At 41.8% G+C, this 144,179-nt stretch overlaps 3 protein-coding genes across 3 annotated transcripts; 1 reads left to right on the top strand and 2 right to left on the bottom strand.

Moving 5' to 3' along the window:
- Positions 1 to 34,269: 34,269 nt before the first annotated feature.
- LOC306740241 (heat shock protein beta-1) lies at positions 34,270 to 37,031 on the top strand. The gene is made up of 4 exons (XM_079222340.1): positions 34,270 to 34,730; positions 35,103 to 35,166; positions 35,295 to 35,415; positions 36,437 to 37,031. The coding sequence occupies exons 1-4, from the start codon at positions 34,364 to 34,366 to the stop codon at positions 36,899 to 36,901; spliced, it is 1,017 nt and encodes a 338-aa protein (XP_079078466.1). The 5' UTR covers positions 34,270 to 34,363; the 3' UTR covers positions 36,902 to 37,031.
- Positions 37,032 to 37,829: 798 nt separating this feature from the next.
- hspb8 (heat shock protein b8) lies at positions 37,830 to 49,493 on the bottom strand. Its single transcript, XM_079221944.1, has 3 exons — positions 49,051 to 49,493; positions 44,419 to 44,482; positions 37,830 to 39,013 (listed from the first exon to the last, which is right to left on the bottom strand). The coding sequence occupies exons 1-3, from the start codon at positions 49,472 to 49,474 to the stop codon at positions 38,833 to 38,835; spliced, it is 669 nt and encodes a 222-aa protein (XP_079078070.1). The 5' UTR covers positions 49,475 to 49,493; the 3' UTR covers positions 37,830 to 38,832.
- Positions 49,494 to 53,094: 3,601 nt separating this feature from the next.
- srrm4 (serine/arginine repetitive matrix 4) lies at positions 53,095 to 110,730 on the bottom strand (the record flags this gene model as incomplete). The annotated part of the gene is made up of 13 exons (XM_079221860.1): positions 53,095 to 53,368; positions 54,339 to 54,494; positions 54,610 to 54,711; positions 55,774 to 55,971; positions 56,162 to 56,484; positions 59,650 to 59,815; positions 60,650 to 60,733; positions 62,258 to 62,308; positions 62,567 to 62,593; positions 62,697 to 62,777; positions 62,929 to 63,015; positions 70,487 to 70,621; positions 110,525 to 110,730. 13 exons carry the CDS (start codon positions 110,728 to 110,730, stop codon positions 53,095 to 53,097), a joined length of 1,890 nt encoding a protein of 629 aa, XP_079077986.1.
- Positions 110,731 to 144,179: the final 33,449 nt, after the last annotated feature.

The raw sequence follows: 144,179 nt of genomic DNA, 5'->3' as shown, positions 1-144,179 counted from the left end.
TAGTTCCACAGGTGAGTGCAAACACACATCTGACCTCAACCCCAATAAACTTCTCAAACCCCGCCCCCGACATTCCACGCTAGATAATGCCTTCAACAGGTTGCTTACCACATATTGTTGCCACGCTTGTTTTTAATGCGCCGTTCTGCGCCTTCGTCTTTGCAGGTCACGTGACGAGGAAGGCCATGCGACTCCGGGAAACCCAATTTATTATTATTAATAATTTAGTTAAACAGTCAAGTTTTCTGTTTACATTCATGTCTGTACAAAACATCATCGCGTCATCAATTCATCCTGAAATTGTTCTAATTAACAAATTAATTATTGAGTTATGGCCTTGAACGTGTTTTGTGACCTTGACTTTTAACCTCCAAAATCTAATCAGTTCATTCTTGAGTCCAGGAGGACGAAATGTTGAAATACTCAAATAAGGAATTATCTTATTAAAAGTGATCATTTATTGTGTATATTTCCAGAACAGAAATCTTAACGTTGGATAAAGCTATGTTCTAAATTATTGTTTCATTTCGTTAACACATCAAAGTCAAATGTTTTTACAGAGGGACTTTTGGATTTCTCTTTCCTAAAATCATAAAATACTGTCAACAGCCATAACAAATCAATTTTTGTCATGTTTTTAGGCGTAAAATGTTGCATGAATCAGGCTATGAATAATATATGAACCAACCCTTCTGTAAAAAGCTTCAGAAGAGAGGAATGAAAGTGGAACGTTTGCTGAAGTCAGAGCTTCTGAGGAGGAGACTTCTGATCTCATTTAGAGAAAACGGCCTTGAAACATTTTGAAGACACTACAGGTGATTAAGGTAAAAAAAAATAGGTATCACGATGAAACATCCCCAGTTTTGAATTAAAAGTTTTCTGAAAAGTTATATTCAAAATGCATTTGAGGTATTCTCTAACGTTAACCTTTGGTGAATTTAGGCGAAACCTACAGATGCAAATAGACAAAGTAGTGAAATAAACACCTCAATGTGAAAAATAACCTGACCAGCGTATGAAAAACAACCGTTCTGCCCGTACTACACAAACTGATATCACAACTCAAACGTGGTTGTTACAACGTTTACCCTCAAAGTGAAAGTAGAGCAGAGCCTCAGGGGGTGAGCGGGTTAAAGTCTACCACGTAATAAAACACGAGAAGGACTTGATTCTTATGACAAAACACCTTCATTCCAGTTGGTTTCCAGTTCCTCTAAATATCACTTCTGATTGCCAACTAATGCGGAAGTGATGCATCTGAGACATTCACTACGGGAGGTCATCTTCATGCTGATACGCGAGTGACAGTTTGGGAGATCGAGTCTGTTGGGGTTGGATGTTTGTCAGACCTGGCTTTGAGCTCCAGGACATCGCCTCAAACCGCTCATCGAAGGCAGCGGAGGCATCTTCCAGCCCCTGCAGTGGCTCACTGTTGGTTTAGATGGCCGGATGCTAATGGAAGCTAACGGAGGCTAACGATGGCTAATAGCGGCTATTGGCGGGACAGCTCGAAAACACAAAGACAAACAATATTCAGTGTTGTGTGTGTTGAATAACCGTCTCTGGTTTCATAAGGTTTTGTAAAATGTATATCCTTTTTTTGCTGTTGTTTATGTGTTATATAAGTGTGAGCTAATGTGCGTACTTTCAGCTTCAATTTCGCAATTTAATGAATTTGAACAGTGCATGAATTATATTTACATCCATCCCCCGGTTTTGGTGGACCAAATCTTATGGGAACAATCAAATAAAATTATATTGAATATTTCGTGACAAATTATGTGCATTTACTGACTTTTCTAATTCAACCAATAGAAACCCAACCTATGTTTAGGCTCTTTCCTCGAAAATTGCATACCCAAACTAAAAAGGGTGTATCTCTGCAACCACTAGGGCTATTTGAATAATTTTGGTTACAATAAAAGCTACACATGTGAGATGTTGTTCAGATGTGTAAATATCAGTCTATATGTTACTGGTTAAGAGTAAATGAAGATGACACACAGCAAAAATGAAAAGGTTTCAGGTCCGCCTAGAAAAAAATCACTTTCAGGATGATTATTTCTTTAAATGATGCAGCTGTAAGGTCCAACTCTAACACAAGTCATAACACAATATGTGAACATTCTCTCTGCAAAGGTTGACTTTGATAAAGTGAAGCAGAACAAAGTTAGAGAGGGTTTAGTACAGAGAACATTTGCATTGTGACATCTGAATGTTCTCATGTACCAAACCATACATGTCACTTGTATATTACCTATGGTGTTCAATACATCCAAATACAGCAGCTTTGGGCTTTTTTTTCATAAAACAAGCTATGATTTACAGTTTTATATAACAATCGCTCAGTCTTCCCTCTATAGAGGGGGATTGGTTTAAAGACCGACAGTTCTGAACAAAGACAGACACTTACTGCTCTGACAGGCCTGTACTTCAGATTTGAGGACTTTCTGCAGTGTTTTCAGTTAAAGGAGGTCATGTGACTGATAAACGCAACAATAAAACCAGGTCACACCCTGGAGGTTAGATGGAAGGTAATTGAGGATTTCTTTTTTGGATCCTTTGCTGACGCGTATAAATCACAGGTGCAGTTGCACCGTTTAGGCCAAAAGCTCTTTGTGGTTTTGGCCCTGGTTTGGTTGTCCGTCCTCTCGGGTGAAGTCTGCGTTTTGGACTCGGATGCTGTCGAACTGGAACAGAGTACGGTTCAACAAGCACGACTTGTTCAGAAGAGACGGTTAAAAGAGGGATGGGTCATTGTTGGCAAAATACCTGAAAGTGAGACTAGACGTAACACTTGTGATCTGATACTGCCGCTCACTGCCCGCTGACTCCTCACTCATAGGGGCTGCAAGTAATAATACAGCTGAGTACATCGCCGACCCTCAGCCAGCCGCTACAATGGGGACAAACAGTTTGCTCACTTTTAGTGTTTTTGGAATGTGTGTTGGCCCAGCAGCTAATAAAACTACCAGCACACACACTGCTGAGTACACCAGATTGTATGACGTCCTACACGACTTGTTTGAATAAAGTGTGTTTTATGAGGCCTTGCTGCCCTTTAGTGTTGGGTGGTATTCATTCAATCACAGAATACAGCATACAGCAGTGGTCCCTGCAGGCGCAGCTGGTGGAGATCTGCACTCCACTGAGTGTGTTTACTGCACATTTGAAAATGTGTATAGAATTGAATGTCCCACATGTACGGCTTTAAAGTGTTAACATTTTGCACACGGACCATTCAAGGCACAAACAGGCCTCGCTGGTACAAACCCATAATTACTGAAGAGGCCGGCTGAGAAAATAGTCATCTGGAACATGTAATCAGCCACTGAATGCTGGTAATCATGTGCAGCCAAAGGTAAACATCAGGTAGAAAGCACCAATGACATATCCTTGATAAGGTTTTTACAAGGTGCCCTTTTGTCCCCTCACACACAAACAACACAATTCACTGACGCTTTACAGCGGATTCCTGACCCGGCTAAATCACTGCCTTCAGAACTCAGGAATGAAGACGAAGGGGACGAAAAATAGAAAACTCAAATTGAAGGGCTCGCCGCCACAGAGCGAGCGAGGAGAAGACAGGTCGAGCTGCCTCCGCTGCCTTCCTTCGCCTGCTCTTCTTCTCTCTACACATTCCAGGGTCACGGGAATGTCGGTGCTGGTCACGAGGGCCGGGACTTATGTCCTCTAAAGGAAAAGCTGCTTTTCATCTGGGGGAAATAAAGCCCTGGCCATCGTAACGGGAGTCCGGCCCGGCCAGCGGTCAGGGGGAGAATTTTAGGATTTATGGCAGTATATACTGGTCGCTGTTATCTTTTACAGCGTGTTTATCTTTACGGCTGCTGAAATAGAATTCATGACATGGACGTTCTGCTAAACAGTCGATCCTTGCCAGCTGGTTTGTGAGCTTTGGCTTTCTCATGGACCCCTGAAAGCATCCGGAGAAAAAAACAAAATCAGCCCTCGTCGCTCTCATCCCCGCATTTTATTACACATCTGTAGCTCTCTCTTCTTCTAATTTTCATGATTCATTCATCATCATAATACATTTTCAATGTTTAACTATATGAGTAATTCTTAACCTCTCAGGTCACCGGGTATACATAACTTCTGCACCCAAAGTTCAATCCATAAACAGGTACAGCACACACACACACACACACACACACACACACACACACACACACACACACACACACACACACACACACACACACACACTGATGATTGAGATGGGTACAGATTCTGATTTCTTTGGAAAGACACCTTAAAGCATATTTTATATATATTTTTGTATTGATTGAGTATTAAGTCCTTTGTAACTGAACAATGTATGCAACTTCCTGTGTGCTCCGTATGAATGGCTATTGTTATTGTTTTCCTTTTTCACTTTTAGGTGTACAAAGATGACAAAGAAGCTTTCATGCATTTGCTTATTGAATACTTTCAACACTTCAGGCCTGCAAAAATCCTTGAAATACAAGAAATCTCTTTGGTTGAACCAGAGTGTCTGCAGGTTGCTAGATGTTACATGTGTTCCTTTAACTCGGCCAAATTGTGCAACAAACTGTTTCCATCTTCAGACTAAATATCTGTGTGTGCTGTGTTTTCATATCCAGCCTCACAGCGCTCCCTGGTGTTCGTCTGCTGCTACTACAACTTGAAATTGACAAGTTTATCCCGTGTGTAATTCCACTGAAGGATCAACTGCTAGTTTCTCGATGTCACACACGGTGATGACACAATAAATCTTCCCGAAGCTTCCCGAGAGCATAACGCATTCATTAAACTGTTAAATACCAGCCTAAATGATTCAACTTTCTCTATGAGCTGTGACCAAATTAATCACAGTGTGGCAAATCGGGCAGCTTATTAAAATGTATAGCATGATTCCTCACGAGGAATAGCTGTAAAAACCTGCAGCCAAAACTGTAATAGCCAATAACTTTTGCAAATTGGCTGGCTTTACATTGAATAAATAGAGTTCTTATTTTAATTATCCCAAATGAATGCGGTGGATTAACTATCTGTGCTGCTGCTGCGGAAAAAAAGAGAGAAAAGAAACTACTGAGGGAGGCATTGAATTGCAAAATAAACCTAATTACTCAAAGTTTGACGATTCCTTCGTTTCATCAAAGAGTTTGGAAGACTACTTATTTTCTTCTTCTTCCGAAAGTATAAAACTCCTCTTTCAAATTCATTTAGCAGGCAAAACAATGCAGTGTGGGCAGAGCTGAGCATCTCCAGTGGCCAATTTCTGGATTTGAGACATAACTCTGGGGATTAGCCTGAACAGCAGTTAATTGCTTTAAACCAATGGTGCTGAATTACTCCTTTGATTTTTGGACTCCTTTTATGATTAGAGCAAGAGCGGAGGGAGGAAGGGAGGAGTGGAATAAATATGTGAGTAATGGAGACGAGAAAAAAGAAGAAACAACAACCTGACAGTGACCCAGGCAGCGGCGGCTAGCCGAGCCGTCTTTCGTCAGGAGGTAATGATATGAAACCTGTAATCTACAGAAGGGGTCAGGGGATCAGATGACTAATTAATAACTCTGGTTTGAAGCCCCCGAAGCAGTGCACTCTGGGAGTCAGCGCAGGCCGGTTACAGGAAGGCTCTGATCACACAGCCGAGCAGTGTGTTGAACAGACCCAGCTCCTATTTTGGTTTCCATTTCAGACTCAGCAGGTGGTGGGCGAGAGTGAGAGTGTGTGTGTGTGTGTGTGTGTGTGTGCGTGTGTGTGTGTGTGTGTGTGTGTGTGTGTGTGTGGACAGGGAATTCGACTGCCAGCATGGCTTTTTCTCTCCCTTTCTTTCTGTTATCTCTTTCTCTAGCTGCAGGAGTAAAGTGACTTTTAAGGCTTTGTAATCAGAAGTTTGTGTCAAAACTGCTGTTTCTATGACAACGGGGCAGGGAGTTTTCTGCGAGTGTGTGAACAGATTTTGAGTTTTCTCTCTTCACAGCGAGGAGGTTTCTGTGAAGAGAGGATTGTTGTGGATGTTTTTTAGTTTTGCTCTTCTCGGTGCAGTTTTGGGTGGGGCGATGACCTGAAGATATCAAGAGTCAAGAATTTTAGGATTTTTATTTTTATTTTAGTGTCCAAAGACTACAAATTGCTTTCAAAAATTAAAGATTTTGTCATCTTTAGGAATACATCATGTCAACTCATGGATTTCCACAAACAGAGGCACAAACACAGCGTCATGGGGTATTTTATATCAAACGTATAGCAATTGAGACCATACACGTATGTTTACAATGTTTTCTGAGGTAATAAATAAATTGAGAAGGAGGATCGCTTTTCTTATAGACTTCTCTACAATCAGGCGTCTCTTTGCAGCCAGAGGAGTCGCCCCCCTCTCCTTGGCCTCATCATGTCGCACCTTAAATTAATGGTCCTCTAAATAAGAGCAAGGATCAGAATAAGACTGAGGCTGCTCTAAGATTAGGGTTAGGCGTTGTTTTTTTGGAGGTGAAGGGGAAACTGTGGGTTACTCTGAGGATGGAGGGAATGAATAAAGTCCTTAGGACCAACACACATTGGTATCGTTGTGCATTTGTGTGTCTTTTATTCAGCATGTGTTGGTGAGAAATGTGCTGCGTTTTCCGACAACAAGTGAGATAATTGAATGTGATTGAATGTGATTGCGTGCAGACTCCACCCCATTATACCAAATACAAGAGGCCACTGCTGGATAGGGGAAGCAAGAATAACCTGCTGGTCCGCTGACAGTCACGAGTGCCCAAGGCAGAGGGGCCCTTGCAGTGTACAGAGGGTATATATTCCCGAGTAAGTATGGATTTTTTTGGACAATTCTTTGGACAAAGTGCGTAGGATCCCGTCGATATAGATTTTTAAAATCTCCGTACTAGATTCTGTTTTCTTTGTCGTCTTGAGCATCTCAGACGGTACGTATCTTCATGGCAATAGGAGTGGGGTGTCCCTCTAAGACCGGACGGGTCAGTTTCCCCCCGACCACCAAAAGGACCTCACCTCGGCTCAGTAGTACATTTATATTGTGAGCAATCGGTAATGCAATCAAATGAAGTGAATAATTGAGCTCTTACTATGCCGCTTCTAATGCTCCTGCAATAAAAATGCATTTAAAGACAGTAGTCCTGAGAGTTCATCATATGAAAGTAGTGAAGTTTTTTTTACACGATTAGATTAACATTGATTCTGATTAGGACAAAATATGATTGGATCACCAACTTAGTACAATCAACAGAGGAAAGATGCAGCCGAACGCGCTGATATGCATGTTCTTTTTGTGGAGTCAAAAATGTTAAAACTGAGGAGCTGTTGCTTCTCATCTCTGTATTTAGAGTGGCACACGCACGAACACACACACACACACACACACACACACACACACACACACACACACACACACACACACACACACACACACTGTTATGCTGTTATGTATTTTTTATTTGTCTAGTTTAAGGTAATGTGTAACATGTTACATGTTACATTTCTGCCTTTTAAAACTTCCATCCTCTTAATATTTGTGTCATTGGTTGATCATTAACTTATACTGAAGCTCATATGAAGGGAACATTCAATCATGTTTCCTGTTTTGTTGCAGTTCAGGGTTAACCTATGACTCAGATGTGCAAGCGGAAGTCATTTTTTCAATGTGACCTGACAGAAAATATTCGAAATGTGTTAAAATTACAAGTCACCACCACAGGAACATTTGAATGTCAGTTTCAGGCAAAAAGAAACCACTGAGAAAGGTTAAGAAATGACTTCCTGGTTGAGCTTAACTGAGTAACTCATGAAAACACGTCCGTCTGGATGACAAGTCCGTCAGCAAAACTAACCACGGACATCCATAACGAAGGCACAGAATAAACATAAGAGCTCAATATGATCAGAATGCTAACACATTGATTTACTGTCCAACAATGATGTCAACAGAGAGGAATAGAGCTGAAACAAGTGGTTTAATAACTACAGATAAAGCCCCTTTTTAGAAGATGGGATCAATATAATATCCTGGTTTTCTTGGATGACATCATCACATCCCAAATTACGGAACTTAATGTAACGCTGCAGGACAATTCAGTGAAATACGTTTTCCTAAAATTATGTACTTTATTTTAAGTCATATTTTTGAGAAAATTTATTTTTATTCGATTATGTATTTATAATTACATTTGAAATCTGACAATCAATATTGTTGAGGTATTATTCAATTGAACTTCATTTGATTTGGCAGTCAGCTTTTGACTACATACAGACGTTAAAACAACTGTTTCACACAATACATGAATGTATTCAGAGTCCTGGGTTTCCTCAAAATGAAGAGAGGGTTTAAGTGAAGGACGAGGCATATCAGGGAGCATACATTATTATCGTATAATGCAGTAAGTACACACATTCATAGAGACTTCACACTGTGTAAAGACAACATGACAACAAGACACATCAGTACCACGAACCCTGAAATCCCATTAATCACATGACTGTCCTGTTTTCTGTTTTCCAGCCTGGGGAGTCTGGAACGATCTGAAGTGTTTTGAGAAGAAGCCCTATGTGTGTCAAGTGAAACTCTAGTAGATCAGAGTGAAACTCTAGTAGATCAGAGTGAAACTCTAGTAGATCAGAGTGAAACTTTAGTAGTTCGGAGTGAAACTCTAGTAAGAGTGAAACTAGTAGTTCAGAGTGAAGATGAAGAGCTGTCTTCTTCAACTGTAACCACTGAAGCTTTCACATTTACTGCAATAAATATTCAGCATCATAAAGACAAATTGATGGTTCCTGTGTCTTCTCTGTTTGTATTCAGCTGTATGACAGTTGATCCATCTGTCTTCATGTCATGGCATCAGTAGAAAACACAGCTTCATTATATCACTCATCAAGACAGACTGAAGGCTGAGAAACCAGAGGAAACCAAACACAGAGGAATCAGGACAACATGAAGCAGGAATAATCATGAAAAACATACAGAGGATATAATTTGTAATGAGATTGTGTGATGTATACAGGAGCCCCGTGTCTGTGCATTTTTTTAGATTGCTTCATGTAAATACACACATTTTGGTAGTTTCAGGTTATTTTAAATATTCAGTCTTCATATTGAAACCAATGAGATAATCTGACTTGAAATGATGGTTTGAGAAATTTCATACTGTACAGTATGAGTTAAGAGGTCCTCTTCCTCTGACAGAATACAAACCTGCTCTTTCATATCAAAGTCTGGTCTCCTCCACTCGTGGAAGTGTCTCATGCCTCGGAGCATTCTGTGGCGCCAATTTGAGTCATGCTTTTTAATGTCTTTGACCAGCGCTGCGTCACGAATGTTGTCCGCGTGTCGAGCAACAGCTGTGCGAGCAGCGGCGCTTCGAGTGACAGGAAGTCCAGACGTTTGATTTAAAACGCAGACGGCGCATTTCTAATTTCTTTCTCCGGTGTCTCCATTTTTGTTTTCTTCCTCCTACCAATCACGCTGATCTGGGACCTCTGCTGACCTCACCAGAAAACAACACAGCACCATCTAGTGGACTGCAAAAGCAATTGATTTTTGTTTGACTTTATATGGATGTTTTATTTCTTATAATAAAGCTTATAGGACTAATGTGTTTTAGCGTTGCAGACAGCATAACAGGAGCAGCTATTAACCTTGTGGTAGAGCACCTATATAATGTGTTTACACTAATATAATCCATGTTTAATGTGTGTAACTGATGTAATGTACTACGGTGTCATTCCTTTTTTACATGCTTTATCCTTGTATTAATGTGTACTACTGAGAGGTCGCTGTAAGGTATCCTTGATTGTCTTGAGCTTTGAGCAGGTGTTGCCAACTAGTCCTGAGTGTCAGTAAAAATTGATATTAAACAATTCCAGGCAGAGCTAAAAAATAAGGTCAGGAAAGGGGCAGGTAGATCCCCTTTAGCACAGGGCCACAGGTAGATCCCCTTTAGCACAGGGGCACAGGTAGATCCCCTTTAGCACAGGGGCACAGGTAGATCCCTTTTAGCCCGGGGCCACAGGCAGATCCCTTTTAGCCCGGGGCCACAGTCGATCCCCTATAGCCCGGGGCCACAGGCAGATCCCCTTTAGCCCAGGGCCACAGGTAGATCGTATATATTGATTTTTAAAATCTCCGTACTTTTTGGCAAAAACAGGATTGGAAGGATTCTGTTTTCTGTGTCTTTGGAGTCTGGAGGATCTCAGACGGACTTCTATTCCTGGCAGGAGGAGTTGGGTGTCCCGCTAAGAGCCGGACGGGTCAGTTCCCCCCAAGACCACCAAAAGGACTCTTCCACCCAGCCTTGGCTCAGTAGGAAATTTATAGGTAACACTTTATAATAACTACACACTATTTAGCATTAGTAAAGCATGAGTAAACACTTAATTCATCATTTATGAAGCTTTGTACCAACATGAATACTCATTAGTAACTCATTAGTATGCAATTCATAAACACAGTTCTAAATGTTTTATTCTTAATTAATATGCTTCACTATTATGCGTTTCATGATTGTGTTTTCATACTTTATAAATGATGTATTCACCATTTGTAAATGAACATATATTACAAACCAATTATTAAGGACTTATAGATGATGCACTAATGGTTAACATGTGCTTCATAAACATGTTTTAATTCTGCATTTCATGATTAATTCAGGTATTACTAGTCGTTAGTTAAGTATTCGTAAAGTATTTTGTGTGATGAGGTGAGGACTATTTATGCTTTACAAAGCATTAATAAATGGCATTGAAAGGCCGGCAGTGCCTCAAAGTAACAAAAGTCTCAGTTATCTTCTCAGCAGAAAAGAGAAATAGACACAACACAAAGTGATAAAGAACATTAATATGATGGTGATTGAGGGCGATGCCTGTCAGTGGCACGAGTGGTGAGTATTTTCATAGTTTGCTGGCACATCTTATCTAGCTATCACCTGGATTGGTCTGCTTACAACTGAGGTGGTGCGTGCCGGTGTCTGTCTCAGGACCTCTGGTTAGTGACTGCCAGTATGCTAGCTCGCTAGCCAGCTAGCGAGCTAGCATACTGGCAGACTAGATGCTCATAACCCATAGGTCAGTTCTGCTGCCAACCTAAACTTCAAAAGAAATCCACTGTTGAATAATATCATGATGTTTTTTTTGTGTGCCTTTTAAAAAAGTAATTTTGTCACTTTTAAACTTTTAAACTTGTTTCTTTTTGGCCGTATGATTTATGTGTCAAAACTTGTGACATTGCATTCTTGGAGTTTTAGTATTTAGTGATCAGGTGTTTCTGGTGTGATAACTTTATCTCCCCTACGGTTTGCTGATTCGGTGATGTCATTTAGAAACCAACTATAGACATACCTGTTTACACTGGCGTTTGGTTTGCTCTATGGCCTGCTTTTTATATATGTATTTGTTTTACTGTGTTTTTTATTGCACCATCTTTTAATGTGGATTTTATTATGCTTTCTTAACTGGTTTCTCGACTCCTGTACAGCACAAGATTAGATTAGAAATCACGTACGTAGCCTCGAGGCATGTGTTACCTTTGTCTGTGATAAGTGCAATATAAATAAACTTTATTTACTTACTTATCTGTTGCATTTTATGGTTAGTGGTTCCTTACATTTGCCAGGTTTTCTTTTTGAAATGGACACGGGTTTGTTGCTTTGATTCAAAGGGAGACATAAATAAGAACACTATCTTCTATCTTATTATTGTCTTTTACGTTTTTTGTCTCGTTCTCTCATCGAAAACATTGCACTGTTGACCCTGTGTTGACCTTCAGAAGACAAATAAAACGAATGCTGCACGTGTCACTGGTGGCTACCTTTCTTTGACATCTATCTCCTGTCAACGCAGAATCTATAATGGCCCCTTTTCTTTCCCGCGTGTTACTGTCGCCGAGCCTCAGCACAGGATGGGGCCTCTTGGTATTAGTTCTGAGGGACGGACCAAAAACCTGGCGGTAACTACTGACGCTTCACATCTTTGAATGTTTGTGCGCCGTTTTCTCCACGCTGGAAATATCTCTGTGTGATGTCTCGCCATCTGCGTTTGGCCAGTCATTCATGAGAAAAAGTCAAAGCGGACCAACAAACAACGGGAAAAGCCCAGTGAGGGTGAAACTTTTCTATCGTCATTTCTTTTCTTTTTTTAAGTGAGAAGCTGTTCTCCTTTAAGCCTGAAGAAAACTCTTCAATTTATATCAGCTCCTTGTGGAGACATCTGATCACACACACACACACACACACACACACACACACCACACACACACACACACACACACACACACACACACACACACACACACACACACACACACACATACATCTCCCAACTGAGGACGACACATGAGCAAAGAAAGGAGCCAAACACATCTCCCCTCTTCCTTCCTTCCTTCCTTCCTTACCTCCCTAGCTCCCTCCCTCCCTCTCCTTCTCTCTCGCTCCCTATGCCCTTCCCTTTCTGTCACAGAAGACCAGGGCCTTAAGTGTGTGAGACGCTTCCATCAGCTTAATTATCAGCGTGGAAGGGAGCACAACACCTCAGCAACAGCTCTCCAAATGTCCTCTGCTGCCACACACTGCCTTCCCCTGAGGAGGTGGTGTGTGTGTGTGTGTGTGTGTGTGTGTGTGTGTGTGTGTGTGTGTGTGTGTGTGTGTGTGTGTGTGTGTGTGTGTGTGTGAGAAGATGCTTTCTTTTTCGCTCATGGAATTAGCCGGTGAGAGGTTTAGAGTCAAGCTCGAGCTTATTGCACCTGACTTTCCCTTTTTTTTCTTCTGTGTGTGTGTGTGTGTGTGTGTGTGTGTGTGTGTGTGTGTGTGTGTGTGTGTGTGTGTGTGTGTGTGTGTGTGTGTGTGTGTGTGCAGACTGTAAAGGCGAGTGTCACAGTCCAAGATTTCTCTCTTTCTGTACAGAGTGGCAGGTAGAGGACTTTGAAAGATAAGTTCTGAGCAAAATCCAACCTTCTGCTGAGATCAGAGTTTGTCCAGGGGCAGATGGAGAAAGTGAATCTCCTTCATGGCCCAAACAAAGTAGGTGGACACACGAACATTACACCCGTTTGTGTAGACGATTGGCCTGATTTTATGAGCTTTCCCTTTTTTAAATATGAAGTGCCATTTTTAAATGTTCTTGTAATCAACATTAATAACATTAAGTTGGATTGTGACACCACATCAAAATGTAAACCTTCTGTCATTTGATTCAACATTCAATTAAAACATTTGTCTGAACAAGAAGGCTGCCATCCTTATGAGAACAGTTGAATTCATTAAATCTTCCACCAAACCTCGTCCTGCAGCATGGAGTTTGCAACGAGTGCCAGCCAATCAGAGGGTGAGTAAAGGGGGAAGAAACTCAATCAAAACTCCCGTACATAACTGCTAACGGCTGTGAAAGAGGTAAGTTGGCATTGAGTGAAAGGGCACTTCAACATTTCTCCCCAAAACAATCGTTTACACACACAAATAAAAAAATAAATAATAAAAAAGTACTTAAGAGTGAGGGATACCTTGGATGAAACAAACGGCTCCCATCTCTTCTCAATGGCTCTTTCTCTTTTCAGCGTCATAGTCGTGGTCGGGCCTTGGCCCGGGTCTCTGCGAATGAAAAATAATCGCTGCAGTTGTGAAACCTTCATCAATACGGTGACCTTCTGTGACTCAAAACCCCCCTTTGAGGCAGAGACAGCTCGAGAGTCTCTCTGGCTATTATCAAAATCATAATTTAACTTATCCTTAAAAAAAACTGTGCGGTGCTTCAGATTGATGCCCAGCATCAGCGCTGCCCACCGGTGGAAAGCCCAGCCGCGTCGCAACCTTGCGATAATGTTTCATTTCATTCTCTCCTTGTCTTCCTGTACAGTAATGCCTCAGCTGTATCATTTGGTCCATAAAGCTTAAGACTTTCTGGGAAATTGGATTTGAAGCTGAGCGAAGGCCCTGGAGGCTGTAACACAACGATGTTCGAGCACCAAGAATCTCTTTGTAGCTCTTTTCCTTCCTTCTTTCCTTTTTCTATCAATTATTCAAGGCTTACTTACAGTGGGGTGCAGTAACACGTCTGAACTCCACTCAACCAGGAGCCATTGTGACTCTGTAGAGTCGCCTCTACACTTTATACATGTATCTCTTCTCCCGGTCTCCTCTGACATCTGGAGAGGGAGCGTAAAGATCATCATAAATCTATATCAAGGCAAGAAAGAAAAAAAAAGACCCTGAAAAGAACTGCCTTCGAGGAATTTAAGCAGACTTGCAGATGCAAAGTAACATCAATCCTGTGGGTTTAAACATGCGCAGCTGCTGCTTCTGCACTTTCTCCCTCCGTTTCCTCACTCTTGACACCCTGTGGTGGGTCAATACCACGAGAGCTCAAACCTGGAGAGAGGGTGGGGGCGAAGGTGGAGGAATGCAATCTCCTCAGTAAGCCCAGACCTCCTCCGGAGCAATGGACTTTTATATTTCATCCAGCCCTGTCAGCTCGGCGCCTGCAGCGCCACGGTGCCGATGCAGCGTCTCTTCAGGTGGCTCGCTTCGAAAAACTGTGCCGGGTTTGACAGAAGTTACTCATCGGTCAGCGCGCAGAGGTCGGCGCCCGTAACGAGCCCGGTCGCTGATGGATGTGTGACGCGTGCCCCTCCCCCAGGCAGTGGAGTCACTCTTAAATAGCAAATGACAGGTCATGTATTATGTATGGAGCTTTTTCGTAGTAGGAAGACGGTCCCTGACATTATCCCAACGCTCACAGGGAACGCCCCAATACCCTGTGGACGATGGACACTCCCATTCATAAGCATAAACATTACACAGTTTTAACAAATATTCAAAGCATATCATCCCCCATGAAACCATTCAGATTACTCAGAAATGACATGATGTCTGTGACCTCTTTCCACCAGAGTCAATGCAAAAAAAAGAGTTACATTTTATTTGGGCAGTGAGAGCAAAACTACGAGTAGTGAACAGGAGGGCGAGTTGATGATGTGTATTGCCTCGCAGGCAGCTTGACAAAAGCAACTTCTTACTCATGCGTTGGCTGTAGCTGACCCCTGGTGAGCTGCGTGTGGGTGGGAATGACCTTTGACCTTTGAGAACTTACTTGGGGTCCCAGCAGGCGGCGAGCAGGGCCCGACTCTCCCGTTGCGATCCAGAGTCCAGGCGTCCAGCAGCCGGCTGAGAGCAGTAGAGGACTTTCCTGCAACCTACTACTCTGCCAAATCTACTCTGAGGTTTTATTATAATAAAAACTAATTTTATTCTAAATAAAATGCGCTATCATTTTAACAGGAGGGAAACATTACACCGACCATGACTGAAACGCTGAATACGCAATTGTGTAAATCTTTTTTTTCACTGGAGAATGTAAAACCAATCAATGGCTGCAAATAACAATGAAATACGAGGTGCAGATGAACACCAGATCGATACTAAAGGGGTTATGTCGCCCTCTGGTGGTGGTTTTGCACTCACAGTTCATGCAGTTAAAAGTAAATGACAGTTACATTGATTTCAAATAAAAAAAATATGATTTTTTTGTTTAATGCCAAGTGCCCTCTCTCTCTCTCTCTCTCTCTTGCTGTTTCTACACCGACTGTCAAATAAAATCAAAATGCCAAAGAAAAAATACTTTTGAGAGACCGACAGGCCCGGCTCTAGACAACAGGGAGCCTGAGGCAAGATTGTCTTAGAGAGAGAGAGAGAGAGAGAGAGAGAGAGAGGGAGAGAGAGAGAGATTGATTGTATCAAAGGTCAAAACTGTGTGACTTCTAGAGGTCAAAGGTCAACATGCAGAACCATTAAGAATCATTAAGCAACATATAGCCAATAAGAGCACAGGCAAGTATGTGTGTCCTCTCTTTAGAGACGGTGGGACACATGAGGCTTGGATAGAAATAAGAAACAGACAAGGAGGCAGTTTGCTTGTAAGGAACAGATATTTTTATTCGTGTGAATCAGAGAAACTACAAGCGAAACTAAGGAAGTAGTTTCAAAACCAGGACTTTCCAGAATGATGATTTGTCCTCTCGCTGTTCCACTTAAACTGAAAGTAGACGGACTGATTGCTTTTGTCTACAGCTCCACATATACGGTAATGTGATATTTTCTGACTCAAAGCGATATATATATATATATATATATATATATATATATATATATATATATATATATATATATATATATTCTTTGTAGTACTGGGTGTCTGCAGTGCCACAATCTCTTGAGCTTATTATATATATTTATTATAAGAGCACCTTAGGGGAAAGAAAAAGCTTTCGGGAAGAGTGTTTGATAGGATATTAATTTGATCACTACTGTCCACCACAGTAAAACATTTAATAATTTTCTACACCGTATCTCTATATTTTGACTTCCGCACAATTTTATGTTCATGTCTTAGCTTCTCATTTGTACTCTTTACTCGTGTGATTTTGTTTCTCTACATATTGTATGAGAGCTGTTGGACGGAGCTTGTGAAGATCTTTACCAATGTACATTCCTTTCTTGTTTTTTCTTTGTCGGATGAAACTACCTGATTAAATGATGTTACACAGGCCTTTTAAAGTGCTCTGCATCACTGCCACGAGGTTATGTCGTTGTTGTTATATTTAGATTTGAGTTTTCCCCCAAACAAAAAGGTGAACACCACCACATGAAGTGAGGGTGGATTGCCCCCTCTAAAGGCAAAAAAGGGCCATTTAATTCCAGTCACGTCCTCTGTCGTAGGTAAAAAATAAGTGGATGCAAACATTGACGCAACAGGCCCGGCTCTTCAATACGAGAGCCGCTGTCGTGGCGACGAATGCAAAAACACGGCGTCTCTCTCAAGGCGTGGTTCCAGTGTCACCTGCAGCCGAGCGGCGCCGTCCGTCACCCCGACACTTTTCCCGCTTCGAGGCTTTCCGCATCCATTCCCACGATCTCTCCAAACAACATCAAACACAATATGAAATTCTGCTCGCTCTGAGCTCTTTTCATTATCGACCGCGGCCTTTTGTCTTCCGGGCAGATTGTCTGCTAGATTAGGATCCGTCACATGTCAGGTAAAAGCCTTCGGAACGGGGCTGTTGTTTTTCCAGAGGTCTCGCCAGAAAACGAAGGCTGGAGGTGGAGGTGATGTGTCATGAGCACGGGCTGCAGATGTGTTCCAGTGGAACGCTGCACAGATGGATGTAAAAACACAGGGGATCGCTGTAAGGTTAGCCCTTCAGGAAACCGCTGGTATAAATATCTCTTTGTTTGAAAGATAAAAATGAAATGCCCTTCAAACACATTACACAATGAGCCTCAGGCAGCCACGCAGACGGCCAGAAATCTGCCCGTCTGCGTGCTCTCTGCACGTGTCGAGGACCGTTCGTCCGAGCTACACCTGGCGGGTGTATCGTCGGACTGAAGTTGGGACGGAGCATCTCCGGGAACAAGCAGGAAAAAGTTGCTGTTTACAGATTTTTGTTTCAGTTGCATACAGTTTTGCTTTCGTTGGCCTTCAACGTTTTCTCAAATGATGTGGGCAGGGCTTATATTAGAATAGAAAAAAAACATTTCAAGGGGACGTGTGCAGATGGGCTGCACGGTGGTGTCGTGGCTAGCACTGTCGCCTCATAGCAAGGGGGGCCGGGGTTCGGTCTGGGCAGGCCTTCTGTGTGGAGGATGCACATTCTCCCCGTGGCAGTGGGGGTTCCCTCCGGGTTCTCCGGCTTCCTCCCACAGTCCAAAGAAATGCCGCTTATGTTAATGAGACTCTAAATTGCCCTGTAGGTGTGAATGTGAGCGTGAATGGTTGTCTGTCTCTATATGTGCCCTGCGATAGACTGCCGACTTGTTTAGGGTGAACCCTGCCTTCGCCCAATGAGTGCTGGGATCGGCACCAGCGACCCTGAACAGTATAAGCGGTTCGGATAATGGAGGCGTGCAGATGTGATGCCTGAGTGACCCCGACACATTTGGCCAAATGATGGCGCTGTAGCAGTACCAGTAACTATAACGATCACTACAGCTAGAGAGGAAGTAGTTTCGGTGAGTTTCGAGTCTGCGTCCTTTGAGAACAGTCCGTCTGCTCTATTTCACGCTAAGCGAAGGACGCGCAATGTCGAAAGCAATTTGGACACACAGCACTTTCAATATTAATAATCTTCGGACGCAGCGGGGCTTCAAGCCCACAATTTAATAATACAATCATTATGATCGCTCTAAAACCTTAACAATCTAAATTTGACTACATGATACTCGTTTTCTTAAAAAAAAGAGAAGAGCAAAACTAAGAAGATGTTGGTGAAACCGACACAGCGGTGGATACTAACAAAAGAGGAAGGTGCAAACAAATATTATAGGACATTTGCTCGTATGTGGCTTCCTGTATGAGGCCCAATGTGCGACAGATCGTGTATTTCACGTTCGTTCAGAACCCTGAACTTGTGGATTTGTATGCAGCATTAGCATCAAATCCTCCATGAAAGATCAAAGCGTGAGCACAAAACACTAAATGTTGCTTTTGTGAACCAGAGCTCTGAGCGCGTTTAATGTCAGCCAACACCTGAGTTTTCTACAAGGCAGATTTGTCTGAGAGAAACTTTCTCTGACGTGTTTTCTTCCACAGAGGTTAGCTCCGGTTCACGGGGCATCAAAGGACTCTGCCGTATGAAAGAAATACAAAATGAAAGCATCACGAATATCTGTCAGTGTTAGATGTTTTGCTTTAAATATTCAGCAATGTGCCTGTTTGTTTTTCTGTGTTTGATGTTTGCTGAGGTGTAGTAACACATCTGTTTGACATGAATTTAAGCGGATGAACACTGGCAGACACAAGATGATGGAAAAAGTGCAGGTATTCCTTACAATCTAATTATTTTCCAGTGTATCACCTTTTTCTTTAGTGCTATACAAGGTGTGGAACATATATCACAACCTATGCCCTCCAGTTAGATCATCAAATATATCAGATGCTACTCTTCATTATTGAAATAGGAGAGAAAATGCATTATAATCATATTTATTATGCATGTAATATGCCTATCACACTTTATAACAATACAAATAACATACTACAAAGCTTTTTTATTGACTTATATGGTCATGTTGTACTACTTAATACTTTGCTGGTCACTCACTAACATTTTTTAGTGAAGATCATAGTGTATTAGAATTCCCGTAGTTTTAATACAGCATAATGTTTTTTATTAGCATAAAATCAGTTATAATGCGTTGTAACGTGATTTTACATTACTCTAATGCAGTGATTTTCAACCACTGTGGCATGTCAGGTGTGCCGTGGGAAAATGTCCAATTTAACTTAATCGGTCCAAAAAAAAATCATTTCGTTGCCGCAAATAATTTGCCATTGTTGAGCGTCTGAGCCTGCAATATAGTAGCTGGCCTAGTAATTAAATACTCCTCAATGCCAGTAGGTAGCGCAATAATTAGCTACCATATATGCTGTATTATGCTACAATGTGACATTTTTTAACCTTTTAAAGGTTGTTGGTGTGCCGCAGGATTTCTTTATTGTAGAAAATGTGCCGCGGCTCAAAAAAGGTTGAAAAACACTGCTCTAAGGGATTGTTTGCTTTAAGTAAAGTGAATACAATGAGTCACTTATAACATTAAAAAGCAATATGAACAAATATTTTAATGTCTTTTGAAGCAACTATGACATATTTTGATACATGACCTTCAAAGTTATTATAAGATGCTTTACAATAGGTTATGATTATTGTTATCAAGCATTCTGGATAGCCTGAACAGATTATAACGCATGATACATATGTTTAATATGCATTAGAAACATTGAGGTCTGTCATTTTGCAGAGGAAGTAAGGCGTGCTTCTCCGATCTTCCAGCTCCGTCCAGCTCCACACTGCGGATGCTGAGGCGCAGCCCGGCGTTGCACAGGCACCACATTTATCTGAGGGTTATTTACCGAGAGCGACCGGCTGAAGGACAAAGCACTGCGAGTAAAGAATGCGTCGCTGCGGCTGTCGGGCTCAAGACAGCTTCGAACCTCGAGGACAGCTGTTGTTAATGATTTAAAATATGGATATTTTGTGCTCATTTTTATCATCTCAAACGAGATATTACAACGATTCATTCCGTTGTCTGCAAAACTAAATATTTAGGACTCTGCAAATCTCCCGTGAAATTCACACACAGGCCACAATATACTTTGATTAAATGTCACACGAAATGCTGCAATGCTTCGAAATAAAAAGATAAACATGGACCAGATACATGCATTAGTACAATTTGTGTTTTTGACCTTAATATACAACATTCTCATAGATATTTCTTAATATTCATAAATTAGAGTTGACCCAGCAGACACATTTGGAGGCCTCCTTAAACATCCGTCCATCCTGTTGCTGGATGAGATCTGGGTCCAGAGGACATCATGTGATATGCGCCTACAGTGATATATATGTGTAACTGTATGTTCCGCCTGTATTTAAACTCCTTTACAGCCGAAGCGTGTAACATTAATCGCAGTGTAAACTGCCAATACAGTCATTTCGTATGTAATTCAGTCTCCTTTTAGCTTTGTTTTCCACCAATTCTTGAGGGGAATATCTGCTAGCTGCTAAATGCTAACTTATCAGAGCCTTTTTGCTAAACAGGCAGCGGTAAAAAACAAAGCTCTCAGAGCTGTAGAGTGATCCTTTTCTGTGATTGTCGCAAGGACCAACACTTTTTAGTTATCTGGTACATTGTTAATATAAATGTTGAGTAGAGCAGCTTTAAATACTCCCAAAAAAAAAGATAAACTGACAAACGGTGCCAGAAGGAATCTCCTACGAGAGGAAGTGAAACTGAGCTGATGTGAGTTGTAGCGTCACCCGTCGGAGTCAGAGGAGAAACTGGGAGGTCGCAGCTCTGTCCTCAGCCGCTCGACCCGCTGCCTCTCCTCCTCCTCTTCCTCCTCTTCCTCCTCCTCCTCCTCCTCCTCCTCCTCCTCCTCCTCCTCCTCCTCTTCCTCCTCCTCCTCCTCTTCCTGCAGGCGGTGGAAGTAGCTCCGGCCCCGCTTGATTGCGGATGCCAAAGCGGTTGCAATAGCAGAGTGACGCATGCAGGAGTCGTGAATAGGGCGCGTCGCCTTTGTGCTTTAATGATGATATATGTGTTCACTCTCCGACGATCCAAAACGACAGAGAGGAAAAATAAATAAATAATTGAAACCACAAAAGCCAAGCGGGCACATTAATCTCCCGTCTTTGTTGGACGTACAAAAAACAAAAGCCGATGAGTTACAGTAAGTGCTGGTGCGACTTCTCAATAATCCCTCTCTCACTCTCCCGCACACACACACACACACATCCACAAACAAACACACACACTGTAAATCATCCACATCAGAGCACACTGAAACAGCAGGCAGGCACAAATGACACCTAACTCGAGCATTATGGGAGAAACGTGTTACGTCTGGCCAGATAATTACTTAATTATGGTTTAGCTCCCAACCGTAACCTTTCCACAAACACTGTTTGCTTGTTTTTCTCATGCTGAACGTGTAATTACCTTGGCATTAATGCAGCCTTGGAAAAATTAAAAGACGGCGATTTTGAAGCAACTGTCGAGGTGACTTTGCCGGTAGACCGGGCCGAGGTAACACCTTTCTTAATTCTTAATTTCTTCTTTTTTTCTTCTTCTTCCTTTACAAGAGCAGCTCGCCTTGTAAAGAGAGAAGCAGGTCACATGTGCATGCTGCTGTGAAGCTGGAATGGAGAGTCAAAGTCGGTGTTGGTGGAATCCACTGGGATTCAAAAAGGGTACGACGGTGTTGTCGGTGCTTTCAAAACTAAATAAACACCGTGGTTCAGTCAATGTGACTGTGAGTCTGAGCAGTTAAGTCAGACCATAAAGGCAATATAGAGCATAATGTACACTAGGATTGGGCAATAATTCAATTTTATTGTTGATGTACTTTCAGTGAATGGAGAAGATATAAACACTATGTTTTCTTTTACAATATTCTGCTGTTTAAATGATTTCAAGCCAACTGTAATTAGAAAACTAGTAATATGAGTTGTTAGTTATCGTGTGAGCTTGTGAAACTTTCGCCGCGTCAGATTTGGTGCCAGGTGAGCATCTTTTGGAGCATCCAGTTCTCCTGATAAAACCACCACGTATGACGCAGGCTCCGACATAATCTAAATTTTGCACGCGTTCTATGGAGCAGGGAAATGCTTTCGTTGGGTCTGTTCGGGACCATTTAGCTCTCCCAGCTGCTCAGGGCGACTGGCGGTGAATATAACAGATCCACTTTCCTGACCATAACAAGCTACACGCGAATGAGAATGAGAGTGAGGGTCAGAGCCACAGTGACCTTACAATATCCTCGTGACCTTTCCTTTGCAGCCGAACTGGATTTTTTATTTTGCAAGCAAAAGGCACAAAAGGCCCGCATATGTTCCAACCCCTTTGCAGCTGCAGTTCTTATCTGTTATCTAGCGAGCAGCTGGCTGGTAATATTTTGCCCACAAGTAGAGCCAAGCTGGGGGCGGGGCGGCGGGCACACTTGTGTTCCAGCATGCTAATTTGGCTCCGTACAGTGATACGCAGAGTGCACCAGTTTAGCTCGGAGGCCTGTCTGTTCTATTTGTATATACCACCACGCCCCTGATATTACTTATTCATCTTCAGATGTGACATCTAAAGTCCAAAATGCAGCAGTCTTAATTAAAGTGTGGTTCTATCGGCATCGCTAATGACTCGTAGCTTCGAATGTGCAACAAAGAATTGTTCCCTGGAGTAGCTGCCGGCTGCCAAGAGTGTGGGAGGCGTCTCGGTGACCTTGCCTCAGACGTTAGCTCTTTGTGCTAAAGTAGCTCCTTCGCTTTAGTTCGGCTTTTAATTGATTAACATCTTCCAACTGGCAGGCCTGTGGGCGTCTCACAGCAAACGTTTGTGACGGCACCGGTTGCGTCTGAATGCAACATAAAAGGTGAACAACCACATGGTGAGAGGAAAAGAAAAGCAGACGAAAGAAGGCCGACGAGTCGATGACGGGCGGCAAGTAGATAAAGAAAAGTAAAATAAAAAGGCCTTGAGAAGAAGCGACGTATTCATCAATATGTAAACACACAATGAAACTTTTGTGGTGTTTGAAAGCCAAGACGCTCTGAAGTGAAACCCCATCATGCCTTTATTCTCATCCCCCACCGTCTGTCCTTCCAGTCAATAACACGTTCTTCTTCTTCTTCATCTTCTTCTTCGCGAGAGGGAATTATGAGCACGAATCAGAGCCCGGCTCAGGAAGCTCATTAAAGATGACAATGCCCAGGAAGGGAGGCTTGATCGGTGGCTGGAAATTGATTGCGATGTAAAAAATGCAGACATTGGTGCATTGGGAGAGGGCGGTGGAGGAGGAGGAGGAGCGGGGACAGGTTTTATAACAGATCAGATCACGGGAGCCCATGGGTGGCAGCTTGTTGCCAGGCAACAAAAGAGATAAGGTTTGTTTTTTTTAGGTAGGTGAGACATCTTTACAGAGATTAGACTAAGATGTTGTGGCTTTACTCTGAATCTGCTGATCGGCTCTAGTCTGGTTAAAGCCTTGAAGCGTGGCGAATTTCGTTTTGGTATGATTGCACAAGTGACTGCAACATGATGTTAAAAAAAACAACAACAACAACAACTAATTTCATGATTAAATCCCGATTATAAATCTATCAGACGGGATGCCTGCTCGGGAAGTTGTATCCGTCAGCCGCGACGTGACGAGGAACGGGACTCGCATGTCGTGTCGACGGGGCGGCGCGGAGAAGGTTGGTGTCGACGTCGCCTGAGATAAAAACGGCAGAGCACGACAACACAAGCTGGCGCAGTCATAAATGACAGAGTGCCGCGGGCAGGGCGCTCAAACCGATGATTGGGCTTTGTCGTGTCTGCTGAGACAAAACAGGAAGAAGAAGAAGGAAAAAAACAGGCCGCACACCAGATATATCTTCATGGAGCATCTCCGTTTACCTCCACGTTGTGACAGACATGAATGGCGGATAAGGAGTGGTAGCTGCACCAAGGTGCACAAAAACAAACAAAATCCCAGTCATGTGGACATGAAATAAATAACACGAGGTACAGAAACACATCAAATTCAAGTGAATATCTCTAAATGCGCGTCCTAATTTCCACCTCATCTTTAAATGGATATATTTATTACAGTCTGTGTTTTGGGGGATTACACAAATTAAGTGACAAATCCCTGTCCTATAGAGGAGGATTAGGGCCATCAAATGCATTATTTGACAGTGTGTGTAATACCATCATCCACATTTTTTTGCTTTTATCTGAGATTCCTGATCGTTTTTTTTTCTTTTGAATTCTAACTTTAATCAAAGAGCTCCAGTGATTCCCGCCTCCTCACCCCCCACTGCTCTTCCATACTCCTCTTGAGGTTAATTGGATTAATGAAGATCTGACTAGTGAAGCTCCTTTTGTCCCTCGTCACGATACATTATTGTATATATCTGATGTCCCAAAGTGTTATTACACTTGTGTATACCACTTCTCAGAAACAAGGGAAAGGCCAAAGATGTGTTCAAATCAGGCACTTTTCAAATCTTAGTTTGAATTCGGTTTCTCATCATAGCTACAACGGTTTCTGAGAGTTAAATATACCTTGTGAACTGATGGTTGAACTGTCAAACTCCACATATTTGAGTGGTCCTGATATGTAACTTCAACATACAGCAAACAATACATATCATCCGTTAAACAATGATTTGATGTCAAACAAAACTGATATGAGACCCAACAGCACACCTTCGATTATTTCAACAAAGCAAAATTATGCATCTTAAAGAATCATTTGGGTTCTTTGAGTCAGTCTACCCGTGACCCCCAGCAGGCCGTATTACTGGGCCTGCTGGGGGTCACGGGAGAACCAGAACCAGGATTGTGCAGACTGTCAGACCCCTGCTGCAGTCAAATTAGATGCTTTTTTAAAGGGACTCTGGCACTCGGAAACACTACCGCTTTTGTCCACAGGGACCGCCAGAATCAGCACAAAAGTAACTGTGACCATATACGTTGTAATGTGACTTACATAGTAATGTTACCAACTAAGTATAACAAGAAAAGAGGAAAGTTGACCGAGGTTCTGCCGGGTTCCAAGCTTACTCAACTGTTATTGGAACAGAGAGGGAAAGAGGGCGGGGCTTAGGAAGAGTACATTTTTGTAGTTTAGCATAAAAACTATAAAAACTTGGAGGGGAAACAGCTGCCATTTCTCTCTCTAAGTAAAAAAATACCAGAACTAATTTACATCTTGTATCTCCTTTACCACGAAGTGACACAATATGTTTGATTACTGTGATAAGAGGAGATAATGGTCAATCAGATGGCTCAGATTACTATGAAGACAACCATTATGAAACATGGAAATTGCTGGAGAAACAGCCCGCTAAATGTGTCTATTGTTTCCACCAAACTGTCCGAACTGAAAAACAAAACCAGGCCGATTAAGTTTAAGACGTTTTTACTCCAGAGAAGCATATAGAGACTTTAAACAAGTGAGCCGACGAGAGAATGGGCCTGCCATTTGGCCTAAAGAGGCATCACAGCCCTTAACCATTACTACTGTATTCACTTGCAGGGATAAACAGCCACATTTCATCTGCCGGTGAGCATCTCCTGTAAAAATGGCAACCTTTCCCTGTAACACCTGGATGAATAATTCAACACTCTGGGCTCTAAATGTCAGCTGGTTGCAGGTACCCTTGGCTGCCCCCAGAGGATGTTGACTCTGCACCCTGTGGTGGGGTTAGGGGGTTGTGCACACACACACACACACACACACACACACACACACACACACACGCACATACACACCGGACAGCTTTTCCAGTGCCAGGACTCCACTGCCTGCCGGACACAGAAGCACTGAAAGCTGAGCAGACTGTTGCAGATTCCCCCGCTTTTTTTTCCTCTTCTTCTCTCCCGTAAATAGCTGCCTCTATTGCAGTCCTCATCTGTTTTAGTGGGAGGGGAAAGCAGCTAGACACCACATGTTTACATCAACAGACGGGTTTCATTTGTTCCATATTTGCTAAACATCCCACAGATGTAACCCTCACCTGGTGTGGCCCAGATGCTTCCTGGGGGAAACGATATTGGCCCCTTTACCAGCCTGCGTGCGACAAATTGGCAATCTCTGAAAAGGAAAGTGCATAAAAACAAAGACATAAAAAAACTAAACAAAAGGACAAGCAGCTATCATCTTTTTGTCTTGTGAGTAGCTCTGGAGCTCAGAGCACTGTTTCCCCCATGAAAGACTCTGCCGCGTCCCCATGTGACCTCTGCTGAGGCAAATTGGGCAGCAGGCCAAGAGTAAAGATTAAGCCTCTAATATGACGACGCGAATGGAAATGACAGATAATCGGGCAATTAATCTCGACATAATTAACTGGAATGAGTAAAAAAAAAAAAACTCCTTAAGCAAGATAAACTGATGTTTTCTGCTATGTAAATTAGATTACAGGGTGTGAGAGGAGTATAAATGTGGGCGTCATGATTAACAGTCACACCTTACTTCCTCCTGTGGAATCTGGAGGGTTGCTGTGCATGGATTGGTCCACTCTCTCTGCTGGGTCATCTGTAGTCGCCGATGAATCATCAGAGTTGTGGAAAAGGAGCATTAGCTTGGACGGAATATTCATGAGGAATTTCTATCTTCAGGTCTTTCATTTGACTTATTTAGGATGCTACAAAACCTATTAAATCCAACGGGTGACAACAGAGGACACTTGTTTCCAACATGGTCTCGAGCTGTCAAAAACATGTAGATGTTAAATAAAAGTACATCAGTATCAACCAGTAAAGTGTGGAAGTGTCTTAAACTTGCATTCTCTCTAATGGCCATCAGGGGGCAACTTATTTGGTTGTGAAAAGAAGTCTGATGATATAGAGCAGTGGTTCTCAACCTTTTTTCAGTGATGTACCCCATGTGAAATATTTAACCCAACCAGTGGAAAACCATTTTTTGGTTGAAAAATAACAAAATAAATACAATTATCTTCATGAACGTACATGTTATTACATGTATTACATTACTGAGTGTTTTTGAATGGATGCACATTTTTTATATATATTTTTTAAATCTCACGCAGCCGTACATTTGAGAACCACTGGCGTAGAGGATAGTGATTTAGCCGTCATGATAGATTCTGAGCACATCCTGTTTTCTTTGTGTGTGTGTGTGTGTGTGTGTGTGTGTGTGTGTGTGTGTGTGTGTGTGTGTGTGTGTGTGTGTGTGTGTGTTTAAAACACCTCTGCATGGATTATGTTGTGTGAGAGTTAATAAACAGATGGGGATGAAGTTCTTCATGGGGTCAGTTTGGATGTGATTACATGCCGTGAGGTCATCCTTGAAGTTTCATCGTCTGGCAGGATGTGCCTCACACTCCTTCCCCATCCATATCCCCTTACACTTCATTTTAATTAATTTAAATAAATAAATAAATGTGATTTAAGTCAGTTTGAAGTATTTTACAAAGGAAAAGTTAAAGTAGGGATACTCAATGTTCTTTGCACGTTACGTTATTAATATGTATCAGATAAAAATATTTTTGTAAACATCTTTTTGAAAACATTGTTATTATTAATATATTTTGAACCGCTCTTAGCCTGGGCTCTCCCCTCAGGATCACTGAGCCAATCAAACTCCTCCACCACGTTAAGGTGGAGAAGGATATTTGCAGGTTTTGACTTCCAGCCGGATTCAACCCCGGCTGACACGCCCAGAACGTGAAATGCCGCGGCCTTCATATTTCACTGCGAACCGTCTCTCTTCATCTTCCTCCTCACCCTCCTCCTCATCATCACCATCATCCCCTTGTCCCCTGCACGCCTCTGCTGATGGATGAGCTTGTTTGCTGAAAATCTCTTTCAAGTCAAACCGGGACACTGCAGTGGACACAGAGAATATAGAGACCCCGGTCTATGAATGCAGACACACACACACACGCACACACACACACACACACACACACACACACACACACACACACACACACACACACACACACACACACACACACACACACACACACACACACACACACACACACCAAACAACGCTGTTAGTATTGCATTTGCCCTAACGGCACCACAGAGCGCTGAATCAAAAGCATCGCAAATGCAATAACACAGAGCAGGAAACTGCGGAAGATGAGATTGCCTTGTTTTCCCTCCTTATGTGATTTACAGTGTATACGGGGCAATTCTTGTTCACTGTAGTCATAGAGACAATGGCTTGGCAACAGCCGGCACAGCTAAACCAATTCAGCGAGTGATTTTTCTCCTCCCGATCGCGTCGTTTCGTGTCAAATCAAGGTTCAAGCATCCCTCCGCATTATTCCGGACTCATTTCTGGCTGCAATAACTTGCAAAACGTCTTTTCCAAAAATACATTCCGATAGACAAGCCCCTCCGCTCTGATGTGTCTTTTTTGAGATGAACTCCCTCCATCGCCGGCCGGCCTCAGCGACGGAGCCAGCCCCCCCAACCCCCAGTCATCGAACAATCGTCAATGTCTTACTTCAAATGCATTTGTTAGTAGGGACAGGATGTGGAAGGATCAGACAGAGCATCTGTGTTGCTGATTATGAAAACTGACTCTGCAGAGCCCACCGGGGCTCAAAACTAACACTGAGATCCTCTCCAACTCAAACGCACTGAGGAACGGTTAAAAGTAAACTGGGTCATGGGTGTGTTTCCCATCCTTTTGACTGCAAGTCCGAAATGTGTTTTCATCTGGGCTGGAACATTTTGATTTGCGACACACTTGATGTGCTTGAGTCAATGTCTATTAAAAAAGTGTCCATTAAAAAGCGATTGGAATTGGATGGGACTGCTCTGTGATGCCCGAAGAAGTGGAGGTAAAGGTGTGTGTGTGTGTGTGTGAGAGAGAGAGGGGGTGATGAATGAGAGATAGAAACCCTGCCATGAAATGAAAGCGATCATCTACACGGAAAATATATGAAAATATCACTTCAGAGCCGCATTAGCAGTTCAAGGGCGGAAGAAATACGGGTGGAATGGGACCATGAAGACGTTCTGAGCTTTAGCAGCTACCAGATGGGATGAATCAGAAATTTGTAGCGAGAGAGAGTCTGTTTGGATTCTCTCAAATGAGCCATTTTTAATTTTGAGAGAGATAAATAAACTGCCAGCCATCTTTGAAGTAAATCCTGATTCACGGCATCAAAATGATTTGGTGTTGATGTGTTTACAGTCATCTGGAGGAGATAGTATAAAGTCTCTCGCTCTCTTTTATCTTCAAAAAGACTATAAACAAAACAAACTGCCCTGAAACAGTGAAATCGTGCAGTTTATTTTGGGCCTAATGACTGCAAAATACCTTCCCCACGTGCTGTTGTCCCACATTGTCGAGTGTCACTGGTTTAGGAGCCAGGGTGCCTCGCTCGGTGCCCGGGTCGCTTCCGGGCAGCCCTGGCCGGCTCAGCTGCAGCTGTCGGCGGTTGTGATTCTCCGGGGAAGTCCGGCCTCTCGGCCCGGGGGGCACAAAACGGTGCCGCACCCAGACGGACGGAGCTAGCGTGCACTTTAAATTCATCATGATACAAACCTGTACATTAATCAGAAGTGAACTAAAGTCGGACAGGAACAGTGAGATAATTGGTAAACGGAGTTCAAGTGTACAAACATTGTTGACAGACTTCAGCTGCACGCGACGGCACAACGAAGCTCCGCCCACAAGGAAGTGAAAGTTGTTACTATGTGGCCAAAAGTATATGGACACAACAACAGGCCCTTATTTGGTTAATTTATTATACATTAAAGTACGTGGTTGCAACTTGACAGCCAATTGTGATTTAAACCAAGTTACTATGAAGGATGATTCTAACAGGTGGATGAAAGTCTGGCTAGTTAGCGTGATATAATAAGAGAGGGGTAGTAGCGTCATGACAGACCAGCGGCAGTTATATAACTATACTACATGAAGGAGGTTTTATTTTAGGCATGTCGTTCACGATGGCTAGTAAAAAAGATGTTTCGACAGTATGATAATTAAAGATAGCAAAATCCCCTCATCACTTTCATTTCATTTCATTCAAAGAGTCATCAATGTGACCAACAATAAACTGCCGGCCTCGCGGGTGTCCTAAACTGATGGTTAGCCCTCTTGCTTTAGCAATCTATTGGGTTGTTTATTAACTTTTACGCAGTTTGGCTTAATCTCTAATTACACTTATTTTTCCCGGCATAATATTGTTTTTCCAGTAAAACCGAAGTCAAAATGACATCACACTACGTCATGGTAACTCCTGAGTCAGATAAAGAGCCGGGTGATATACATTTCAATGAGACTGGATGTGTTGCTGTCATTATTTGCAGCTGCAATCCAGAATGCAGCAGCTCGACTGGTCTTACTCTTAACCTCCCCAAATTCTTCACTTTAATTTTCTTAAATGTCTTATACGTAACTCTGATTGCTGCTGCCACAACCAAATTTCCCCTTGGGGAGGAATAAAGTATACATCCTATCCTATTCACCCACACTACTCCGCTCCCCTCACTGGTTACCGGTGGCCGCCCGCATCCGCTTTAAAACATTGGTACTTGAGTACCGTGCTGCGAACAAATCAGGTCCAATCTACATCCAGGACATGGTAACACCGTACACCCCGGCTCGTTCGCTCCGCTCGGCTTCTGCCAATCGGCTTGAAGCTCCGTCACTGCGAACTAAACACTCAAAGTCCCGACTGTTTGTGTCCTGGCTCCTCAATGGTGGATTGAGCTCCCCATTGACATCAGGACAGCAGGAAGTCTCTACATCTTTCGTCGCAAACTAAAAACACATCTTAAAAGTAAAGAAAGTAGTGCTTTAGTACAGTGGTTCTCAAACTTTTTCTGTCACGCCCCACTTTGGAGGAAGAAAAATGTTCGGGCCCCACCGCCCCAACAAAATTGGAACAAAATGGTCCAACTTTTTGTGACTCCTCCCTCCGTGCTTTTTCAAATAATAGAATAAAGAAAATCTAAATCCCTTTCAAGTAAACCATATTGCTCCATGAGACAAAAAATATTAATATGTGCAATCACTTTGTTAGAACATTGCAAATAAAGTTATATCTGTGCAAATAATAACTAATATTTGGCAAAAAATGACTTATTGTGGCTGCAAATAACCTGTTTTGCACTGAAGATATTTTCAAGATAATAACAATAACATTAAACCTGTGCAAAACAAAGTGAGTGCAGATGTGTGAGCATCAGGTTGTATCAGTATTAGTGGCTGCAGTGAGCTGCTTTCCTCTACACATCTTTTATAAACGGGGTTGTAGACTTGATGCGGCTCTCAATTCATGCTCAATGTTGAGCTTAGATCTGTTTTCTGTTTTGAGAAATGCAACAGCAGTATAATTTTTTTGAAACAGCATCACCCCCCGCACCCCGCCTGTAATACTTCCGCGCCCCACTAGAGGGTCGCGCCTCACAGTTTGAGAACCACTGCTTTAGTAGCACGTAAATGGCACTAACTTATAGCTTCCTTGTTTCTTGTTGTTCTGCAATAAGTGCTTTCAACTCATGGTTGAATGCACTTATTGTAAGTCGCTTTGGATAAAAGCTTCAGCTAAATGAACTGTAATGTAATAAAAATATGTACACTTTTTCAGTGCAGGAAAATTATAAAGGGGTCATTATTCACATTGATGATGGCTCTCGTCTATTAAGAGTCCCTGTATGCCTCCAAAATGAGACAGCAGAAAGGTGTTATTAATGTTAAGAATTACTTTGTTTTATCCATAATAGGAAACACACATAGTGACATTATGGCTCTGTTCTCTTCAAGCCCTGTCAGCCTCATTATTCACATCTGTGCTATTCTTAGAATAAAAAATGCCTCCTCATTATTGTCTCACTCTCATAACTGTTAAGCGTCTTACAACCTGCACACATACCTGACTATTGAGTGGCAATGCCTCTGCTTGGCTACATTAACTTGTTTTCCTCATTTCGATTTGTATCATTCTCCAGTCAGATTATACACATTATTAAACCATCAATCACATTGAAAAGATTGTTACTTTATTGATATTGGCTAAGGTGAGGTGCCAATGTTCTTTCGTTATTTATTAGTCAAAATCACAGCTCGGTGGTAGACTGCATGCATGCAATCAATTCAAATGAATAAATCAAGATAATGTTGCAGAATCAATATACATTTTCCCACAGCATCAATCTATCCCTTCATGCTCCATCGCTTCAGTACAATTTCAGAACATGCAGCTCTGAGATCAACCTGGAAAAGTAAAATGACACTCTAATCACTATGTGACCAATTATCCATTTTTACTACACAGACACAGAGAAGAGGTGTTGGACGACGGGACGTTGAACTGGATCGACTTTAACATTTGGAGAAGTGCTAATCATTGAAATCAGCTGCTGCTGTTTGGATGGAAACCTGCATGTTGACTGTTGCTTAAAAGCAAACACACGCAAACGTTTCTCCAGAAATAAATGAGCTCACAAAGCACATGAAAGCTGAGAGGAGAAACACTGGGATATCCAATTAAGGGTAAATATCAGTTTAAAAAGTACAATTGGTACAATTTTGGTATTTATCTATTCATTGTTAGTTTATTTACTTCTACACATGTTTATTTTTTCTGTTCTTTAGAAGCATTTAGTGAGCTTGTCTTGTATCAAGAGACCCTTACTGTAAACTGTGGTATGTGGTAAATGGTGGAATTGCACATTTTTGCTGCAGTAGACTATAACGTCTGGATAAATTGGGATGACATTTTATGTTTAAAATTGTTTTTCTTATAAAAAAATATGGCGACACTTACAAGAAAATTGGTAATCAAAAGCAAAGCAGCAAACAAAATGATTTGCCATGTAAAGCTATGGTTGAGTAACACCTGAGCAGAGAAGGACCAACACCGATCTTTTCACCCAACGACAACAACAGTGATATATTCGTCACGTAAATTGGGCACTTTAAGGGTGCTTTCGTCGTTATTTTGCCTTCCTGTGAAGACTGAAGGTTGATTTGCAAAGAACAAGCGTAATTTGACACGTGTTTGCATGCTTTCGTTGGAAAACGCATGAAAAAAAGGAAGAGTACCCTGTCGTGAGATATCAAACGAACCATTGTATGAGAATGCGTTGCACTGTTAGCTCTGTCAGCACTGCTGCTCATGTTTACACTGTTAGCAGCTAACGTGGCTAAGCGACGAGCCATTGGGAGGTAAAAGATATGCGCTCAGTTTCCTATTTAGCACCGTTTACGTGTGAGAAAGACTGACATATTTGTCAATATTCTACGATAATCGAAAAAGTTTCATCTCTCACACTCAGTTTTTCCAAATTGTATTTCCCACCTTTGCCGTCCAAACTTTTGAAGGGTATGAACATCTTGGTTAACCGTGGGCACATGTGCCTTTTAATGTGAACAGGATGGAAGTCTCTATTGATGGTTTGAACAGAGGAGCAAATCTTTGTAGGCGACTCCGGCAGCAGCAGCAGCAGCAGCAGCAGTGAAACCCAATTTAACCTCTCACAGTATATCCTACAGACAGAATGTGTGGGTAAGGCATCACACAAAGTGTCAGAAACATCTGTTCAATCTGTTTTGTGCTCCAGTGGACAGTATGCTAGGATCTCAGGGCACACGGCTCTAAAAATGAAACACTGACAAGTCTGTCACACTTGATAAAAGAGGGAACAATAATAACCTTGTTGAGACTGCCGAGCAAAAAGAAAAATGGAAGTGGAAGGGAGCTTTGTGCACTCATTACACACACATGCCACTGAAACATTTCAGATAACACAAAACAGATAATTTTGTGTCATCCTCAGCCTCTAGCGGAGGTATTTCATGCTCCAGACAAACCGCTGCCACTGTGTGTGTGTCCTTTGAGGGGCTGAAACGCAGTGGGAAGAGACACTCTCGCTGGCTCATGACAACACCGAGGAGCCGAGTCACCACTGACAGGATAGAGTTCACCGGGATGTGAGAAGAACGGTCTTCAGGCAACAAAATGCAACAGTTCAAACACAAACTAGCCTCAGCCAGTCGCTCGCTATTTGCCATCGCGCCCTCAAAAGTTAAAAATACAACTAATTAGTCTGCCGCCTTCTTCAGGCCAGCGAGAGGTAGCGGCCTCCCCTCCACACCCATCACCCCATGCATGCCCACACAGCCATCTCATGGGATCGGCATTAGTGCTTAATAAGTGCTAAAACAGACAGGAGCAGTATATATAAAGCCCCGCAGAGATTTCTCCGTCTCTCCGCCCTCAGCTTTCTTTTATCACCCCCCCACTTAAGGAGATTTTAATTGCTGAAATTCAACGAACGAGGGTCCAATTCCAGCTTTCTTTCCCAAGTCCATAGGTTTCTTTTTTTTTCTTGAAACCATGAGCGAATGTGAGCAAACAGAGTCGTCATGTGGGGCGTACGGCGGAGGTGTCCCCTGGTTCCCCCCGAGAAAATGGTGGCAGTCCAGCAGGCTTTTCAATCAGGATGTTGGCCTGCCGCCTTTCCTGGAGCCGGGGGACCCTCGGTGGATGGACGTGGACCGGCTCCAGAGGGGTTTGGCCGGCTGCTCCTGGCCGGGGTACATACCCGCTCCGCTGTTTGTGCCCTACATCTCTGGGCCCATGCATCATCCCGGCCAGCAGAGCAGCAAGGAGCTGTACAAGTGGAGGGTCAGCCTGGAAGTAGCTCACTTCTTTCCCTCAGAGATTTCTCTCAGCGTCCGAGACGGATTCCTGGAGGTCGGAGGTACACAGCTTTGGCGTGCAGTTTTATGATTAAACAGCATTACACGTTTACTTTCACATTGCGATTTACTTTTTACACACGGGATATAGTTACTGCTCAAGTATTCATAATCTTATCTATCTAATATTATTATCTCTAACAGAGTTATCTAAATAGACTTCTCTCGCAGTTCACAGAATAAACCCCTCAAAACTAGACACTAATGGAAAGGAAGCCGAATGAAACAACATTAGAAAGCTGCTGAAATAATGGGCTCGGGGAAATCACAGGGCTGTGGCAGAAATTAATTTCTGTGCTGAGTGGTTGCTCTGTGTGGCTTTCCTCCTCTGTGTGTCCTCACATTCTTCTCCATAAACGGTGATCCATCCCCAGGGAAGCACGAGGAGAGGCCAGACGAGCATGGATTTATTGCCAGATGTTTTACAAGGAAATACAGGTATGCAGAGTAAACACTGAACGATTCCACCAGTCAGTAGCCACGAATGCAGACATCTGAAAAAAACATAGATATTACAGTATGTAGATCAGATTCAGTGTCTGAAAACAGGATCTTGTTGTTTTCAGGCTGCCAGCTGAGATGGATGCGACCAAAATCATATCCACACTTTCTGTTGACGGTATCCTGACTGTGGAAGCTCCAGTTTCCAAAACCTTCGTTCCTTCTGCCATCATCATTCCCATCCAGGTGATCACAGCTGGGAAGTTTATTTACATTGAGGGCGAGGCCGATACATTTTGATACTCGGGGCTGTTTTGCTTCCATAACATGTCTTCATTCAGACTATACTAAATAAAATAACACACTTTTAGGTTTATTTGTTTCAGTAGATTTCACTGAAATGCAGCAAATGTTTGCTTTAGATAATGTCTCATTTGTATATTTAAACATACAATTTCAGAAAACGTATTATTGTCTCAATGCAAGTAATTGAGTGGGGAAGTTTCGTAGTTAATGAATGTTACGCTATTCCCCTGAAGTGTCCGAAATTAGTTTTTCTCCCGCTCCCAAGCCGAAATGTCCACTTTAGTAGCACTTTCAAGCAGCCAATTTTCATTTTTAATCTCTTGTCCGAAGGTTTTTATTTTCATATATAATTCATAACATGATTTATAGAAAATATTATTTCAAACGAACATTGAGGAAATTGTTTGTTGCGGCGGTTGTCAGAATTTCTGATTAATGAAGTGATATCCAAAATCTGTGACGCTAATATGTCATCAAAATGCTTTATTCTTTATGCTCAGCTCTCTGTTCTGGAAATGTATGCAAATTAGTGCATATTTACTAAGATCATTTCTCATTTCCACATTTAAACAAAACATTTTAGAAAACTTCTCATACAAAATATAATTGGCTTACTGTGAGTGATGAAGTGGGGAAGTGTTATGCTGCTATCAGTTAAAATGTTCACCTGGAGTGACTCTCCTTAAGGAAGGGTTTGACATTTTGCTGTATGTGCTTATTTGCTTTCTTGCTAAAAGTTAAACACATTTCCCCATAATGTCAAACCTATTCTTTAAACCGGAGACTTTAAAGAAAAGTTCTGACCAATACGTGTGGATTGTAGCCAATTCAATATCCCTGATGAGTCTCCACTTATGAAAGGTCTGGCATGCACGTTCAGTGGCATTGAGGCTGAGCTCGCTAACCTGTAACGATTTCATTTCACTGCTGACATTTTTTTCTTATTTATGCACAAATACAGGTGGAGCTGGAGGTGACTGGAGAAAAACTGGAGAAAGAAGAAGCCCCGGATACAGAACTGGATAACTGCAGAGCACCGGAGGCCCAATGTTTTCCGCCTGCAGAGAACGATGGGGAAGAGTCTCAACAAGAGGTTCAGGCCGATCAGGCTGGGCCTCAGCAGCATGACGAGAGGAGGCAACCCGAGGAGGAGAGCCACGAGGAGCCGGCCGGAGAGCCCCGGCCTTCAGTGTCTGTAGCTGGCGAAGGCGCAGTGGGCCTCCAGGAAGTCCCCACGGATACATCCAAAGAGCCAGAGCACGTGAAACCAGCCGTGGATGGAGACATCCAGGTACTGACAGGCTCAGGGGAGGGTGCGGAGGAGATCACCCACCCAGAGGAGCCGCAGCCGGGCGAGAGTCCACCGAGCGAGGGCCCGAGCCAGGAGCTGGAGGCCGCCGAAGTAAAACAAGAACGCACCGAGTAGAGGCACAAAATATCGGCAAAATTTTGCACGCACACGCACACGCACACACGCACACACACACACACACACATACACACACACACATGCCATGTATAACCACGCTGTCTTTGGAGCTCCAATAAAGCAATAGCATGTCAAAATGTTACATTTGGTGTCACTCATTATTCCCACATGCTTTCGCGTCCTCTCAATCTTTAAACGAACGTGTGAATTTGCAACTGAATGCATCCTGAATGAGTGATCACAGTCACGGGCATCGTGCTCATATAGCTCCCTCTGAAAATACACGAGTGCAAAATTAGATTAAAAAAAGAAGTGATTAATTAATCATGTCGTTTCAGCTAAGAGGTTTTGACATTAAGCTGATACTATACGTTTGCACAGCTGCGCGTTAGTCACTTCCCCGTGAATAGCTTGCCCAATTAGGATGTTGCCATGGCAGCACAGGTCCACTCATCGTCTAATAGCAGTAAATACAGCCGTTTTTCTGTGGGCTGGCACATCTCAAAAAAGCGGCGCCTTTGCACGGCCAAAACTGCGGAGGCCTTTTGTCGTTTTTCCCGTAGTGCAGCTGCAGTTTGGAAACTTTTTTTTTTTCCTGCAGATCATCTCTCTTGATTCCAATACATAAGAGAGGATTGCATTATTTTGCATCACACAACATGCAAAGGAACTGTCCCAAATTTGTTTTTTTTGCGCCCTTGCATACAAAAGCTCTGGCAGTGCTGCCTCCGTGCATTCGGCCCATTCCGCAGCACACGGCGGTGCCAATCTCACCCGGCACTAAGCTCTCCGCTAATCTGCTGCTCAATTCCTTCTGTTATCCAACAATAACACCACAGGCTCCCTGGATCCTTGGTGCCCGGCCAGAGAGTGGCATGGCTCGCAATAAAAAAGACACAGATGTTAAGACACACTGGGAGATTGGCTGGACATTTGTTTTTATTGCATCAGCCAACACAAAGACGTCAACAAAAAAGAATGCAGGAGACAAACGTCCTTGGCAAACAGGTCATGTCTGTGCGCTCCAGCAAACCGTGCGGCCATCTTCCCGAACGCTCAAATAGAAAATACGAAAAAAAACAAGAAGAAAAAAACGCAAATCATGTTGCAAAACGTGGAACACTTCAGAATAATGTTTAGAATGAATTGGCACATAATTGAAGTATATTTACAATACACTTTGGTAGAACACGATTCACCCCACAATGAAGCCACAGAAGGTCACCTGTTTTCCATTCTTGTCAGTTTAAATGACATTCATCAACATCACACTTTTTTTTTAACCAAATAAAATCACATACAAATGCAAAAAAAAACTTCATTAATTGGATGTTAACATAAATACAAATATGATTCACATACAGTGTCATATTAACCTACTGGTTAGTGAGAATGCTATGACTTACAATGCATCAGCGGCCCAACAACTCTTGCATAACCTTCAGGATATATAAACTATATAGAATATTAAAACTGCACAAGACAAGTTAACATTTGTGTACTTGAAGAAAGAAAAAAATCCAATAAAACGTCATTGCAGTCCTGAAGATATGCATTTACCAATAATACATGAGACTGGGTGGACTGGCAGAAATAAAACATGAGCACATGTTTATCCACGCAGCTGGTCTCTACGTTTTGTAATAAAAGAGTACAAAAAACAACTTTGGGTTTACATATGACATGAAAGAGAAGTGACACCTGGATTAAATTTAGGCAACGCGGCCAATTACAGCATCGTATAAGCCGTTCACTTATCTGCTTGTGTACTTCAAATCTTTTCCTTGTGCAGCTTTAATAAGGACCTCAAACAGGACTTACCTTATTATATTTTACACATTAACATTAGGCTGAAGGCCACACATTTCCTATCAGACACGTAATCAATAGTGCAGGATGGTTTGTTATGTCAGTGATGACGCTGGGTTTTAGACTGCAGGGGCCTCCTGGGGCTGGAGGGCCTCCTCCTCCTCCTGTGTGTCTCCAGCCTGCGGGGAGCCCTCGTTGCTGAAGAGGTAATATGGAGGCGTCTGCCGAGCTTCGATGATGAGGACGCCCTCGGGAGACAGGGAGGCGAAGACGGTCACGGGGTCCACGTCTATCGGGATCCTGATGAGAGAAGTGAGAATGAATGAGTGTGTTTTTGTAGAAGTTAAAATGTTAAAAGTGGGAGAAGTTTACTTGGTGTAGAATCTGCAAGCTGCTGTGTGTTCGGCATGTTTGAAAGCACGAGTGGGAGCAACAAGAGCCGCGAGGAGAAACAGCCTCGAGAAACAGTTCACTTCCTGCTCGGAGGTCGTGCAGAACTGCGACGTTTTCCTCCATAAGAGCTGCTGTGCAGACTTTGCTAATTGGGGTGGATTTTATATTGACACAATACCAATAAACAGCCCACAGTCAGATGATCTTAGCGCTGTATTTTTAGAATAAAAAAAAAAAAAAAACTTGGCTTGGGATTTTGACAGTTATTAAAAATGCTCACCCAGTCATTCTGCACTCACACAACCACACACCCAGGAGAGGAACTCAATGACGTTTTCATGAAAAATCTTCGGGCTCTGCCACGAACACGAGAAACACGAAAAAGAACATACGCACATGAGCTCCAGGTGTGAGGTAAAAAATAAACTTGATTCCCAATTAACGAGAGCGTCTGTCTGCAGAAGTTTAACACCTGTAAATTACCATCAGTGTTTAGTTTCCTAATCTGATGCTCTCATCTGCCATAGAGGCAGCAGCTAATTTTATGTTCGCCAATTTGAGTTTTTCTTCTTTGCTTAATATTTTTTGACACTTCTCACGCTAAAAAAAAGAGGGATAATTGGCTAGCAAAACTTACATGAAGTTCAGCCAGAGCTGCAGTATTTCAGGGTTTACCCCCAACCTCCCGGAACAATGATATTTAATGAGGTTACATTATCAAATTGATGCTGGTTTTAAGGTATCAAGTTGATTTCAAGTTTGATTTTCAAAATTGTACACCTCACCGAGGAAGGAAAACCCTCCAAAGCACTTCAGAGGCAAACACACAGAATTCCAGGGAACTCTGTTCTCTGTCCAGCCAGTGTGGCCAAATATGGGTATTGTGGGTTTTCGGCGTGAGCAGCCAAGTGTCTCTGGGAGTTCATATAAACATCAGGCTGCCCCGTTCAGCCGAGGAGGCTGAGACTGTGGGTTTACACTCCATGTAATTAGAGAGGACCTTCCACTGGCTTCCACACTCCACTGAGAAATAAGTCAGGAGGGACTGAAACGTCATCACACAGAAGCAGACAGACAGAGCGGTCAAGTCAGGTCCATTAGTGTGGCCACATGTCACATGCAGCGTTTCATCGAGCGCTCCAGGTCCACCGCAACAACAACATCCTCCAGACCCTTCCCCAAGTCCGCAAAGAAGACGAGGGGAAGAAAATCAAATAGAGGCCCTACACCTCCTCAAATGGCTACTGGTACAATAGGTGGGAGAAAGGCAAAAACAAAAATAAATGTAGAAAGTTGTTATGGTACATAATAATATGATACATCCAATCTAGGTACAACCTAAACAGACCTCTGCCAAGGCCAAGTGCACCACAGTGTCTGGCAATGTGCACAAAAAGGAACGATAAGTTCTGTATCCGGCCCCCGTGAATCTGATTGTCTCCAAGGTTTTATGGATTCCTCCTGGGTTTTAATGAAAAATTCGGGAGGTTATTTTTTCCTGTAACCCTGCTGACAAACAGATAAACAAAACCGAACCGAAAACATGACCTTCGTGGCGGAGGGAACAAAACCGATAAAAAAAATATATATATAAAGTTGCAGGAAGTAGGGCCATGAAGATGTCTGCACATCATTCCAAGGACAAAGGCGGTGAGGTATGTGGGGGGTGGGCGGATGGGAAGGTGGAGGAGGCCCAGAGTTTTGAAGACAAACAATCATACATATCTGATAAAAGAGTACTGTATATAATATTACTGTATAATATATATATATATATATATATATATATATATATATATACATATATATATATATATATATATATATATATATATATATATATATATATATATATATATATATATATATATATATATATATATATATATATATCAAGACACTAGCATTGGGGAGAATTCATTCTTTTGCAAGTTTTATATTTCTTTGTAATTGCCCTTTTTCACCAACTACTCCAACTAGGTTGCATCTCATTGCAGATTTTTGTAGAACAAAATTTTAAAATCTCTCAATCTCGTGTTCACCACGGACTTTATTTCAGTCACCCGACTTAAAATCCATTGACTTCGAGAGGAGGGAATCAAAAGTGGAAAAAAATGCTGACTCATTTCTGGGTTTTTATGATGAATTCCTGCAGCACTGTTCAGTGTAAAATACACTTGGTCTATATATCGATGAAAAAACAAAATCATAGCCTCCTCCACCACCCATATATCCTTCAAGGAGCCAATTGCTGCGAAGCAAAGTTGCTCCTTCTGACAAAGTCAAATCCCTCAGCCTGCCCATTAACGTGGGACTGAAACCTTATTTATCTGTCCAGCTCGGGGAAGTTATTTACCTTGTGGCAAGCGACCATTTTATCTCACACATTGATTTTGTACAGCTGCCAAAACATTGTCCAATATGTCCCCCCTTCCACAGAGATGCAGAGACAGAGCCGAGACAAGACAGGGAGACCGGGCACTGTGGTTGTTTTGTTAGTGTGTGTGTGTGTGTGTGTGTGTGTGTGTGTGTGTGTGTGTGTGTGTGTGTGTGTGTGTGTGTGTGTGTGTGTGCAAAACATTGAAGGCATACTGGGTGTTGCGACCCAAGGTTTTTCTGTCTATACCCTCTGAATAACATATTTGGTTAATAAGTGACATATTTCATGTTTAACAGAAAAGTCCACCCTTGTACTCTGTTTACCGTAAATCACAAGCGTATTCTGTCAATAAATTATGCAACGAACTGCTGTTTTATCTACTTTCACTTTAATCTGCGGTCTCCCCTCCTGCTCATATCTGCATGAACTTGTTGCCTTCATTTGAAGGTCATACACACAGTGGTGGGAAGAAACAGTCACAAACACATGTTTACCGTCCAACTAAAACTTATAATAAGTTTTATTGTGAGGTACATCAAACAGTCTTATTTCATGCTGCGAGCTAAATCCATATTTCCTATTTCAAATCATTCCCATTCAGCCCGCTTATATTAGTTTTTGCTAGTTTTAAGGGTTTACTTATTTATTATATCTTTACTGTTTGATTACTTATTTATTATAGTACCGATGCATTTTGTTGTTGTACTTTGTCTCATATCTTATCTTCTTTATTAAACCACACGACATTCAGGGGAAATATTTGTATTTTATTACATTTTTCAGACATCTTTTAGTTACTTTGCATAAGAAATATGATTGAAAAAGTACTTGGTTCTTGAGTTAAAGTCCACCCTCAACCACACAAACTGGTAATGTGACTTCTCTGTGCTATCTCTGTTTTATTATGAGCAGAGGATTTGGGTATCGAGGTCAGTTATTTATATATTTGACCCCCCTCCCCTCCCCTCTATATATATATATATACATATATATTTATCTTTTATGTAAAGGAATACTTCATTTACAAAGTGACCATTGTTATGTCAATTACTCTCCCGCATGTTACCTTAAATTATTGAGGGAAACTTTATTTTAAGTGTGTGCAGTCCAAAGTGTGTTTTTTAATAATCTGGTCACCGTCGAGACAATTTGAGGAAAAAACTATGTTTTTAAACACTGAGCGAGTTAATGATCTACTAATGGTCATTTTGTTGGTGAAGTTTTCCTTCAAAAAGTTAAAGTCTTCCAGGTTCACTTCTGATTAACGAGCATTTATTTTTCAGGGGTTTTCTCTCCATATTGTCCTTTATGTTAGTATTCAGCAAACAAGCACATTTAATACACATATATATATACACATATATATATATATATATATATATATATATATATATATATATATATACATTCACTCAGTGATTTTATGTTTTGCTTAGCTGAGGAGCACAGGCCTGATATATATATATATATATATATATATATATATATATATATATATATATTCACTCAGTGATTTTATGTTTTGTTTAGCTGAGGAGCACAGGCCTGATCTGAGGGTTTTCCAATTACCAGGATTGTGATATGAACAGTGCAGCGCGAGCACAACTGCTTACTAATTAGCCAACAGGAAATTAGCGGAACTGGAGTGACGCGCCAGCGAGACGGCGATCCGCACCAGAGATTAACAACACGGCCGTTTGAAGTCCTCTCGCTGCCCAATTATAAAAGGCGGAGAGAAGCGGGCAGGTTGTGGAGACTGCTGTGGCCTGTTTGGCTCGGATGAGTTCCAACGATGAGCGGACAACACACACAAACACACACACACACACACACACACACACACACACACACACACACACACACTGTTTGTCCACTTAAAGCCATTTGAAGCAGCAGTTCAAAACTTTTTAAGTGAAAACTTAAACTCACTTTTACATTCTGATAAACAGCGATGACACGTGCAGGATGCCGCCATGTTGTTGAGTACGGACGTGACGCTCTGTATTGATCTCTTATGTAAAGGGATACTTAACTTCCAAAGTGGTATGTCAATTACTCTCTCCATGTAACCTTAAATTATTGAGAAAAACTTAATTTTAAGGTCTAATTTATCGTAACACTTCCGCATAAACACTCTCAGCTTGTGCAGGCCAAAGTGTTCATGTTTTAATACTGTGGTCGCTGTCGAGACATGTGAGAAAAACTATGTTTTTACACGCTGGGCGAGTAGATGATATACTAATGGTCATTAGTGCTCTGTAAAAAAGTTAAAGTCCTCCAGGTTCACTTCACTAGCATTTTTTTTCATGGGGTTTTCTCTCCATATTGTCCTTTATGCTAGTATTCAGCAAACAAGCACATGTAATACACATTGAGCTTTTCAAGACAATTGTTCCATAAATGATTATAAAAAAATGTAAAAGTAGCTACCATATTTTTTTTAGAATGAAGCTGAACACAAAGAGGGAATTAAAGTGACCGAGAAGACAAATGTACAAAATCAAATCAATAATTTTTGCTTTTGACCCATTAATCTGAAGACGTGTCAACTGGTTTCCTTTGACCCTGCTTGCATCCATGTTTGTGAGTAGCTCGATAGAAAAGTGATTTTCTTCTGAATAATATTCATAGATTTTAAGAAATAAAACTGTAGAGTATTAGACAAGAAACCCCCCAACAATATGGCTTAAATAAACCTAATCATATCCACAGAAACCCCAGAGCCCCATGGATCCTCCTCTTGACCACTTGTCCTTGGAGTTGGAAACCATTGATGCATTCATATAATTTGGCTTTAAGGTCCCACCACTTTAGCATTCATAATATATTATCTTGAATATCTGATTATAAATATGGTTTGTGTCCGTAATGTGCAGTGTGAAAAACCAAAAGAGAGTTTGCATCCATCATTCATCACTGAGATTATACTCACTGTATCTTCTTTGTGAAATTCTTTGTGACTATGCCTCCTTCTTCCTGCTTCTCTTCATGTTTTCCTGTTTGGAAAAAACAAAACATATAAAACAAATAAGTGAGTGAGTGGAGAGTAACTTTAAATAACCTCAGATATATTCTAGTTTAGCGACGCCATGTTTCATAAACGACTGTCCAGTTTGATTGGAATGTATCGATGATTCATAATGGGTGTAAAAAGCTGGGGGTGACACTGGGATCATAACATGTTTCCTTTGGCACACACAGTTTTCCATTGCTCAACCAGTGGCAGTGGATTTTATACCTTGGGGCCACTGGGTGGGTTGAAATGAACATGAAATGATGAAACACCTCTTGCCAGCTCGGTTTACGGCCGCTGTATCTCTCGGGCTTGCTCCAGCAGCTGCTCCGGAGCTGCTAAATATCACCCCTCCCCCGCTCGACCCCCGTGTGCACTCCGGGCTCCGCTGCTCGCTGCCTTATACCCCCACAGTGACGACTTCAGAAAAAAGTCCAGGGAGGAGACTGTGCTAAGATCACCGGTGAAGTCATGACATTATTATTTCGACCTCACCAAGACTTAAAACTGGTCCCGGTTCATGAATAATGGAGGTTTGGTCCAACGAGGCGCTGCCTCCGATTCTTTTTCAGGCTCTCTTACGACAGAGATGCCAAATTCCAGATGCTCTATGTAATGCTCATCATACTGGATGTTCTGGGAGGAGACATGGCGGACGGACGGGAACACTTCATCATAACAATCATTCATACTTTAGTTAGTAGTTATTTTACTTTTACATCACAATTATATGATAATTAATAATCTGTACAAAATATTATATTTGAGCATACTTATTTACTTTAAAGGTGTTTTAAAATAGATTTGTGTCATATGAATTATACATGATATTGTACTATAGCTGGTAATAAACTGTGTATTAACAGTTGCAGATATTATGGCATAGTATATGCTATATATATATATATATATATATATATATATATATATATATATATATATATATATATATATATATATTTAAATATTTGTTAATGACTTAAGAAGTGGTATGTGAAACATGTATAAATATTACAGATGGACCAGAAACATTATTATTATGAACCAATGAACCCTTGACTGTTAACCATTTAACTTAATTATAATCATCAGTTCCAAATAATGTTTATAGATGTATTACAAATCATTTACAAAGTTAATTTCTTAAAGGTTTACAAATCATGTTGGTCATCATTAACAAATACTTATTAAAGTATGTAAAATGTTATAATGAATGCAACGATGAAATGTTCAAATAATTGAATCATTACTAATAATTAGTACACGTTATTAATTGTCATTTAATTGTTTGTTAATAGAAAATATAGTATAGTAAATATGAACTAAACTATTAACTATAAGTGACCGTTGTTATAAAGTATTACACAAGACTGTAGTTTTATACTTCTGTTGCTGCGTGTCGTGGAGAAAGGTGTTTTTACGAAGTAGTTCTCTTAAAGCTTCACGAATCAATATTTTTACACAAACAGGGGATCAAATATGTTATGACAAGGTGGTACTCGTAGTGAGAAATCTACAGAGAATAAGTTCTACAGAGTGATTTACAGCTAAATTATGTGGTTTTATGACCCACAACTATACCGATTCCATTCACACTCATCTTCTTCATTTCCAGCGGCAACAGCTGTTTTCAGTGAACACGTTCTAATAAAGCCTCCGTATTCTACCAACCCTACACCAACGGTCAACAGACACAGCTGGTGGAGCATTTAGCAGCTAAAGATACGGATATTTACCTCATAAGTTGGTGGAGACCAAAAACAGAGCTTTAAACTACAAGGAACTTTAATTTTATGTTTAATTTGGCGGTCTCTTGGACAAAAGCGGTAATGTTTCCGAGCACCAGGGTTAGGGTCGGGCATACTGCAACAGGACCAAAAAAAGGAGAAGAAAACAAACTGTGCTGTGGATATATGTTCTGCCTCCGTCTGCTGTAATGAGTAAAACAAATATTCTGTTCATACATCACTGACATTATGAATCCTGATTCAATGTATTCAGAGTCATATTTCCACACCAAACGCTGTGGAGCTTTTACTGGCGCAGGTATCACTTCTTTATTTAAAAAATCTAAGTAGTGTCACTGCCTCCAAGGGAACGAGGGGGAAACACACTGGTGAAATTAGGCTTCTATTTGAATTACATCGTTTTTCTTATTCATGTGAATTGTTGAGCACGTTTAGATGTAAAAAATGTATTTGTAGATGTATTTTTTTTTTTTTGCCATTAGGCAGTACCTCCACGTCCACTCGTACTCTGAGGCTAACCAGCTGGTTAAGCTTAGGCATGAGGAGCGTGATTGGTTAGAATATCATGTAAGCCAATCAGAGGCAGAGTAGGGCGGGCCATGCCTTCGCCATAGTGGGATTCATAATGTTACGAACTTCGGCCCAAGTATATGCCGACTGTGGCTCAGTGGTGAGCAGGGTTGTCCTTCAATCAGAGGATCGGTGGTTCGATCCCCGGCTCAGATAGCCCATATCGGTGTGTCCTTGAGCAAGACACTTAACCCTAAATTGCTCCCGTAGGTGCAGGTGTGTGAATGTTAGATAGTCCTGATGTGGCACCTTGCACGGGAGCTCCTCTCATCAGTGAGTGAATGATTGCTATGTAAAGCGTCTTTGAGTATTCAGAAAAGCGCAATATAAAATAAGTATAAATAATAAGTATACTGGGCTGAAGTTTATAACATTACGAAACACACTATATATATAGAGCATCTAACTCAGGTATTCTCAATGAATGGGCTGAAGTTTGTAACATTACATATATATATATTACTGGGCTGAAGTGTGTAACATTACTACTTTAAATCGGCGCTGTCCCTGTAAATAAATAAACAAACAAACAGAATAAATAAAATACAGCTAGTTCAACGGCTCCTTAGCGTTAAAAATAATGAACACTGCTTTTAGCTAAGCGCTGTAATATTACAGGGACAGGATGGATCCTATGTCAGTTGAGATTAGCTCCGCCCAGCACAGACCTCGGTCTATAAAAGCGCTATTTATAATGCTAACAGGCTCATGCGTGCATTTCAATTGTTTTTGTGAGTTTAGCTTGCATCTTAAGGAATGTGCTTCTCACTCTTCATTAGATTTAATCATCTTGAAAGGAAAAATAAGATGTATAATTTTCAGTAATGTTTCCTGTCGGCGATGATGAGTACATTAAGCTCTTCTGGAGGACTCTGAGCTCAACATTTGTTCCATCGTGTGCTGAACACCTCCAGCATGCTTGCATCACTCTCCTGGTGTGTCACACTTTTAGATCGGGGGGTCGAGTCGCTAACAGGCCCAACATGGCGCTGATTGAATGACCCAACTGGCATACCAACAATGTGTTTATTAAAAACTCAGAGCCTGCTGTCCTCTGCGCCCTCCTCGGCCCCGGTCATCCCTGGAATTCATCCGTCTCCATGAAGCACTGACCCGAGGAAGTCATTTCTGTAACTTACTCCCATAACCAGTGACTGAGCATGAACGGGACACCAGCAGGAGACAGAAGGCCCGCTGGGTAAAAGACTGTCTCCAAGAACATTCTCTCCGGCTCGTCTTATTGTAAACAGAGACTGAAACAGAGACTGTTGTCACGGGCCTTGCCTTAAATCTAAATCGAGCCCGTGGGCGACTGAGGGAGTGATTCTCCAGGAATCTGAAACAGGTGTCCAACATTGAGGATCCGCCTGCCAACATGAACGTCCCAGGCTCCCAAATCTGTTTAGCTCTTCCATATCAAGACTCATTAATGCTGAGACCATGTTATACCGCGGAGGCTTTCATTGTGCTGCTTTCAAATCTGCTGCCAAAGGGAGAGAGCTGGTATTTCTCAGTCAGGTGGGAGTGAAGATCCTGAGAGAGTGGCTGGACTGCTGCTTTTTTCCGTGTATTTTCCATGGGCGCGTGTTGTTTTGAGCAAGTGTTATGCCTCACGTGATGGTTGTTTAAGTCATTTTGTGTAAATGTGACCGGTCGGAAAAATTCTAAATATATTGAAGGTATGAAAAGTTTTTGAAATATTGACGTTCCCTCAATGAAATTATAATTATTATGTATTCGGTTCTAATTTGTCCAAAAATAAATATTCCTAGAAACTGAGTCTTAACAAATTGCGGAGTGCACCTTTAAACATGTTGAATGATGTAATAACCTCCATTAGCAATACTGAGGGCATGACCTCAATGTCCTTAACGGAAGTTACAGCACTGCACTTTTAATAACAGGTGTTTTTCACAAGCACATGATACTATTTGCCCAATATATTTACTTTGGATCCTATTCAATGTATAATGTCTATTATTTTCATTCTGATGATGCTTTTGCAAGATTAAACCACCATTTTAAAAAAAAGATATTATGTTTTTAAAAGGGCCCTATGAATAAAACTGAGCAAATGGATGTCACAGAGGGAAATTAGCAGTTTGGTTCACTTCGACCTCCAGTCATTGGTACCAAGTAAGACCCTTATCCTCAATGCTCTCGACTATAAAAGTTATTTATCCTGCTGAGAAAAGAAAAAATGTGAGGCCTCTGCAACATCATCCCAACTCACCTGACACTTCTACAAATCCGTCCCTCGTCTTGATGCCTAACTCCTCTGGCTTGAAGCTGTGGACGTTCACGCACACTTTCCACGGCTCCCCCCCGGTGGTGGTGGTGGTGGAGCCGGTCGGGGAGCTCCGGGAGGAGGGCTCCCCGTACCTGCTCGTGTACACCGCGGGGCCTCCGGCCGACTGCCGCGAGGGGAAACCTGTGCGTAAACTGCTGCCGAAGGGCGACGTATTGAGGCGCGTGCCGAGCCGACCGGGCCGAGCCCAACCCGGCCAGTCCATCGCCAAATCTTCGGGGAAAGGCGGAATCCCAAAGTCATCCTCCATGAACCGAGAGCCGAGCTGATCCCTGAACGGCGACTCTCCAAACGGATCCCGGGGAAACCTCTGCCGGCTCCCCATCGTGTAGAAGTCTCCCTCTGCCATGTCCAGATGAGATCTAGACCACTTCAAGTTGTGCTGTTAGGACCAAACAACCCCGAACCAAGACTTTTCTTTAACAAAAAAAAAAACCCAAACAGAACTACTTTAATCAACGTGTGATTAAACTTTATCTGTCTCGGATGTTGCGCATAACAACACGGCCACCACTTTATCCAACAACAACCCGTCAAAGTGCGCACGGCTTTTCCTAAAAAAGTCAAGCCCTCCTGGCTGTGGGTTTTATACTGGACGGGGATTTCACAAGACGACGAGTCCCGGAAAGTGCTGGGAGGATCTGGAGAGAGAGGCGCGCTGCAAAAAGTATCCGCCTGAGAAGTCAAGCAGAGTCTTCAAATCCTACAAGTAAAGAGATCAGGAGACAACAACGCCTCTCTCTGCGCCAAATAACCCTGTGTCAGCTGTTTATAGCGTTAAAATAACAGGTTAAGAGGTCAATTAAGATGAAATTACTTGCTGATATGGATATTTTTTGCAGCGCAGGCGCAACAGCTGACCAGAGGCCGAACGGAGTTTAGTGTCCACATGTCACTCACACGGAGCTGGAGGTCCCGCCCCTCGGTGACTCACTGGCTTTTTAATAGCGAAATAGCAGAGCTACGGGTCAACCGCACTGATGTCACAGCACGGATAAAGAAGTGCGTCTTCAGAACGTAAAACAAGACGTTTTTAATTTAGGACATGATTTCATACAGGTTATTCTACACACACGCAGTGAACCCCAGGCGACACGTTATTACAATGTGGAGTTCCCACTGACACTTAGGATGTGACAGTATGTAAAACAATACACTCCTTCATATATGCATGATTGAACACTGAAACACTGGGTCACTATTGCTATATGACTTTGTTATTGGGATTTTTTTATTTTTATTTTATGATAACAAAAGACATGATCGGAGGGATCTTGAGGACAAAGACATCTAGAGTCCATTGAGGGGCCTTTTCTCTCCTTTTCCACTGTCCACTAGTCAACTATATAGGCATCGTATCCACACCAACATTTCTAACATCCAACAAGGCCTAAATCACATTCTGTACATTTAAATAATCACACCTTTTTGTACAATCTATACAATGCAGATGCATATTTACACCACAGTAATTACATCTTTAAAATGACTTTGCACAGGAACGGATGTAAACTTTACATCTTGGGAGACGGGTGGGAGAGGTTCCCGGGGGCCCAATCTAGAAAAGTTTATCGACTCGACTGCGCAAATCTTCCACAGGCGCCTCCTTGGCACGAGGCGCCGACGCTTCAGAGTTTGTGGATGACGTTTATGTGCCGAGTCCTCTTCCTGCGTCACCATTCCCTCGTTCGTCCAATTTCGTTGACATTCAGGGAAATAAGCTGGGAGTATTGCGTGCATAGAGAGCAGTCTGTCGGGCCTGGAGCAGTTACACAGACCGGATGATGGATTTGAAGTGATTGAGAAATATAACTTCTAATTATACGGAGAGGCAGTTTCAAACTTTCTTTCGCAGATTCAAACTCTGCAGGCAAAGCCTCCTTGAAATGAACTTTTTTAGAATCACTTTGACACTTTGAGAAACGCGCTGGGAGAAGATTGAAAACACTCTTGTGTGAGTGTGTGTGTGCGGTAAATATGAAGTTTTGATTAGCATCCAGTTAGCCTAACTTAGCATTCAGACAGGAGACCGCAAACCTGATTCTGTCTTAATATCCCAAAATAACATTTCATATCTCATATATCTAAAATAGGCTTGAGGTTTCCAGATAAACGTTGGAGAGTTCAAGATTTCTTTGTCTCTGGCCGAGAAATTCTCCGGCAAATAAACCTCCTGTTCTCACACCGTGTCATTTTTACACTTAAAGTCACTACATTTCTTCATTTTGTGTGGACTTTGGCGGTCCCTGTGGACAAAAGTGGTAGTGTCCTTCAGAAATCTTAAAAAGTCTATTAGGCGCAGGTTCTGGTTCTCCCGTGTCCTTTTGAAAGGAGGATGAGGAGGAGGAGGATGAGGAAGATGAGGAGGAGGAGACGCGTCGGTGGGACAGTGCTCTCCTCCTCCCGCTGTAGCTTCAGACTGCAGCGTTAAGAATAATAATGTAGAAATAGACAAATAAATCTTCTCGCTGATGCTCTCATTTACTTATGAAGGTCATACAGAAGCATCCGTATATTAAATTGAGACTGTTTTATAACCAGTTCAAAGTTCTTTACAGTAACTTTGGATTAAACACATATGATATTTTCTAATTAGTGAGCTTTAGAGGAGCTGGCAGATTAACGTGTGAACAAAGCCAAGCCAGCTGGTTTCCTGTCTTTATGCTAAGCTCACTTAGCTGCTGCCTGTAGCTTCACAGTGAACAGACATATGTGAGAGGTGGTGTCAATCGTCTCCTCCAACTCTCTCTCACGACAGACAATTAACATATTTCCCAAAATGTCAAAGCTTTGCTTTAAAAACAAGCACCCAAAAATTCAAAAGGTCAGACTTTTTTTGCTTTTGAACATCTGCCTCTACTTTGAGGTTTACGTGTGAGTGATGTGGCAAAACACAAGAATAACTTACAACAAACCAAACATAAATTACTGCAGTGTCATCAACTAAATTGACAGTGTTGCATAGAAGGATTGACCACCACCGAGAGGGACAACAAACCAATAAATATTAAATAAACATTAAATATGGATGGCGCCGCACCAAAAAAAAAAGGATCCTTTTCGTTCCCGCAAAACAGATTCACTATGTTTTCTTCTAGTTGTCAAGCAAAACACCTCCTCTGACACCGCGAGGACTTTGTCCCTGTGCGGCGCTTCGATTGCTCTCGGTTGTATTACACGGACTGACATTTCAATCGTTTTCCACTTGATCAGAGGATAAATTAACTTGACATTTGAGCCGGCAGCCAGTTTGCTCGCCGTCAGGCCGCCCTCGCCGATTCATTTTTCAGAGGAAACGCGTTTGTTCTTCCCCTCATGAAGCGCAAAGTTCAGAGCACTGGACCTTTTCCTTTATTCCTGAACCGCTCGTAAACACTCGGCTCAAATGTCACCTCGATGCTTCTAAATCCAAAACGTTCAGCCCTGACACGGGACAGTAAACGCCTGGTGTCTCGTGGAACCGGTGCATCTGCTCTTGTATTAGCCAACACATACTGTATATCGCCTCCAGAAATGTAATTCCACTCCTTCTTGGTACCTTCAGGCCTTATTATGCACTTTTTTTAAAAGATCTATATTTTTTTTTATAAATATGAAGCATTAATTTAAGAGAATAATTTAATGTGAAGTGAATGGACGTAAAGTAAAGCAACAGCGATGTGAGTCGACCAAACACAGGAATGCTGTTTCTGTTCCGTGTGCAGTTTCTATTGTAAATATCTTCAGAGATGAACAGCCGCTGTGAGTGCGGATGCAAGAGGACGCGGTGCAAGAACAAAAAACAAACCAACAGAAAGACATTCAGTCTCCAGTGGTCTCCGCGGGCAGAGAGAACAACACTGCCTCGATGAAAGACGGTGGTCAGACCCCTGCGGGGACATTTCCACTCAAAGCGGAGCGAGGAGACGCACGCGGTCGGGCCGCTCCGGCATCCAGCTTTCCGTCCCTGCAACGTGCTCCTGGAAACCCCTAACGCCGGGTTTTGTGGCGTTTGTGCAACGAGCCGCGACTCCGGCTGCGACTGCGGGTCCCGAAGATCGAGTTCCAGGACGAGCTGCGGCTGTAGCTCCTATAAGAGGAGTAGCTGTGGCTCCGGCTGCGGCTCCGGCTCCGGCTGATGCCGTGGAGCGGGCTGGGGCTGGGGCTGCGGCTGCGGGTGAAGAGGCTGCTCCAGGACGACACGCTGGTGGACCGACTGCTGGACGGGCTGGGTCGGAAGTAAGGGATGGGCCGCTTCCTGGCGCTGTGGAGAGCAACGGCGGCAAGCGGTGAGAAACTGAGACACAGTAAGGACACTAAAGCTGCAAAGTAACTTTTACTAAACATGAGCAATGTGTCAAATGACGAGTTCACTGTTTTCGTTTTACTGCAGAAATTTCACGATTTTGGTTCACTCTCATCAGCATCCTTCTCAGCAAAAAAGAAGCTCTAATAAAGTCACTGACGGGCAAGCGACTAGCTGTTGAACTTACAGTTAGCAGCATAAGCGAGAAGTTTAAAAACAGAAACTACAGGAGACTTGTGTGGACTTATATTGTAGTTTTAACGAATGTAGTTATTTTAACTCAAACCACAGTCTTTTCCTCAACAGGACCAACTGTTGCCTGAATCCGAACAAGTAGTTTTCTTTTTCGCAAGTAAAGCTAAAAACTAATTAAGCCTATGTTTGAAGTTTATTTTGAAAATATGCAGTAATGAGCGGAAACTGACCAACACTTCCCTGACACGTTCAAAAGCGTCACTAGAGGGGTTTCTAGAGCATATTTGTGGGTTCATTACTAAGAGCTTTTACACAAGTAATACACAAATATTGATCTGTGCAGCTTTGAAACAGTATAGATTAGTGGAGCAATAACTCCATAAAATGTGATATTTGTCGTGTCCTTTTGTGCATAAAGAAGCATGAGAGAAAAGGAAAAGTAAAGCTAGGCAGATACGCTCTGTTAAAGAAAGTGAACATCACACTTTTACTCTTTTTTTATGTGTTCATATCGCCTCTGTTCCACCATCTGTTCCTTTAGCACCTGTGGTGGCTTCAGAGCTGACGGTTATCTCATCCTCTGGCTAAACGCCATTTCAAGGTACGCAGCTCATCAACACCATGAAAGTGATTCTGGGGAATTGGCCAACTGAGGGGGCGGGGCCATTTGCTGCCCTTTTGGCATATTAATGAATATTGTAGCAGTAAATAACCCGGCTGGGAAAAGCCGTACCTTGTGATTCGGCGTGCTTCCAGATGGCTCGGCGAGTCTCTCCTGCGTTTCTTCATCGGCGAGTAGGATTTCCGTCTCTGTCTCTTCCCACTAACCTTGTGTGCATGCTTCACATCTGTCCCTCTGGAGCTATGTGTTCTCTTTCTGGCTCGGAGTCTGCGAGGCAGACAAAACAAAGAGAGCGTTGAACAAAGTAAATGTGTGTTTGTTCCCGTGTACTCTCCCTCACGAGGAGTCCCTCCCGCAGCTGAAAGGGTTTGTTCGGTTTCACCTGTCAGCGCTGTGTCTGGAGTAGCTTCCTCTGGAGCTCAGGCTGGCCGCGCTGCCCCGGCACCTCACATCCGCTGAAGAGCTCGGCGAGCGCGAGTACGAGCTGGCGGCGAGAGAAATAAACCATTATCGAGCGAAGCAGTACGATTCCATCAGTGTTGCACACATCTTTGCAAATTCCTGAAACTTCTGCAAAAATAAAGTGCATCTTTCCATCAACCTCCTTTTGAAATTTATTTCTTTCATTTGTGTTTTTCTTCTGTTTTCCATACTTTTACATTTTACTTTAGAAACTTGAATATGTTTGTGACGTTTTCCATATGCTACGTTGTTTACGTTTTACTTTCAAAACCTGTTTAATTAATGTTGACATTTCCCATACTTATGTTACGTCGGTTACATTTTAGTAGTACCGTAAAAGTCGGGTTACAAGCTCCTACCTCCGGTCAGTAGCCTAGTTAGCGCTGCTGCCAGTGCTGCTGCTAGCTCCCTGCTGCTGCTAGCTCCCTGATGCTGCTAGCTCCCTGCTGCTGCTAGCTCCCCGCTGCTGGTGATAGCTCCCCGCTACTGCTGCTACTGTCCACGTCCTCTCTGCCCAAGTCGGGTGTCGAGCCGGGGCTGGTCCCGCTACCTTCTGTGGTTGTCGGGGAGCTAAAGGAGCGCTAGCGGAAGTTAGCGGGGAACTAGCGGAGCGCTAGCATGAGCACTAGCTGGCTACAGCGGGGAGCAAACGAGGACACTGACCGAAGGTAGTAGCGGCTTGTAACCCGACTTTTACGGTATTTGACGTACTTATTCTCTGATGGTGACATTTCGGAACAAATCTTAGGTTGTTTGAGTTTTACTTAGTTTAAGCCCAACCAGAAATATTTTTGTAAGTGGCTTTGTTCCCTACAGCTACTGCTGCTGTTTCAAGGTAACGCCATGGCATAGAAAGACATGCGAAGAGCCTAAAATGCGTGATCATGACACATGGAATGCTCTTAAAATATCAATGGGCTATTTATACACTTCGTTAATCAGGCACCGTGGATATCTTTACCACATTTCATGACAATCCATTTGACAGACTGGAACACATTCCCACTTTTTTGTGTAAAAGTTATAGCATAAGCTGGATATTATTGGACATCAGTGCTATAAAACATAGATGTAGTGAACCCACCTGCAGGATGACAGCGACGGGCTCCGAGAGTAGCGGCCAGAGTATCTGGAGCTCCCCGAGGATCGGCTCCTGCTCCTGCTGCTGGATGACCGCCTTTTTTTCATTCGCCTTCCAGACGACTTTCTCCTCCTCTGGGAACAGCCGGAAGTCTTTGGAGATCTCACAACCTCCAACCGACACCCCAAGGTGATCTGCCCTCTGCAACAAAGACAGACGATTCACTGCTTTTGAGCGATAAAGCCCAGGCTGCCTCCTGCGTTGTTTAAAAAAATAGAAAGCTCTCCGTATTGTTCTCACTCTTCAGATGAATATTTCAAAAGAAGAAACAGAGCATTGGAAAACAGAAGATAAACAGCTTTTTCCTGGGATGCATTCATTCAGACATTACCTCTTGCCATTTCCACTGAAAAGGGCCGCAGACAAGCCACCCTCCGCATAGGGTTTGCACAGGGAAGCGTAGCTGGTCACAGAGTTCCCTGAATCAGAGGCACTGTCTCTGTCAGTGAACTTCAGCTTCTCAGGTGAGGCCAGACGTTTACAGTGGTTCCTCTTGTCGTCAGTGACCGTCGCCTGAAAAACACCGGTTTTGCTCGACGGCGGCGACGACGTGTCGTTCCCCGAATCGTAATCGTGCGGAACTTCGGTCCGGCCAGATAATTGCTGAGACCCTTTCCCGTGTAAAACCTCTTTCCCAGGTTCTGACGACAAAATCTGCAAACAGACAAATGTGCTGCGGCTTAAAACCAAACGTGTGTCGATAGATGACACCTGCTATCTGCTTTGGTGCTCTGTGAATACTCTAATAGGCACATATTCCCTTGAAAATACAGAGAAGGAATTCTTTTTTTTTTTTCTTTTCTTTTTTTTCTCGGGACAGAAAACCTTTGAAAGATAAAGACGTCATGCAAATTTGAAAGCATGCGATTAACCCCAAAAGAAAGTCTGAACTCAACTTAAGTCAAATAAATCAAAGAAGAAACAAATTGAGATAAAGTCTAAGCTAAAACAATTATATGAAAGGAAGAACAAAAGAGCAGAGAAGAAAGAAAAACTATGCGTGGAGAGATCTACCGGCTCTAACTCCAGTGAAGAGAAAAGGAGTAAACAATAGCCCCGTTGAAAAGCCTCATTTAAAGAACATCGAACAAACATCACAAAATGGGTATTATGTAGAAATGAAAAGGATTGCAGACAAAGAGAGATCCCATCAGTCTAACTAAGAAAGCCCTCAGAATGGGACAGATGACTGTGCTCTTTCTCCTGTAAGAAGTAAATCATTTGCCTGCACCGACCTACAAGTATGAGCCCTGAATCTGCGGATAGCATCGACTTACCAATCAAGATTTCCTCCTTAAGTAGGTAAGGTGTAAGAAAAAGGGAAGAGCGGGCAACATAAGTGCATCATTAGAGTCGTAAATTGCAAGAAAAAGACAATAACCCTCTCTTCAAACCCAGAGCCAGTTAGATTGATCTTGTTCCTTTTTCTTTCCTTAATGGTGCATTGTTTGGGAGTTTTTTCAGGAGCAAAAAAGTCCTAGAATACTTCAAAAGTGTGCTTGTATGCGAGTACAACTACTGCACACTGAAGCTAGGATGTTGTTCTATACTGCACACGTCCACAGACGGGAAAAAAAAATGTCTGACTCTACTAAATAGTTGACTCATCTTGTAAAATTATGATCTCTCTTTATTTTGAGACTAGGAGAGGTTCATCCAGTCGGTCCTCCTCAAGATTTCCCATCAGCTAGTCTGAAGACCGACCCCTGAGGGAAACTTAGTCTTTGCTCGTCATCTACCACTCGCATCGCACCCAAAAAGAAAAAGATTTCACTTATCGGGAAAAAAAAAAATTAATCAGGGACATTCTTCAATGTCACCTGGAGATATTTTGACAAGGCTGCCTCAGATAAACATTTCAAATGGTTCTTGGGAGATTTATTTTCCTGTCGTTGCCACAACTTTTCTTATGCTTCCACCACAAAATAAATTCACCAATTCATCAATTATATTTACAAGAAAGGTTGACATGTTTAATCATCAACCACATTCACGTCAATTATTCCCAAAATGTATGGTTTCTTTTCTTTACAGTCATACCTACCTTTCCCTTTATGGATTGCTTTTTTGAGGGGGAAAGAAATATTAAACAAAAGATCATTCTGCAATACTATGTGCTTCTATTCACCAAACCAAAATCCATAAATAAATGCAAACACCAGTGAATAATTGTGATCCAGTAAGGCTACTAACTGAGAAGTCCTCCTGAAAGACTTTGGGATATTGAATGACTCAATATATGGACTCATTTATTGAATTTCAATTAAAAGCCTGTGGTGTGTAATTAAAAACATTTCTCTATGCAATTAGCATAATTTAATGATTGCTGGAGAGAAATTACAAATATTGCATGCTCCAACAAGCTTGAGACAATGAGTTTAAGGACATGACTGTATTTATGTGGCTCTTTGGGAGAACATCACTTGCAAAAAAAGGAAAAGCAGAATCAACCTGCAATAAACAGCTTGAAGCAGTTTACAGTTTAAAGATGTTTGTTTTCTGTTGGTTTCATTTCGGCTGCTGAAACCGTCAGCTGGAAGTTTAACATAAAACAGATGCAATGACCCGAGGGGACTGAGAGGAGTTGAAGTGAAAAGGACATGTCTTTTTATAATTTTCCCACTTCTGGCTCCTGAAAGGCAGTATTTTGTAAAAAGTTAATATAATAACATCTTCTCAGGATAACAGGGCAAAAGTTTTAGAGTCTTTTTCACTGTTTTAACCGCAAAGGTTTTATAAGGCCAGTCTAACAAAGTTAATTCATTTTAGGTTTTGCTTTTACAAAGATTTTCTGAGGTGCTTTTCTGTTTTATCTTTGTATCCAATATGGCAAAAAAAATAAAAGAATTCCATGATCATTCAGTGATCACTCCTGATCCCTAACAGACACGTCCCTCACCATGAAGCTCTACGTTCTGACTGCCGCACAGCGAGTCACCCTTTTCATGACCAAAGGCCGTGGTCACACTTCTCAATGTGACTTTGGTTATCCGATCACGCCACAACGCAACCGTCCCGTCGGCACGCTCCGGGATCGGATCTTGCTCGCGTTGGGATCCGATCAACCCGACTACCTGCCGAGGCGGTCGTAACGAGTTCAGATCTCAGTGAGGTGTGAACAGCATGTTGGCAAATAACTGATCAAACGTAGGCCTCCGTCATGCTGATGAAAAGATTTTGCTGCTTCTAAATATCAAAATACCGGAGGATTTTTGTTGTGAAGAACTAATAAAAAATACTGTGTTCAATGTGTTTAACAATGGACTAGCGGAAGTTTGTTTGCGGTTATTCTTTAATAAAACAAGTCTACTAATACTAATACTACAGGGAGGAAGAAAATAAGGTGGGCTTTTATTTTGAAGAATTCCCCAAAAAAGAAATGAGTTTATCCATCGGCAGGAATAAATAGAATCCCCATGGCTAGTGGAACAAAGAACAAAGAAGAAGAACAACTATTTATATATATATACTGTATATAGGATAAAAAAAGTGTATTGAAAAGTGTGACCACGGCCTTCGACAATGAACAAGTGCTCCACTTCCTGTGCGGCACTACAGTGTTGCAATGGTGTACTCTGCAGTACGCCACAGATCTAACCACGGACAGATCTTAAACTACACTAAAGGCTTTATTGCATCCTGTAGCAGTCAACTACAAATCGACATAAATAAAGCTGTCGTCAGGAGTTTTATTTTCCTAATATTGATCACGGTTGCAATGCACAGTCTGCCTCACTGTGGGCCTTTTACATTGACTGACGGTGAGCTGTTTCACATGAACCAGCGGCAGCAACGCTACGAGTCCTAAAGTGTACTTACGGTAGCGGTTGAGAGGACGGAGCGATATTTTGGAGCCGTTTTACACACTGATTTGGTTGCAGGTCTCCACTTCATGTCCGTGTGGTCGAGCACTCCATTGGACTCTTCGACGACAGCTGCCAGGTCTCCTAGTGGCTGACGCCCCGCAGATCTGTGCAGATGGTGTCTGTCGGATGAATGATGGATTTAGTTTTCGTGACACAAATGCTTCTTTTCAGTTGCAGCCCATTCTGCACATCAATCAGTGAAACATCTGGTAATTTATAATCACCTAATACTAATTGTATCTGGAAAGAGCTTGAATGCATCATAATGTACCTGAATGCAACCTCTGTGTTAACTAGCTCTCCACCGGCCGATTTCAAACCAGATTTATTGTTCACAATGCAGCATTATGAGGGAATAAATAGGTGTGCAGTACTAGTTTGCACATGTGCAGTACGGATCAGGCCAGATTGACTCGTGTTGTTGCCGTGCAGCAGAGTACAGGAGCTGATAAATAAAAGTATCGCGTGATAGCAGATCGCTGCATAGACTTGTTCTGATACACGACCCAGCATCTGAGGCCGTAACGGAGGCATTCTCGGTATTGGAACGACTCTCCATGAGTCAGAGTTCACTAATTGAGCTCTTAAAGATGCCATTCCCATTAAATATGCAACATGTTGCCTTCAGTGGCGATCAATGATTTATCTAAGGATTAATTATAACCAGTTGAAGCTATTACGCTGTCAACGCCGTTCAGTATAATCCATAAAACCCCGTGAAAAACAACATCCTTCATCTTTCAGAAATTCTGCAATACGTCATTATAATTGAGTGCATTGATCTGTGGAGTGAATATGGGGCCACTTCCTGTGAAGCTGCGATAAGGGCCTGAGATCAGGAAGTCACCTCTGCCTTATCAGTCATCGCTGTGGTGTGACCAGGAACTCGGCAGACACCTCAAGCTGATAAGATAAACTGATGGACGAGGAGGAGGAGGAGGGAGAGATCCTACCTGTCCTCTGCGGGAGATTGGTAAGATGAACTGTCCGACTCTGACCTCCGATAGCGTCGCCTCCGCCGAGAGTGAGTCCGAGAACTGTAGGAGAGAGATGAGGAGAGAGGACACGAGTGGATAAGGAGATGAGAGCACTATGATTAATCAATTGACAGGAAGTATCTTCTCCTCTTTTTTTTTACAATTAGCTCAGCAATTATGTCATTCACCAATTTACAAATTCCAGCAGCTCAAATGTGAGTATTTGCACATATTTTTAAGCTTCAGCTTTTTTGGTCATTGCTATGATCAGTTTTTTCAGGGTTCCCGCTCTTTTCTAGAGGTAACGTTCCAGGACTTTTCCAGGACATCTTCACTTATGATCTAGCTGCTATGATAAACACTAATATGCTCTTCGCTTCATTGGCTTGACTCTCTTAACGATGCTCATTTGAAACTTTAAACACAAATCTTAAACCTTTGCTGGCAAAACAAGCAAAGCTAGCAAACATGTTAACTTTAGCAACTGAACCAAACGTGCTTTCCAATTAATCATTATGTATCCATTTTTAAATAAATTGGGAAAGAAAGTTATGAAATGTCATCCAACCTGCATGTGCAACCACGTGGCGTGACTCGGTGGTGTGTTCACATTTCGATAACATTAACAATTTTTTTTTTCTTTTGTTGTCTATCTTGTGCGTACTTTTGTTTATCGTTTTGTAAAATTTTAAATATTATATAGGTGGAGGCTTCAAATAAGCCCAGTTGGCTTTTTGCCTGTTCCTGCACTGTGATATTCATTTATCTCTGTTGTGATTTTTATTTTATTGTTTGAATTGTGCAAAATAATAAATGAAATAAATACATAAATAGAGCAGCCTGTTCAAAATACTTCCCGTCAATAAACTACCATCTGAACCGTAATATGATCTTGAACGTAACTTGGCTCTTTCAGACTGAACTGTAAAATGTTTTCCCGGATATCCAAGATTTCCAAGATTTTCTCACTATGTAGATGTTTCGTTTTGCAAAACTACTCATACTATTAATAGATTTATCCCACTTTTTTTTACATTTTCTGTGATACGTTTATGTTTGAAAGACAGGAGATCCCGTTGGAGAAGGCAAGAGGATAAAGAAACAGCAGAGGCATGAAGACCACAAAAGAGCAGCGAGTGGAAGTGAGCTGGAAAGCAGCGGTTTCTGTCGCAGTCAGCAGCAGCCGAACTTGGCTCCGTGCTCACAAACAACGGGCCGCTCATCCAAAGTCAAATTGTAAAATGTTGCGAGATCACAGCATGAAATTGGATTTACCCCCTTTTTTTCTCCCCCTCTCTTTGTTGCTCAAGCTTTCAATCTGTTTTCCCTCTTTTTCACGAGGGTTTCATATCCGCGCTCTCCTTTAGAAAAATAAAAGCCTGCACGTTTCTGCCCAACACGAGGGAGCACTTTTCAGGATGCTCTCTCCTTTTTTCTTCCTCAGCGATGGGTGTTCTGTAAAAAGGTGGACGGGCTTACCATGGAGGGAGGGAGGAAGAGGAGGTGACGGGCGGGGGACTCAAAAAAAAGGTTGTGTAGGATTTGGGGAGCACATTGATTCTACTGCAACCAGCACGAACTGACCTTTTTTTGTGTTTGCGCTCATTCTTCCTCTTGTGTTTTAAACGTGTAGAGCTGGAGGGATGAAAGGGAATAGAGTGATGAGCGAGAAACACACAAGACCGACAAAGGCTGCACACACAATGACTTCTCACCGATACAGATTGGCTTTCAAGTTGGATATCTCACAGAAAGCAGGCGCTTCACATTTAAGACATTTAAGACAGACATGTACTCGGGTTTACAGTTAGCTCTTTTAATTAAACATTCAAGTAAAAATCACACACACACAAAATGATGCGTAACATCTTGCAACCATCGTACTGCACATACCTGCGTTTTGACTTTTTGGAGGTATACCTGGAATAGAAACACACACACACACACACACAAAACATGATTTTCATCACCGAATAATAAATGTCATGCCACTGTGCCAATATTGTCGCCGTAAGCCACGTACCTATGCCGCTTGCTTTTCTTGGAGCTCTTCTTCTTCTTCTTTTTCTTCTTCCGCAGTGGCGACAGGCTGTAGGAAGGAGACCTGAAGCCGGAGGACAGGTAGACATGAACTCCACAGAGTACCAAGCGTCCTCCTGTACACCTCCCTCAGTTTATTCATTTTCAGGAAAGAGGACAAAGGCGTCCGTCGATACGCCTCGCTGCAGAGTCATCAACATTTTTGGGGGACTGACCTTTTCCTTTTCCTCTTCCGTTCAGACTTTCTCTTCTTCTTCTTCTTCCCCTTGGGCCGAGGGGAGAGCTCCTCATCAAAGGAGGGGCTGTGAGCAGAGACGGAGCAGCGGGGACACTTTATTATTCATTCCAGTGACGTGAAATCTCTGGAGCAAGAGTTACGGCTTCTGAAGCCCAATATGTGCACTTTTAGAATATAATTTAGTGTGGGTGTTCCCAAAAAAATAAATAAATAAATAAATAAAAAAAAAAATATATATATATATATATATATATATTATTCTCGTACTATCTAGCCTTGGGGATTCTAGTTATATTTGCCCATTGTTGGGTTATCCGAGATTTCTGCCTCCACTCGACAACCCAGCATCCCGAAGAATGACATCCATATTGGAAAAATATGCAGTCCATAATTTACATCCAATGCCAGCGATCAGTACCAAGACAGGAAGTTGGGCGCCCTTTCATTGGGACGACACCCCTCCCTGAGCTTGTCATGTGCAGATTTTGTAGAAAGGGAGAATTTTAAAACATTCTCATTGAACGTAAAAAAGTATATATTAAAGTAATCTGTGATTAGAGAAATACTTTCACTCGTGGTGCTCAAAGTATTGAAAAATGCCTCTGCTGGAACTACTGAAGAAATAGACCCTATGAAATGACTGTGTTTTATCAATTTCAATATTTAACTTTTTTCACGATTTAGCTGATTTACCATTGATCATGAGACATGAATAGATTACATTCAAGGTTATTGCCATTGCACAGAGAAAAAAATACTGTGCTGACAAAAGGCAGTGTAGCATCTGACCAGATGAATAAAAGGAAGAAAGTGCATTGTGATGCACAAAAACAAAAAATAAAGAATATAAAAATAAGGGATAGATATGGATATGCTGCAGTGTATACAGCATGATCAGTATGACATAAATACGCTCAGAAAAGTCAGAAGAGGGATTCGAACCCACGCCTCCAGGGTACACTACCGCCTCAGACTGCTCCACGGTCCGGCCTTCACGTTCTAATTACAGTGACCATCAAAAGCAGTGATTTCCCCCCTAACTGAATGGGTTTGGTATAGTGCACATGACTCATCACTGGCATCACATAACTGCTCGTAAATGCATCCTAAATTCCCTCTCACAGCATACACAAGCTAGATTAACTGTGAGCCAAATGTCCCATACGAGATGATCCCATCACAACAGGAGGAAGAAATCCCATCGAGACTGGTTAAAACTACACAAAACAAGATCGCACGCCAGCGAGCGTCGCTGAAGCCGGGGCTGTGATGCATCCCAGAGATAACTCCATTAATCATGTCAGGGAATGAATCCTAAAACGCAAAAACTCCCTGGTGGGCCTCCAAAAATACGTCATCCCAGTTTTCCATGCTTTTGTTTTTGAATCTGTGATCTGCGTTCCTATTGGCTGTTGACTCTGAGGCAGAGTGGATTATCCCTTATCCTTTGTTCCTTTCTTTCTGTTTTTCAAGCAATCAAACAAACACACTGTACAGTACAACATATCTATTGGTAACTTTCACTTTACACAATGAACATTAGAAATGCCCGTGATCAGTGAATTGACTTCATGATTGTGTGACAGAACGGAATGGACCTTTATAATTTGTTATTTTATCATTGGTGCCAAAACCTGCAAGTGAAACTCGTTACACTAAACCAGGTAAGTTAAGGAAAGTGTTTGAGACAAGATTTTTTTTATCTTAAAAGAGCACTCGGGCAGCTTAGTGTCCCGATTTTAAATTTTGTGTGTGTGTGATCGCGTGTCCACCAGCGTGTCCTTTAACTCCGCCTCCAGATGCTTGGCCTTGGCTCAATCACATCAACGGAGGAAGGAAAACAATAATGGATTCTGCTATTAGTGCAACTTTTAGGACCTAAAGTCTCTTTCAAAAGAGACAATCCAAGTCCCAAAGTCTTTTTGGGCTTAACGGCATCACGTGACAGACCCAGAAGAAGTAATTCCACTGTTTGACCGCTACGAAAATCTCCCTGGGGTGACACACCGGGACATTCTCCCTTCACCCCATTCTTCCCCTTGAAGTGTGGATTCATAACAACAAAGAACAGAAACTTGTCCGATTCCATCTGTTGAACAGCTTGATTGCAGTCCACGAGGTCCACTTCATTTTCTCTCGGATAACGGCTGATGTGGAAAAAGTGAGTCGAGGGCCTTTGAAGCACCTCCGGCTCATCGAGTGAGCCTTTCAAGTGCGCGCTGGCGGAATTCCACAAGAAGAAAGACAGGTGGGAGTGAGAGAGCATGTTGGGTGATACGAAGTACAGGAGATGCGTCTGACTGCAACTCACCTTGCCTTTAAGGACGAGGTCGAACATAAGCTTTATTCGGAAAACTGCAAAGGTAGTCTGGTGAACTAGAACTGATGTGGCTTTACATCCCTAATGGTGGGGTGGTAAATAAAGAAGAGGAGGGAGGCGGCATAGAGACTACAATTATTGCCCCGACATGCTCATTTACTCACTTACAGGCAGAGAAATACACGAGGACATGCACATTGACCCGTGAAGCTGACTCAGCCATGTCCAGTCATCACATGGAGGCTGCCTTTATGGGGGCTAGCTTAGGGTTTGTCAATCAACAATCAAAGGAACGTGTCAAATTTCTAACTATTTCACTGTTGTCAAGCCGAGCCGCTCCGATTCATGGATGTGATCGTCCATCAAGGCGATCAAGAGGAAAAAACATCAGAGATTTTAAATCTTCTCAACCCATTTCCCCAAGTAGCAGACGTAGCAAATCTTTCCAAAACCCCATTGGGAAGAACGGCGTATGCGTCCTTTATTCAGGCAGCTCTCTTCAAAGACTTTAATGGTTCATTTTGTGCCGTTTTTTCAATCGGTTTGGAGCTGAAGCAATAAGTTGGTTAATCGAAAGACAGAAATATGTATCTGCAACTGTTCAGCGCCATTTCTTTCATGCAAAAACACCAAACATACAGTCTCCAGGGTTTTCCAATGTAATGAAATGTAATTTGCTCCATGCGGACCTATTTTCAGTCAACAGCTGTGCTGAGGTCTTTAACAGTCGTCTCCATGTTCTTTTCATTATGACTCAGGTACAGTTGGGTGCTCTTCCCAATGTTTGGAGGCTCTCATTGGCTCTTCGTTTTACAAAGAGACTTGTGAATCTCGAGACAAATATTTGAACTCTCTGAAATCATCTGCAGCCACTGTGACTCAAAGACATGGACAAAGTGAGGAAGCTTCAGCTTTACTGAAGGACATGCGTTTCTTTTCCACTGAACAAGAGCTTCAAACTAATTGAAAGAAACGGTTGATTTCAATGGCTTCCCAATTATATAACAAGCTCCTCGGAATATAAACGAGGCACGGAAACTAAATAATAACCACGTACATGCTCATTCACGACAAAATGGGTAAATCAGCAGTCCCCTTTGAGAATTTTTAGGAAGCCAAATGTTTTTGAAACAACAACAAAAATTCAACAACAATATACAAAGACTTTTTGTTAAGTTTGTTAAGGTTTTGTTAAGTGGTTCTACTGAGACTAAAAACAACAACTATGAAAGAAGAATTTCTAAATAACATTACCAATATCCAAATGATATTTTCATAGCACAGAAATAGGTTGAGTCTATAGCTCGAGGCAGAATGCATCCAAATGCCTACAAATAGTAGCTGTATCATTAAACCCCTTCATGTTTACTGGAGAGAAATCTTTTGCCAATACGCGTCAAAAAAATCCAAAGACATGCATGTGCTTTCATGCCGCACACACAGCAGGTCGTGCCGACAGGTGAGCGTGATCGCAGCCGACCCAGACGGTGACCAACTGCACTCCGGCTTGATGACCACAGAGCTCCGGAGACACCGTCCCGGTTTCACTGGAAGCAGAGGACTGTCTCGCTGTAATGAATGGCCCTGCCTGGTGTAGTCGGCAGTTTGGGAGCATTAGGAAGTGAAATGCATTAGGGCTGATTAGACCGACCGAGCCCAAGTACCCTCTCCTGGTAATGAGAACACTTTGTCACTCATTAACACCTCTACCGGTCTGGCCTCGTAGAAAGAGAGCACAAGGCAAGCATTTGCATCTTTTTTTCTTCTTCATCTTGCCAGCAGAAACTGTTTCTTTTGATGAGGTGGAGGGAACGAGAGAGCAGTCCACTGCCGACTGGGAATGGTGATTGTGCAGAACAATGAGAGGATGAAAAAAAGGGATTCGGGGACATCTGATTGGAATATATTGAAAGCTGAATGTGGCCTATTTTTCAATGTCCGCTTGTAACTACATCCTCGATATATCACTTGCTGTGAGCCGAGCACTGGGTATTGTGTTTAATACAGTCGCGATCAGCTGGACTTCTTATACTTCTAGAGAACGGGCATTTATCATCGTGACACGCTCTGGCAAATTAAAAAGTACATCAGCAGCCTGTGCCGGCGGCGTCACAGCACTTAATCTAACTTGTATATATATATATATGTGTGCAGAATATATACATTACTTTGCTTTTATGTTTTATTTTAACAAGAGATGAGGACAAAAATCCGATTGAGGATTTTTCCTTTCATTGAAATGAAAACAGCTCCAAACTTTAATAAATGATGGCGATAGACCATAAAAACTAAGTTGTTCATACATTGGCCTATAAACACATGAATACAGTTATAGACTGTAGCCTATGTCGACATATTAAATAAAAGACCACAGTAGCTTTGTTGAGACCGTTTTAGTGACAAGCCGACAGACAACAAACAGCAATATCTGAGAATGACTAAAAATAATTCACGTTGAAGCAAAATAAATAAAGTGGGATTAGTATTTCCTTATTTCATGGGCTATTTGGGATTTTATTTTATGGCAATGCATATTTACATATAACAAAAACAAACAAAACGATACATTCGATTACTGATTTGTACGGGATTACCAAGACGTGTGTTTTTTGGGGGAGACGAGACGACACATGGCAGAATTACTCCTAATAAAACTGCGGCAATATGGAAACTAGACGGGAGCTGAAAACATAGATGTGTAACTCGGTTCTTCTTCTTCTTCTTCTTCTTCTTCTTCTTCTTCTTCTTCTTCTTCTTCATCATAAGTGTTTATTGGCGGTTCACAACCCAGTTTTGAGGCTCATCGCGTGGACTGGAGTCACATCACTCTCATCCGTGGTGCTGAATCAAGTGAAGCACCTCGTGCTCAGATTCAATATTTTGGTCTGTTTGAAGACGTTGACACCACATCATCTCAAATTCAACCGAATAAAAAATCATATTAGTTGCTCTTTTTCAAGTGAACCCGATTTTGTAACACCAGCTTTCTAAAACACTCGAGCAAACTAATTCTAGAGGAGCTAGTGCTTCATGTTATAATTAACACTGGTTGCTCTGGAACATCGGGCTGCTGTGGACCAATTAGCAAGATAACAATCCAAAGAACAAATGTCTTTTTCAACAGAGAAGTTTTCTCAGGCAGCGACTCGCTGTGCTCGGTAACTGAGAAAAAGACTTTTTAAACGACTCCACCTCATTAGTGGAGCTGAATAAACACAAACACATTATTCTTACATCCATTCATTATTTGCTTATAGCCAGGTCTGCTGTCTCTGCTTTTAAAACTCATCTTAAAACCTTTCATAACAAATACTACACTCTTTGTTTTATTGTGAGATGATCATGTTTGTATATAAAATGACTGCATTAATGTACGTTCATATAGTACATGTGTGTGTCTATTTATACATGTATTGTACAATTGTTTTCTTTTTGCACTTTTTCTTTGCCTAAAAATGCTCTATAATTGACTTATGTTTATGTGATTCATTATTATCATCATACACAGGTATATAGCTGGATGGTGGCTTGAGTTTGTGAGCGAAAATGTGGATGTTTTACTCAAGCTGGACTGGATTGTATTTAATCCACACCAGTGCAGCTCTCTGAGATTTTAGAGAGATGCTGCAACAGTAAAGACAGGGTGGAATTCAGGGGGAAATTAATACACTTTTATATACAAAATAATAATATTCAGCCTCATGGAAATGAGCCGGGTCCAATTTTAACCAACATCTGGTAACTACATTGACAAGGAGGCGAGATACGGCCATGGTATGCACTCGATCTCCTTCCTCATGGCATCTCTTCTGATTCCTCAGTACTGACGTTTCTAACAACTTTGTACATCTCAGTGCCATTTTGAGTTGTTTAAGTCCTCTGTTTTTACCAATACTTGTTTACGAGGATCCGCTTTTTTAGAAAATGACAAACCATCAAGGCCTAATTCACAATCAGCCTTGTGAGAAGAGCAAATTGTGTGAGTCAATAAACATAAATGACCATTTTTACCGCCATTTACGCACCTTTTATCTTGAATAGGTAAACCTGCCATTTGGAATGGATCACAACTCGTTTCATGCATGTGTTATTGAAAACGTTACACGTGTTTAATATTTTTATAAATGAGAGCAAATCAATAAATCTAGGTTAACAAGCTCTTATTTCTTGCATCCTTTCATTAGTAAAACCAACAAAGATGTACGCTAGCCTTTCATATTGGATTCAATGTTTTAAGGAGCTGCAACTGTCAGGTCAACACGACGATTCAGGCTCCCTCATGTGGATCAAAGGCGTACTGCAGATATGAAAGTCACACGTCCAACTGTGGAAGAAATTCTGCAAATTTACCCGAATAAAATCCCTAGCGATCCACCTGAGGGTCCCGACGGAGTCTTTGGGAATGACTGCTCTACTGTAACTAAAAGAGACTCTCAGTTTCAGGGACTTCAAACACCATAAATCTTTTTCACTGAGCTTTATTTTTCTATCAGATGTCTTTTACTTGCATGCCGGCGCGTTCTCGGCGCTCACTGTTGAATTAAAAAACAAAGAGAAGGCGCCGCCGGGTAAAGTTCATCCAAAGAGAAGTGATTCATGTATACGATCCTCTCCTGCACCTCAGATGCGGCTTCAGTCGTGTTTTACATATTCGCTGGCTGCTTCCCTGCTGTGCTACTGCAAATAAAAGGCTTTGAAGGTGTCGTATTAATTGAGAGTTTAACAAAAAAAATGTAAAATCTGTCTGAATCGATTTTTCCCACCTCGGAATACGAAAGCCTGAGAACTATCCTCCGCGTGTGAAGGAGACTGTTGAGTCAAGGTGCTGGTGAAAAGAGGATCTGAATGTCATCGTGTGGAATTCCTTACAACGTGTTTGTATTTCTCCGCTGGGCCCGACCTGATAAGACTGTTTACATTCCCCCGCATCAGAATACAGAGATTAGCTCTGTTTTTCTCCCGGAGATTCGGGCCCCGAAGAAGTGTTTGGCGCGCTGTTAAAATGCTTTATCATCACCACCGGAATCGACATCCCCTCCACCCCCCAAAAAAAGAAAGAAAGAAAAACCATTCATCATCACAAATGTTTCAGCAACATCAACAATCCTACAACTTGAAAAAGGAGGCTCAAGTCTTGATTTTCTCTTTAGAAACCTTTGAGATCTGAAGCCTTCGCCCTCGTCGGCGTGTGTGACGGACGTGAAGACCGACTCACCTCCTGGCCCTGCGATGGCTGTGGTGTTTGCGTCCTTTCCCTTTGATGTAGCCATTCCCATCCGCGGTGTCCACCCTGGTGTCCGCCGGTTTCCTCTCATCGGTCTTGAGCGGCTGGCAGGCTGTTGTCTCCAAGCTGTGAGGAGAGCATAAAAAGAAAAGAGAAGTTTGTTTTGGCTCTTGTGCATTCTCCTGAGAACTTTTAAAAGTGATTCTTCAAGTTGTCCACACAGTTAAGGCTTCATCATACAACAGCGAGGAGGATTTTTAGCACGCTTGGTTAGCCTTATTCCCTCTGGTCTGCTGGTTATGTGTTTTATTCCCCTCCATTTCTCCCCGCCAGACATTCTCTGGGAGAATTGGAGGTCAGCCATTTACCATTCAAATCGAGGTGTCAATTGAAATGTAGTTATTTACATGCTTCAGTTGCCCTGGCATTTTGGGAAATGGTGTTTTCTATCTCGTGCCGAGCAGATGCAGACACGGGAGCTGCATGGTCATCAGAAAAGTGGAAGTTCCCCTTGACTATGTTTCTGATAAAGTAAAGCTTTTTGTAGTTGTTTTTTTTTAGTTTAACATTTTTAGTTATTGACAGTAACTAAACATCCAAACCATTTTTTTGCATGGGTATTTAGTAGAGGTTGTTGGATTCAGGTCCAAACCGTAACATTTGTAATTTCAACCTGTGTTATTGTCATCTAGTGGTGATTTGCATAGAAACACAAAATTCAAATGATTAAAGATTTATTTTTTTCATACTTTTCGTATTTTTCTTTAAATATCTGCTTTGATTAAAAAACAATCTTTGCTAGTTTAAATTCTATAAGAGTAAGGTAGATAATTCCCTCTCTAATATCTATTTTATATTGCCTGAATACAACTGCATTTTGCCAACAGCTAATGCGTTAGCGGTTAGCACCATTATCAGTGCAAAATGTTGTTCCAAATGTTTTAAAGATTTTTCCTTAATAATAATAATAATAATAGTTAGGATTTATATAGCGCCTTTCATGAAACCCAAGGACGCTTAACAAAGACATAAATAAACATAACAAATGCAACAGTAGCTAGAGGACATAGGCTTTGGTGAAGAGGTGAGTTTTGAGGAGGTTTTTGAAGGTGTCCACAGATGGTGTGTTGCGGAGCTCTATGGGGAGAGAGTTCCAAAGTGTGGGGGCTGTCACACTGAAGGCTCTGTCCCCAAAAGTTCGCATTTTTGTGTGAGGGATGGAGAGTGTTGGGTGTTGTAGTATAACTTTGTGTGCTTTAGAGAGTTGTTTGATTTAGTTTTAGTGAGTTCATTTTAAGTATTTGTTAGCTAGTTGCCAGAATTAATGAAACACATTTAAAAATAGAGGCAAATCATCTCTTGCTTCCAATACCGACACAATGCTGCTGTCAGGTGTTTATCAATTCACCCGCCCCCTCCCAAAAAAACCTCATTCGGAGCCAAATTTGGCTGCAGAACGAATGACTAAATAAACTGGATGATTAGATGTGAGCACACAGATCTAGCTCGACTTATTATCCTCTGTTTTAGTCATGGGAGATTTGAGCGTAATTACACATTTTCCTCTTCTTCGAGTGGCTACCGTCTGATTGTAATGAGAAGATAATCGTAGCCAGAGATTAGGCCGTCAACACCGCCTCCTCCTCCTCTTCCCCCAGCGACGAGCAGGCAGGAGCTGTCGCTTCCCATCTTCCTCACCTTCCTCACCTTCGCTTTACTGTGCCCCCCCAGCAGGAAACTAATAATGTAAAACGACAGACTGGGCACTCCAACAGGACCGAGTGTCTCAAAGGTGATCGTGGAGATGAAGACAGCCACCGGTCGGGTGATTAGTGCGATCAAAGGAGGGCTGAAGGGAAAGTAACCTCCGATTATGCCGGTGGTTTGGCTAACGTTCTCCTACTCTTACTGGCAAATAACAATGTGCTTATATTGTGATTTACTGCTTAAGGTGGCAAACTGGGAAAGGATTCACAACAATTGTTTTACAGCGGGTTGATCATCTAAAATGAAGTCCGAAACTCTGTGGCCATCTTGATGAAATTAAATTAGACCGATCCCACGCAGGGACTTTGTCACACCTTCCATCTGCATACAGCAACAATAATCCTCATGGCGCTACACTGATGCCTGCTTTCGACGATTTAGCATCCTCCTCCTCCTCCTCCTCCTCCTCCTCCACTTCTTCTTATTTGCATTTAGATGTATGTGAATTTCAATGTTTCTTTCGATATGTGGCGGTGATCATTGAATGAGTAGCTCCGTCTGACGACCTAATCAACCAAAGCGGAATATGGAAACCATCTGAAATCATGCAAATGTGTCATTCTTTCAGCGGAAATCGTAGAGGACTCTTGATTTGGTTTGACACCGTTTACTCTCTCATGCCGGTCCACTTCTCAGCAATGAAGCAGACCATATATAAGCACAAACGCAGAGGCCTTTTTGTGTTGAACACTTTCAGTGTGACAAAAGATATCGATGATTCCAGCCAGCGGTAATAGTTCCTGCGAAGATCTGAACAATATAAGCAATTTACTTGACACGGGAGAACAAAAAACACTGAAACGCTTTGCGCTGCTGATCGCTCCCGCTCGGTGCTCCTGAATAAAGCCGGAGTGGCTTTATGGTTAAAGCTCCCTTTAACCGTTATTTGCTGTCACTCCGAGAGCTGAGGTTGATGAGTTCGAAATGAAGTCGATTTCGCAATCGCGAATGCACGTTCCCTTCATCCGGCTCGGGAATTTATTGCCGAAACTTTCCAAGCTATAAGCACCTGGATTTATCGCGGGCTGTTTGTAACTGTCAAACAACACACCTCACTCCTCACACACACACACACACACACACACGCGCATGGACAATTCTTTTTGTAGTCATAATTCATAACCTGGCAGCGGTTGAAGGTATTTAATTCAGAGCACCAAACTGACAAAAAGCTAAAAGCTGACTGGATTAAGCGAAGGCACTTAGTGACTTTTTGACCTCTTTCTCTCATCACGCGTGTCATACTGCACATGCGTGTGAGTAATTCTGCTCGGAGGAGTGACCACGCTGGGACTAGTTCTTGTTTCCTCGCTCCTCTCGACGCGGGGCTCCTCTGCTCCGTCATACACGGCTGCTGTTCGCTGTCACGTGGACGGGTGACAAAACACGGACAGATGGCGCACAGAAACACCCTGCAAACAGGAAGACAGCGTGTTGGGGAAGTACATTTTACCTTTGAAAAAGCTTTCGACAAAATTTGTTTGTATACGACATGTCTGTGATTACTGCCCTAAAAATGTAAAACATGTCTCTATATTTTTAGAGCTCCAGTGTTGACTATAAACACACAGTTGCACTCGGTGACATGCTTCTCTTTTGGGCCAAATATAACGTCCAGGTGCCCAAATCCACAGCTAAAAGTAGTCCTCAACAAACACACTATTTATTTGTTTGTACAGTTTTCTGTTGTTGTTGTTGCAATGATCATACTGTATTCAAATGTCATATAATGAATTATGATCATATACTACAATCACATGTTTATTATGTTTTACTTCAATTCTGAAGTATAATGATACTTGACATCATAAGTCGTTATAAAATGCTTTATAATGTGTTATGATTATTGTAGTAAAGCATTATGAATATGTATGTATGAGTGCTTATGACTATGATTATACAGTACTATGAGCAAATTATAACACATCAGTATATTTATAATGCTTTATGGTGTCGTAGAAAGTACAACATAATGTTTTAGGAAACTGTTTATCCTTTTAAACCAATTCCTACGCTTACCTACGTGTGTGCTTAAATTGTCTAAACATAACCATAAAGATTGTATTAATGCTTTAGATTCCTCAAGTTAATACTTTACGGAAAAGAACATTCTTTAATGACACATAAGTGTGTCTGCAAATGAGTTTAATGGATTGATCGACCAATACGTTTCACCTCTAGTTAATCCCTAGAAAATGAATACATTAATTCATGTTTTGAAACAAAAGTAATTATTAGTCGCAGCCAAAAGTGAAAAGCAGAGCTACCGAACCTTTTCAATCATCTGCTTGTCAGTTGAACTTCCATCTCTGGGCTGACTGCCAGAGCCACGAGAGCATCATCATAGTTTGTGTACAGTTTCATTGTCCACGCGTCGTTTACAATGTTAAATTGAGAAACTGCTACAATATCTGCCATGAGCTGCTCTGTAACCTGCCGGCTGCTTCATGACACTGACTCGCCTCAAACTCACAACGTCAGCTGACATCGTACAGGTGTGCAAGAAGCATGCCAGGCAGCCATTTAAACTAACCGGCACAGCGCTGCTACACGGCTCTGGTGTTTGCATTAAAAAAACGTGTCAAAATTACACCAGCGATTAACACAGATTGCATTCTCAGCTGCCTCAATTACTTTCTGCAAAACATGTTTTCATCGGCACGCTGGCTTTTTCAAACCGTGGGTTCGCTCCAAAAATAAGAAAAAACTACCTGTAACTTTGCTTCTGGGGCGTTCGAGTGCATGCAGAGCTGGAGCACTCTGGAGGATCTACGACGACGTAACAAAAGACGCAGCACTTTTCCCTCTAACCCTGGTGTCTGTACATACCCTGCTGTGACCGATCGAGATGCTACAAGATAGAGTTAAGTGACACTACATTTTCTGCGTGCTCATCTGTTCCTGAAAGCACAAACAGACAAATGCCCTTTCGTTTTGCTCTGGTTGTGTTTTGCTCAAATCAGTGTACCCTCACAACCTCTGCTCATCGGGTCAGTTTAGTTCAATTCATTTTGTTTGGACATGTCTGCACCACAACTGTGCCCTGGATTATCCACATACTCTTAATCTGATTTAATCTGTGTTCTTTTCCGGGGTTTCCAAAAAACAATGGAGTGGGTTACTACAGTAAACTCATCAGTAAGGTTGTATATAATGGAAGTTTTCACACTAGCTGATTCGATGATAGCTGTCTTAGAAATAACTGATAGGTTTAGTTTGGACTTTCCAAAATTGGTTTGTATCTGTACTGTTGATCCTGCAATGTTGAATTGACTGTTTTTGTCAATGGAGTCTTGTGGCTTTGAACTGAAGACAGCGATACAACGTCTTTACTTGTCTGTTCTGATTTGAGTAACTTAAAAAAAGGCCTAAAAAAATGTGAATTCTCATTTTAAGTGTACGCTATATTTTCACGGCTTTACCTTGACAGCCAATGGGGAACTGAAGTTGTCATCTATGCTCCCTTCAGATACCAGCCTCCGCTGAGCTTTCCAAACCGGAAGCGTGCCAACTGCCATCTAAGTTACTTATGTAGCGGCAATGTCATCATGCAGAAACATGCGTCACGTCAAGGGAGAACAAGTTTTTTAGAAAGGCTTGGAAAATAGCATTTTGACGTAAAAACGTACGTACTTGGACCAAAATGTGAATGTTCAGATTTAAATACATAAGGAACATCACTGAGAAGCTACATTGCATGAAAACCTAAAAAATGCAGATGGTGATATATTTTTTTGTGTGTGTGTCTTTTCTCCTGCTAGAATACAGCGACACATCACATCAAGTTATTAACAAGTTCAACCAAAGAGGGATTTTGTCTTCTCAGATATTTTTTTCTGAGGGATTTTTAGAGATCTGAGAGGTAAAAGCATTGAATGTTTCATGAGGAAAAAATAGAAGTCACAAAAACAATATTTTAATAATTATGTCTTCTTTGTGTGTTGCCCAGAATGAGAAATATTGGAATCTGCCTTCATTAGTGCTGTTTTTTTTATGGTGTTTTAGACGCTTAGAACAACATTTTAAATATTTGGTGTGAACTTTTAAATTATGTGGCTTTTTATTTCCAGTGACTTCATTATTCAAAACACAAATATAGGCTCCAGTCCTCAAAAATCCATATTGGTCGACCTCTGGTTATTTTGGTTGCCATGCCATCCCCACATGCCTGCTGATTGCTGAGAAGACTCGCGCCTAACAGAGCAAGTGAATAACAAACTGTGGAAAACAAGTTAGGGGTTGTACATGGAAGGATCAATACAGCTAACCCCAAAGCAACAACTGGAAAACAACATCAGGCGATCAATGGACGATATGTCACTTTAAGAAGTGTGGAGGATCCAAAGGAAATTCAGTATTTTTCTTTCAAGATTTTCAAAATGTTGAAAATGCAAATCAAATGTTTCAAGCCAGTAATTGTTTAATAATGGCTGACATTAATTGCAGAAGTCCTGGAGAGAAACTTTACTTCTACATGAATTGTAGTGGGAAAAAAAGATTTCCTCAAAGTGTCATTTCTTTTGACAGTGGAGTGGCCTTCCATTTAACCACCCAAACATCCTGATTATTCAAAGTGACTTGCCACATTGTGCAAAATTAGCACTTGAGTTGCAAGCTTGTAAACACGTCGAGGCCACCAGAGCGATAATGGAGAGCGAGGGAGGACTTGCAGGACCTCCATCCTCTCAGGAGACATTTGAGTGTGCAGAACTGGGCTTTTACTTATTTTTTCCAGCTCCACAGATGATTTAATTGTTCCTCCGCCACACTTGAGGTTCAGGGAGGCTAATAAACTTTTCATTATCCCCGTCAGAGCCACCAGGAACAAGTGATTATCGTTATTATAGGAGGGATGATAGTTGAGATAATTACCAGGGAAAGAGATGATCTGAGACCACAATTAAAAAACCCAAAAGGGTGGTCCCGAGGCACTTTGCTTTAATTTACACGGAGAGTGTTTATCTGAGTTTCAGACTCGAGTCAAGAATAACTTTATCACCCCCCCAAAGGACACAAGCGAGCAATTAAATCCACACAAAGTGGATGAGACACTTCCCTCACGAGGTTCACTCGTAAGGCACTCAAAACCCGTTCAGACTTTCCAACGTGAGGCGGGTACTTTTGAGAAACGCGTTATTGATTAAATGTGTTTGACATTGAGGCGATCGTTCATCTGAAGACACACACACACAAAACACACACACACATACACACACACACACACACAGGCAGGCAATCAAGCGGTTCCCAATCAATTAGGCACATGAGCGAAACATCCAACCACTTGATTACGGAAGCTGCCGTCAAACACTAAATTTAAATGAGCTTCTGCGTGAGCCGACATGTTTAGGAGTTAAATCTAAGATCACTGACTGATGAACACTTGTGTTGCCATGAAATTAATCCAGTTTGCATAGCCGCTCTTGTGACAGCCGTTCGGGGATGTCACGTCCCCTGGAACAAGTTCGTTCATGTAACAGTGTTGTTTCTTTTCTTTGGGTAAGAACACCACCTCATGACTTCCCTCCCCAGCGGATTAATTTTTTTGCGTGTGTGTCACTTCTCCTGCTAGAATAAATTGCAAGGATGGATGCAAATCCTTTTGGCCGACAAGAGATCAGCCCCAAATTGGCCGCCTTGACTTCCTTACAATGCATGATGGGAAGGCAGAATGATAGAAGTGAACATCAAAGATTTAATGGCTGCTCTGCCCCCGTTAGGAGGTATCAGTGGCTCCAGGCAATTTCCCATCTTCGCCAGTTTGTTCCAAATGTTACATCCAACTTCAGCATTAAGCTCAGACAGTACATTAGGCTGTAATTATGTAACGCTGGGAATGGGTTTGTGTTCTCCATTTTAATTTCAAGGTTCATGATTTATCTATAAATGAATTCTCCATAAATCAATTCCCTTCAACAATTATTATTGAAGAGCCCCACACATGGAAGTAGACCACATTTACTCTAGTCCAATTTTTGATGCTGGTGCTTTATTTCTATTTAATGCAATTTTACTCCACTTCAATTCAGAGGAAAATAATTATCAACAATCATTTATTAATTGTTTGCCATAGATGGTTTTTGTGCGAATGTAATGAAGTTTATTAAAAAACTTTTTATATGCAGAATTGATTTTCCAAGCCAAAAATAAAAAATGAAAAAACATTCAACTACAGCAAATTTTGTCTGTATTAATAATCATGGTCCGAAGTGATGTGAAATTGTTTAGTTTGAAGTAAAAAAAATTTAATTTTTCGCCTCAATTTATCTTCTTGTAACTTTAATTCACTGTAGACATTCAGAATGAGATAATGTTTGCTGATACCCGCGCCAACATTTGAATAAGGGGGCTACTGGCACTTCAAGCACTGATTATATATCACGTAAAACGAGCTCCATCTCAACAAGCTACAAGAGTAAACACTGCTTACTCACTGATGCATCACTAACTACTAATGTCATACTAATATGTCAGGCAAGAGTGCTTCTACATTGGTTTTTATCTCAGCAGGATGTTAAAATGCCCGGCTTTTAACTCATAATAAACTACATTCCCACTTTCCCTAAGTGATGTGTATACTTGTTCCACGTCTGTCGATGAACTAAATATAATTTGTTGAGAACAAAGTGGGTTACTTGATTGTGTATGGATGATAATGTGGCTTTGTGATTACACGCAGAGAACAACTGGCCCTGATTATTTCAATCAGAATAACTACATAGCATTTTGAATATTAAATAAACTCAACATCCTCGCCTCACTATCAGCCAATCAGCAGTGGCGAGCCCCTTTATTTACCCTTCCAGCGGGTAAGAACGCTGCGAGTGACTTTAACGACAAGTGAGGTTGGTTTATTCAATTATTGAGTCCTGATGATAAAATGGGAGCAACATAATGGCTTGATTAATTTCTTTATCACGGTGAGCACAAAGAGTAATTAAAAGTGAATCCACCGCTTGGCGAACCACACATCAATCAAATTAAAGCAGTCTCTCTCTGCTCGGCAGCAATCACTTCCACACAAATGCGGCGATCGGCTCGGGACGCCACCTCCTGCCCTCCGAACGTGTTTAACTGAGAGCTCGAAGCGCCGAGCAAAAAGGTCACGCAATTGTACCTTAATTGCATGATTTCTGAACATGTTAGAAATCATAAAAATCAATGATGTATGCACACTTATCATGTCTGTGCGAGGCTGGACAGGACCTGTGGTGAACGTATTTGCCCCGGAGCGGTCATTAAAGCTTGTGAACAATCTTGACGACTGGCCCCGCCTCTAACTGGCAGGAAAATTGTGTGAGACTGCGACCAAATGTAAACGCATACTAACGCAAGAGCACCTCTTTCACCACCGATCACGCCCACGACCACTTAGCGCACAGAGGCGTACTCACGATGCTAGTTACCTAAAAGCTATTATAATATTTCTATTATCTACAAATGCACTGGTGGTGAAGTGGCTTCACTGTTATTGTGAGGTGGAATCGGTTAACGGAGACCGAGTGAAGCTCTTTGGTCAAAGACTGTGACCTTTGACCTCAGCGCTCAGGTCTAACATGGCCGCTCGTCAATATTTTGTTATATGTCGAAGCCTAATGAAGTTCCCAAGTAGGATAGCAGAAATCACAGCTTGATTAATTAGATTTCATGAAGCAACACAGTATGTTACATTTTTTTTAATTTGTACATTTTAAAAAGGCCTCCCAGTTCGTGCCTCTAATGTATTATCTGAATCACAGAGCTTCCATTTCTCTGCCAAAACAATAAATTCAATAAAAAGCTGGGAGGGTCTTTTCCAACTGCCAATTTTTTTTCATTAAAGTATTATCAGAGAGACTCTCTTATACATGGTGGGAGCACACAATACTACTAAAAGTATTTATATAGCAAGTTAGCAAGTCAAAAATATAGTCACGGTGATTATTACATGCTTAAAATCTATTCGAACAGGCGGCCAACGTAGCGATATACGGTATATACTGTGCCGACAATCTTCTGTCTGATCTGAGTGTTGCAGTTATCTATCTTGTCGTCTGAAGTGCTTTGCAGGTAAACAAGATTGAATTTGGGAAACGTCCCACAGACGCAGGCAGCAGGTTTGAACTGCCGAGGTGACTTGGCGATCAAAATTAAATCTGTTATCAAACGTGACACGGAGATTTCTGCAATCAAGCTTTATGTTTAATCTGACGGATGACTCTCAACCTATTTATAACTTATGATTAATTCTAAGTTTACTGTAACTGAATAAAGTTATGAGATAACCTTTATTTATTATTTTATTTCTGATTGGTTTGCTCACAGTTGCATATTATAGAAATCAAAGGAGAAGTAAAATCGAAGAATCATCTGCATAACAGTCCAAACCAAAAATGATGCTTAGTGATTGGTTATATTGGTATGTACACTGATGTTTTTATTTTAAATGTAATTACTTGTTTTACACTAACAGCAAGGACAGCAAGCATCTCCAACTTACCTAGAAAATACAGCTACAATTTGATAAATGGCCTAAACTATAATTAACAGTTATTTTTAGTTCGAGGGTTGTGCCCGACTAAGAATTGAAATAGTCAAATATTATTTCTAAAGTCTTCGCCTGGTCGTCAGATCATATTGTTGTTGCTGTTTGTACTAAAATAGTCTATACATCATGATTGATTGGGAGAAATGATCCTTTTTAAAATGTCCAAATATTTCCCCCACTCTGGCGAATCGACAGTGAGATTGAATCAGGCTCCTTGGATGGAATCGTTGGTTTTCGCCGAGAAGAGTCTTTGAGGATTCTGGAAATAACTTCACGAAAACTCTACGTGTTGTTTCACAATCTTCTGCGACCACATTGAAAGAACAACCTCACAGCCGGCTCTGGCAGCGACTATTATTTATTTGCTTTAAATACATCGCCTGGAGGTTTCTTTCCAGCTAATCATTCCCTACAATATTGTGCATTAAAGAATGAAACCTTATTTTGAGTAAAAAACAAAAGAAGCATTTTTTTTGACATAAGTTGACAAAAAGTAAATGTCACGACGGTAAAGTCCGACCACTCTGTCTACGAGCTTTATTACTAAAGTCATAACATCTCATTCTAAACACAAAATAGAGGAAATAGATCTTCCTCTCCAGATTTATGTAAATGAAAACTGTAACATTGACTGGAGGATGAACGCTTTTGGAAAATAAATTAATTTGATTCAGCCAGTGAATCATCGCCTCAAGCCTTTTCGCTTGACTCGTGTAAACCTGCTGTATTTCCACTGGCAGCTCCTATTTGCCTTTCCTCCGTAGAGTTCAAATCCAATCCCAGTGCTCGCGCTCAGATTCACGGAGCCGTTAGCGCCGGTGGTTTATTACAGGAGGCGCTACATGCCGAGAGGAGGGGAGGGAACGTCGAGGAATGTCAACATTTGAATAGCGTCTTCACACGACGTGCTGCTGCTGCTGCTGCTGCACGGCAGTGCGTGCTTCGAGTAGAAAACACGACTTGCCGGATGGTGACATGTCAAAAGCGGTCACATGGACGTGTCAGGCGCGGTCTGCGTGGTAATATCTGTGCCGGAGTGAGCTTGTGTCAGAGTTTGGGCAGCAGCACTTCACTGTGAATCGGAGGCAGAAGCCCCAGGGCTCTGAATACAGATGGCTCCGTTCCCTGCAGCTGCTGCTTGACATTGCATTTCCTGTTACAAGCCGCTTTGGCTTGAGAGGCAAAATGTATCGGCGAAAAGTTTATTCCGGCGTGGAGCGCGGAGCCAAGGCCAACGGAGCAACCAGCAGCAGTTCCAGAAGCAAAAAATAAGGGATTTTTTCACCCCCGGCAAACAGCAACATGCACAACAAAGGTCGGCTGACTCTTGATTAGCCCGGAACCTCACGTGAATGCCAACACTGTGGTGCTGCCATCATCATCATCATCATCATCATCATCATCATCACGTCATAATCATCAGCATCACGCCCGTTCTGGCCATACTCAACGATGCCGTTTCAGAAGCATTCAGGAGAATAACCCGTCACGTGGTCCTCTCAGCCCAGATTGTTAACATCTAAACGGGAAGAGCTCCTCCTCTTTCACGCATCATGAACCTTACGTGGGCATCAATTACGAGCTTCCAAATCGAGTTGGAGAAGTGATTAGAGGGTTCTTTGTGCGGAGGCGGAGGGAGGGAAGCGGGCATAGTTGAGTTTAATTAGTAGCTTGTGAGGCGCACTTCCTCATTGCCCTTCTTTCCTGTGTGAAGGAGATTACTGAAGAGCCTTCTGCAGATGCTAATGTGGCTAATGTATGTGGAGTGCGGCGAGCAATAATCACGGCGCGAGCGCACCCCGTGTTTAATTAGCCCGAGTATGGAGATGAACACCGCCAGGGGGGAAGCCGCTGAGGTGGATGGATGATTGGCAGAGGGTGCTTCTTGCAGAGATAGACCCAAAGAAGGCGAGAAAGAGTCTAATTTTGAAGTTGAGTTTGCTCCCTCAAACAGCAGATGCCAGCTGGGTTCAGGATTAGACGTTTCATTTGCAAGTTTTTTGGGCCTGTGTGAAGAAACAGGTTTTTTTTCTTCTTCGAGGAGCTAAACAAACATCATCATGTTTTGCCGCACACCTCTCCCCAATTAATTGTGAGGACAGACAGAAAAAGAAAACTGGCATCTGGCTGAAACTCAATCAGCCAATTAAACAAGTAATATTTACCGGCAACCGCAAAGAAGAGCGTAAATAACTTTCTCCATGACACTGAAGATAATTTAGAATCGGTTTTGACGGACCAGCAGCCATTGCTTTGTGCGCTAAGGACCTTCTGAGATGCGTTTTCCCATTTATGCCTCCAATTATCCACCATCACGTTTCCCCTTAGTCGCTCCATGGGAATAATTCACAGCATTAAATGAAGGCTTTCACCACACACCTGTCTGGATGTACACACCTCGATGGGGGGTGGAGGCAGATTGGGCCCCAACTGTACACTTTGGTATTTCAATCCTCCCTCCCTACCCCCGTTGCCTTAATGAGCTGCTGGTGTTCCACACTAATTTGAGTCAGTAAACATATCAGGTTTGCAACCGGCCATGACAGGCGAAATGAAACCCAATGGGCCAGTCGACACCTCAGTGCAGCAGAGAGACGAAGGGAAGTCCTGACAAGATCCAGATATACGCCGATAATTAGAGAACGGGGTTCAGGAATGACAAACGTGTTCCCTTACTTCCGACTTCCCATCTGTCTCTTTTTTGTCTTTCTTTCTTCAACCTCATCATCGGCTGTGACGCCCTCTCCTATGCGAAGCAGCCACGTGAATTATTCACGAAGGCCCGCCTGCGAGCCCGTTCCAGAGAGTCTATTCCCTCGTTAGGTAATCAATGTCAGTAGAAAAGAAAGTAGACCACAATTTAGAATAGAGATCATTTTTTCCCCCTTCTTGTTTGATTGATGTGTCCTCACTGGAGTGGTGTGCAATCAGTCAGGGAGGGCTTGAGGCTTAAGGATGGTGTCACGAGCAACATCTGGATTCCTGGATAACAATGTGTTTTCACGCCTCTCTTCCGTGACATGTCCACACTGTCCCATAGTTATTACAACTGGGCATGTTTGTGATGAATTAGGTCTCGCACAGAAGATTTATTCTAAATTGTACCTCAAATTGAGCCGCCCGTCTGAGCTGGAGAAATAAAAGTCGACGCAAGAAGAACAGCAACAGCAACAGGGATTAACAGTAAAGCTGCACAACAGCTTCATAAAATAAATTATTTTATGACCCACAGTAGCTTGAATTACCCGACATCTGTCCTTTTTCCCCTCACCTGAGCTCATTACAGTTTGCACAGCATGCACTCGGTCGTATCACACTGCTTTTGGCGTTGAGACGTGAGCAGGTAACCCATCCCCACCACTCTTCCTCGCGCTCTCATCCGTCTTCGCCTCCTACCAGGTGTGCCGCACGGACAGACGGAGGCGCAGCATCCGACCTGATCCAGCAGCTCTACCAACACTTTCAATGCTATAAATGGATCTAATAAGTGGACGGCTTCGTGTGCCATTTCCAGCCAACTAACTCCCCACCGTCTTCGTATGCTTGCATCAGACCTCCAGGCTTCTTCGTCTTCGTTTCTGTGCCGCTTTAACCTTCTGTCCCGGTCTATTTGAGTCCGGGCCAAGAAGCGCAGTATTGTTTTTTTTGTGAGCTCCACAGTCCCGTAACACCCGCTTGTCTGTGGAATATCAAAGTCCAGGACCTCCTCCCACGTCTACTGCTTCACCCGGTGGGCTGATCCACGGGCCACAGGTGTCACATCCTCAGTGTAATCTATCTCCCTCTCCATTGTTCCTGTTCTTTCTCTCTGCATTTGCCCCTCATGCAAGAACATTTATTCGTATCTAAAACTTAAACTCCTACGAGTGTTCCACGTCAGACTCCTAAACTTCAGATAACTGCGTTAATCACAAGTGTAATCACGCTGAATTGTACATTTGTAATAACCATATTCAATGCCCCAATAATTCTGCACTACTACGCTACGCCTCCTACCCAATGTGTACTGAAGTCCTGCCTTCAGAGATCCATTGAGGGAAGTCGATCATTTTAACGGCGTCAGCAGAGGAATAAACGGGACGTGCTCAAGACAAAGAATGGGGAAAAATGATGTGTCACCTGAAGGTCGCACTGTCACGGAAATAAAGAAATGGTTCGATATGAGAAATGTCTCGCCACAGCAAAGCGATACAAGAGGGGAGGTTGAATAAACTAAGTCCTTTTTGCAGTTTGAGACGCTCTTATTGATATTGTAGCGTTATACAACAGCAAATGTATATAAATGTGTATGTATGGTTAGGTAATTTGAATAGGTTTAGAATTATATTAGCCTAATATCATTTGAATTGCAGAGGGAAATAGGACATATGTCGATATATTTATGAAGTGTACTCATATGGGGATTTCAAACTCAAAATTGCAAAGTAATGAAATATACAAGGCTATAAAAGTGTAGTCTTGGATAAGAGCAGACTAATTGTTGACGACTCTTGCAACAGGTCTGGACAGCTTGCAAATATTGTTTGTAGCTGAGATTTAAAAAACTTCCAAGGGCGAGAAAATTGCTGAATGCATCATGTTTGTCTAAATTACTCATAAAAGCCACTTAAGAACAACTCTGTTCGAATAGTTCTTGCATCTCTGTCGAAATATATCTCCGCTCAGATCTCACAAGGGAGCTACCCAGTGCTGACGGCCGCGTATAGAATAAGCATCACCACGCAGCCCATTCGACGTGCCCATGTGCATGCATGCGTATGCGTGTGCGTGTCGGAGCGCGTGTGAGCGTCAGTCACAAGCGTGGCAGATCCCCGTTGGCTCCTTGAGGAGACTTCACATTAGCTGTGCAACCTGGCATCTAAAATAATCACCTTTAAAAATGGAGCGGGGCATGCAGAATATATGTGACGACAATAGAGAGCAATCAAGACACCCGCCGACTTCCCCCGGCCTCCACCCTCCGAGCTAATCAGTGTGGGTGCTGCCGGCTGTCTGCTAGACTTGATCTGATTGTGAGACAAGAACACTGTACGCCTGTAAAAGACGAGTAGCGCAGCCTCCACATTATACTATGGTCAGAGGTGGCAGGGTGCTCCAGTGGGCTTTTTGTGCTACATGGACCCTACGATGCATACAATCTGCAATGTTTTTTTTTTTTTACATTGAAGCTGAAATGATTAGTCGCAAAGTTAATTGGACCAAACAAATTTGCAGTTTTCAGCTTCTCAGTGGTGAAGATATGCTGTTTTTCTTGTGTGATACTAAACTGATTATCTTTGAGTTTGGACTGTTGATCCGACAAAACAAGACATTTTTGACCCTTCTAAATATTTATTTGCACAATGTATAGGTCAAAAGATTAATTGATGAGTTTAGGTTTGTTTTTTCCTTCTTAAACTGTACCACTAAAGTTAGATGGAAATGTTTACTACCTATCTAGCCTCTAAATGAATTGATTGATTAATCGATTAATTTATATTGGTGAGACGGGGTTTGCATAACAAGCTTGTTTACTACAGGTCCTATTTGAAATCTGGTGAAAAAAGATCATCATTTTAAATGTGGATTCTTTTCTTTTCTTTTTGTCAATAAAATGTCTTTTAGAATCTAAATTAAATTCTTTAACTATGTATATCTTTAAGAATAATTATTTTGGCACATACTCCAACCACGCGATCACATAATCTAAAACAAGTCAGTTCAATGAACTCTGTAAGTCACACTGTTCATAAAGCTCACGTCTTTATCACCATCAAATCAAACAATGACCCACGGACGTTTTAATCGACGCTTAAAAGAACAATGTTCCACAACAGGGCCATACTTCCTCCCTGGAGGCTTCCTCCACCTGATGGCTGGAGGTGACCTCGGCCCATGTTGGTACACATAATTATCATTTCCCTAGGGGGGAATCGGTGATCAAGGAGAGACTGACCTTCCCCTCTGCACGCACCTTCCTCAAAGTCGGATAATAAATTGGTTCATCTCACCTCCCCGACCGTCCGTGTTATTTAGAGGGCTATCGGAGGGAGTCCATTACCTTTTTATGGAAAGGAGGTTCATTCAATTTGCTGGCGACCCAATAGGAAGTTCTGTATGGATGCGCGGCGAAGGGCTCAAGGGCAAGTGAATTATTCCATTATCTTTAATGTGTGGGAAGACGAACGGCGTCAAGGTCCAGAGGGGATTTATTTAGCTGTGTAACCTCTGTTCCTCACGAGGAAACAATACGTCACAAAGGCTCCCTCACGCCTAGCCACAGCTGTTTAAATTGATTTTAAGACTGCATTCCTCTTCAAACAAGCTTGATTGTATTTCTTATTAATGCTCCAAATTAGATTTTTACATTATCATTATTATTTAATTTATTTACATGCCGTCAACCAAATTAACAGCACATATGTTATAGCTGTTATAGTTGCAACTTTTGTTTCATAATTGAACTTATTTGTTGTTAATATTTACTTTCCTTCCGCTCCAGTAAACGTACGATCAGCCAAGTCTTTATTCCCTCTTTATTCCAGGGGAGGCTGATGTGACATGAACACTCTAATGGTACATAACAAGCATCACAGCCTCATGGCTTGAAATGGTTTGCTTAATTAAAGAGTCTTCTTAAATTTAGCTTAAACCTTATTAAAGGATAATCCCCTTGAAGTCAAAGGTGGTGTTTAAAGGATTCACCATGCAGCGTAGTGAGGCTGCACATACTTTACTGTATTAATGTAAATATAATGAGGGGTATTAACTGTACGGTGACATGCACATATGGTCTTGTATTGTCGCCTGTAGTTTGTGTAGAACCTAAATTAATGTTGTTTTTAGAGTTCACAGCTGTCTCTGTCCATTACAACTAATGATTATAGAACAAACGTCACCTCATGTGGGAAGGTTTTATGCATGCAAATTATTCTATCCATGAACGCTATAGTGCTAATAAAACAAAAATGTTCTAAACATATTCCTACATGTGGCATTTGTTGCCTCTGCTCTTTTCCCCTTTAAGTTTAATTCTTTATTTCACAAAAGTTATCTTAAATATTTTGTGGGAAACTCAGATCTGCCCAATTGTAGATGATTTAGCCGGTTAGCTTAGCTTAGCATAAAGACTGAGACAGGACGACAGCTAGCATGGCTGTGTCCAAAGATAACAAAATCCAGCACCTTAAAAAGCTCATTTATTAACATGTTGTCATGTGCAAAGGTCATGACGAGACAGCATTCACAAACGTGTTAGCTCTCGCTAGTTAGCATTACGTTTTCTTTAAGCTGCTGCAGGTCATTCTGGGAAACGTAGAACACGAGTGAGTAATCCTATTGCTGAAGATGAACAATATTTTTCTATTTCTAATGCAATAATACTCGAGGTGGAAACATAAATGCAACAGGACATGTGGTGTGTAGGCGCACCGAGCATATTGAATCCTGATCTATTTTGAGAGCTCACTGCTTCATAACATAGGTAAGCTGGCATGATATCATAAATTGCATATTTCATATCATTTTCCACTGCGCGGGACATATTGGGAAATAAGATGTGTTCAAAAATAATCCCTCAAGGCATGTATGTGGCATCTGGCTCAAAGCCTGTCAGCCGCTTTGAACGTCTGCAGCGTCTTGACAGCGTGTTTTTTTTGTTGTTGTAATTTCGCTGGCAAACGCAGTCGTTCTGTGAAGGAGACATGAGGAGCAGCGATGGATGTAAACTTGAATATCGCCCCTTTTGTCCTTGCAATCCCAAAAGCACATTTTTTCCAGAGAGTAAATAACAGCGAGCGGAAGGGCGAGGTAAACGTGACTCACACAGGAGTGGGAAGTCCACTCTCTGTTCTCGGGGGAACACGAGGAGACAGAGCTTCAGAGAAGGTGAGTCTGATCTCGCCGTGTTTGGAGCCGAAGCAGATTGTGAAAAACAGAAAAGGCCTGATGGAAAGTGAGTGAAGCCATATTCTACTGTCGGAAGCTTTATGCTATTATTGAACAACCTCTGTCTCCCTGTCTACACACATCTATGCAAGTTGTGACTGTGTGTTGTAAAAACTGTGTGTAGAACTGGTCAAGAATGAGATCGACTTGTTTAATTTTCCGACTCCCTCATTGCACCGAGGGAATCTTTGGCAAAGAATCCAAAGATTTAAAATACAAAGAATCTGTTCACGATGCCTCATACGCTGAAGTTGCAGAACATCTGCCTAATCCGATCAACCTCCACAATAACCTACATTGTCTATATTTGGATATTATTTCAGAACTTCCTGCAGCAGAACACAGAAGAATGAATGCATGATAGATATCATGCGGTTGACCTGCCGGCTACAATTTGACGGCAGGTCACCCTCATCCTGTTTGATATATTCAGACGAGCCAGACGCTGTTTATCTGTTAATGAGGTTACATCGTGGAATGGTTCTGACGAGGAATTAAGATTGTGGAGTTCACTTTGCAAATTAAAAATAAAAAGTAAAAAAGGTGGTAAATGTATAAAGACGGAGAAATGATTGCTAGCTACGACGGAGAAGCTGGTAGTATTTTCAACTTGAGGGTCTGTGTGTGACCCCTACTGTATCGGGAACTACCACAGAGGCAGTGCTCTGCCAGGTGTTTATATTTACATCAACCCGATAGCATCACGGCTGTGCTAGATGCAGTCACGCAACTTTCCAGGTGTGTAGTTGAGATCAAAATGAAGGTTGAGCTTGAATGTGGGCGTGGTCTGAGCAAGGGTGCCGGACCTATGGGGGTAGGAAGTGGGAGGGGCCATTTGGAGTTGCGGCTGGTGTGATCCCATCGCAAGTTGGGAACTTTTGGAAGTTGGTTATTTTTTCAGATTTGTTTTTGTATAGTCTAAACATAGTAGTGACTGAGTTGCATTCTGGGTAAATATGGAAGGTATTAAGCTTGTCTTCAATCAGCTTTTTTTTCATTTATTCCAATACCTCATTGTTATTTATTCTATATTATGGGCATTCATTCCGGAAAATAGTTAATAATGATAAACATTAGTATACTATCAAGATTCATGCCTGACACATGACCATATTTTGAACCAATACTAGCATATTTTTAGTTATTGTTTTGTTTCATGTTATGTTTTGGAGGTGTTTGACAGTCTATAATGAGAGAGCACAGTTTTTTCTTTTGTGAAAATCCCTTGTGCAGCGGAAACTGACTTATTTAGACTTCTGTAAGACACTTCAGTGTCAGTTTTAATTTTAGATTTAATTACTTTGGATAAAGGGATCCGCTGCTCTAATGAGGTTTCCCATCACCTCACCGTACCGCTGTCACATCTTTTCACTGTCCATGTCATGCTCATGCGCTCTCGTAAAAACCCAGTTACAAACTCAGGTTAATCCATCAGATATCTTGCTGCGTTAACAAGGCTTCTCTAATCCATTATTCCAATTACGGAAACTGTGTTTCTCATCTACATGACATTTAAGATACTCGGCTACAGCAGACAGCGACCCGGTTATTTGAGTGCATAGGTAATAATGTTTTCCACCTCTGTCTCCATTTTTAATGGCAGTAAGAACAGATCACCTCGTCTGTGCACGTTTTGAGGAAAGACAGTATTAAACTCTGTGGCAAAATCTTTTTCCCAGTACCAGAAGTCGTGAAAAGGTAGAGGGTCTGGAAAACGCCGGTTAAATTGAGGCAACAACAGCACTTGAAAAAAAATATTGTGGTTTCAGTTAGTTGTCAATAAAGTAAAGAAGCAATGTTTCATGCTTCAACCTGCTGTTGGCTTTCCCTTTACCTTTAAGGTCGGGTACTAAGACCCCACTGGTGCTAAATTATTGATGATATTGACGGTTTTAAATATTGATGAGCGCCAAAGTTACTGGTTCTTTCATCTGTGCTTTATTAAAGTTTTGATGTAATTCATTATCACACTGCAGAATCTTCTCTGCTCTCTGTGTCGGGGTTTAGCTCCTCCTACCACACACACACACACACACACACACACACACACACACACACACACACACACACACACACACACACACACACACACACACACAGAGAAGTCAGCTAATAGCAGAGCAGAGAGACAGTGAAGTGGACTAGAGGAAGTGAGCTTGAATTACCGGAATTGGCGACAACTACGCTTGTTCCTGTAAAAACAATAAAACCCGTTGCGAGTAAAAAGCTAATACTTTATAAATACATCTGCTCCACATGCATAAACATAAAAATTTGCCGTCAAACTTTACATTTTCAAATGACATAAGTGGGAGATTTTAAAATCACCATAACTCTTTGAAATTATTGCAGAACCATCTCACGTTCCAGAGCAATATTGGTCCTGTGAGATGGGGAACGACGAGGCTTAAGGCCCGGATTAGAGCTGATAGCCCAGGCGGTCATCCGCAATCATGACCTGAGGCGTAAGAACGCCATACGCCACTAACTGGCTTTTAAACTTGACTTCTCCAATCTGACGCACCCTCACCTTGGCGGCTGTCAGTCAGTGAGCGCAGCGGTCTGTCAGTCAGGCTGGAGGACTGTTCTCCCACCTCAGAGTTTATGAGAAAAGATAGGGTGTCTGTGGGATTATTCCTGCTTTCCAATACCATATTGGCCACTAATCTCCCGCCTCTCTCGCGGCCATTCTCAACAGGATGAGGGGTCGTTAAGGGCAGCGACAGATGGAGAGAGGGATGCTGGAGGACTCCAGGAGTAAATATGTCAATCACTGCAGGCGCTGAGAGGTTTTCTTGAAGAAGAGGAGAGGAGTGTCAACAAGCCGACTCTCTTCCTCCCCAACGTCTCTACATCCAACGCATTCAGACGCATCACTACACCTGAATACACGGCTGCTGCTGGATACTTGTTATGCAGAATGAGTTTAAAAGAAATGTTTTCCTTATCGACACACACAGACAGTGGCTTTGATTCATGTGCAAAACCTGTAGTTTAGAAGCGCTGCGTTTCAAATGCATATTTCATCAGGATGAATAACGAGCCAAATGTGCAGAAAATACCAAATACACTATTCTGCTCTTTGACTTTGACGTTGATCTCTCATTGCATTAAGTTTGCCCTTCGGCCATCATGAGAGAGATTATGCCACAAGTCAGGATCTATTTGTTTACGCAAATCATCACTTGATAGGCCGATGCGCCCCCCACCTCGCCTGAATATATCAAACAGGATGAGGGTGTCCTGCAGTCAAATTGTAGCCGGCAGGTCAACGTCCACCGCATGATATCATGCAGTGTTCTGTATTCTGCTGCAGGAAGTTCTGAAATAATATCCAAATATAGACAATGTAGGTTAATGTGGAGGTGGATCAGATTAGGCAGATGTTCTGCAACTTCAGCGTATGAGGCATCGTGAGCAGGTTCTTTGTATTTTATATCAAAGGTTCCCTCGGTGCAATGAGGGGAGAAGGAGGATCAAAAAGTCAAACTTCTGGCACAGCCGTAATAATTCTTCCACAGAAGTAGGAACTCATTTAGAGGAGGACAAAAGGCACTTGTGCATCGCCCGATCGGATCAAAGGCAAGTCATTAATTCGGAGCCTCCTGTTGTCGTCAGATCTGGTGTTTTATTGCGACAAGAGTTCCCTAAATTGTCTTCGGAGTCAAAAAGAGTGCTGAGACAAAGCAATTCTATTTCTCCTGCAAGGGCACTGCTGAGCCCGAGTTTAAATTGAATGCCCCAAAATACCCGTTTAATTATGTGGCTACCGGAGAGGCTTTCATGTTTTCCAAATGAATCAAGGCGAGTGCGATAACCGATTATTTCATCGATGCAAAAAAAAAACTGTGGGAGGGTGGTGAGAAGCCTTCCTCGTTTTTATCAAAAGTGATAGGAAGCCACTGAAATGAGCTCATATGCCAGAGACATTAATTATATTTCTTATAATTAGCAAGAATATCCCCAGATCACCCCGATCCATGCAAGATAAATTTAATTAGTGGACAAATTAAACGGCACATGCAGTGACCGTATCTTTATAACGCATCCTTCTGAGGCTGGTAGATGTCTCAGTTTGTAATGATTTACTGTCAACCTATGGTCAAAGACAAATTCCCACCACACCAGGCAAAGGCGATAAAGCTGTATTGTAAAGAAGATTTCATCTCAATGTTGTAATGACAAATTCTTTTTGAAGGGCCCTTTATTTTTTCAAACTGAGGGATTTCTGCTAAATCAAAGCATGTCGCAATAGAAGCATTTCACAGATGTATGACTCCATGCGATCATGAAGGCTGCTTATATCTAAGGAATTACTGGCACTGAATATATAACCTCTCCCTGATGATGAATGAGGCTGACTTCAAAGGCTGAGAAGTTAATTAAACTTGCATTGTGGAGGACTAGCCTCGCTGAAGGCACAACACTTAATGGAATCATTGATTATTTATGGGTTTACAAGATAAACAAGACCACATCTTACACTAAAATGGGGTACTTGTTTCCCACATAGTCTCATGATGTTGAAATCACAGAACAGTAACACAAAGACATGGGAAATGAACGTCTGGACCAAATTACATGACAATCCGGTAAATGATTGTCAAGACATTTCACTCAAAATCACAAATGTAATGTGGTGCTAGCGGGAAATGTCAGGTGATCACCAAAGAGTTCAGCGTCTATGAACCGCTAACGTCCGTATAACATTTCAAAGCAACTCATTCCGTCGTACAACTGAAATCCATTGAGCCATGCATGGCTAGCAACTCAGCTAATAGTCATTAAAGGCCTAATTTTGTCTTATTGTGGTTATATACAGACCATTTATTGTGTTTGCTGCTAAACTGCCACGTTAATACACATTTATTTTTAAAGGCTAAACGCCAACAAATATGGATTGAAGCAAAATATTTATAAAACTAGGTTATTCGATAATTAGATAAAAACATGTGAATTTGGTTCATCTTTTTTCCCATAAATGTTGACTTTTTGGACTGGGTCTTTATTTATTTTTGTAATCTTTTTTCCATACATTTTCAGAAAGAAGGTGGAAGCCGTTGGAGGCAATGTTACTGATGATGATAATTCAAATATCAACGTTTTGAATGAAGCTTCGAAGCTTCAAACTGTTGGGTACAGCCCGAACATTAACCCATGTAGCCCTAAATCCAGCAGGAAAGTCGGGTCCACAATAATTATACTGATCTTTTGTTTTAAGAAATATCGCCCAACCCTAGTCTGGCGACTGAGCAGCTCCCAAGGCTGTTGCTTAACGTAATTAAGGAAAGAAATGAGCCATTTCCAGACACCAAGGCAACAGAAACACCAATCTTGTGGTTTTTGGGCCGTGTGCTGATGTTGGGGAAAAATGATAACCATCTTTAATGATTTTCTGTCATCTGCAAATATAAAAATTGCATGGTCGTACTTTGCTGAAGTCAGTATAATTTGAGAGATCATCCACTGATCATCGATGCTAAAGTGACGAAAATATGTTTTGTCGGTTTTCATTTGTGGTCGTTAGAAGGTAGTGAAGGTTATGTCAAGAAAAAAGCAGCACAATCAAACAGTCTAAAAGAGGTGATCCACGTTAGATAAAAGGATCATATCTCCGACATCCTCTCCGTGTAATTTGGCCTGACAGAACAGGAGATTTTTTACTCCACTTCCGAGCGTGTCCCTCTCGCTCTGGGAACAGCGACCAACCTGTCAGCTCCATTTGTCCTAATCAGTTCTCACTGGGATGTGCCTGGCTACTGGAATGTCACTGGGAATAACGCTCACACTCGGAAGTAGCACACTGGAAAGATGAGCCGTTGAACAACAGTCTGTGCCCTCTGTGCGCAGCTCTCGACCTGCTACGCTGCCACTCGATGACCTTCGTGCTGACCTTCACAGGGAAGCGTCTTGCACTGCTTGGGATTTCTGATCTATGTTCATCTGATGAGGCATTAGGGAGTTGAAGCCCTATAGGGCAGATGTGCAGAGGTGAAAAGTGGCACCGAGAGCTAAAAGCTGAAATTTAGCCAAAGGATCAAGTGAGTCCACGATTCTTTTTATTTGTTTTTGCTTACTGCTGATAAGGAAATATGTCAAAAATATTTCATATGTAATATTTAGGGTCACGCTCTCCGTTAAAGTTATCATTTAGACTTGCTGTAAAATAAAGAAATAACATATATATTATAAACCTGACCTCCTCAAAAAACCCTGTCCAGACGCTTCACTGTGCACGTCCACCTAATGCAGTTTACCATAATATCTTTCCATTTTATAATATGTGACCTCGCCTTTGGATCCACTGCACTCCACAAACCAAAATAAATAACTCACAAATCAATTTATCTATTACTTCTCTCACACTCTCTAACTCGCTGGCTTAGTTCGCCAAGCTGAGGGTAAAACAGGAGTGAAATTATCTTTCCATCCTTTTAGGTCATGATTAATTTTTTCCTCAGCTCATCACAGCCCTGTTATTTTGCCAACTCCGCCCCATCTCGTTGCCGTTCACATTTCATTTCTATTCCATTTAAATACCAAGTCATTATTTTTTCATAACAGCGCTCCTATCCAAAGAATAAAAGCCAACTTTGTTAATGTTTAACTTCAAGGCTCGGCATTGCTGAACTAATTCAGAACTAAACTGAACCAGGATCATTCAAATATGTATCTTTGATAATACTAAGTTCTGTGTGTTCTTGTTGAAGTAAAATATTCCCTAGAGTGGCTATAACGGCACTAATAACTAGTTATTATACGCTGAGAGTCTTACAATGGGGAGGTAATGGTATTGATCAACAACCCTGTCATCTCTCAGACGTAATATAGTCATTTTACAGCTAAAAGGCAGTAAAAGTTATATTATCGCTTTAAAAAAACAGGAATCCTGTCCGATGGGTAAAATTGTATGCTCATATAAGAACTATTAAGCTCAAGGCAAAATGGATTCATTATTTATGACTGAATATTGAAAACAGGAATAACAACATAATGAGGCCAAAGTGTTCGGACTATTTAACTGGAATCGTAAGAGGTTCAGTGGCATACATTATTAATGCAGACACCTTGGACACTTCTGAACACTTTAACTCATTCATCTGATGCAATATCTGATACGTGCAATACGTTTAAATACTTTTATATACTTTTTATTAATTTTTTATTCAGTCTGTATATTTAATATTCTTCTTTACTGATTTTATTTTGTTTTTATTACTGTTTTCCTGTGTATTTATATTGCTTGATTGTTATCTTTTCTTTTATTTACTTGTGAGCAATGCTGCTGTAATCCTGTAGTTTCCCCACTGCGGGACTAATAAAGGATTATCTTAGTTTATTGTGTGCCTGTTTTTAACCTTTCATTGATTGTAAAAAGCACCAATGCTGCTAAAACAGACTCTCAAGGGAGCAGCTCTTCTCTGACTCAACTTCACCATAAAGTTTCAATTTTTACAGTTTCGGAATCGCTTGTCATTGCCCGACATTTCGTGTCACGGAAGCGACGGCAGAGGTGAAAAGCGACGGCGGAGGGAAGGGAGTGGCGCTGCGGGGCCAATTAATTTCTCCGCTCCCATCTCCGATTGCATTTGTGACATCAACACCGCCGCAGTTTGCACCCTTACCCCCGCATCAGTTATGCAAATGGTGGCAATTTCACATGAACGCCAGATCGTCTTCCTGAAATGAGGATGGGCGAGAAGCGAAAATGAAAAATGGAGGAGGAGGCCGAGACGTGGGAGCCAGTCAGCCTTGAAATGATTTAATTTAAGCGATGAGGAGTTGACTTTGATAAGTTTGCATTTTAATAATGAATACTATGACTGCTTCAGGGGTCCAGTTACAAAGACACAGCATACATGGCAAAAAAAAGGGGGAAATTGAGACCAAAAAGGCTGTAGGACACTATAGCGAAAAACCCATTGTCTGAATGTCCTCTGTGTGTGTGTGCGTGTGTGTGCGTGCGTGTGTGTGTGTGTGTGTGTGTGTGTGTGTGTGTGTGTGCGTGTGTTGACCTATCGTAAACAAGATGTTCCTGGGACTTTTTTTTGACTTTGGAGTTAAATTTGCTGCCGGAGGGAAAACGGCTTCAGCCTATTATGTAGGATTTTTCAGTTTTTCCAATATGCCAACTCTGGGGTGTATGCATATTTAATGAGGCTTTTGCCTCGGTGCGATTTTAGACTGAGAGGGATTTCAGCCTCCTGTCATTATGAGTGATTGCGCCTCCTCATGGCATATTCCAGTTGGACGTGGCAATAACTATCTGTCTATCCCTCCACCCCCAAAGCACCGCTGATCTTATTATGATTATGACTTTTTCTGCCGCTGTATATTCAAAACCTGTCGCATATCATTTATCCTTTGGCTCTTACAAACCCGGGAGTTCCTCACGCAGGAGTGTGTGTTTATTGTCTGCTGTACGTAAGAAGGTGTAAATAACTTAGCAGTTACAGCACATACTGTGTGTTAAAGGCACAAACACAATCAAAAGGGACAAGGCAGGTTTCTCTACTTTGGCGTCAAGCAATTTATGCGAATAGACTTTATAAATGACACAGTGGGCGTTAGAGACGAGCCGCGCCGGCACATTTTACATCAAGAAGCAAGCTTTACTCGGCTTGCTCGTCACTGCAGTCCAGACGACGAGCCGCTAAGAGTTGAACGTTGGGTCATATCTTTTTCATTTCCAGGGATTTCCTTGGTTTGTGAAGATCTGATAGATCCTAATGAGCTGAATGAGTCCTTCTCCTAATGAGTAATTTTCCCAGCCAATAAAGAAGCCTTCATAGGACGAGGTCATCTCTTACTGTCTGTGAGCTTTACTATTGTCTACTTCATGTCGAGCCAGTTAAGAGGACAGAGGAATGTTTCACCTTCTCTCTCGTCTATTATGAGTTTATTCAATGCTGCACATGCGCCTGCATATAATTCAATTCCCTTTGGCCAAGACGCAAGAAAGGATTTCTATTCATGGTCTGGAATATGATATTGAGTAGTAAGTGTAATAACCTTGGCTGCTCCAGTGTCCTGAAATGGACAATCTTAAAATGTCACTCACAGAGTCTCCCCTCTCGCTTCCTCGCTGCTTCTTTCTGTCTCAGAGTTATTACAGCCATGCTTCGCACTGCTGTTGCAATGATTTACAACCCACCTCTTAATTAATATTTTCCTTTTCCTTTCCCCCTCTTTCTCTTCGTTACTCTGTTTCTTCCACACAACACAGAAGCCAAATTACATAAACCTGCAATATTCACTCTGGCCCCTACTCCTCCCTACCCACTACCACTCCGTTTGGAGGGTCCAGCATATTAAGGGCCATCCCAAACCATGGAGAGTGGATTATATAACAGCGAGTCTACGTTGATGCTGACTTAACCAACTGCCCTTAAGGACCATGGGCAACGCTGTTTTTTGTGTTCGACATGGAACACAAAAAACCTCTCTATTTTCCCTGTGAAATGGTTTTTACGATCTTTATTTGGGGGAGTTTTTCCTAAACCGATGTGAGGTCCCGGGACAGGGATGTTATGTGTACAGATTGTAAATCCTTCCGAGGCAAATTTGTATTTGTGATGATTAGCTTTCTAAAATGAACAGAATTGAATTGAACACGCTCTGTAGAAAATGTTTACTCGTTAACTGCTCAAACTAAGATTGACAATTTATACTGTCATAAATACGTTAACAATTTAAAGGTGATTGTATTTAGGATCAAATATCCCCTTATATGTAGTCTATAAAACCGTAGATGTGTTCATTTGTTGTATATATATACACGTGTGTGTGTGTGTGTGTGTGTGTGTGTATAAAAACGGACTGAAGCTCATAAACATCAGCATTAAAAACAAGAGAAAAAGTAAAAAAAGGTGATCTTAATGATCTTCATCATTATTCATCTGAAAGATGCTGATACGTTACAACAGATCCTGTTTCTGGCGGAGAGAGGGACGTTTTCCCCAAAGCTTGCTCCTGTATTCATACACCTTCAACAAGGGGGCTTCACTCAGCTACAGACAGGCTACAGACAGGGTCCACTGTCAGTGGTAGGAAACTGAAGCAAAGTTTATGTTCTTTGCAATAAGTCGTTTTAACCTTGTTGTGTACTTGTTCGTCAATGCCCCCCCAAAAAGGCCAGAATATCTTCTTTTGAAGACTTTAGACAAGGTTGAGTATGCATGAGCAGCCAAGTGAAACACAAACTGAAAGTGAAGTATTTGAGGCAACATCTGTCCGCAAGTGTTACTCACATCCCCCCAAATAAAGTTGAGTAGCCAGAACATTACAGGGTCAAAGCTCGGAAGAAACCGCTAATAAGGTTTGAAAGACGAAAGCTTTTGATTCTTGTCAAACTCTTGAGAGTCTGTGTCCAACTACTGAGAGCATTTCTCATTTTTAACAGGAAGAATCAGTGTTTTTACATTTCAGAGATGTTTTATGCATTAATAACGATTCCCCACCTTTGTGTCTCGATCTGTTAAACGTATTCTTGCAGAGTCTGCACTTGGCAAACTGACAAAATGAGAAGCACACACGCACACACACACTAACACACACACACACACACACACACACAAACCATTGAACAAGCATCCAAAATGTACTATGTTAATGCACTTAAATGCCATGAGTCTTTTCAAATGCCAGTGCACTCGATTTCATCATAACGTAAGGGCAGCCAGGTGCAGAAAAAGATCCACACTGCTGTAGTTTATTCTTTATTTTATTAGATTTGTATACATGAACAGTTTAAATTTCAATGAAAAAGACAGTAACTTTCAAACAGGGCAAATCGTTTTTTCCCTTCCCCGTTATGATTGTGGAATTAAAGTAATTCAGGCGTAAAAACACAAGCGCAAACTCAATCGTTTCACCCCTCTGCCGCTGGAGCAGAAAATGTCTCTTACAGCATGACAGATTACATCCTGGCCGTATGTTTTACTGATGCTGATTGAACATCTACATCTTTACACACAGCTTTAATAAAAGATATTCTGTGGTCTTAGTGTCAATGCTCAGATTTGGTATGGACTTACTTAACTACAAAGTAGAATCTAGGCGCACTGACATTTTGTATTATGTGTGTTGTACGGTTGCCGCTCTGCACTGCGCTCATATGGCGGTAGATGAAGACTCCGTTAGCTCCGTTAGCTGCTAGCCAGCAGCGCAGCTCATCCTGGTATTCGTAGTTTTTATTTTGCATACTAAGGTGCTCACCAACAATTACATTAGATTAAAATGACATTTGAACACCTCATGATAATGTTATAGCCTGAATATCCGAAATTGATATCTTCAGAAAATATAACTTTATTTCACACTATGATGGTTAAAGTATGTAATTAATAATTGGTTCGGGGGTCCATATATCTATAAATATCTTCCTCAGATGACAATTGTAGTATCGTCAACACATTTTATTGTGTAAAATACCTCAGGACACATATTGTACAGTAGGAACACTTTAAAAATAGCTCATACTGTGGGGGTTATTTCTAGTTGTATTTCCCATTTTCAATGTAAAGCGAAGATAAGTTTTACATGTAAATCAAATAAGTGTGCACTCAAAGCTCTAATAATGCCGGTATGATTTACTATTTGGTTAGAAACCAGCATGATAGTCATTATTTGTCCAAAACTAGGCCTGCCCCTGTCAAATTGTCATCAAGTGTTTTCCTCCTCGAAACTAGAAAACAATTTCTGGACTGCATGAAAATGATACACATGAAAATTGCTGCAGGAGGAAAGCAGTGTGTGGTATTTTCCTTAACCGAGGTGGACCGCGGGCTGAGATGCGGTGGTGATGTGGTGCCTGAGGGGAAATTTCACAGCAGCTTTGAGCTGATGTTTCAAGGAAAGGGTTAACTCTCATCTCTTTGCTTTCATCTTCGAAAATGCTGCTGCTGCTGTTCAGCTCTGAAGGAATTATCATGTTGAATCCCCCTATGGCGCTATGTGTCACTCTGCGTATATGTATGTGCTATATGTGCATGCCCATATACGTATGTTAGCATATGCAGTGGGTACCTGCACATGCAAGCAATTTGTGCATTTGAGGACAAAATATTGTCACAAGAGTAAATACCTCCAAATTGTAGTCTTCATTTCCTCGAGGTTTGTTGGTTTTATGTTTTTTATAATTAATTGTTCTGTGAGGAGGGCTACGGTTCAGGTTAAGGCGACCGTGTACACACGTGAATACATTCTGACAGGCTTGTGAAGACCAACATGCATGTCTGAGTAATACAAATGTACCACAATCTTTACAGAATCAATATCAGATGTTCTGTCTCCTGCCAAAGTGTCTCTATTCTCTTTATAGTCAAATGCTTTTGTTTCAGTGCTGAAGCTAATTATGAATACTTCAAAACATCTTGCTTAAGAAATGAAAGGTTGTCTATGTCTTGATGATGAATTACTGCTTCTAAAGTCTGACGTTTTCCCAATCTATCGTTATCGCTCTTTCACCGCTGCTGTTGTTGTTCTAAGTTTGCCATTTCTCTTAGTTTTTTTTTCTCACAGTATTTCAGCCAACTCCAAAATATTGTTTTCACATTGCCTGCCAGGCATGTAGAGTAAAACAATGAACATAAAAAAAGCCAGTTGCCAATTTTTTTTTTTTTGCCATTGTATGTTTCTGTGAGCCATTGGAAACGTTCAATACCGACATTACTGAACCTACAACACGTTTCATATCAGCCTCTCAGTCTTGTATCTCACTTGCAGAGACACACAAAACGTGGCGGACATTGTGAAACGATTGGTTAGGTTTAGGGAAAAAAAACTCATGGTTTGTGTAAATAATAACACAATAACGTCGAGTAACAACGTAACAATCAAAAAGTAATTTAGCTAGCGTAGCGAAACAATAACCTTTCTTATGATCAAGCGGGACAAGTACAGCGGTCTCCTGGGTGAAAGTTCACTGTTTGTTTGACCTATCCCCCTTCTGGTTCCCTTGGAGGAATATCTTGCTTGTTATACTCATTATTATACCATGTAACATAAATAACTGTTGCTTTAAATACTACGTCATTTGCTCCGACCAAATGCAAAAACCTTCAACGACAGACACAGATTTGTATGACTTCATGTGTTGATCATATTAAGACATGGTCTTCTTTATTGCTGGCATGTTGATGCCTTTAGGGGTTTTGGTGCACTCAACCAATGGATACAGTAATGATAATGCATATATTTATGTGTGTGTGTACACAGAGGGATGCAGAGCAGCTCCATCCTGTGATGCAAAACCAAAGCAAGCACACAATCTTACATCTTTTCATGAAGTGTGTGTAAGGGAATAAAAAAGAAAGAGATGGGCTGGATTAAAATATCAAAGAGCCTTTTGAGCTCCCCATTCACAGAGACTGGCTTTTTCTTTCTATATCAAGCATCTATCACAAGTTAGCACTCAGCACATCGTCTCCCATAATCAATGGGAGTGTCATTAAAACCAAAAGTAATTTCTAACAGCGCCAGTATGAGCCACGGCAAAGACGAGTTCAATTTGTAAATGTCAAAGTAAGCTTTAAAGACTGAAATATCAACTTTTACAGTGAGATGAAATCAGAATACAACACAGAGCAATTCGTATTGTTAGCTGCAGCCAAACGGCAGCAGTACTCGGAAGGGATTAGACTTGGTGTAATAGCCCCCTGCAGGTAAAGAGAAATATGGATGGTCGCCGCGTTGGTAATCGGAGAGGTAGAAGCAATCAGACTGGCTTGCCTCTGCAGATTGCCTTCGCCTTTAAGAACATGGAAACATCACTTCATTTCCACTGAAAAACAGCTCAAAATATTTCTGATAGCCTGCCTGGAGAGTTAAAAGTGATGGATAGAAAAGGCTTTTCTTCTTTTACTGACTGAGGCCAAAATGCACTGAAAGTTACTTGCCTAATTTGAGGCGCATCAATTGATGCTGCTGTGGCGCACTGCAGGAATATTATTATATAGGAGATTTTAAAGGCCAACACCAAGGAACCAGCAGTATTTTGGGAGAGTAGGCAAATGTTTTTGTAGATTACAGATACCCCTTAATGTTTATACTTGATTTAAATAATGAAGATCTTGGTTAAGAAATATAAACAAATTAAATGATTGACATGATATGGATGCAAGTTTAACAAGATAACTTGAAAATCTAAGCTTCAAAATCGGAAAACAAAGTCGGAGTAAAGGCTTCAAAGCAGATTGACCCGCCTCATATTGACGCACCTCATATTGACACGCCTCATATTGACACGCCTCATATTGACCCGCCTCATATTGACCCGCCTCATATTGACACGCCTCATATTGACGCACCTCATATTGACACGCCTCATATTGACACACCTCATATTGACACGCCTCATATTGACCCGCCTCATATTGACACGCCTCATATTGACACACCTCATATTGACGTGCCTCATATTGACACACCTCATATTGACACGCCTCATATTGACACGCCTCATATTGACACGCCTCATATTGACACGCCTCATATTGACGTGCCTCATATTGACACACCTCATATTGACACGCCTCATATTGACACACCTCATATTGAAACACCTCATATTGACACACCTCATATTGACCCGCCTCATATTGACGTGCCTCATATTGACACACCTCATATTGAAACACACCTCATATTGAAACACGCCTCATATTGAAACACGCCTCATATTGAAACACGCCTCATATTGACGCGCCTCATATTGAAACACGCCTCATATTGAAACACGCCTCATATTGAAACACGCCTCATATTGACACGCCTCATATTGACATGCCTCATATTGACATGCCTCATATTGACATGCCTCATATTGAAACACGCCTCATATTGAAACACGCCTCATATTGAAACACGCCTCATATTGAAACACCTCATATTGAAACACCTCATATTGACGTGCCTCATATTGAAACACGCCTCATATTGAAACACGCCTTATATTGACATGCCTCATATTGAAACACGCCTCATATTGAAACACGCCTCATATTGACATGCCTCATATTGACGTGCCTCATATTGAAACACGCCTCATATTGACACGCCTCATATTGAAACACGCCTCATATTGAAACACGCCTCATATTGACACGCCTCATATTGACGTGCCTCATATTGACGTGCCTCATATTGACATGCCTCATATTGACGCGCCTCATATTGAAACACGCCTCATATTGAAACACGCCTCATATTGAAACACGCCTCATATTGAAACACGCCTTATATTGACATGCCTCATATTGAAACACGCCTCATATTGACATGCCTCATATTGACGTGCCTCATATTGAAACACGCCTCATATTGACACGCCTCATATTGAAACACGCCTCATATTGAAACACGCCTCATATTGACACGCCTCATATTGACGTGCCTCATATTGACGTGCCTCATATTGACATGCCTCATATTGACGCGCCTCATATTGAAACACGCCTCATATTGAAACACGCCTCATATTGAAACACGCCTCATATTGAAACACGCCTCATATTGCTTTTGGTGCGTGAGTGCCAGGCGCTTTCAGTGTGTTGGGCCCTTTAAGCCTATGTGATCAAACGCATTAGTGCTCCTTTAAAGACTACACTTAACACTTCTCTTCTTGCGAGTGAAAAGTTAAATTCTTAAGCAATGAAAACGCACCTTCGCTCAATAAAATACACGCAGTAATTTTGCCGCCACAGCGTTACTTCAGAATAGGAATAATAATATCACCAAAAGCAGTTCATTTCAGAACTTCAGAGATCATCAAACATACTTCCATTTTCTGTTGCTGTAATGGTCTTTTAAAATGTATTCATATGTGATTTTGTGTTTGCTTTTTTTCCTTATCTTTTCCTTGTAAAACACTGAACTCAGGCTCCTTTTAACACTCTCTTGCCTCCACACAGCTCTCAACATGGCGACTACAGGCCCTGGGGGCTCGCGCCTGAAGGCACTGAAAATGTAAACAGCTCCGAGCAACAGTGCTGACAGAGCTAACCGTGTATACCTGAGGAGGGGTCTACATGCTGCGACGGTGCACCAGGTGCTAATCATGATGCACTGATTTGGATTCAAACGGATTAGCCGTGCAGAAATCAATGCCAAATCAACTCCACCAATTAGCATCAGTGTTTGTAACTGCTGTTCCGGTGACACACAAAATGCATCCTCCTGTAAAACGCACTGGAACCACGTTTGAGGCGTTAGGCCACAGACTCTGGTTTGATTCAAATGGATTTGCTCCCCGGGAATCAATATCGAATGTGAATCCTTTGCGGCGATAAGGCAGAGCGCTGCCCGGGGAGCCGGCATCGTCTCCGACTCCCTTGTCGGCATGCCTCAGCAGCCCAATGCCGCGCGCTCTGAGTAATGTGACACAGACACAGTGAGGGCGAGTTCACGCACACTGAAGAGATACCATGGGGAGGAAGGGGAGAGATGCTGATGTGAGGAGAGGAAGAGTAGTCGAGGAAAAAAGACACTCGGCGATGAAGAGAGCAGAAGTGCATTCAGAGAGATGTACAGCGACAGAGAAACCTCGTCCGTCACAAAATCATGTTTGTCGTTCTCACAGCTGCTGCTTGAGGTTTTTGAGACTCTATATTCTCTATTCATTTATTCCCACTCTCAGAACATGTTTAGTCTGTACTTCTGTCCATGTGTGGGCAATATCCAGCATGACAGAGGCGACCACCTCTTCTTTTTGTTCACTTCCAACTTGGAAACATCTGGCAACATCGCTACAATCATTTCAGATTCTGGTCAGACAATCGTACACAAACCCCCATATTGGCGAACCTTAGAACACAGATAAAGGGTAAAAGTGTGACCTAAACTTTCCATTCATCTCCGTTTACAAGTGCAACTCGGACCCACCATATTGGCTTTAGTTGTGTGCGCACAGTTGTTCTTTGCAGTGGGGTAAACACTACAATACCCATGAGCCTCAGCTGTAGCAAAACATGCCGCAACGTTTGCAAAATGTATCCAAAGTTGACCCAGAATCAGAAGGTGAATTAAATTAAGCTGCAGATTACATTGTCAGTTTTCACAACAGCTTCACACGTATCTTTAATCCATTATTAGCAGTGCGCGTACGGTAATCAAGTCTTTGGCCTTTGGATGTTTGTGAAAGTAAGGCACCTCTCTTCTTTTGGTGAGCCGTTTCAATCAGGAAGGTTTCGTGCACCAAGCCCTAGAAGAGCTGTAAGTCACGAAGCATTAACTTTTACTTCCAAAACCAGGGGCGCCAAAAATAGCTCCCCCTATTCTGTGAATGTCATTTCAGGTACACTCAATGAAGTGGTTCAGATAACCTGATAACCTTTCTGGTCTTGTGTCAGACGTTGTTGTATAGCTGTATTCAAAGATCTCAGCCATTAACCGTGAGCACTGTGGTATTATAGCTGATATAAAGTTACAACCAAACTGTAATAAACCTGAATTACACCATTTTGTATAATGCACTGGTTTCAGCTGCATATGATGCAGTTTTTTAGATCAAACTGCACCGTTTAAAGAGAAGGCATTACAATGTGAACCCTATCCTGAACTAAATGAGCTCATTAGGGACATTAGGAGAAAGCAAAAAGAATTTGGGAAAAACAGATGAACTTAATGAACCTTTCTGTACCCTCAGTCTAATGAAAATCTAGCAATCTTGTGTCAACCACGCAGAGAATACATATTATTCACACCTGGTTGCCTCTGAAAGCCACAATCCAGCCAGGATTTTTATTTCAGTCCATTGACTCAGGGATCGCTATGCCCCGTACCCATTTTCCCTTAAGTCATCACAGCAAAATGTGTTCCTCAATCACTTTATCAATAAATCAGGCAACACATGTGTTTCATGTGAATGTAAAATCTACACCAATTGGTCTGTCGATCCTGGAAAAAACAGTTCAACAGCCTCCATGAAATCCTCTTTCCACACCACTAGACCGACTATTCTTTCCATTATTAAGCGTTATCTTTCCACTAGCACGCTCTCATCTAATCTTCATCTCGCAATTGTCCAGCCTTTGTTGAAAAAAGTCCCCCCTTGACCCCATTGGCTTGATTGGCCTATTTCAAAGCCTCAGTCCTTTTCAAATGTATTTATAATCAATGCATTTATTCCACTAACAACAATTGCCATGATTTCTAACCGCTACAGATCTCAGAAAGTACCACATGCCTTTATTTCTAAGCAGGCCATTTGTTCGCCTCCAGCTCATCCAGAAATGGCTTTTAAAAAACTCTAGGAAATCAGATCACATCACTCCCATTTTTGCATGTTTACATTGGCTCCCTGTGGGTTTTGAATTACACTCACGAATTGTTCAGGCTTCTGAAGGCACGGTCAGGCCCCTAGTTATTGTTGATATGCAAATCCCTTATGAGCCACCGAGATCCTCAGGCCAGAGTCTCCTATTTGTTCCACCAACTAGCTTTATTACCAGAGGTGACCGGGCCTTTTTCAGTCCGTGACCCTCACCTTTGGAACTCCCTGCTTTTGTGTTTCAGACTAGCCAAGTCTGTAGCGTCTTTTAACTCACGTCTTATAACTCACTTAAGATAGTCTTTCTTTTTATATGTACATATATATATATATATATATATATATATATATATATATATATATATATATATGTATATAATTGTCAGTGTGGATTCTCTTATCTTTGTATTTTCCTTTGCTCTCTATTGTGTTACTGATGTGTTAAACTACACAACTCGTCTTGTAATCCAACTTGTTTACTCCACTTTATATCTCTGTTTAGAAGTGCTAGATAAATATCATTGTTATTATTAGCATTCATTATTAATTTGGGACAACAGCTCTGCAGTATGTTGATACATTTTTGTTGGGAACATTTCAAAGAAGTGTTGATTTTTAACTTCAGTTTCCAGGCTTTAGTTGAATTGCGAAGCATTCTCTTCTAAGGTGTTCCTGTTATTTTGTCCACCCCGCTGTATATTCCCACCGGGGCTGTCAGTATACAAGCGCCTCCAAACCCTTTCCCTCTCTTCCTCGTTAAACCAGCATCTGCTGAGGTAAGAGGCCTGAAAACCCTAATACACACACACACACACACACACACACACACACACACACACACACACACACACACACACACTTTCCCCCCTCCCTTGCATTTCATTCTCTCGAGCCTGCCATCTGCCACAGAGTTGGACAAGACCCCACTAACACGGTAGCCACACACACACACACACACACACACACACACCCACACACACACACACACACACACACACACACATGCTTACACCCTCATTTCAAACCCTTGCAATTGCTGGAAAACATCTCCAGTACAGATGCACATGAATGCACACAAAGACACAAAAACACACACACACAAGCACACGCACACACACACACACACACACACACACACACACACACACACACACACACACACACACACACACACACACACACAAACACACGACCCGAAGTTGGCCAGGCTGCATATTTAATGAGGAGCCCCCCCACGAACAAAACAGCTTGCAGGCTCATGATGGTTTCGAGCCCCACCGCGCTGCACAGAGCCAGTGAACTCCTCCCCTCCACCGTGCGACTGGCCCGGAGAGGAGGAGACGGGGAGGACAGAGAGGGAAGGACAACCAACTCTAATTACTCCTCTGTGGCTAACGGGCCCTTCCAGCATTTGTTTTTGTTTCAGTAGTAAAGGGAGAAAGAGAGAGAAGGGAAGAGGGAGGACAGTGCGAACAGAAAAGAGACCTGTGCTGATTGAACATGAAACCTCTCCCCGTGGCTCCCCTCGTCTCTCCCTCTCTGCTTGTTGTACATGATGCCCCCTCACTTGCACTGCAATTGTTCATCACCCCTCAGTTACCCATGATGAATAATGATGTCTCCTCTTGGAGAGAAGGAGGCAGTGGAGTGAGCCTTAGGCCATGCATTGTGATGGTCTAAGCACTCCCCGGTTACTCTCCGCTCATGCAAAATCAACAGTGCTAGGAGGGGAGGGATGTTGTGTTTTGTTTGTTGTTTTTACTCATTGCTTACAATGTGTATCATCTGATAGTCCCTCTGCATTTCACCCTCCTGCAAATACACACACAGAGGCGGGACCAGAGAGTCCTCGACAGACGGACCCGGGCGAATTGGCGACACTCTGTCTGCTCTGTGGGGACGTTCGTTCTCGCCCTGCCCCTCCGACGCTGCTGCCATCGTCGCGTCACGATGGAGGGGCAAAGCCACTTGAGGAGAGCTTCCTTCCTTGAGACGCTAAAGCTGAAGAGACAGCTGGGCCCCGCTCCAGAGTCTCCGGCTATTTAGAAGAAGAAAAAAGGCTGCTAAGTTCATGGCAGCGAGCCACATTAAAAAAAAAAATTGGAGGTTAATTTACTCTTTTTTTGTCGGTTTCCCCAAATAGATCTGAATCTATCGCCTGTTCACATGGTTGATTGGCAGACAAATGAGGGCTGCTTTTATTAGATTGCTGAGCTGGAGGGGAATAAAAGGCATATTTGGTCATATTCTTCCAATAAAGTTGTTTTATTTTCTTGTCATATCCAACAAGCTAATAACATCTTTTATAACCAGGCCATGTGCAGCATTACGGTCCTGCTGTATTAGAGCCCATTAAAGACACATTATCTGGTTCAGTGTGTTGCGCTGCCTGTGCCGAAGTAGGATGAAATGGGCCATTCTAATCCCCATTAACATAGCTAATTTCACATGAGAGAAAGTTGATAGTGGGTGTCAAAACCGTTCAAGGGTCACCCGAGCAAGCGAGATCATTTGATATGCAAGTACGTGCGCCAATGTGTGTGTGTGTGTGTGTGTGTGTGTTTAAGTACGGTTGTGCACATGTTCTCCCGACATGTTTGAACGTCCATCGCATGTTCTGTTACATGCCTTCCTCAAAGGAAAAGCCCGGGCATTGCCGTTGTTGTGCAGCATTGGGCAAACAGAGCAGAGCAATGCATGACACAATGGATAAAGTTGCTTAGAGCCAGCAGAGGATGGTTTATACGCACATGGGAGAGAGGATGGGATAAAAAAAAAAGAAAACAGAAGGGACAAGGAGGATAAAAGGGCGACAGATATTCATCCTTCCCCTCTAAGCGCTACAGCTAACCTTCTACAGCTAACCTTTGGTCGCAGGGATGAAAGTGGGAGAACAAACACGTGAGGCGGTGCTCCTTCGACAGACACCGGCACAGAGCCATGAGACGAGGGGAGACAAGAGGGGGACAAGTGTGGCATTAAAGCGCCACGGAGATGCTGCCATGCGACCTCTGAAGGTGGAAGTGTCACACCCTTCACGCCAGCTGTGTATGTCACACGTGTCCCGATGCATACGAAGGCGAGGAGAGGGGCTTGTTGATGAATCAACAGAAAGGACATATTTGGAGATATCTGAGCATTGATCTACAGGTCAAAATATGATACGATGTCAATGTGAAAGCTAAAGGGTGCTATATGCCACCTAGACATAAAAAATGATTATTTTAAATCTGAACAACAAGATGTCCTTTGACTTATAAATTCCCAAAAGCATGGATTTTCGGGCTAGGCTGACTTTGCGATACTTCAAGGCGACCTGCTGTAGTTGACACGGCATTGTATTTGCTTCTCGCATCAGTACATCTGGAGAATTGCAGACAGGCAAACGTCAGTGTCCTTCTTGACAGCGACTCCGCAACCACTTGCAGATGTTGCGTACAGACAGTGTAGCGAAGCCCGGCAATCTTTGACAACTCTTTGAAACAGCTGGAGGGCAATCCCATTTCAAACAAGCACAAGATGTGTTTGCTCTTTGACTCACCTGGTCACCCTCCTGCGGGCGGTGATGCTGGCCACGATGACGCTCTCCGGTCTCGGGGAGGCCACAGCCTTGAAAGTCCCCTTCCAAAACTTCTCAAAGAGCTGCTTCTCCACCAGCAGCTGGAAGCCAACGGTGGTGCCGCCCGGCGATCCCAGGGCCACAGGGGGGCCACAGGGGCCCGGCTGGAGAGAGCACGGGGGCTGCATCTGTGGTTCTTGGTCTCCAAACCCGAAAAAAAAAAAAAAACAGAGTCTACCCACTCATGGAAAACAAACTCTCGCGCCGGTTGTCGCTCAGGAGCTGTCCAAGTACTGAATCAAAACCGGGCAAAGCGCAGCAACTGTTCCCCGCCGTCCTCTGCTCTCACGGCAGCGGGTCAACGTGTCTGCGCGTCTGTCCGCTCTCCAGTGGGAGCGTGGGGAGAGGGACAAAAGCTGACCCTCTCCAACTGGAGGCTGGGTATTGTTCTCCCAGATGGGAGGCGGGGGGGAAAGGACGGGTGGGGGAGATTGAGTTTCTTTCTCTCCGCCTCTCCTCCACGGTCACATCTGCTGCTCTTTGGGACGGGGGTCGGGAGTCGGAGCGCCTCCCTTTTCTTCGCTCCCGGTCGGCAGCCTCACACAGAAATAGGCACCGCTCGCAAGAGACGGAGCGCTGTTTCAGTCCGGAGGAGTGAGAGAGGCAAAGTGTGTTTTCTGTTCTTTTCTTGAGCGCAACGTTTTGGGCGTATAGAGGAGAGTCTCACTCCCGCTGAGCGCTGAGCAGGTGTCTAGGCGAGTGTCGCGGCGTGTCTGAGGGCAGGCGTGAACCAGCCAGGGTAGTGTGTGTGTGTGTGTGTGTGTGTGTGTGTAAATCTAGTGAGGAGCTCAGCTGAGAGCGGCTTGTTTTGTGTCTCTCAGCTTGTGACGTCAAAATTGGGGGCTGGACGCTGGGGAGAGGGACACCTCCTGTCATCCTCTCTCTCTCTCTCTCTCTCTCTCTCTCACACACACACACACACACACACTCACACTTTAATCACTCTACTCTACCCTTGATTAGGGTCACTTCTCATCCTGACGTTTTCCCGGCACCAGTTTCTTTCTCTTGCTTTATCCGCTTCTTCTTTTCTTTGTGTCTTTATTTCCCATTACCTCCCTCCATTCCCTCCTCACTCGTTCCCGATCAGTCCTTCTGTCCTTCATTTCTTTTGTCTTTGTGCCTCCAATAATTCGTTCCATTCGATATTTCGGTAGCACTTTATAATAAGTATACACTATTTAGCATTAGCATGACTAAACACTGAATTCATCATTTATAAGGCATTATTCCAACACTCATTAGTAACTCATTAGTATGCAATTCATAAACACAGTTAAACAATTTTCATTCTTGATTAATAAACGTGGGTTTTCATACTTTATAAATGATGGATTCCCCATTTGTAAATGAAGTATTAAGGACTTACAGATGATTAATAATATCATTTTTAAAGTGTTAGTAAATGATTTAAAAAAAGCTGCAATTCATGATTAATTCAGGTAGTTACTCCTCGTTAGTGAAGTATTATTTAAGTATGTTCTGTGACCTCATCTAAAGTGAAGACTATTTATGTCTTACAAAGCATTTATAAGCAGTGGCTCAAAGCTAAAAGAAGTCTCAGTTATCTTCTCAACAGAAAAGGGAAATAGACACAACACAAAGTGATAAAGAACATTGATATGATGGTGATGTAGGACGATGCCCGTCAGTGGCACGAGTGTTCCATAGTTTGTTGGCACATAGCTACACATTATTGATTATGCTAGCTGTGGCTAGGTCTTAGAGTTACTAATGAGTGTTCATGTTGGAATAATGCTTTATAATGACCATGATGAATTCAGTGTTCATTCATGTATTACTAATGCTAAATACTGTGTACTTATTATAAAGTGCTACCAATATTTCTTTCAGTAGCATCGATTAGTTGATCAACATAAAATACATCTGCAACTATTTTATCCTTTTTTAAACTGAAGGTTCAAATATTTTCCATTTTCCAGCTTTTCCAATGTGACAATTTGCTGCTTCCTCGTTTTTTTGTAGTTATTTAAAAGCAAAACAAAATATATTTGAATATCCCTGTTAGTCAGACCAAATAAGACATTTGTAGATGTTGCCTTTGGCTCGTGAAAACTTTGTTGTGTATTTATTTATCAGTTTTTACTATTTTCAAAAATGTAAGGACCAAACAATAAATCCTTCTGAAAACAAACAATGCTTACCTGAATGAAGTTTCAAGGGATTATTAGATTTTTGTCCATTTGGATTTTGTCCAAACATTACATCTTGCTGTGAACCTTTGTGTAATGTTGCTGTTCATTGCTGATGGTTATAAAATATTAAACCAACTGCCACCACCACGACTAACTATTGCTGCCTTGGACGGTTACAACATTATCCTCATCATGCAGCTGAGAGTGATGACATCACGTCTTCACCTGCAGCTGCAAACATATTGAAGACTGACTGATGACTTTAAAAAGAGTTCATCAAATAATAAAAAAGGTTGTTACGAAACTACAAATCATAGTCCTGAAAACGAGGCGGATCAACGAAGTCTTGTACAAAATTATACATTTTAATAAATGGACGATACGATATTGTAAGCTATCCAATGAGTAAGTGATTATTGATATGTCTACTCTCCATATAGTCTGCAGTATGCTGTGTCTTTTCTTGTCCTCTACCTCACACTCTCACACACACACACACACACACACACACACACACACACACACACACACACACACACACACACACACACACACACACACACACACACACACACTCCATCAGTGTATTGGACAAAAGGCTGAGTGAATCAGCATAACAAAAGGGCCGGCTCAGTGAGGACCAGCCAGAGCATGCGGCTGACACAAACCTCCCCCTGGGGGTTTCAGCTTTTCCCTGCCGTCGGATACCTCCTCCTCTCCTCTCCTCTCCAGTCTGCTTCTACACGACACATAACACGGAGCAACAGCTCAACAACCTTCCCCCCCAAAACCCCTCCCTCCCTCTCCTCTCCTCTTCGTCGCAGTGTCTCTAATGCTGCGAATCATCTGCTTCCATTGCTGCAACACGTGGGACTCTGCCTTGAAATCTTGGGAGGGATTATTGACGACTACAGGGAGGCCACCCTGTTCAGGCTCCAACAAAGCAGCCTGTGTCATACTTTAAAGGACAAACACTATTTATAGACGTTTGGAGACAGCAAAAACATTATTGGACAGCTTTAATGTAGAACAAGTTCACCTTTGTTACGGTAACATGCGTTCTGCCTTAGCAGGGTCGGTACATTCTCTGTAATATCAAAAATACTTTGCCTCCACTAAAATAATGTTACACCACTATGTGGTGGTATTACATCACTATCAGCATTTTGCTTTCTTTTTTTTTTACATTTTATAAACTGAATGATTACATGGTTTAGTGAAAAATAATCAAAAGATGAATCCTTAATGAAAATAATCATGCCGCCCTACTATATATCACAGAGTGCTGAAAATAATGTATTACATATTGTATTTTTGTGTATACAGTGGTGGAGGTCATTTTTAGGTACTTGTACTTTACTTTGAGTATTTCCATTCTATGCTACTTTGTACTTGTTATTCACTACAATATTGTACTCTTTACTCTAAGATATGAAATATACAAAATGTGTTACTCATTACTTTGCAGATATCAATAATACTGATTGATAATGTATTCTTGTGGATGACAGTAAGAATTAGTTTAAAATGAGTACTATTACTTTTTGTACTTTAAGTATACGTATTTTGATGCTAATACTTTGGGACTTTTATTTGTATTTCTACGCTCTGTTATGGATTCTTCTACATCAGTAAACAATTGTAATACTTCTTCCACTGCTGTGGGTATATAACGATAAATCATTCTGAAAAGAAATAATGCTTGCCTGAATTAAGTTTCAAGGATTGTTTTAGGTGTTGCTCAATAAATTATGTGATTTCTGTCCAAACAGTACATTTGTGTAATGTGTGAAGTTGCTGTTCATTACTGATGTTTATGTTTTATCGAGCGACTGCCACCACCACGACTTAACTGTATTTATTCAAGTTTATCGCTGAAACAAAATTTTACAAGATGACATTTGAACATATCGTCATAACATGGTGATTTACAACCCAATATGAACTGTGCTATGGAGGGAGACTCCAGAAGAGCTGGTCACTGAGATCACTCTGAGCAAGATTACATCGGAATGAATGACATCCAATGTACAAAAGGCCTCACGTTACGTGTCTGATTGAGCTATTTCTTCCAAATGTTGCTATACTGTTAGCTCCGTTATTTGGCAAAGCAGGACTTTGCTGCCAACAGCTCATGTTAACTAGCCCTCCTCCTGCCGGTTTCAACACATTTGTTGTTCACAATTTGGCATTGACAACTAGAAGGCATTAATGGTAATCATATGCAAGATCACATTTATCATCGCCCGACCGGACAAAGTGTTCATTAATGTTGAGCCATGAAACTACAATTTTTTTTCTTTTTTTAAAGAAATGACATTTGTGCTGAATGTTGATAGGAAACACATATGCTCTGGATGATTTAGATCAGGCATTTCTAAATATGGGGATCAATGCACTGCATTGTTTCTAAACAAGATAATATTTCCTGGCTGTGTGTGTGTGTGTGTGTGTCTGTGTGTGTGTGTGTGTGTGCGTGCGTGTAAACAAAATGTCGTAAACAAAAGTGCACACACACTGTAACGACAACATTGACATGTGAACTACTATCCCCTGATGAGGATATGTAGGCGTGAGCTGGAATTAATATCTCTCTCCGCTAATAGGTATGCATAAAGACATAGCACCGTACCTCGTCTGGATTAATAATGCATATATTAGCTGAGAACATGAAACCTTGATGTATAACAATGGCAGCCACATAATGATAAGTGGCTGCTTCATCAGTGTGCTTTGCATAAAGATGGAGCAGAGGCACTCTCAAATCAAACCAGAGGGCAGAGACGAGCGGGTCCTGCACAACACCGAATATGTTTCATTTCTGGTGGGGAATATCAAACAGGCGTTTCTGCAGTGAGATGAAGTCCAGGTTATATTGGAGGGCTGTGCCGAGGGCAGCGGGGTGGTCTTCTTCCTGCTGAGTGTTTTCATGAAGTGCTTTTGCTGGCAGAGGTTTTATATGGAAAGTTGAGCTGAAGGACACAAAGCTGTTGCGGAAAAAGTCGTGTACCTGTGGAGGGACAATCATTTCATGTTTTAGCCTTGGTGTTTTCACAGAGAGAATTGCACCCAGTGAAAGTAACATGTTTTGAAATGTAACGGGGCATCCCAACAACACAGTCGGACTGTGAATTAATACTATTCTTCTTAATTGGTACTAAAATATACTATGTATGTAATGTCACATGAATATCTAATAATAAAGCAAGGACTTGATTCTCGAGAATTGCTCATATCTACTTCACACTCTGTGAATGTTTTGCTGGGGACCCCATGGAGTGCTTTGTCGAATTTGGACACGCGTGTTGCTAATGCGCTCTGTGTATCTGGGTCTCTGCAGACTTGAGCATGTCATCGTTGCCTGACAACCTGTCCTATGCCTAACCTTAACAATTTCAGGTATTTTCCCAACTCTAGACATTCAAGGTCAATGCCCAACCTTAGTCATTGGAGGTCAATGCCTAACCTTAGCCATTGGCGGTCAATGCTCAACCTTAGCCATTGGAGGTCAATGCTCAACCGTAGCCATTGGAGGTCAATGCTCAACCTTAGCCATTGGAGGTCAATGCTCCACCTCAGCCATTGGAGGTCAATGCTCAACCTTAGCCATTGGAGGTCAATGCACAACCTTAGCCATTGGAGGTCAATGCACAACCTTAGCAATTGGCGGTCAATGCTCAACCTTAGCCATTGGCGGTCAATGCCTAACCTTAGCCATTGGAGGTCAATGCTCAACCTTAGCCATTGGAGGTCAATGCCTAACCTTAGCCATTGAAGGTCAATGCTCAACCTTAGCCATTGGAGGTCAATGCTCAACCTTAGCCATTGGAGGTCAATGCACAACCTTTGCCATTGGAGGTCAATGCACAACCTTAGCAATTGGCGGTCAATGCTCAACCTTAGCCATTGGCGGTCAATGCCTAACCTTAGCCATTGGAGGTCAATGCTCAACCTTAGCCATTGGAGGTCAATGCCTAACCTTAGCCATTGAAGGTCAATGCTCAACCTTAGCCATTGGAGGTCAATGCTCAACCTTAGCCATTGGAGGTCAATGCACAACCTTAGCCATTGGAGGTCAATGCACAACCTTAGCAATTGGCGGTCAATGCTCAACCTTAGCCATTGGCGGTCAATGCCTAACCTTAGCCATTGGAGGTCAATGCTCAACCTTAGCCATTGGAGGTCAATGCCTAACCTTAGCCATTGAAGGTCAATGCCCAACCATTGTCATTGACGGTCAATGCTCAATCTTAGTCATTCAAGGTCATTGCCTAACCATAACCATTCAAATCTATTGCCTAATCTTTGACATTCAAGGTTAATGCATAATCTTAAACATTTAAGTTCAGAGCCTCATCTTTATTATACAAGGTCAACGCTTAAATAACTATCTCACAAATATTTTGCAACTTGCGGGGTACCATCTAGACACGACGATCAGTTACTGACAGTTTGGATTGTGAGCCAAGATTGCTATGTAACGTAAGCCTGTGATAGTTGCAGTAGAAGCATGCGGATAGAGAAACACTGATCTTAGACCTGCTATTTTCCTTTAGTGCATTCATGTTTTAATCAACACGAAAGGCTTTTCAACCGTTATCTCTTGTCCGACCGAGTCGCCGGACTTGCAGTAGTCTTCTGTAAATGTCTTGGTTATATGATACACAGCTACGCATGAAGTGCATCTTTTCAAAGTAAATCACAAATGTGTTGATACATTTTTTTTTTAAGATGCAGAGGGAACTTGAAATGTTATTGGCGGGGCTCAATGGCTTTGCACTGTCAAATCTCATGCTGACAGTAATTGCAGTTGTTAGCGCAGATGGATTCATCTATAAAGATTTTTGTTTTTAGGTTGCAAATATATTCAACAAGAAAGGAAAAAGACATATTGTTCAGGGGCAAAATGTTCCTTTCTTTTTATCAATCAGAGTTCAAGTCTATACGTTTCTTTTTGTGCAACTTCTGCCACTGGTGCACCATTTGAAATATTATTTTTGTTATTGTGAAACTTGCACACAAAAACAAATCTGTATTGCTAAGCCTCACCCTTCCTTCAAACCCTGCATATTATTTTCTTTTCATAGCATTGTTCATTTCTTTTTCATTTTTCAGCATGCACAACTCCGCATAACTTCAAGAGAAATCAACCGCTGGTATTATCAAAAGATCAGCTTTCACCACAGCATTCAGGGCAGCCTGGCTTATTTTATTTTTTTAATAAATAATAAGACAGTAATAATGTTTCTTCGCTCTAATTTTTGCCATGGCGTTACAGTATGTTCATTTATAAGTTGTGATTGTAGTCGTGTACAAACAAAAACAAAAGAAATGTGAAACTAAGAGAAATGCGCAGTCATTTTTGACAATTTAAGATTTTGTGTTGTTGTCAAAATGATTTATCAAATGCCTCTGTGCCTTCTTTTTTTCCAGCTGAACATCTTTCCAATTCGGGGTGCTGCCTTAGGAATATAAATACAAACACATCTCTACTTAAGCTGCACTTTGCATTACTTTAGTCTCATTATTCTCTAAGGCAAGAAGATGTAGTAGATGTCAAAGACGGGGAGTATTTGATAAAGTTGAAGCAAGTTGCAGAATTTTAAAAAGGCTCTTGCTTGCACCAAATAGATAAATGAACTCCGGATCAAAGGTCGAGATGGAGAAAGATAGAAATGTAAAGAAATGATAGATTCAGTGTATTCAATCCATTTTGGTGATTGCAACTGCAATTGCAAGTATTTTGTACGTGGCTTAAAAGTAATATGCAATTACAATGCATTTATATGCTAATTTAACTCAGATGGTCTCTGACTCAAAAAAATGTGATAACAAGATCACAGATGTTTACAGACTCTACAATGTCACAAACCTTTGACCAAACAAAAATGTAGTATTCTGAGTGACTGTGAATTGGTACGTAGGATTAACACAAAATACTCCACAGGCCACAACTGATCAACAATGGAACATCTATTCTTTTATTTAAAAAAACCTGTTTTAATTCATTTCTAGTCCTGTTAATGTGCTATGGTTTGCATTGAATGGCAAAGGTGGTGCATTGACCTTGAATGGAACAAAAAGTTGATCTTTGACCCATTTCTCTTAGCAGTTACTCAGCTTCATACAAAATAAGACAACTTTTTCTCAGTGTTGGAAGAAGTTCTCAGATCTTTTACGTGAAATTTGCAAAACCATAGTAACCATGAGTAATAAAGTCAATGTCATGCATATAAAAATTGAAGTACTGGTATAAGAATATACTGAAAGTACCAAAAGTTAGTAAAGTGTTCTCATGATGAAGAATATCTCATTGCAGAATAATGCATATTATCGGATTATTATAATTGATGCATTAATGTGTTCATCGGGTTTGGTGGTATAAACATATTACGGTGAAATCCTCTCAAAAATAAAGACGCTCCTTTTTCTATGAAACTGATGAAGGGTTATTATTGCCAGTGGGCCTGCGTCGACTACCTGCTGAGCCTCAGCAAGGGGTAATTAAAAAGTTTTTCCCTCAAAATAAAATACTTTAAAGAAGCAGCAAACTCCTCGAAGACATAACTTGCGTATTGGTTGTATGCATGTTGTTAGCGAGCGTGCGGTCGAGGGAGTGTGTGGGATGATGATTAGCAGTAACATTACAGCTGTGAATGTATCAGTTCAGTATGTGACTAGTTAGGCTATAAAACATACATACAGACATACATACAGTACAGTAATATTTAGTATTTATCAAATAAATGTAACCGAGCAAAAACATTTGCCTCGTAGTAGAGTACAAGTATAAAGTAGCAGAAAATTAAAAGTATACCTCAAAATAGTACTTCAGTAAAGTACTTAACCACCGCTGCTTGTGCTTGATTGTTAACAGCATGGTTAACAGCTAGTGTTGGCTATCGGGAGCTGAACATATTCCCTATAGGTGGAAATGGAGATGATTAGTCCCATAACTACTGGTTTACATCACTAATAATGTAACGATGGACTCATGGACACATTCATAGAGGAGGGCCATCACCTCCAGGCATCACTGACACACAGGCATGAAATTGGGTCAGGGGTGAAAAAGGTGAGAAGGATATTACCCCTATAGGGGGTCCGGGGGCATGCTCCCCCGTAAGAAAAATGTAAATGTTCCATATTTTAAAGCATCAATCTGATGCATTTTTAGATGCTTTTTTTGCCAACCTGGGGAGAGCTGGAGGAACTTAACTTCAGCCATGAGTCAAAAATTATTATGGCCTCCTTACTAAGTATTATGCAAGCCATTTCATGCCAGCCTGTCACTGGGTCTAACATTTACAGTCAGACCTACAAACTCATGAAGGGTGAAAAAGGTGACACCAGCGGGGCCGGGGCGGGGGGGGCAGTGACGGGCGAGTCAGTGCCGAACAGCGTCACTCGTCGAGAAGCTGACAAACTATGATCATTATGGGTTTTAATTCTTCTTTTGTCAATACCCAAGTGTACATATATATATACACACACACACACACACACACACACACACACACACACACTACCGGTCACCCAGACAAATGTTCAGTTTCTTCGCAATTTCTCGCATGGAATAGTCTTCATTTCTAAGAACAAGAATAGACTGGTGAGTTTCACATGAAAGTTCTCTTTTTCTGGCCATTTTGAGAGTATAATGAACCCACACATGTGATGCTATGCATAGGAAGGACAGTTGTAAAGCTTCTCTCACCAGCATAACTGTTTTAAGCTGTGCTAACATAATTGCAAAAGGGTTTTCTATGCGATGAGCAAACACAATGTACCATTAGAACACTGGAGTGATAGTTACTGGAAATGGGCCTCTATACACCTATGTAGATATTTCATTAAAAACCAGACATTTCCACCTGTAATAGTCATTTACCACATTAACAATGTAGAGTGTATTTCTGATTAATTTAATGTTATCTTCATTGAAAAAAACAGTGCTTTTCTCTAAAAAATAAGGACATTTCTAAGTGACCTCAAACTTTTGAACGGTAGTGTGTGTGTGTATATATATTTTGTAGACTTAATACTTAAAATATGCAATACTGCTGTACTGTACTGAATATTGTTTTGCTACTACTACATTTCACTTCATAATATTACACTTATATGCCATAATATGTATAATGTACCAGCCTTTTTATTTGACCATATCATGTCATACTGTTATACCACTTTACTTTGAGGAGACTGTCACTGTTAGTCTACAACACTGAATAATGTTTCCACCAGTAAACCTGAACATGCACACCTCTCTCTGTGTGACATCATTATAACTGCATAACTATATAGATTATAATTAACTAGAGGAAACACTTTTTCCTACACGTAGATCTTAAACCCTTAAATATAAAAAAGAGCCCGGCCACCCTACGGTGGAAACTCATTTAGTTTTTTTTATTAAAATAAAAGTTGGATAACATCTCCATTGTCCTCTCCTTATATGTAGTGAGGTGTCGGTAGGTAGAACTGCAGAGCCGCTGACTCGCCGCTCTCCTGTCTGACGTCACACGCTGCCACGGACTCTCCGCTGCCAGTAATCTCACTCGCTGTCTCTCCAACAACGTTAGCTTATGTGTTAGCAAGCGGACCAGCTTGCCATTAAACAACTGGTGGGAGGGAATTTAAGCCGCTGTAGACATCTTAATGCCGTGTTCACACCGGACGCGGCGCGAATTTGCGGCACGACCAGATTACATGTAAAGTCAATCCACAGACGCGCTGCGACGCGAATTGGCGATTTATTCGCGCCGCGGTGAGATAAACGCGTTTGAGGCGGCGCGAACAGAACGTTTGACCTGGGGCGAACAAAGCGAATTCGCGTGAGTTGAATTCTCCCAACTCTGGCGGAGAAATCGCGTGACGCAAAGTTGCGGCAGCCAATCAGCGTTGAGAAGCTCCGCCCGTCACCACCGCCATCTCCCCGTTTCTGAATCAAACTGCTGCTGCCCCGCCTGAACCAGCGCTGGTAGCGGCTTCATTGAGACGCTGTTGTGGGACTACAAATAATATTATGAACCCAGACACCATGGAGTTTGATGTTCCGACATATGTGGAGTTTACACAAAAAGTATAAAGCAGAACTGGTGGTTATTTCCATGGTGGATGGCATAATCGGTATCGTTTTACGGAGATACGCGAGACGCAGTTCCTGGAGGAGTCGGTGAAATTCACCGAGCTGTGTGCGGCTACGGATGATGTTATGAACCCAAATACGAGGGCGTTTCATGTTCCGACATGTTTGGGACTTCCACAACAAGTATAAAGCAGAACTAGTGGTTATTTATTCCATGGTCGATAGCGGAAATGAAAGCTTCGTCGCTTGTCTCTCACAGAGGCAAGCAACAGAGCTAAGCCATGCCCCCTTCGCGCCGCGATTTTTCGCGTTTGGTGTGAACACCCTCGTTTCACTCACGCGAGTAAACTCCCGGTGTGAACACGGCATAACGCTGATTGGCCAAGACTCGACACGTCAAAGATCTTCTATTGCTAAGATGATCGCGACCTCAGTTTTTTCCCGTGTCCCACTCCAATCTCAGAAACGGCGGACGGTTGACCCTCCCCCTCTCCCAAAAACTAAAACTCTTCGGATCTACACGATCCACGTAGGTCACCTATTTTGGTTTCAAAACGGCGAGGGATTTTCGTGTCTGGACACAGCTCAGAAACATTTGAAAGGACAGAAGTAAATCTCCTTCTAGTTCAACTTTGAGGCTCCTCTTTAAATTATAAACTACAAATTACTTTTCTAAAGTAGGACAAACGCATTACAGAATAAATCCCAGAATGCACTGCTACTGTGTTGTAGGGCTGCTGCCAACTAAGACACAGGCTTTTCGTTGGGTTTAAATGTTTACTCTGAATCCCCTCATTAACATGTAAACCCCAAATTCTAGGTGCTTTGGCTCAGGCTGCTGTAACGCTGATAAGATATTTCATTTTCAGGCGACTGAAATTTTGGAATAGGTCTGACGCTATTGTGTGACATGGCGCTGGGGGGGCCAAGGTGCGAGGAGGAAGTCCGATAAAAGTAGAATTAACAAAGGAGGGGCGCTACTAACGCTGCTGACACAATGAACGCAGCAGCTCGGGGAGTTAACGCCGGTGGTATGTTTGTTAAACTGAGCCTCGCACCGCAGCATCCGAATACAGGCAAATAACAGCACTGCAATCACAGTGGCTGATTCAGTTTTACAGTCAAATCAGAGCAAACGGACTGGAAACTTAATGGGATACGTTGCTCTTCATACTGAATCTTTTCTATTAGAATATCAGACTGAATATAAATGGATTCTCATCCCGCGTCTATCTCCCCATCAGCGCTGTCACAGACAGAGGGGTAAAAGTGTCTCGGCTTTAGAGACATTGGATAAGTCAATCTGGCAGTGTAATTACCCACCATGCCGTAGCTCAGAGCTCCTCTTCTTCCCTCTAGATGCATGAAGAGAAAAAAATAAAGATAATCCCTCAAACCCAACCTAACTCTACATCGCGGTCACCATAGAAACCTGGAGCTTAATACATTTTAAGGTGAATAATCTGTACTTCAACCAATGAGCAAATAACAGAGAAAAAAGTTAAAAGGTGCTCTTTGTTTCTGATGGGAGACACAAATATCAGAAAAACTACTATATATTTAAGCACAGATGCAACACCAGAGCAACGTTTTGCAAAATAACAGTTCAATAAAACACCTCAGGAAAAAGTCCTTTTTGCATTGACAGTAACCTGCATCCTCGTCCTGTGTCTGACATTTGCACACGTTATCAGGAATCGATACATGTTAATGCCCCGATAAGGAAAGATTGCTGACCAGGTAAACAAATTGAACGACTCGCCGCAGCTATTAAAATTGCATGACTGGTATTTTCCTCAGAGCCGTTGGCAGCGAGCAAAAGCAATGACCTTCACATACCGTGTAGCTAATGATCACCGGCTGTAAAGACATGTCGTTTTGTCAAAAAGCAATAATTTAACAAACTTGGTTAATTTTGTGGAAGCTGGTAAGAGCGCTCAAAATGAAGGAAGTCCCTGTTTCCGAGGGACACTAAACATAATATCCGGGACACAAAAGTACAGTGTGTGACAGTTAAAAACAAAACAATATTCATGTTATTTCAAATGTAAGAGATATGTTGTACATTTCTATTGCTGTATACCAGTGTTCATCAGTCACAGGTTTTCATTTTTGCTCTGCAGTGTGCAGTGATGCATTTATTCATCAAAAAGGTAGAAAAAAGCAAGAAAATCAAGATTTCCTTTTTTAAATTTAAATATAAGTACAGGGAACCAGTAGCAGAATTGCCAGGGTGGACCAGAGTGATGAGAGTTAAATTGCATAGTTTATAACAAATAGCGTATACTACATCTATATTTATTGTGTAGGGTAAGAAAAATAACTTGGAGTGTAGGACAGTTGCAGGACAGTGAGGAAAGAATGTAATTTTGAGCGAGAAAACTGAGCTAGAAAACTTTGATAAGAGCAAATAACTGCAGTCATGGCTGAAAATATTAACCACATAGTGTAATTTAGTTTCATCTCACTCCCAAGTTTGTTGTCGACAGACACAACCTCTCACATCCCACCTCCTAGAGTCAGCAATGGTTTCTTATATTTTAGCTGCTAAATTTAAAACAAGACTGTAAAATTTGACTGATTTCAAAGATCAGCGAACATGCATGTGGTTAACTTTTCATATTGTCATTTTTATAAATCAACGTCATGTTAAATAAACAGGTTAAATAAATACATCTTGATAACCCTGGTTATCTATATCACAAAGATCATATAAACTACTGTACAACAATACCCAAGTAGCAAACCATATTGATACTGGATATTTGAAACCATTTCAATACTAATTTTCCACAGTATTATTACACTGGTACAAGCTGCCACAGCGAGTTGACTCACAAAGTGCCTCAATGTTTGAGGTATCGAAATTCGGTATCATCTGGTAAAACTTCCTCAAGTTTAAAGTAAAAAGTCTCTTCAGCATAGTTACACAAAGATGATTGTGCGTGAAGTGCAGTCAGTCTTTTAAAAATGTATTTATTCACAACATCTGACGTTTCTCCCACAGCATGCAGCAAAAAAGCAATCTGTGTTTGCCAAACGAATGCCTTTGTTCTCATTCTTTAGATGAACACGGGTGCACTGGTTAGAACTGAAATAATTTAGCTATCTGCCAAAATTAAAAAAACACGAGTGTGCACTTAATTGATGACATATCAAAACATTTCTGGGCTGTAATTGTAACGTTTTAATTAGTTTCTCTTCTCTCTGGCATTCGTAGTTACCATTTATTTAAAACCATTACAGCATCAATAGCTACAGCATTTTCATTCATTCTTTTCTGCTTTTGAAAAGGTAATAGTGATGTTTAGAAAATGTATACCCCAACATTACTTACACTAAGAAATACACCCATTCGGTAATTCCCTTGGGAAAAGTCTGCATCTGATGTTGACTACAGAAAGGCTTCACAAAGGGCTCAACATGTCTGCGAGAGAGCCCGCAAATATTCGACGATTTGATAGGTACCTTTTAGGCCAGTGATTTTCAACAACTGTCAGGTGTGCCGTGGGAAAATGTCCCAAAAAATATAATTTAGTTGCCGCAAACAATTTTCCATTGTTGAGCATCTGAGCCTGCAATATAGTGGCTGGCCTAGTAATTAAATACTCTTCCATGCCAGTAGGTAGCGCAATACTTACCTAACGTATATGCTGTATGATACAATGTAACATTAATAATAATTACCTATCATATATGCTGTATCATGCTACAATGTGACATTTTGTAGGTTTTTTGGTTGTTGGTGATTTTTTTTTGGTAGAAAATGTGCCGAGGGTCAAAAAAGGTTGAAAAACACCCTAAAATGATTTATTTTGTGACTCAGAATAGTGCAAGCAGGCCAGGCAGGTGAGGAAGAGGTCAGGGAGGATTTGGGTGAAGGAGAGACCCAGCAGCACGGGGCGAGGGCGAGAGGACACTCCCATCTTGCCAAATGAAATCACGAGTTTCCGTCGGGGGATATACAAAACAGCCGGGTTGGGAGGAAAAGTCTTTGTAGCAGATCTGCCTTTTCCCCCGGGCCCGGGGACACAGAATAACGCTCATCTGTGGTGATTGGGTGCCGGGCCGTGTAGCGTTACGCAGAGGCCCTAAAGATAAGCTGAGGGTCACCTCGTGAGCTGTCATCTGAGAGGACAGCGCTCATGTTGTGAGGCTCATCCAGAATTTCCAGACCTCTGGCATAAAGAGAGATAATTATTTGCGTCTCTGTTTGGTAAAAATATATTTTTTTTTTTTTAAGTTTCAACAGCTGCTTTTTAATGCGCCTATAATTATTTTCAGAAGTTAAATCTCAAATACATCAAGTTTGCTGCAGTCTTGAATTATTTTTCCTGTAGATTGCAGTTAATTCATCTTAAATACAAAAGGATACTTGTGTGTTATGGATAAGAATACATGATCAAATGCCAAATTAATCATGTAGTAGATAACTTTGTTTGTGGTTTATTTTCCTTTATATACACAAGCTAATCAGCATGGGCCCAAAAAGTGCTCTGAGAAAATGTCCCTCTTCACAGAAGCACATTAGCACCTCATGGCTGCATCTTTTATCTATAAATACAGTTGGCAATTATGAAAAGGTTGTAGGTGATGCCACGTGTCGGATGTTCATTTGCATAGTGAGACTTTCTGCGGCCCCGAGAGGACCCACGATGACACTGGCCAAGACTCGAACACTCAGGGTCAGTTTTTTCACTACATATTTAAAGGAAAGTTGGTGGCTTCGAATATAAGTAGTTTTCTTTGCACACCAAAAAATTACAAAATCAGACACTGGAGGAATTATTTAATTACTTAATATTGTATTAGTATTTCTAAGACATTTAACGTGTTAATATCAATACTCCAACCCAAATCATGCATTGAATTCTGTAAAGAAAAACATCTATACAGCTGTCAAAATACAATATTTCCAAGTAACTTTCTATAGCGTCCATAAGTTTAACACGCCCCTCTCCCTGTTAGCTTGCTATCTTGCCCAGGTCACATACCTTCTCCAAGACAACTAAAAGAACTATGGCGGACAGTCATGTCCACTGCTTAACTGGCCCAGCAGATGGATTCTCGTGATGACATGAGAACACGTAAGAACTGAGGGAATCACCTGTCGCAGGAAAATCCATCTTGTCTGCCTTCAGGCAATGTGTTTGTGTCAGGTAAGCCAGAGCATGGACCAATCAGCGTCCTGCGAGGAGCAGCTGGCAGCTAGGGGGCGTGGCTTAGGTCCATGTGACATTTCTGATCAGTGCATTATTGATGCAAAAGATGTTTCTGCTCTTCTCCTGTCTGGCAAGTGCTCGATTGACGGATGGTTCATCAAATCACCTTCAAGTTTTCTAAAAGTGCCTGCCCTTTTGCAATGACAGCTTCACCGATGGTGGAATAATGGATGTGACAAACCCTCTGGCGGGTCAGGTTAGTCCACTGCCGTCTGACATTTACTGTCCAGAGCATCTTCATAATGTGCAGCGGTATAATCAAATATGCTGGTGGTGCCACAAACCTTAAACTGCCCGAATAAGAAGGTGACGTGTGCACTGATGGTAAAGTTACGGAGAGGAGCTGTCAACGCAAGGCTACTACGCCAACGTTTTCTTTCCCAATATGAAGGCGTTTTTAACTCACGATTAGAACTAACGTGTTAGAAAAAACTATTTCTGCGTTCTATTGTGCATTTGGTGATTTTTCTGTTACGAGTTCATTATAAATCCTATATTTCAAATCAGTGAGCCACCTCTTTTTCCATGGATCTGATATCTCCATATGCTAGCTCACCAAAACTTTGCACTCTGTTGTCATCTTTTGAGACGTGTAAACGCACACAGCTCGGTGAATTTCACCAACTCGTCCAGGAACTGCGTCTGGATGACTGCTTCAGGCTAAACGTTAGCCAGTTTGATGACCTGTTGGCTCGGATCGGAGCCAGGATCTCTCGGTTGGACACCAACTACAGGCGTCCAATCTCGGCTGCTCTGTCTCCGGTGAGTGGCAGTTTCATAAAATATATTCATGCTTTGTCTGGTCCGTCCACAAGACGTCAAGCAAGCCACTTTTACATTTTGTGATTTCTTAATGAAGTTTGGATCGATCCATCAATCTGGTCTCCAACTATACTCATACGCATCTACATACTATATAACGTATTATGTAAACTCACCAGCATTTATGTTTATTATTCATGATAGCATCTGTGAACCCATATCAATAAAAAAAAACTACTACTATTGGCACCTGTAGTATCATTAATAACATTAAAACAGTATCATTAATAACATTATAACAGTATCATTAATAACATTAAATGTAATGTTTTCTGTGCTGCAGATATCTTGCTACTGGGGACTCATTTAGGACCATTGCCAACAGCTTCCGTGTTGTGGTCTTCACGGTCTCTAGTATTGTTGCCACAGCTATTTGGGACTGCCTTGTGGATGAGTTCATGGCTGTGCCCACCACAGAGGACTGGAGGTCAATCGCTGTGGGGTTTGAGGAGCGATGAAATTTTACTCTCTGCTGTGGAGCATTGGATGGTAAACATGTGGTCCTCAGAGCCCCTGCCAATTCAGGATCCCAGTTATACAATTACAAGGGAACCTTCTCAATGGTCCTCCTGGCAGTCGTTGATGCACAATATTGTGTGAAGGCTACATGTGTCCTGCATAACTTTCTGCGGAGGACAGCACGAACTGCAGTGAACATGCCGGTTGGAGAGGTGGAGCCACTGCCAGATCTCAGAAGAATTGCTGCCAATAACTCAACGAGAGAAGCCATCAGGGTGAGGGAGGCCTTCACATCCTTCTTCTCTGCTGAAGGAACTGTCCCGTGGCAAGACACCGTGTAACACCGTGCCCAAGCACACCCAAAACGGCTCATTTAAGAGCCAAGTCTAGAAATAAAGGGGTCGAGGAACGACAGGACCGCAGAGTACTTCCACTTTTTGGTGGCAGGATGGCAGTGACGAGTGGAACATCTCACCGCTGACTGGCTGACACAACTTTGCGTCACGCGATTTCTCAGCCTGAGTTGGGTTAATTCAACTCGCGCGAATTCGAGGCGCGTCCTTCGCTCTGTTCGCGCCGCCCGGCGGAGAAAAAATGCTTTTTCGCTGTGCGTTGACTTTGCATGCAATCTGGTAGCCTGTCAAATTCGCGCCGTGTCCGGTGTGAACGCAGCATTAGACCACTCCTTAAACCTCAGCACCCTTCATCAGGAGCTCTTCCTCACTCTCCAAGTCCTCGTACTCCCATGAATCGATACCAAAGCCACTGATGTGGCATAGCAAAAAAAAACTGTCCTTGTTTATAACACAATTCAACCATAAATATTAACGTAAACATAAATATAACTCGAGAGGACTCGAAAGTGACTCGAGAGAGCTCCCCAAGTTTTGAAAATATCATGTTGTATATCCCTAGCTTGATGCCACACAGGAATGGCGCACATTTCTGGAAAGCTTATGACCAATGGCGCCAAAACTACTTTCAGACAAAGCCTTAGCAAGATATCAACCACAATGCATTTTTTTCCAGCCAAATAACTTTAAATAAATATGACTTTAAATAAATATGACTACCTATGGATGAAACCATATTCCACACAGCCTTGTTTGCTATGTATTGGTGCATCTGCTTGAGCAGAGCCCCTCTGTTGTGGAACCAGAGGCGTCAAAGGTCCTGGAAGAAAGTTAGGGCACTTTTGATTTCAGCGGACCTAAACTTACGGTTCACGGAATTTGCACTGAATTAATTACAAAAAATATTTAACTTCACTTAATCAAAGTCAAACTTTGGAGAGATACTGTTAACACATTGTGCTATTTTATATTAGAAAAAAAGCGATGATATACATAATTAAAAAGAGGAAATACATTCTGGAAGTTTTTTTTTCTTCTTTTTCTTTCTTATGTTCTATCATTTACCAATAAACCAGTAACACATATACTGCTATATGAACCTTTTAACTGGTCACAAGTGTTTTCTGTATATTATACCTTTTGAAATTATTCAAATAGCGCGTGTGGTTGAGGAGATATTCTGTATTTAGTATGGGTATGCAAACCATTCAGAATTTTTGAGAAAAATGGCTTGTGGGTGTTACGTCCCCTTTCCCGTCTAGGGCATAAGGGGGGAACGAACACAGGTCAGTCCAAAGAATAAAGGAAACAAAGTCAGAAAATAGGAGTAACGAAGAAACAATATTTATTCGACACTGGCGGTTCACAACACACAAAGAAAAGGTTCCGAGAGATTGGGGACAGCTTGTGGTCGTGCCAAACAAACAGAAATCAAGAAAACAAAACTAGGCCTAGCTCTCTACCTCTGGAAAATAAACAAACAAAATGGCTTCTCTAACTTCTCTACAAAAGAGTGGTCAAAACATATACAAAGGGAGCACCGACCAATAACCTAGTGTTTCTAGACACAAAGTACCTACGTGTCTGCACCAGTGTACAGGGTACCCCAAACTTATCTACTGCCCTCAACCTCTCACCACAAACCTTACAAAAGTAATGACCAAACAAAATCCGCCCCGAACTCTTCCGACCTCCTCCTTTTAAAATGGCCGACCGTCTCGCCGATTGGCCTTCACAGGTGGCAACAATTAGCCAATAGGAACCTATGGGGGAAAACAAGAGGGGAGGGGAGAACACAACACTGACACGTAACAGGGGCTAAACGAGTTTAAAGGAGGGCCTCGCTGGTAAATTGATATCGCTGTTGTGATATTGTTGCATCAAACACAGACACACTTTTAAAAAGGAAGCTTCGGTTTGAAAGAGGAGTTATTGCTGTGAAATATATATTTTTTTTATAAAAAATATTTAAATAAGATGTTCACACATAAATATTGATTTACGTAACTTTAACTTTAACTTGCTTTTGAAACTACTTCCACCTGGAACTTCTAATTTAATATTTCTAATAAAAATGAGGAAATAGTTGATTTCCTTTTCAAACTTGCAATAACAGTTATTTTTGGCCACTTTGGGGCAGCTGTGAATGCAACGTTGAAATACAATCACCTTTGAACTTGATAAAGAAAACAGTTATAGAGCAACGTTATAATTCATTTGGAGTTATGTTTCAGGCTCCATGTTCAACATTCCCTTTCTTTCAGCTGTTTTTCGTCTCTGCCCACATTGTCAGATTTTATGCAAACCGGCTGAAGCTGCGTTTGTCATTATAACACGTTCTGGCAAATTAAGAAGTAACCTACATCAGCAACCTGTGCCGACGGCATTGCAGCGCTTAATCCAGTTTACTTTGCATTAGTAATAAGCAATATGACAACATGATTAACGTTTCTTTGTAAACGGACTAACAGAGCCACTAGTGTTCGACAGGCTTTCCTTTAAACAGCGGGCCTTCAGAGCTTCTTCACTAAAAAAACAGCTGCCTGCTGCTGCAGATTCAAGAGATAATTTGATGATTTTACAAACATATCCAGGCCTGTAGTGGAGGGTAAACGCACGTAAACACTGTTTACGCACCTCTGGAATTTTGGAAATAGCGTTTGCGCACCTCTAAATAGACTTTACCCACCTCTAAGTGGCGTTTACGCACCTCAAAGTTCCATGCGCCTTGTATTCTTCCGTTGGAATAATCCGAAATAAATTTGGTGTTATTTTAAAACAATCAGGATCCAGGAACTATGTAAACACATACACGTTGTGGATTAGCCTGCCTGCCTACCTGTTCGGAATGGATTAATTAGCCATGGATATCAGACGATTTTTGAAGAGACCATCGAGGGCTCCCACTCCCACAGATGCCCGATGTTTTCTTGAAATTTAATAAACTATAAACACATTTATTCACTGTCATTGATTGTATATGACTTTTTAACTGAAAACATAATGCAATATAGCCAGGACAGCCTTACAGAGTCGTGACGCTTTGTGTTGCGTTGCTTCGCATCGCGTTGCATCGCGTCGAGGTCTGTATGATCACACAATTCATAGTTTACCCACCTCTAATTTTACTACTACAGCACTGAACATATCTGTATGTTTTTTTTTTTACATCAGAGTGTGCACTGTGTGTCTAGATACCATCAAATAGTCTGAAAGGGATAGATACATAGCCCGAGTAGATAGGTAGCCAACAATTTAAAGCATGTTTTTGCCGTATCAGTGCAAACCTTCCTTAAAATCAGAGTCTGAAACAGACACTATAGACGCCATGGAACAATCCACACTGCCTCTAATCCTCAGGAATTCACATTCACTAAACGCGATAAAACAAAACACATGCCATAAAAAGACTCAGAGGAAGCTTTTATAGCAAAAATGTAATGAGCTTTAGCCGTGAATAAATAATCCCTGTTCTGCAGCATGCAGACCATTTAGTTGCATTACTTATCAACTTGTCAGAGAAATCCATAGCTGGACGGCAGAGAATTTCCCCCACAACAAACACACGGCCTCTTATGGACCTCAGTTTCATAACAGCAGTGTTTGTCAGATTGTTTATTTTATTCAAAATGACTCATTCATGTAGAATAGAATATGTGGATGGGGGATGAAAAGAGAGAGAAGAGTGGCAGTGATGGCAGGAACACACGGAGAGAGGAAAATGCATTTAAGGTAAACAGAGAGGGAGGCAGAGATAGGGAATACAGAAATACCTCCAGGCTACGCCTTTTTAAAGTCACTCCTGCTGGCATTCAGAGTCTGCCCTGTTTACCACTGTCTTTATAAACATTAAAATCAATACGGCCGCTGCTCTGACCGCAGGGCTGGAGGAGTCCATCAGTGTATCGACTTACAAAAAGGTTGTTCGGGAAGGGCGTCGCTCCGTGAGGTGCGAATAAAGTTTTGCAGAATGAAAGATGTTTGGGTTCAGAGTTCTAAAATAGTAAAACGTGATTTACTTTCACCTGTTGTAGCAGTCTTGCTGTCAAACATCACTGTTCAAGACTGTTTGAGTTACACAGTTGCATCCACGGGTCTTTCAAGTAAATCAATAAAAGAAAACGGTACTATACTGCATTTTATTAGGACCGGTACTTTAAGGATAGTGTTTTAAGACATAGGTAAAAAGGAAACAGATTTAGCTCGCGCCAACCGGAAGAATGGAGTCAGGTAGGAAGCTGAAAAGAAGATTAAAACGGGTCTTTAACGGCTTGTCGCCTGCAGATTCCCGCCCTGAGCTGGTTTCTGTATCGGCAAAACGTTTTCCAAAAAAATGCATGTTTGTTAAAGTATTTGCAGTATTTATTTTTCAGTCAAAAGCGATCTTTTCACTAACACCACTTCAACACAACACAGCGCATTCTACAATTACAAAGGTGTTTTTCAGAATTTAGAAGCTTTTCACCTAATCAACTTCTCACAGAACATCTGAGTCTATACTCATTTTTTATTTATTTTTGTTTTGGACGCCTCTCGCCGTCTCCCTTGCTGCAATGCCACTCTCTGCCTAAACTGTGACAATAAAGAGAACGCTGTTTATAAGCAATATCTGGTTGCCAGTTAACTATCAGAGAAATCACATGGAGACCTTATTCTTTGGACTGAAGTAAGTTGCTTCCACATTGGAGTCCATGACAATCAACGACAACGTCCACACGGAGAGTGGACGTTGTCGTTGATTGTCATGGACTTCAACAAATCAGATCTTTAGTTTGACAATCTGGGTGTATTCTTTGACGTGCAGGTCAGTGGCCCACCGTGACCATTAACATGTGCTGTGATTGGTCAGTGTGTCAAGGTAACTCCGACTCAAGTCGGAGTTACCTTGCAGCAGAGCTCAGTAGGAGCTAGAATAATTCAGGCTGAAACAAGAGAAGTTCGGACATGTTTAGTGTTTTGCTTGTTTTAACACTCAATGGCTAAAGAAGGAGGAGAAACGGACTTGGTGGCGGATTTACTTTATGCCTTTCTCATGGAGGGTGAACTGAACAACCACGTCAATGAACTGTGTTAACAAAGAGAGGCGGATGGACTTTGTCTTTATTAAGTGAACAGCATCTGGTGAGTGAACTGCTTTGTGTTCTAGAGCTAGTGGCACTGAAGGCCGAGGTCCAAAATAAACGGCCCGCCACTGGACAATATATAGACTACTGATCATTATGAAACTAACGCCTATTTAAGACTGTTATAACACTGGATTAGTCATGGGAACCATTCGAGTTTTCCTCTTGTACCAAGCAGCATGACCTGTAAATTTGTGTTAATTTGCTGACAATTTGCTATTGTGCCTGCACACGTCGCAATGTTGACGTTGACACGATGCATTGTGCAGCAACCGACAACTCTGTTAAAAGGTTCAAAAGTGTTGTTGTGAATAACATTTGATTGAACAGGCAGGACTTGTATTGCATATAACAGGACAGCACTCGACACACTATTTTTGACGATCTACTGTGGTGGGGTTTTTTTAACGTAGAGCTATCTAACGCTGCTTTGGTTTGGGTGATGCTCCCATTTTACAGTCAAATTGTAAAATCTGTCACTTCTTGTGCCTTTCCTAGCAGTGAATACACCCTTCACTCGGGGTAAAGAAATTGAAACTGAAGCTAGATGTTATTTAGGCTGTTAAGACAAGTACATTTATATATTTAGACAAGCACAACTACGCAAGCGACACATTATACTTATAAATGTATGCTTACGTTCCCTATTTTAACAAAAGTCATTGAGATCAAACGAATACACTGTATGTCGAATGCATTTCCTTCCTCATAAAACATTTGAACCAGTGATGGACTAACCAAAGCAAAGTGCAGTTTACATTTTGAACCGCATCATCAGTAAACATTAAACAACATATCAATCGGAAAGAACCTTGAGATGAACCTCACGGTGGTAAGCTTGTAAACAATGAACAGGGCTTGAAATCAAAGAATGCAGTGGGCGGGGGCGTGTGTGGCCAACATCTTCCTGAGATGACATCTGACAGCACAAGGTAAATGTAGCTCCCCGACGAGCATGACAGCCTTCGTCTAGAGGACAGCGAACAGCAGAGGTACAAAGCAAAACAGAAGCCGGCACACAAACACGATCTGATGGCCCCAGCTTCATTCTGCCAATCTCTGCTCCCCACAACACCCCTCTGACTTTCACACCTTCCCTCCTTGACATAAAACAAGATCCACTCCCAATACCCTGACGGAAATCTGGGATTTATTTTTCGCTTACGTGCCTATAAAATAGACTCTTATGCAAGTGCTCCAAATTTAAAGTGCTCAGAGGGGCCGAGAGTCCATATTGTGCCACTTCTGTGCACTGGGGGAAGGAAGGGGGCGGGGGGGGACTTGACTGAACCCACTCTAATTGATGGGTCCCTCGGCCTGAAGCATAAGTGCGTATGTGCTCGTGTATGTGTGTGCGGGTGTGCGCGCTCCTTCTGTGCCGACTAACTCATTGTAATGGAGCTCTTATGCCAGAGGAACTCAATGGGTGAGGACACTCACAGAAGATGGCCCCGGAAGAAAAATAATTTGAAGTCAAATCTCTTTTGTGTGTGGTTTCTCATTGAAATGCACGAGGCAATGATGTGTTTTTGTTCCCCTCCGCTCAAACGGCCTTAACCCCAACAGACGTCACTAATCGCTGGGCTGCTTGACAGAAAGTCCCAGAGAGGTCGTCGCTATATCTTGGGGAAAATCTGATATGGGAGCCCACTGGTGTCGAGGTTGTTTTTTCCGCTAAATAACATTTGGTTTAAGAAATGATTAAGATGATAATGGAGAAAGTCTTTTATCTGGCTTCGAGCACCACTTACCAGGCGAGATTCATTGCCGTGTGCATCAATGTGCATTTGACTTCACATAGGCAACTCAGAGGGATGCGAGGATTAAGGGCTGCGGTTTGGCAAATTCTCCATCAGCTTGGGCTCGAAAGGAACAAATGTGTGTCTTTAAACCGGATCAGACGGTCGTAAACAGTTGTATTGACTACTGTTAATGATACACTGATACAATCAGATATACTGAGCCAGAAAAGAAGCATTCCTCGAGTACCTAACACGTCATCAAAACACATTTAGGGCAAGATTAACACCATTACCATCCCATTATTGTAAATATATAACATTGTTGTTTTTGCGCCTCATTGTTCACGAATGTAGATGGAAACAGACTGAAGACAAATTTACCCCCAAAAGACTAACATAACATAATAAAAGTCATGCTTGGGCCTGAAATGAAGGCTAGAACAAACCTCGACAACCTACAAGTTTAGATGATGCATGCTGGCTGTGTTTCTGTCTATTTGATTTAAAACATAATTGTTAAGTGCATACTTCAGACCAGGAGCACAAGCAGTTCTTACACCTTCTCCTTGCGCTATGAGTAGACGTGTTTTATTGGAGATAACCGCTGACAAAGCTCTGATAATTGGTGTTAAACACAATACATTTCCCATAAATTCTGCACAATAAAAGCCCCCTGTTATTTTGTTATCTAAACGCTTTCATTTTGAAGCAGCAACCACGGCTTCTCGGTGCTGTTGGAGAACCTTGCAGATGCAACGCAGTGTGAAAAATTGCATTTCTTATTTGGCGTTCTTGGTGTAATGAGTGTTTGGAGCAGGCGCTAGTGTTAATATTTAAACAAGTGATTCATGGCCTACCTACAGCCATTCATGCTAACTGTGGGAAAGGAAACGAGTGACAGGGATGTCGTATGTGTACAGATTGTAAAGCCCTCAGGCAAATTTTTATTTGTGATTTTGGGCTATACAAAATAAACTGAATTGAGTTGAATTGAGTGTGGGCCCAGTTCCATAATGGTTACAGTCTTTTAAGGACTCAAGTCTCAAGTCACTGTGTGTCGCAGACTCAAGTCCCCATCTCTGCTACCTGTCCTCACAAAAGGCCCTGCTGCAAACACAGCATGGTCACAACACTATGGCGCGCTCATGCAAAGGGCAGCAAGCAAACAGAATGGCCCGGAGCTCGCTTTTTTAATTATTTTTTCATACAGAAACCGAAGTATGGAAAAGCCTTCTGTTAAAAGTCAGACAATCAAGAGAAGCTTTTAAATGGCAGGTCTGGGCTCATCTCTTGAGTAAGGTGACCAATTTAAATATGACTGGCAGGTCCTGGGGGCCTTATTGGGTTTTATTTTTAAATATCGTTGATATTGTAAATGTTAGTGGTTTTATTGCTTCTATTCGAGTGTTAACAGGTTTTATGAATGCTTGTAGAATATAGATTGGAAGAAAAGGAAAATACTAGTTTATCCGTTGTTTTTCATCCGTTGATTGTAATGCTTCTTGTTTGATAGAGTCTGTGCATGTGATGTGTGATCCGTCTGTCCTGTGTTCTATGACATCAGGGACAATGTTGGAAATAAGTGTTCACACTTTACATGTTATCCCCTTGGATTGTTTTTGTCTTCTATATCCATGAATCAAATGATTTGTTTCAGTGTTCCCGGCATTCATAACAAAAATGTAGGTGCATTTATTTTGTCCCTTCAAATTATTGACTGAAATGTTCTCTGACAGATTGAAAAACTGGACGTAGTGTAGTTGAGGTATAATTATCTTGCTTCAGATGAAAATTGTTTTTGTGAGTACATACATGACAGAACACATGAATACCGTAGCCATGCTTGACAAATATGCTAATGACAACATGTTCCAGTGCACTATTACAGATGTTAATGTTGTTGAAATATCTGTCTGCTCTTTTTGCACACGGTGTTGCAGACTGAGAGCTGAGGGGTAACAAAAGTCACCGCAAACTGGGGATTTATGACCTCGCGAGGTGAGGAAAAACAAAAGGTTATGCTACCAGTAACTCTCCTTTGATCAATCTGTGTTTGCTCATGTTCATATTCGTAAAATGAAGTTCCGCATTTATGATGGTATTATGTTCAGGGTGTAAACAAACACTTGAGGTAGATTGTAAAGTAAACATTGTCACTTTAGCTACAATATCCATTAGCATCTATTTGTGATTTATATTCCGTCTCACTGCCAGTGTATTTGATAGTGTCAACCCTAATGACGAAAAAAACAAAACAAGAAGACAACATCTACTTAAAATCCACTTAAAATCTGAGGCTTAATTTCAGTCTTTCATAGTGGATTCAATCTGACAATCCTGCTTTTTTAAAATGTTAAATGATAAACCTCATTTGTTTGGAATGTGATCACACAGCAGGGGGAAAAATGGAGGACCAATTATCCATGGTACACATATACAACACAGAGTTCAGTTGCATTCATTTTTAGTTTTTATTCTCGAAGCATCGAAAGTGCTCATAGTGCTCATTTTCTTTTATAGGTCTCATATTTCTTTATCACTTCCCACATGAAAATCACACTGAGTATAAATCAATGTCTGCACACACTTGCACCTTGTGTGTCATTTTGTAAAGAACAAGATGTACTTGTATCAGTTCCAACATATTATGTTAATATCCACCCACATTCACACAACGTATTATTTTTAGGTTATTACCTCTTCCAAGGAGGTAAAACAAACCAGAAGCAGATCAAAACCTCTCAATACCTCCTATTATTAAAAAAAGTATGCTTTCTGATTAATGTTACATTGAAACTAAATAAATAATAATAAATAGGACAGATTCAGGGTGGAAAGCAACACACCAGAAGATGGACAAAATAACAAAAACATAAATATATTACAATTCAATACAATACCAACACAAACTACAGGAAAAAAAAAAAATCATCACCATGTAGTGACGCTAATGGGCTTCATTCTCACTCTCACACCCGAGGCCTTTGCCAGCTAGGAGAGACAAACACACAATGTTGATGAAGATTGTGTAAAGTGATGGAGAGGCAAAGCAGGAAGAAGCAAAGAGCTGCTCCTGTGGAGCAGTACAGCGTTTATGTAGCACACAAATCCCTCCATGTCCCATGCCGCTCTTCGAGGGCTGTGATGAATGAAAGCAATATGTAGCCACGGCTTCCTTTCGTTTATGAAGACAGTAGCTAACACAGGCAAAGGGAATTCAAATTTCTTTTAAAAATTAGTGCAAATTTGTATTTGGAAATCAGGATTTTTTCATTAAATTTCATAAGAACATGTTCAGTTACATTTCCAATGACAGTGCAAATTGATACAATCATACTGCGTGTAAAGTGGCAGTTTTGTTAGAGTGAGTTAATAAACAGCACAAAGACAGAATCATAAACAAGGTTTACATCAAATCCCAAACTATAATTCAGCAGCACAAACACATAATGCCGTGTTCACACCGGACGCGACCCGAATTTGCGGCGCGACCAGTTTACATGTAAAGTCAATCCACAGACGCGCTGCGGTGCGAATTTGCGGCGAGATAGACGCGTTGGAGGCGGCGCGAACAGAAGGTTTGACCTGGGGCGAACAAAACGAAGGACGCGGCGCGAATTCGCGTGAGTTGAATTCTCCCAACTCTGGCGGAGAAATCGCGTGACGCAAAGTTGCGGCAGCCAATCAGCGTTGAGAAGCTCCGCCCGTCACCACCGCCATCTCCCCGTTTCTGAATGAAACTGCTGCTGCCCCGCCTGAACCAGCGCTGACAGCGGCTTCATTAAGACGCTGTTGTGGGACTACGGATAATAGTATGAACCCAGACACCATGGAGTTTGATGTTCCGACATATGTGGAGTTTACACAGAAAGTATAAAGCAGAAATGGTGGTTATTTCCATGGTGGATGGCATAATCGGTATCGTTTTACGGAGATACGCGAATAGCCGCAAATTCGCGTTGCGTCCGGTGTGAACACGGCATAAGAGAGGCCAATTAAATTAACGATTCGGAGAGTAATTCTCCCATTTTCCTCCATATTACATTGTCTCATATGTCTGGGAGGATTCGTGTGTTAAATGTATTTGATTACTTGTTGAAGATTCACTTTGTACTGTGGAGAGGTGGCAGCCAGATCTGAACGTGATGCGGTTACGGACCCAGACGAGGAAGGCTGGAGAAGAGTAGAGAAGAAGGACCGTGACTCGCCACCGAAAAAGAAGCTGTGCCACAGTCTCAACCCGGCGTCTCGTTCCAGTTTGAAAGAGGTAAATAATAGTTTCCCAAGACATCAAAGCAGATGGAGCAGAACCAGGCGACTCTAAACTTGCCTGTGTGCCGGTCAGGTTTAAGGTTGCTAAAAGTAATCGACCCAAATCCAGCAGAAATCCTGTTGCTCATGAACACAAATGAAGACTTGAAACTTGCTTTGTACCATTTTCAAGAAAGATACAGACGGTATTGCACTGACTGTGCAAAGACGAGAAACTTTAGCTTTCCTTTCTCGTGGGGCCGTGGAGGGATTTACTTGAGTTCGACTGACGTGTAGTGATTGGTTCGGAGACGCGAGTGGAGGCCAGTTGAGGGCCAGTAAAGCCTCACATTGAAGCTGTGTCGGTTGCCATGGGATTAATGATATGCTGTAGCATCCCGGGGAAAAAAAGACGGCGAAGAGAAGAAAAAAACATTGTTGCACGCTGCTCATTATAATTAGCTTTAGATTGCCTCTCTGTTCTCTGAGGGCATGAAGGAATTGGAGTGTTTTTGAGCTGCTTTGGAGTTTTTCCTCACTGATGGATAGCTTTGACGTTAACTGATTTTCACGAGGCTCGAATTCAAAGAAACAATAAAAAAATAGGATGTATACCAGGCTGTTGCCACAGACAAACAATACACAGAAGGCTTAATGTCCCCAAATGTATCTCGACAGCAACTCGGGGTGACACAGAAGCCACTTTCTCTTCAAGCAAAGTAATAAGACAAAATTATTATTGACAAATTGTTAATGAGCACAGCCGGTTCCTCACAGAGCTCAGACCGTGGTGCATGATATGCTAGACTGCCAGAGCAGCTGAGCTTGCAGTGCTGTAAAAACACATTACAGTCAAGAAAGCGCAGTGTGTAGGGATGGCTATTGCTTGTCAAAGCATATATCCATTAAAATGCTTTTCTCTATACACAACCCTCGCACTTGTTATCTGCAACCAGTCATACATACAGTTGTGATTAGGTTCAATTTTAAAGACGCATGCACTGGCTTTCAAGATGCAGAAAGGCAGCACGAAAAGTAGGAAAAACTAGCTCCACTGACTAACATGAGGTATTAATATACTCGTAATTTGAATCAATAATAAGCATTACTTTATATTTTTCTCATTAGGCGAGTAAATAAATGATTTTACAGATTTTTTTATGTCATATTTTTTGTATTCACGTTTCATCTGCATTGGTAGCGTGATCTCTTTATGCTTTCATGATGTTTCACAATGTTTGCTTCTTTAACAAAAGTATTCTCATACGACGGCGTATCAATGGTGCAAAACCTCCCATCTGCAAAATGATCCAGGAAAAGTGGAGAAAACCCTCCTATCTGCACTTTGTATTTTTCATATACTTTTGTATTTTTCATATACTTTTGTATTTTTTGTGTTTTGTATTATGTATTGGGTATCTTTAACAAATATCCTTCTGCAAGAAAACAACAAGTTTTCTTTTGTATTCTCATAATGCAATTTTCAGATAGGAGGTTTTGCTCTTCGGGCATCGACATGGTTTATGGCCTGGTCCTATTATATTTCAGCATAACATCGGTTGGATGTTTGCTCAAGAAAACCAACTGATTACTGAATTATGAGTATGGAATTGCTCCACTACGGAGCAAACTTTCCTTCAATGCCGGCATGTTGAGAAGGACAGTAAAAACTTAAGCGCTACGGGATTTAGCATTCATGAGACACTTCAAGAGAAACTGATTGTTACTCTTGAGAGTACTGGCTCTTCGATGTAGACTCAGGAGGCAGAGCACGTTTGAGTTAAAAGGGAGCAAAAAAAGTATTTTCTTCAACTGAGAGGTCTTAAAATAGTAGAGATATTGAATGGTTTCAAATTATAGAAATAAAATAAGAGTAAAAGATTGAACTGTTTCCTGTGGTTATTTGACTAGGTCAAAAGAAAATGGAGATTGTTGTTAGTTGTTGGTGTAAAAAGGGACCCTGTGGCAGGAAAACAAACACACACACACACTCACACACACACACTGGACGCCAACGCTGTTGTGTAACGTTAGCTCAGCAATTTCCCCAAAGTGTGTGTGGCGTTTCAAAGTGCCGACGTAAAAGGAAAGCATCTTGTGGACTTCACGTCATTTTTCTTTTTTCAGAATAATTATTAGTTAATTAATGGTTAATGGGTGTCGGCCTATCAAAAGATAAATTAACCATTGACTAGCATCCCTTCTCAGCAGAGCGGATTCAGAGCTGTCAGCGGGATCAATTTAGTGTCTATCCGCTATTTTCAGCTTTAATGGTCAGACATGATTTTCTACATGTTTGTCATCATTACCACTAAATAACATTTCGCCTGAATGTAATGATTAGAATAATGAAAAAATGATTTTATAAATCTGAGGGATGTAACTTGTATCACTGGACGAGAACTGCAGGGTTCTGGGTTTCTAGATACAGATGAATTATGAAGTGAGTTTAAATTGACTTCAAGCTGAATTCTGATTAAAACTTTTACCAGTGGTAAACAAAGGGGTATACTTGAATACCCTATTTTTGATTCATACACTTTCATAAAACCCTTTTTATATCAATTCTCATATATTTCCTGATATCATTTTGTATTTGTCAGGTGTGGCGTTTTCACAGTATTGCTCGTTGCCCCCGTCAGATGGTGCAGTGACCTCGTAGAGAAAAGGTACCACCTCATTCACGCCTTCTCGTGCCTTCAGTGGGTTTAATAACCCACGTCCACTTCACCGGTCACAGAAATACCTCGACCAAGGAACGTCATTCCACAAAGTCTTTTCCCATCCCGAACACAACACGCGGAGCACGTTGCAACCCTCCTGCACTTAAATTCATCATGCAGGATACGGCAAATGAAATGAGTTATTGACGCGATCGTGACACTGATCGGCCGGTACTGGCTGGGCGAACATTTCCCTTACCAATCATGCGAACACATTTCAAATAATTCCAATGTGCAGATATAATTTCCACCTCCCACAGTGCGTTAGAAGCTTTAAAAAAAGAAAAAGCTCAAACAGACAGATCTCCTGCCTGCTCGGCTCATTTCAATCGCCGTGGATAATTGCCCGACTTGACGTCTAAATACAGATACAGAGATGCAGGCCAGCAGGGTGCCTATTCTTCTAGATAATAACAAAGTGCTTATAAATATTCTCGCCCTAGACGCTCAGCACATGTTACACGGAAACTGGGATGTCGGGGGAGGCGAAAGCCCACGCAACAAAAGCTGAGATGTTTGTTGTTGTAAATTGTTGGTACTACTCTGCAGAAGCAAGGAGAAAATCGATTGTGTAATTGAGTGTGCATTAAAGGGGCGTCAACTGATCCATAACTCCTATCCTATTTATCTGCGATTGGAAGAAACTACGACAATAGTGTAACGTCTCTGGTATTTTCTGTCCTAATTGATTTACAAAGGGTTATAATTGGCAACACTTAAAAGCCATTTTCCCGACACGTATACATATATAGTCTAATCACCGCAAGTATTCAACAGAAAGCTCTTGCAGTACGGATCAATGGAAATACTGCAACACAAATGCAACATAGTAATACTGCTGTGTTTTTATTCAATGCTGTCATGGCGGTGAAATGATACTTACTGCCTCTTTTAAAGTTTGAGCAAATAAACATTTCATGTTGTACGTCCATCCCCAGACCGATCTCTCAGCTTTCTTCGTGAACAGGGGCAGCTGTAACTAAAAGGCATTCCTGCTGGCTGAGCTGCGCTTCGTCTGGCTGAACACCGGAAACTCCACACGGACATTAGACCCCCGCCAAACCTGGCAGGACCAGCAAACCGGCCGCGACTCAAGACCTGGCTAATGAGGCGTGGACACACTGCCATTCACTGATCGGTGCAGTAAATGACTGGAAATAATGTTTCTTGAGCATGATTATCCTCTTTGAGCCACTGAGTTTTAGTTTTGAGTCTGTATTTGCACATGTTGTCTTGTGTTTTTTTTATTTGATCTACATTTACTCAAAAACTTAAGATGATCATGGGTTGCTTTCTTAGTTAATTTCTTCATCATACAAACTGTATAATCCTTGAAGTGAAATCCCTTATGCATTTTCTTCAAAGATAACTAGTGATTTACTATTAAAATCTTTAATTAAGTTGGGAGTCTCAAAAGAGACAGATAGCACATCCATAGCTTGACTTTTATTCTCTGGTATGAATCAAGCTTCAAAAGTCACTGATTCACAAATTTCACCTTCCTCTTTCATTAGACCCTTCCTGTCTGGTAAATACCCACTTCTCTGAAACCTCACACCTCCAGTTTGCAATGCAGACTTTCTGTCAAATAACTTAAGTCCTCAATTTGAAATCAAAGCTGAGATGACTTCTCGTACT

The sequence above is a fragment of the Taurulus bubalis genome (assembly GCF_910589615.1).
Source record: "Taurulus bubalis genome assembly, chromosome: 8".
In the NCBI taxonomy this organism is placed as follows: domain Eukaryota; kingdom Metazoa; phylum Chordata; class Actinopteri; order Perciformes; family Cottidae; genus Taurulus; species Taurulus bubalis.
This window is presented reverse-complemented; position numbering and strand designations above follow the sequence as displayed.

What these genes read in the sequence shown, in the direction of transcription:
- LOC306740241 (XM_079222340.1), top strand. Translation starts at nt 34,364, where the DNA reads ATGAGCGAATGTGAGCAAACAGAGTCGTCATGTGGGGCGTACGGCGGA. An exon ending in CGGATTCCTGGAGGTCGGAG is followed by an intron (nt 34,731 to 35,102) that starts GTACACAGCTTT and finishes ATCCATCCCCAG; the next exon opens with GGAAGCACGAGGAGAGGCCA. An exon ending in CCATCATCATTCCCATCCAG is followed by an intron (nt 35,416 to 36,436) that starts GTGATCACAGCT and finishes GCACAAATACAG; the next exon opens with GTGGAGCTGGAGGTGACTGG.
- hspb8 (XM_079221944.1), bottom strand. Translation starts at nt 49,474, where the DNA reads ATGGCAGAGGGAGACTTCTACACGATGGGGAGCCGGCAGAGGTTTCCC. An exon ending in CGGATTTGTAGAAGTGTCAG is followed by an intron (nt 44,483 to 49,050) that starts GTGAGTTGGGAT and finishes TTTTCCAAACAG; the next exon opens with GAAAACATGAAGAGAAGCAG. An exon ending in AATTTCACAAAGAAGATACA is followed by an intron (nt 39,014 to 44,418) that starts GTGAGTATAATC and finishes TTCTCTCATCAG; the next exon opens with GATCCCGATAGACGTGGACC.